The sequence below is a fragment of the Mustela nigripes genome, chromosome 17 (genome assembly GCF_022355385.1).
Source record: "Mustela nigripes isolate SB6536 chromosome 17, MUSNIG.SB6536, whole genome shotgun sequence".
NCBI classification, from domain to species: Eukaryota; Metazoa; Chordata; class Mammalia; order Carnivora; family Mustelidae; genus Mustela; species Mustela nigripes.
Window position 1 is genome coordinate 10,714,485 of NC_081573.1, and position 142,136 is coordinate 10,856,620.

The 142,136-nt window shown below is 46.1% G+C and overlaps 5 protein-coding genes and 1 long non-coding RNA gene across 7 annotated transcripts in view; 3 read left to right on the plus strand and 3 right to left on the minus strand.

Moving 5' to 3' along the window:
• Positions 1-9,525: 9,525 nt before the first annotated feature.
• On the minus strand, positions 9,526-47,998 carry NLRP13 (NLR family pyrin domain containing 13). The gene is made up of 8 exons (XM_059383417.1): positions 47,698-47,998; positions 22,314-23,901; positions 19,866-20,024; positions 18,333-18,500; positions 15,755-15,925; positions 12,634-12,804; positions 11,866-12,036; positions 9,526-9,700 (listed from the first exon to the last, which is right to left on the minus strand). The coding sequence occupies exons 1-8, from the start codon at positions 47,996-47,998 to the stop codon at positions 9,526-9,528; spliced, it is 2,904 nt and encodes a 967-aa protein (XP_059239400.1).
• Positions 29,160-30,312, plus strand: LOC132004753 (coiled-coil domain-containing protein 28A). Its single transcript, XM_059381219.1, has one exon. The coding sequence runs from the start codon at positions 29,292-29,294 to the stop codon at positions 29,844-29,846; it is 555 nt and encodes a 184-aa protein (XP_059237202.1). The 5' UTR covers positions 29,160-29,291; the 3' UTR covers positions 29,847-30,312.
• A 19,537-nt stretch (positions 47,999-67,535) lies between the features above and the next one.
• NLRP8 (NLR family pyrin domain containing 8) lies at positions 67,536-88,012 on the plus strand. Its single transcript, XM_059383418.1, has 10 exons — positions 67,536-67,824; positions 69,648-69,722; positions 71,518-73,117; positions 76,940-77,110; positions 78,730-78,897; positions 79,840-79,898; positions 80,173-80,220; positions 82,516-82,684; positions 84,870-85,040; positions 87,838-88,012. The coding sequence occupies exons 1-10, from the start codon at positions 67,536-67,538 to the stop codon at positions 88,010-88,012; spliced, it is 2,925 nt and encodes a 974-aa protein (XP_059239401.1).
• Positions 88,013-88,373: 361 nt separating this feature from the next.
• On the plus strand, positions 88,374-120,355 carry NLRP5 (NLR family pyrin domain containing 5). The gene is made up of 11 exons (XM_059383419.1): positions 88,374-88,444; positions 95,579-95,918; positions 102,062-103,710; positions 104,928-105,098; positions 106,417-106,584; positions 110,044-110,214; positions 112,128-112,298; positions 114,540-114,710; positions 116,515-116,685; positions 117,983-118,153; positions 119,889-120,355. The coding sequence occupies exons 1-11, from the start codon at positions 88,374-88,376 to the stop codon at positions 120,019-120,021; spliced, it is 3,387 nt and encodes a 1,128-aa protein (XP_059239402.1). The 3' UTR covers positions 120,022-120,355.
• Positions 120,356-134,810: 14,455 nt separating this feature from the next.
• ZNF787 (zinc finger protein 787) overlaps positions 134,811-142,136 on the minus strand; it is a 21,839-nt gene continuing 14,513 nt past the window's right edge. Inside the window, exon 3 of the mRNA XM_059383204.1 lies at positions 134,811-136,525. Within this exon, the coding sequence (XP_059239187.1) occupies positions 135,453-136,525 (1,073 nt within the window). The 3' untranslated portion in view covers positions 134,811-135,452. The remainder of the gene's footprint in view (positions 136,526-142,136) is intronic.
• The window catches only part of LOC132005722 (uncharacterized), a 3,171-nt gene continuing 2,363 nt past the window's right edge, over positions 141,329-142,136 (minus strand). For both annotated transcript variants that reach the window (XR_009400888.1, XR_009400889.1), the window contains exon 3: positions 141,329-141,504. This is a non-coding gene — a long non-coding RNA (uncharacterized LOC132005722). The remainder of the gene's footprint in view (positions 141,505-142,136) is intronic.

Sequence of the window (142,136 nt, forward strand, 5' to 3'; positions counted from 1 at the left end):
AGTGAAACCACATGATCATTGACTTTCTCTGCTTGACTAATTTCACTCAGCATAATCCCCTCTAGTCCCATCCATGTTGAGCAAAAATTGGGTAATCATCTTTTCTGATGGCTGACTGATATTCCATTGTATATATGGACCACATCTTCTTTATCCATGTCTTTTTATCTTTATCTTTTAATCTTTATCCATATCGCATGTCTTCTGCCCATTTTTTTACTTGGTTATTTGTTTTTTGGGTGTTTAGTTCAAGAAGTTCTTTGTAGATCTTGTACTTATAATTATAGACTTACATAAGACTTATGTAGACTTGGGCGCCTGGGTGGCTCAGTGGGTTAAGCCACTGCCTTCAGCTCAGGTCATGATCTCAGGGTCCTGGGATCTAGTCCCGCATCGGGCTCTCTGCTCAGCAGGGAGCCTGCTTCCCTCTCTCTCTCTGCCTCTCCATCTACTTGTGATTTCTCTCTGTCAAATAAATAAATTAAAAAAAATCTTTAAAAAAAAAAGACTTATGTAGACTTATATGAATTATATGCATTTATAAATGAAAACAAATCAAATAAAATACATATTATATAAGTCTATATAAAATTACATATGTATTATAAACATATTTATTTAGACATATCAAATAGACATATATAACATGTAATAGACATATATATCAAATAGACATATATAACATGTAATATATAGACTTAAAATTATAAATAGGTAGTTATAAATTGAAACTATAAAATCTAATAAACACATGTATTTATAATTTGTTATATTTGTAATTATAAACTTGTATACTTTATTATATATTTATAATTATAGATTTAAATGTATAAATATACACATGTAACAATTATATATATTTATAGAAGCATAATTTATGTAATTATATTTATAGAAGTATAATTAAAAATATAAATTATATGTGTTTTCTTTTATCTGATAAATATTGTTCTATTAGGTAACAATATAAGGAACCTTAAGCACCTCTATTTTCCCACTCTACAGGCCTCTCTGAAATCACGCACAGTCATAGGTACTTACACGGCCACTCATTTCTTGAAAGGGGAAGTAGATGTTGTAGAAGTCCAACACTAAGACCATTACCATCTTTTCCAACTCCGAAGATATAGGTCCACTTCATTAAAGCCCCTCCTTGTAAGCCTGCATCTAGAAACTTCCGGTGCCTCACACCCTGTCCACCTCCTGCCTTGTGTGAGAACCAGAGCACAGAGTTCAAGAGGGCGTGCTCGGCAGTGGGATGACTTGGATTGTCCATCATTCTCCCCAGCCGTGGAATTCTAGCTTTCTCACATTGAGTCTTGCCACCACAGGCAAAGCATTGGTCTTCTCTGATGGGCTCTCTTTCTGAAAAATGGGAGCAAGGATTTGATTCGACATAGTACCTACGAAAATACAGACATCATAAAAATACGGAGCTCCGTAAGTGAGTTTCCACATATCCTGTACCCTCCCAACTGTGGAGAGAAACAGAGGCACAATGGGGAGGTGAAGCTGCTCAGGACAGTTGCAGACAGACAGACACCCATGGAGAACAACGACAGGTGAGCCTTAACTCTCCTGCTTAATTCAGAGCAACAACATACTGCCTTGTGTTAAGTACAGAGGCTCCAGAACCACACTGCTGAGGTCTGGATCCCGTTCCTACCACCTGATGGCTGTGTGATCTCGGGCCGTTCGTTAACTTGCTTAGCCCTCCTTGTCGTCATCACAAATCAGGTCAATAGTGGCATCTCCTTAGGTTGTGACATTTTGAGGAGATAGACACCTAAAACCCACAACAGAAGGCTAGGACCAGGCACTTGGAAACTATTACTAATTTATTTTTTTAAAGATAAAAAGTCAAGCAGAGAGAGTCAATTATCATATGGTTTCACTTATTTGTTATGCTCCACAAATAGCATGGAGGACAAGGGGAGTTAGAAAGGAGAAGGGAGTTGGGGTAAATTGGAAGGGGAGGTGAACCATGAGAGACTATGGACTCTGAAAAACAATCTGAGGGTTTTGAAGTGGCGGGGGGTGGGAGGTTGGGGGAACCAGGTGGTGGCTATTAGAGAGGGCACGGTTTGCATGGAGCACTGGGTGTGGTGCAAAAATAAGGAATACTGTTGTGCTGAAAATTAAAAAAAAATTAATTAAAAAAAAAAGTTTGTCTCTCTCCTGAGCTTTGTCTCAAACCCTGGTGTTCAGGTGGAATCAGGGCTTTCTATCAGGACATTTTTTCTGTCCAGTGATGTGCTGAAGACCATTCTTACCAGATTATGACATGTTAGCTCTTCCTCCTGCTGTGTTTAATGACATGAACTTGGCAGTTTAAAGTTGGCCATGGTTGGTAATTTACACCTCAGAAATGTGCAGAGCTACAAATCAGGGCTTTTTTCCCCTTCCACAAGCCAGGTGCTAAACATTTATAAGCACAAACACCCCTATAGATCAGTCTTTCCCAGTGGAGGTAGCACCAGGTTGTTCTAGGCTTGTTCTAGGAAGAAATGATGGAGAAAAAAGAGCTACAGAGAAGAAACTAAAGAGGTAGGAATTCAAGAGAGCCCTTTTCTATTTTACAAAGCTGCAAAAAAACTGAATTTGATGAGGAAACACAGAGATTTCGGACAGCTGCAGAAGAGCAAGATCTCATTCTTGGCGATTATAGGTGACTGACAAACAGAGACAGGACGGTAAGGCAGCAGGCAAGCTAGACTCCTCCTGACCCAAGGTCACCTGCAAAAAAAAGTTACTGGAGCCCTTACTTGTGCCTGGCCTGTCCCCCAGAGTTACAGTTCCTGACACGGATGTAAACCCTGATTTTTCTGGCCCCTCATTTAAATACTTCATAGACTATGTTTATATGGTTTTAATTTGCTTTGTGGCCTTGGGCAAGCTGCTGAAAGCCTTCCAAGATAAAGTTCCCATCCTGTCTCAGGAAAACACTTTTAAACACTTGATAAAGTCTTAGATCTTAAACATTGTAAAACAAGTCTCCAAACAGGGAGAATTATTCCATAAAAATGGGAATTTATTCCCATGTGAATTTTAGAGACCATGAGCCTTTTCCTGCATGCTTTGGACAGCATCTGGACCCAAAGTCTAACTTTTCTGTTCATGCTGTTGGCATCCCAACTCAGGCTTTTTCTCTTCTCTTGCCTCATGATGGTATTTGGATAGTACTTTTTTTATTAATCAGAGAAGTACAAACCATCCATTGTCCTCCACTTACAAGTACACATAAAGGTAAAGATCTTTCTGACCACCCATCCCATCTCATTCCCCTCTTCCTATTCCCCACAAGAAATCCTCAGGAGACTGACCTTCCCATTCCTATAATCCCCTATATGCGAGTGCATCCATCAAAAATATAGCATTGACTTTTTAAAATTACATAAAGATCCCATACTAAATGCATTCTGTTAAGTCTATCCATATTGATAAACATATGATAAACATAATACAGATAGACTCAAAATAATGTATGTCATGTAATATACATGTATAACAGAATGTGTGTGCGTATCTCAACATGGATAAAGTGTAAACACACAGGAAGCACACGCATACAACATTCTGTGCACATGCACCACATTCTGTGGTGAAAGCTGTGTGCAGGTGTACTTGTGTCCACACATACAAAAAAGTTGAGATACATCGTAGGTATGTAAACCCTATGCATACATACTTATCAATATCTAAACCGTGTTTCTGTAATCTGATAAATAGCCTTGTATATACGTATTTCATTGAAATGATCTATTGATAGGCTTTTAGGTGGTTTCTAATATTTGACGTTACATGTATCATTACAACCTAAAAATTGTCAATCTCTTCTCATACATGAGCCTCAGTATTTAACCAACCAGAGATGTCCGTGGGCCATGTGGAGCTACGGGGCAACCAACAGAAGGGTAACACTGTAACAAGAGGGAGGCAGGTGGCATAGGTATGGAGAACTGAGCTCAACATCCAGCACAGAAAGACTTTAGTAGACAATATCCAAAGTCACTATGATGAACACCAGCAAGATACGCTGGTCTCAGTGTCTACATGGGGCTTCAGGAAGGATTACTCTACCAGCTGAGCGAAGCCTGTACTTATCTTCATCAGTAAAACCTCCAACATTTGATTCTCTTTTGATGGGAAGACTCTGCTGACCCCAGGAAAGCTGGCTTCATACACCTGGATTGGGTGGTGCAGATCCTGAGTCTGTCACCCTGCCAGTCAAATAATGATTTTCCCCACTCCTTGACCTTACCTCTTTCTGAACACACCCCTTCTCAGGATTCATGGCTTCCAACTCCTAGTTCAGGAGGGCGTGAAGCTCAAATTGAGTTTTATGGCACAGGGCTGGATTGTTAAATTATTAACACCAAGACTATTACATGATAAAGAAATGGCCCAGAACAAGTACTTAACCAGGTGCAGCAAAAGATTTCACACCAGAGAGTAAATCTGAACAGTCGGGCTAAAACGATGCCTTATGATTCTGTCTTGAGTCATGCTTGTTCAGTGGAATACACTGAAAAAGTAGAAGCATAAGATTAAACAGTATGTGAGCCCCAGAGAAGACTCTACAAGTCGGCCTCTGCAATTACTCCGTCAGCAAAAGCTGCAAGGGCAGCACCGCCCCCAGAGGAACACCTTAGTAATTCTCTCTTGCCTCCTTCCAAGCTTGGGTTCATTTCTCTGGCATTGCTAATCTTACATCCCTGCATGACCCATCATGTCTCCCCTATGGTTCCCCAGATTCCCCTCTGGTCCTCCTCTTCCTGTTGCAGCCTCCGGCTAAGACTCTCCATTCTTCTTTCCCTTCCTCCAAATGAAGGCCTCCAGCCCCGTAAACGAAGATGGGGAGGGGAAGTGGAAGGAAAGCTTAAGGAGTATTTCATTTCTGGGTCCCCATGCCATCAATTTAGGAGTCAAGATGAATAAAATCAACTCAAGTGGCCGCTGACAGAAGAATGGATGAACGCAGTGTGGTCTGTCCACATGACAAAGTAAGATTCAGCCTTTAAAACAAGGAAATTCTGACACCTGCCATGTCACAGATGAACCTTGAAGATATTGTGCTAAGTGAAATAAGTCAGCCAACAAGGGGGTAATTACTAGATGATCTCAATTTTTTTTAAATAGTTATTCATTTGAGAAAGAGAGAGAGCACGAGCAGGGGGTAGAGGCAAAGGGAGAAGCAGGCTCCCTGCTGAGCAGAGAGTCCGATGTGGGGCTTGATCCCAGGACCCTGAGATCATGACCCAAGCCAAAGGTGGAGGCTTAACCCACTGAGCCACTCAAGCACCCCTGTATGATCTCATTTTTATGAGGTACTTAGGATGGTCAAATTCAGAGAGACAAAGTAGAACAGTGGTTGCCCGGGGCTCAGGGAATGGGAAATTGGGAGTTAGTGTTTAATGGGAAAGGAGTTTCAGTTTGGGAAGGTAAAGGTCCGTGGATAGATGGATGGTGGCGAGGGCTGTGCAGCAGTATGAAGCTCCTGAATGCCACAGAACTGTCCACTTAAAAATGGCTAAAGAGAGACACCTGGGCAGGGGGCTCAGGTGGTTAAGTGTCTGCCTTGGGCTCAGGTCATGATGCCAGCATCCTGGGATCGAGCCCCATGTCAGGCTCTGTGTGTAGTGGGGAGTCTGCTTCTCCCTCTCTCTCTGCCTGCTGCTCTGCCTGCTTGTTGCTCTGTCAAAATCTTTCTTTAAAAAAAAAATGGCTAAACAGTGAATTTGTTATGTTCACCTTACCACAAACATCACAGGAGAAAAAGAATGAGAAAAATCACTTCATGTCATCTGTGGAGAAGAGGGATAACATCCTGCCAGGGTTTTTGAGAGAGAGACCAGCCAGAAGAACCAAAGAACTCAGTCCCTGAGATACATTTATGTTATGCGGACATCCATTCCCACCCACTAGAAGATGCTCCAACAGCTTCCCTGTACTCTCAAACCTCTGTCCCTCCAAAGCAGAGGCCAACAGAAAAGAGGGGGGAGGATGTACAGACCAAGAACTGAGCCAGGAAGCATCTCGTGAGCAGGAAGGATCCAGAGAGGACAGGGTTGAAGGAGATTACTAACCAAAGAGCAACATTTGCAGGTGTTTAACTCACACGGTGCATTTTGCAAGTTATTTTGTGTAATTTTAGCAAAGCCCAAGATTGGTGCTATTAGACCCATGCTGTAATGAGAAAAATCGGCTCTGAGAGTAAACTGCTAAGAAGCAAGGGTGCCATCATGAAAAGCCACTGTGGAGGTTTCCATTCCATAGAATCTATTCCACTCAGGGGATCCTTTTCTCAACACAGTTCCTCCATCACCTCACAAAAGGGATTCTCTCCGCTCCTAACCTCAATTACACACTACCTCTGCCTTGCCCCAGCCACTCCCTAGACCTGGCCACATCTACTCACACTTTTAAGATGGGAAAGTAGCAGGTGTGGAATAAGAGTGGGTGGGGAGGTCTTCCAGATGAGCACAGGCTTGCACTTAGTGTGAATCTCTCCTTGCTGGGTCGTGGGCTTCATAACCCGTAGTGAGCCTGGGCAAGCAGCTCCGCCATCATAGCTCATACAGATCCCTTCTGTCCCATCTCTTCCTTTCCTGAACCCTCAATCCCCTTCCTGGGGCGGGGATGGGTGGACTTATCACTGATTGCCCTAGAAAGCCACTTTGGCATTACATAGCTTTGAAATAAAATAACACTCTTAGGCTACCCAAGGGTTAAGATCCTCTGCTGTAATTGAATTAATTCCATGGCAAATTCAGGAACTCTAGAATAAATTCCTAAAATATTATGAAAACAGTAATAGAGAATTTGTAGCTCCAACACAGGGAAATATCCCTGTGTTATAAAGAAACAAGGAACGTCGGGGTCATCTTGGATTGAGGTTAAGAAGTGGTTTGTCAGATTATCAGAAATGACATGATACCATTTTACTCAGCAGTAACTGAAGTCATGACATAGTATCTAAAGCAGTCTAAACCTTTCATTTTTAAAAGTCTCTCCCTCAAGTTTTCTAAGTCCATAAACCTCTCCCCACTCACTCTCTGTCCCAGTTTTTATCTACAATGAATGACCAAAGTGCAGCAGGAAGAGAACGAAGAATTTCAGGGATCTAGGTTTCACTTGGATTTAATGGCAAGAACATAGAAGGATCAAGGCATTCAACTCACTGGAAGACCTCGCTGGCTTTCTTCAGGCATGCTGGCTCCTAAATGGAAGACATGGATTCCAAGTTCCATTATTTGACTTACTATTTCTGTGATCTGTTGTAAAACATTCATCCTCAGCATCTTCTTTATGTTCAGTTAGTCACTGTCTAGAACATCATTCGTTTTTGATGTGGTGTTCAATGATTCATTAGTTACATGTAATACCCAGCATTCATCACATCACATGCTCCCCTCAATCCCCATCACCAGGATACCCCATTCCCCAGCCCCTCTGAAACCCTCAGTTTGTTTCCCTGGGGTCCAGAGTTGCTCATGGCTCCTCTCCCTCTCTGATTTCTCCCCCTTCAGTTTTTCCTCCCTTCCCGTACTTACCTGGCAGAGAAGATCCCCTAATCACCTTCCATATCTTTGATTTTGAATTCATCAGGGAGGAATGCCCCCACCTACAGGGCTCTGATGAGGATTGAGACATACCACAAAGGTTTTAGAAGCTACAAAATGCAAAATAAAATGAATATCCAACTGTTCCTTAAGACTTCTGATGACTTTTGCTTATTGAATAAGGCAAAGGAGAGAAAACTGTAATAAGCTCCTATTCTCACATCCATTCTCATGCATGACATTAGTTTCATATTATATGCTGTGTAGGATCCATGGGTCCTGTATGCAGGTAGGTTAAATACACGTTAGTTCTATCACAGCCATAGGTCATTGAAAGGTAGATGCAAAAGCCAAAATTGGGTCTATTTGCATGTTAGGAGTGGTTCTGGAGCTCCATCTGGCTGGTTTATCCATAGCAGGATAACTGGAATTAGAGTCACATCCATCCCATCTCTCCATCCACAGTAAATGAAGCTTTAGGCTTTCTCAAGGTATTTTTTTTTTTTATATCCTTTGCTTTATTGAATCCTCTTAACATCTGAGAAAGACATTACACCAAGAAAAACAAAAGGAAATTTGAGGCAAAGCCATTGTCGGGTCTTGGGGGCAAATGTGGAATTAGACTAGGATTCTAGAGATTGGGTGTTTAATATGCTGCCTATAACAAATGGCGTAAAGCACTCTGGAGGTCACAGCTCATTTGTCCCTATGAACAGGGACACCTCAGCAATCTCCTGGTGGTTTTAATCCAAGACCCTCCCATGGTGAAGCCATGGCATCTCCTCATTGGGTCACCACCACCATTTATCCTCAAGGTCATTGAAATCCCATTTACACTTGACTCTTAGAAAGAACCCTCTCTCTTGCAATTCCTCCAGCTCCCCCTTCACTATGTCGTACAACTCTTTCTTGAGCCTGCAAGAAATAGAGAGAATGCTTTTAAAAATGCATTACTTAGATGTGAAGTTGATAATATAAAGTCCTGAATAATATAGCTTTTGATCAACTTCCCAAATTAGGCAAGATTCCTTGGAATCCAAGAGGATTTCTGCTAAAATGTGCCCAGTTTAAAGTCTTTTCCAGGGGCTAAAGGGGTAGCCATGGCTTACCTTTCTGACCTCATCTCCAGATTACTGAATAAGTGGGGGGAGTATTCTAATTCAACACTCTATTTCAATGCCTGGAGGAGCAACACAGAGCTTGGTAGTCCAACCTCTGGGCCTTTATACATGCTACTCCAACTTCCTTAGAACACTCTATTCTTTGTCTCTTGTCACTGTCCAGATGTCCCTCTTGATACATAGATTCCTCCTTCCAGCCTCCCTGGGACTTAAGAACCAATGTCACCACAAAAGACACACTTTCTGTCATTGCTCTGACTACCCTTGTTCTTCTACCACAGCCCAGAGTTTTCCTCACAGCATTCATGACAACACTGCTTTTATCCATCTCAGATTGGTCATCTCCCTGAGCAGAATGAAGAGCCATGAGGGCAAGCCTCATGACCATTCTGCTATCAACCATGGCACACTTGTCAGCATTGAAGAGGATGTCGTTGAGTGAAATACTGAATAGGTACAAGCATGAGAAAAACAAGGGGCCTCCTCCACTTCCCAAATGTTTGTAGGACCATGCTGCCCTGGATATCACTACCCACGTGGGGCCATTTAAACTGCAATTTAAACTGAGAAAAGTAAAAAACTCAGTTCCTGGGTTGCACTAACACCCTTTCGAGTGTCCAGTTATCACATGCTGCTACTGGCTACCCTACTGGACAGGAGGTATAAACTCCTTCTGCCATCACTAAAGGTTCTGCTGGCTGGCACTGCTCTAGGAAATCGAATGCAGGCTGAACCCAAAGCTTGCTTTAAAATATAGAAAAAATAATAATAATAAAAAAATAAAATATCAGCCAACCTACCCCCCCTCAGCTAGTGCTTCCTAGTGTAAAAGTCACTGGGGATTACCCAAGTTTCTGTAGTTTGCACGTTGATTTTTTCAAGGCCTTCCACAGTATGCCGACTCCACTGGGCTCCAAGTCATTCTGCAGAAGGTTCAGGTGAACCAGACTTTTACTGCTTCCAAGAACAGAGGAGAGATGCTGGCAGCAAGCAGGCATCAGATTGCATTTCTCCAACCTAGGAGTGGGTGGGAAGGAAGTGTGAAAGATGGTCCTCAAAGACTGAGAAGTTAGAAGTGATACCAGATCTAAGAAAAAGTACGTGGTTAAAACAAACGGGCTTCTAGTGGAGAGCTTACCACACACCAGACACTTCTCCAAATGTTTACACATAACTCACTAATCCTTATACCAGTCCTATCATATGTAGCCAATATCTTCAACTTCATTTTCTAGGTGTGGAAACAGCCCCATCTGGAGCTCAGGCATTTTCAAGTCAAGTCACACACTTTCTTCCCATCCTCTGAAGGACAGAGAGGCAAAGGCACTCACTCCAGGTTCTGTAGACGGCAGTCCGGGCGGCTCAAGGCCTCACACATTAGCCTGACCAACCATCAAAAAACAATATTCAGCCCTCAAAAGTGGTGTGAATTTATAAGATCCTTGAAAGGACTAAAATAAGACTACAACCCTTTCCTTACACTTTCATCTTGTTCCTAATTTCAACACAACAAAATCTGTATTCCTAGTAGCTAGCCAACCATATGTTCAAAGACAAAAGTGACAGTGATATCACTTTAAGGTAGTGGAAATTTCCATCTAAGCCTCTAAAGAAATGTGATAGGTGTCCAGACATGGAAATTTTGATACATCAAGAATAAAAGGAAAGAAGGTTTTCTTAGGAAGATGTTAGGAGATGTTGGGAGATGTGGAAGATGTTGGGTAGGATCCAGAGAATGTTTCAAGGTAAAGGCACTATTTGGTGGACAGGAAGAGGAGGACACGAGAGAAAAATGGTTCCAACATCACCCAAGTGAGTCCTGTCTCTGGTCTAGCCTCCCCTGCAGGGCCTTTACCACCATGATACATATTATTGACCTCCATCATGTACCTTTACTAGTAGTATTTCCCAATGAGGGGTGATCTCTGCCCCCCCACCAGAGGACACTGAGCAATATCTGCACACAAGGGAGAGGCTATTGGCATCTGGAGGGTGGAGGTCAGGGTTGCTGTTCTGCAGCATACAGCACACAGAACAGCCCACAGCCAAGGACTACCCAGCCCAAGGTTGGGTTGAGAAACACTGGTCTGATGGTAAAGGTGGAAGCCTGTGAACACAAATAAGACACTCGGGTGCCTACTTTAAAGCTTATACATTGGCAGAGTGCCCGGGTGGCTCAAGTGGATTAAGCATCTGCCTTCGGCTCAGGCATGATCTCAGGGTCCTGGAACGGAGCCCCATATCGGCTCCCTGCTCAGCGGGGTCTGCTTCTCCCTCTGCCCCTCCCCACCGCTTGTGCTTTCTCTCCTCCTCTCTCCAAAAAATAAATAAAATCTTTTAAAAAATTGTTAAAACGAAAACACTGGAGAATGAAACTGACTGAAAGTGAACTAAATATCGGGAAGGCATTTGTCATTAGAGACTGGGCAATAACTGTTGCAAACATTTTATTCATTTATATATCCAGAGAAGGTCCTCGAGAGGGAGGGCTTAAAACCAGACTACCATTCTTAAGGCACAAATAGGACCTCGAATTACTTGTATAAGTATGACAGCTTCTCCTTTACCTATAGGATAAAGAATATTGAACCTCAAGATCCTTCTTGAAGGACAGGGATGTGGTGAAAAAACAAACAACTTCTGACTTATTTTACTTATTAAGGGCATCAGGTCCTCAAGGTCCATCCATTTAATGGAAATGGCAGGATTTCCACAGAGAAAGACTGTGTGATCTCTAAGCACTTTGTGAGAGTGAGTAGACATGGCACCTATGTGAAAAATAGCTACCACTTAACCAAAAGCCACACTTAACCAAAACTCCTATTATTGGAGTAGAAACCATCTCAATTTGCTGAACAAACACATCACCTTATAGTTAGAATCAGGCTCCCCCTTCGATGGAAAAACTCCGGGGCAGGAAACACGGTGCACCAGCCCCCACCTTCTATCCCAAAAGTACTGACCGAAACGAAGAATATCTACAATACACCATGGGTGGGGAGTGACCGGAATGAACTTCTGTTTCTGCACTTGAACCTCACTGTTAAGCAGAAGAGATTCTGAACAAGAGAACTTTGTCCTTTGTTCCTCGCCTCCTTGAACCCCCGGGTGACCGTGTGTCATCCCCTCCAGATACAAGAGTAGGATGGGGGCTTTCCACAAAAAGGACTGCGTCAGCTCACCCAAGCGTGTTCAGTGCACAGCTCGGATCTTTCAGAGCCTCACACAGGTGTATCACGCCATCATCCCGAACATCATTGCTCCCGAGATCCAAAATTTTCATGTTATGATTATGCCGGAGGGCATTAGCAAGCTCCTGACAGCCTCCTGCTGTTAAAGAACAGCCTGACAAACTGTGAAACAAACAGAAAGGGGGAAAGAATAACCCTTGCATCCTCGGGCTTTTCTCTGTCTACCCCAGCCCACATCACAGTCCTCCAAGGGAAAGAGATGCCAAAGTGACCAGCATCCTCCCTGGGAAGAGGAGGATGCTGGTCAGGAGGTCTGAGACTATCTACAGGTAGAAAGGACGCAGCCTCCCAGTGCCATCTGCAGAGTTTGCACCTGTTTTCCTCTGGACTTGACCTCATGCATCCTCCCCTTTGCTGATTTTACTTTTCCTCCTTTCACTGAAATAGATGGCAGCCACAAATCTGACTGCATGCCACATTCTCGAAGTCCTCTGGGAATCATCAAACCCACAGAGTGGCCTTGGGAACCTCCAACACACACCGTGGTTGGTCCTTAGCTGTGATCCCAGTAGCCTCACTGCCCACTGCAGGCACCCCCCCCACACACACTTATCCCCCTACAGGAGAACCTGCAGCTCCTCTGTTGAGCACACACGTCTATACCTGGGACTCCAGCCCCATCTGGAGCTCAGGCATTTTCAAGTCAAGTCACACACTTTCTTCCCATCCTCTGAAGGACAGAGAGGCAAAGGCACTCACTCCAGGTTCTGTAGACGGCAGTCCGGGCGGCTCAAGGCCTCACACAGAAGCTTCACCCCCTCATCTCCCAGGCTATTCCTTCTCAGGTTCAGATGTGTCAAACTCTTGTTCTCAAGGAGAGCATCTGACAAGTACTTGCAGCTGGGGGCCCCGAGCTGGCAGAACCAGAGCCTACGGGGCGAGAGCCACAGAGATAGATGCTCAGGAAGGCAGCCCGAACCGAGGCCCCTGGGGATGGGAGCTTCAGGCCCCAACTCTGAGTTCAATCACGGGGTCCCCTTGAACCCCAATCCAGGATAGGCCACGTAGTGGTGCTTACTTATCCTTTCCCAGATTTATGCAATGAGCACAGCAAGAACATTCTGGGCCTTAGTGGTGGTCTCAAAAAAAGAAAGCCAATAGAAGGATGATGATTGGGGCACCGGCAGGGGTGGGGGGCTCAGTTGGGTGAGCACCCAGCTCTGGATTATGGCAGGTCCTGATCTCAGGCTCCCGGGACTGAGCCCTCTGCTGGGATCCACACTCTGCGGGGAACCTGCTTGAGGATTTTCTCTCAAATACATAGATCTTTAAAAATAAAGGCAATGATCAAAGCCTGTCAAGTTTCATTAACACAAGTTCCAAAGATCCCCCAAGAGCATCGCGCTTACAACGAATGATCCTACATTGTGGACTTAGAGTTCTCTAAGGTTTACCATTTTCTATGTAAATAGTCTGTGTTAAGTGATATCAAAAAAAATTAAGAAGAACGGTAGAAGAGGGAACTTTGGAAGGTGATGGGTTTGTGTTAGGTCTTCATGGCGGTGATGGTCTCGAGGGTGCATAGCTCTCCCCTAACGCACCGACTCATGCAGTAAACACGTGCAACTTCTCACATGTCAGAAATGTTTAACGTGAGAGGGTTTTTTTTTTTTTTTAAGTAAAAATAAAAAAATATGGGGCGCCTGGGTGGCTCAGTGGGTTAAGCCGCTGCCTTCGGCTCAGGTCATGATCTCAGGGTCCTGGGATCGAGTCCCGCGTGGGGCTCTCTGCTCAGCAGGGAGCCTGCTTCCTTCTCTCTCTCTCTGCCTGCCTCTCAGTGTACTTGTAATTTCTCTCTGTCAAGTAAATAAATAAAATCTTTAAAAAAAAAATAAAAATAAATAAAAATAAATAAAAAAATACAAGGGAAAACATTTTAAATGAGCTTCAGGCAGTTAGGGATGATCCCAGGGCTTCGAAGCCCATCAGACGGGGCTGGACTGGTGCCCAGCTGCTACCGACGGTTGTCAGGCCTGTGGTGGTACCCCCACAACCTTCACCTCTTGCTAAGGTGGAGCCCGAGCACCCATCACGGTGCTGCCGATCCCATGGGCTGGGACGCATGGTGCTTCAGAGCAGTGCTCAGCACGTGTGCAGTACAGACTGTAGGAGATACAGAGTACAGCAAGCGCATGTAAGCATTAGGTGTATGTAAGTATGTATGCAATGTGTAGGCATAGAAAATACTTAGGATTACAGAATAGATATGTTAGACATGTAAGACATGTATGTTACTGTATAACATCATGAATCATATAAGTTACATTTATGATTTATATATTGCATTTTGGTCTATATTCATGTATCTATGTTAAATATAATTACAGATTAAAATATATTTCTATAAGCATAATTATAATTAGCATACATATTAACTTACTGTAACCTGTCACAGTCCTATATAACACATTAGTTCATATTACGTATGTATTCATTAGCTGTTCATGGTTCTTTGTGGCTCGGGGCCGAGTGAGCGCCAATCTTCTGGTCTGTAGCTCAGACTCCACCGTCTTTCACCATTTACCCCCTCAGATGAGCCCCTTGGCCTTCTTACCCTTTCATACTCACTCACCTGAACAATATCCAGTTCCTGGAAAACCCATCTCTGCATCTATTCCAAACCTTCCCGAGAGCAGCAGAGTGCAGCTGACAGAAGAAACATCTAGGAGATCACACTTGATACCTGCCATTGCCTGTGGACTCGTCCCCACCCAGCAACCCCCTTGAAACCTAGGGTCCTGCAGATACCCACTCAGGTAACATGCTATGTGGCTGGTCAGTAGGCATCTCACGCTCCAGCATCCCAGACCAAACCCCTCACGCCTAAACCTCATTCCCCCAGGTCTTCCCCATGTCTGAAAAAGAGCCCACTTTTCACCCAGCAGCCAAGCCTATCATCTGGAGGCATTTGGGTTCTTTCCCTCCTCAACCACATTACTGCATCAGCAAGTCCTCCTGGCCCTAGCTTTGAGTATACCCCAGACCTGACCACCTCACTTTGGTCAATTCATGGTCATCATCTTGCCTGATCTACAGGCGCTTGCTTCTGCCCCCATTTTTGCTTCCATTATAGTCCACCCTTCACCTGCCGCCGGGGTCATCTTTCAGAGCGTGTCTGTACAAACTCTGGTCCTCAGACAAGTTTCCACCTCCAAACACAACAGACTCCTTCATGGCCAGGACATATTCAGGGCCTCATCCTGCCTCTCCAGCTTCAACTCTGCCTGTCATGTCCCTCACTCGTGTTACCCCAGCCTTATTAGTGGTCTGGCTGCTCCTACAACACTCCAAGCACATGCCAGTCTTGGGGCCTCTGTCCTCCTCTTCCTTCTGTGTGTGTGGCTCCTTCAGCCAACGTCTGGTGGCTTTAGTGTCACCTCCTCTGATAGGTTGGTGAGAGAAGACCTTACTAAGACACCAGCCCAACACTCCTTGTCTATTCATTCCTCTTCATTTTTCTTCAGCAGAGCTCCTGGTCTTATTGTTTGGTATCCCACTCCTCCTCCACACAGGTGGGTGTCTGTCTTGTCCCCCACCCCAACCTTGGTGCACAGCCTGGTGTCTAGAGATAGGAGCTCAGTCATCACTTGACCAGACCGTAATTTCCTGGTATCCTTGTTAAAATGGAATTCCTTGGCACAACCCACAGAGACGGATTCAGCAAATCCGGGACTACTCGGAGCCTGGGTGTAGAATGGCGCCCCGCACAACACATGTTAGTAGTCAATGGTATAAATAGGTCCCAAATGAAGGACCCACTATTTTCCCCATGCCCACCCCCAAGGAGTCACTTCCAGAAACAGAACCATGAGGAGCTTACACCAGTCTCTGTAAGGCGCACTCGGGGTGAGTCAGGGAAGAGCAGAGGAGCCTCACGCCCTCATCCTGGAGTGGGTTAAACCCCAGGCACAGTCGAGTGGTCCTCTGGGTGCTGGTGAGACATGATGCCAGGCCCCGGTAGACGGCCGCTGACAGCTGGCATTTCTCCAGGCTGTAGAAGGTCCAAGTGCAGTGTGAGCCCCAGCTGCGCCCACTTCTCTTTCTTTCGCAAACTCCCAGTCCCTTGGGCTACACATCTGGGACCCAAACATCATGAAATGATTAAACTGGATAAAGGACAAAGGTTTTAAGGAGAAAAAGGTGGGTCAGAGTAAGGGCTTCTCAATCTCAGCCCTACTGACCTTTGGGCTAGATCATTCTTTGATCATTCTTTGCCCACCCCCCCAGGGCATTGACAGATAATGATCATAGTAGGTCACCACCTACTAGATGCCAGTAGCGTCCTCCTCTCCCAACTGTGAGAAACAAGTAGTGTCCAGACATTGCCAAACGTCCCCTGGAGGACAAGATCACCCCTCAGCTTAAAACCACTGGGTTTTCCGTGTTCACTGTGGAGTCTGCCTCTCCCTCTCCACCCCATCTCCTGTCCGTGCTCTCTTTCTCTCAAATAAATAAAATCATTTTGTCTATTAAGTTAGCCGCCACACAGTGCATCATGCATTTTGAGGTAGTGCACAATAAAATCTTTTTAAGAAATTGGGCGCCTAGGTGGCTCAGTCAGTTAAGCATCTGCCTTAACTCAGTTCAAGATCTCAGAGTCCTGGGATTGAGCCCCAGGTCAGACTCCCTGCACCACGGGGAGCCTGCTTCTCCCTCTTCCCCTCCTGCCCGCTTGTGTTCCCTCTTTCTCTCAAAATCTTCAAGCACTAGTTGTTATATGCAACTGATCAATTATTGGACACTACATCTGAATGTACCATATGTTCGCTAATTGAATTTAAGTTTTTAAAATGTTAAAATAAGAAGTTAAAGTATTAAAAAATAAATAAATAATTGGGGCGCCTGGGTGGCTCAGTGGGTTAAGCCACTGCCTTCAGCTCAGGTCGTGATCTCAGGGTCCGGGATCGAGCCCCACATCGGGCTCTCTGCTCAGCAGGGAGCCTGCTTCCTCCTCTCTCTCTCTCTCTCTCTCTGCCTGCCTCTCTGCCTGTGTGTGCTCTCTCTCTTTCAAATAAATAAATAAAATCTTAAATAAATAAATAAATAAAACCACGGGGTTTAGGAGAGACTGGCAGGTAAGTCAGCCACAATGAAGGTGAGGGCAAAGCTGGCGGAGTTGGAGCCCCAGGGACACAGTGGAAAAGAGTGAAAATACTTACTGTGGGGCAAAAGGAATAACACAGAGGGCATGGGGATATGGAGAGGAGAAGGGAGTTGGGGGGATCGGAGGGGGAGACGAACCACAAGAGACTGTGCTCTGAGAAACAATCTGAGGGTTTTGGAGGGGAAGGGTGCGGGGTTGGGGGAGTCTGGTGGGTACTAAGGAGAGCACGGATCGCATAGAGCACTGGGTGTGGTGCATAAACAATGAATCTTGGAACACTGAAAAAATAAAAATAAAAAATAAATAAAATTTAAAAAAGAAAAGAGTGAAGATAGGGACAGTGTCAGCGGGGTAGTAAGTACAATAGGGGATCCCCAAGGCTCCCCCAGACATGCTGCCACTGTCACCCCACCCTGCCACTTAACCTTGCAAAGACACAATTTTGACAAGACAGGAAGACTTACGACAGCTCCTGCAGGGATGATGTTGACACTGTGGAGGGCCCCTGCAGACCCTTTTCCTCAGTGCCTGAGAGATCATTGTCCCCCAGGCTAAGGAAGCGCACACTCGAGTTCTTGCGGAGCTCCGCAAAGAGATGACAACACGTCAGAGGGGTGAGGCCACACGACTCCAACCTACCAAAGGGGCCCCAAGACAGGCAGTTACTCCAGGGAGGGGAGGTCTTCGTCTGGAGGCCCCCTTGTGCCACAAACGAAGGCTTATTTCTCCTTGTTCCTCAACGTCTCCCCAGGCAGGACGGCCTCCAGGTCCATGCCACCATCAGGGCCCCGTGGCACCCAGCCCAGCACCACCGAGCAGCCTGTTAGAAACGCCGGCTCTTAGGCCCTCAGCAGACCTGCGGGCTCTCAGGGTGTGGGTCCCAGGACCCTGCATTTTAACCTGCCCCTTGGGTGGCTGTGGTAGACCTGAAGTTTTGGGAAGCACTGTCTTTTTTTTTTTTTTTTTAAAGATTTTATTTATTTATTTGACAGAGAGAGATCACAAGTAGGCAGAGAGGCAGGCAGAGAGAGGAGGAAGCAGGCTCCCTGCTGAGCAGAGAGCCTGATGCGGGACTCGATCCCAGGACCCTGAGATCATGACCTGAGCCGAAGGCAGCGGCTTAACCCACTGAGCCACCCAGGCGCCCAGGGAAGCACTGTCTTGACCCCACGCGCTTGTCCCCTTCGCTCCTCTTTCCCTACGTCCTTTGGGTGCTGTGCCGAGTCCTGCCCTCCCCGTGCGTTACTGAATCTGGGGGTGACCCTGGGACAGATCTGGAAGACCAGAGATTTACCACAGATACTGGAGGTTGCAGGCGGAATGTCTTAGGGTTTTAAAGATCATGGTGGACACAGGAATTCCCAGGTTGTTCGAGCTCAAGTTCAGATGGGTCAGCCTTTGGTTGCCGTGTAGGACGAGGACAAGCTCCTTCAGAACCCGCACAGGACTTACCGACTTGCACCTGAGGAAAACAGGAAGTGAGGAGGCTGGCCTCATGGGAGGGGGTACACCCTCCTCTTGCTTTCTCCCCCACCCCGTCCCCCCACATGGACCCCCTCCTTCAAGGATATCATCTCCAAGAGGAATCGGAAACTTGAAGCACGGCCGGTTGTGTTGCATCGGGAGTCGATCCCCTCCCCCACCGCGTCTGCCAGAGAAAACCCCGGAGCCCCCGCTCTTCTGGGCAGGGGGTGACCCCCCCCAACCCAGAAAGGTCTGACGAGAGCACCACTCTTCTCTTGTTTTCTCTTCTTTTTCTCCACGTCTTTAGGACTAAGTGATAAGACCAAAGCAGCGGGGGGGGGGGGGGGGGGGGGATGCAAACGCCAGGTTCTGGTAAAGGGACATTTGAGGCTGTGTCCTGTGCATCTGACGCAGCTCCCATGACACACGGAGGTTCGAGGACGGTTGCCGCTGCCAGGTCTTCTGCTCTAAGCTCCCGGCAGCAGTGCGCACATCCGGGTTCCAGACATCAGGGCAGCCCCGAATCACAGAGGGACAGTAGGACAGAATGCGTTGGTGTGGACCCGAGAGCATCTGACCCAACACCATCCCCAGCCCTAACATTCGGTCTGTCCTCCGTCAGGTGGCTCTTCCCTGGCTTCTTCAAGGCCTACCTCCATTGCCCCTACCTGTGGAGCCTGTGAGCTTACATCACGCAAGGGGTTTCAGTCCAAAACGATGTGTCAGCTCCCATGAGCAGGTCTTTACTCCAACACCTTTTAGACAGGTGAGGCCCTTCTGCTTTCTCTGTCTCCCAGCACAAAGCCCCCCCCCCTCCATGCCGAGTCCCCGAACAGATCTCCTGCTCTGGGAGGCCTCAGTGCCGCCTCCGCTGCGCTGGCCATCTAAGTGTGTTCCTCCCACACGGGCAGCCCCGTGCAGGCAGGAGTTATCCTTTCCGTTCCCGGTGGTAACCACAGAATGAGGAGATGCTGGTTAAATACCCACTGAGTGAAGAAATGCCCGAGCACGAACTCCCCACCTTCCCTTAAGGCCCAACAATTCATGTGGGGCCCACATAAAGTCGCCTCTCAAGTGCTTTGTCCCAGCCACGTCCTCCAAGCTTTCCAATCCTCCATAGTCAGCTCAGAACAGCAGCCTTGCGCAGAGGTCCTGGGGGCAAAGCTGTCCATGTGCCCGCACCTCTCACGGGTGCAAGACCACGTGATGGAGTACCAGGTCTTCGCCTGAATGCATACCAACATGTTTGTTATCCCAAGCACCCGAGCTTACCTTCTGAAAAAGAGATCGTCCCTGCAATAACCAGGAGAGAAATGCCGGATCGTTCCCTGTTGGAATTTCGCACACGGTGCGCCACACTTACGTCAGTCTCTGGAGCTTGCATCTTGGGCTTCTCAGTTCGTAACAGAGTTTCTTCATGGAAGAAGCGTTAAGCTTGCTGTTGCTCATGTCCAGCTCCCTCACATTCCCGTGGCAAAACACGGAGCAAACATCCTGCCACTGATGTATCTTGGAGTGCGAGCTTGTCATTTAGGAGAGAGAAAGAAGGTTACTGAGGTGAACTGCACCTGACGCCCAGAGCGTGGCCTACAGGAGACAAAACCAGACCCATGGGAAGTGAAGGAATTCACCGGTGTACTGGGCAGGAAAACTGGGACTGCAAAAGTATTAGTTCTTTAAGTCCCAGGTGTTTTATTCCAACAATCCTCACCGTCCTTCTCATAGGAAAGCAGTGCTGTAAGGGAGGGGAGGTGGCCATTGGTAGGATCCTCACATGTTCAGCCCTTGAGTCAAACAGGCTGAAGGTGAACTCAGAGCTGCATTACCTATGATTTAACCTCTGTGCTCCAATTTTCTATCTCTAAATGTACATACTAACTTACTCTCATAGGACATTGTGACTTAAAAAAAGGTTTATGCAGATATCTAGAACTTAAGAGGGTTATTAAAATTCTACATGTACGATGGAATATCACTCAGCCATCAGAAGGGATGGACACTCACCATTTGCATCAACAAGGTTGGAACTGGAGGGAATTATGCTGAGTGAGGTCAGTCAATCAAATACAATAATCATATGTTCCTCCCATGTGCAAGATAAGCAGTGATGTGGGAGACCACAGGGAAAGGGAGGGAAAACTGAATGGGAAGAAATCAGAGAGGGAGATAAACCATGAGAGACTCTGGGCTCCAGGAACCAAGCTGAGGGTTACTAAAGGGAGGGGTGGGGAGTGGGTAATGGATGATGGGGACTGAAGGGGGCATGCATTGGGATGACCACTAGGTGTTACACGCAACTGATGAATCATTGAACATGACATCAAAAATGAGTGTTGACTAGATGTTGGCGAACTGAACATAATAAGATTCTTATTATTTAGCATTTCCTTAATGTGGCAGGCTCTCAACATTTACAAGAGTAAAAGAGCATCCAAGTCATGAATTAACCTTTTCATCTCCAGTGAAGAAAGTAAAACAAAGAACCCATTAAAGCACCTGAAGGATATAAAGTTCTACATGGAGAGCCCAGAATTACAGCGTTGGAGCGGCTGTTTCTGACCGTAGCATGTGTGTGTGTGTGACACACACATGTGCCCATGTATTTATATGTTTAACACCCTAGTTAATTCAGAGATACAGACAGAGGTAAAAGCCACTGAGGAAAGGGAGCTGTAGTGTAGAGAAACAAGAACTGGCCTTCACGTCAGAAGGTCTGTTATCACCATTAGGGAAGACAAGAAATCTCCTGCAGCCTCAGGGTGATCATGTGTAAGTTGGGGAATGGGGTTGATGGAGTATTAATCCTTACAATAAATGGTACTATCCTGGGGAAAACATGTGGTAGCCAGGACACTTACTCATACAACCCAACAATGAACACTACCTACACAAAGTCCCCTGTATAGGTTTTCCCTAAAACCTAAGGGACCGGACAAATAAATGAAAGCCAATATGCATTGAACTTTCATGACTCTGAGGCCCCAGGACCAAACATCTTACTAATATTCCAGTCTGGATAAACACAAAGAGATTAGTCTTCTCAGAATTTCTTTTTGTACAACCAAAATTGAACTGGTATTTTTGGTAGGTTTGAGGGTTAAACAAAGGATTTGTGAACACATAGCAGCCCCTGCCTCAAGAGAGGAATTTAGAAAACACCCTTAGGGCCTGAAATAATTAGGACACTCAGATCTCTTTACCTCCTACACTGGAAGTCAACAGTGTCAGCAATGGGAAAAGGTTATAGGATAAGAACCAAAAACAGTTTAAGTATTTCTGGGATTCTTCCAGGAGACAAATGGACAAACGAAGTTCAGGATGTAGTTGACACCACTGGACCCAACCCCACCTCAAATTGTGCTCAAAGGATGGGCACCAGCGTTTTGAGCTGTGGAGCTGTGGAAGAGGGCAGGGCATTGACCCAGGCTGAGCTGCTTAGTGGCCACACGGGCATAAGAAAATTCTGTTTTTATTCAGTTTTCTCATCTATGAATGGCAGTAACTCTCTACCCTCCATTCAGCAATGGACATCAGTCAGATATGAGTGGAGGTCTCAGCACAAGGCTTGGCACGTACATCTTCACTATGCAGGGCCTGAGAAAGAAAGCCTACCTAGAAGGACATCAGCAGAAGCAGCCAAGGAATACTATAGGACACCTAAAGGGAAATTGTTGGTCTCCTGGATTGGAGTGACCCAGAAGGTTTGGTCAGTCATAACCAATGATAACACAACACATCCCTGGTTCTTCATGGAAGAACTTGGGCAGAGCCTGGGAAGAAACCTGGGGGGGAAATGGTTTGCATTACTCACTCCAGAGTTTCTGTGGTGAAAGTCAATTCCGTTTGAGGGATGGGAACGGTGACAGAAAGCCTTAGCTTATTTAACCTTTGACAGTGCTTTAGGCAAAATGAAGCAACTTGGAGTTGTAGATTCCCAAAAATATCTAGGTCAGCTTCGAGGAGAGGACTCAGAATCTGCCTTACAAAGTTTTCTTCCTGAGTTTCATACAAGCACTCAAAAAAGTGTAGGAATTCAAAACAGTTGGAGACAATATCATAACTTCCTAATTCCTCTGCCCATTCTAGTAATTCATCTGTTATCCTGCGACTCACTTTACAGCGCAAAGTGGCTTCCAGTTCTCCTGCTAAGTTTCTTTTTAAAAGACCAAAGAAAAAAAGAGCCATCTGATTCCAGTAGAAGTTTGTATCGGCCAAAGCATCTGTCAGTAGCACCTTCATCTCTTCGTGCTTTGCAGGACTGCCCATGGAGCCTTTTGTCCCTCCCAGTGCATAGAACATGGCCCCCAAGAACACCTGGAAACTCTGATGAGTGAAAGTCACACACCCGTCACAGTCACTGACCTTTCGAAGGATATTCAAGCTGAGCAGAGTGTCAATGAGAGATGCTTCCAGGTGCCTGTGCTTGAGGTCCTCCTTTGCAAATGTGAAATTCCGGAACCACATCCCCTCTGCAGCCAGAGAGCAGAGCAGTATCCACTGCTCCGGCCAGCTCTGGGCCGACAAACTCACCTCTGCTTTGGCAAACAGGCTGGAGAAGAAGTAGACATACAGACTGGTGGTCGTCTGGGTGCTCAGCTGGAAGCAAGGACTTCTTGCCATCTGCCACTTCAGGCAGGAGCACACGGCCCAGCACACCATGGGCGCAGAGCAGAAATAAAATAGGTTTTCATTTTTTCTTACCCAGCGCAAGATTTTCTTTGCTTTGTTTTGGTCACCAAAGTACCTGATGAAATACTCCTCCCGGTCTCCCTCTGTGAACCCTGAGATTTGTACAAACCATGGATCCAGTAACAGCTTTTTAAGATCCTTGGTTCTATACTCCTTGGTTGTGATCAGCAAAGTGGCCCCGGGAACCAGTTCTTTTCTCAACAAGTAGAACAGGATTCTGTGGACTGGGAGTCGCTGAAACCAGTCTGTACATGGTGGGCTGGCGTCCAAGTTGGAGGGCATGTCCATTTCCTCAAAGCCATCGATGACAAATAGGAGCCTCTCAGGGTGACTCATGAGCTCTTCAAAGGGGGGCTGGGAGTCAGGCCAGTCCCAGGAAAGCAAGCCAGCAAATGTGGTATCCTTCACCTCTTTAACTTTATGGCAGCTGATGAAGAAAACATAGGAGAACCTCTGCTGAAAGAGAAAGCCCTCTGCCCAATGCAGCATGGCCTTCATGGCCAGGGTGGTCTTCCCAACCCCCGCTACTCCCTCCAAGACTATCGTCTGTGGCTGGGCTCCCATCCTGTTGGGATACAGGAGGCTCTTCAGTTCTTTGTGTTCCTTCTCAGTCACGTTGCGTAGATATATGTGGCCTTCAGGCCAAGGCATGTTGTCCCACATCATCAATATTTTAGCTTTCATCCTCTCTCTGTATCTTCTTTGGTGAACTGAAACAGAGAAGTGAGGCAAAACAGAACACAACAATGGTCAGAATGAATTTTGGCCTTAGGAATAGTAAGTTCTTATATAAAGTCTTAAACAAGAGAAACACATTCTATCTTCAAGGGTCCAACTTTTGGGAGGAGTGGCATGGTGGGATAAAACAACAAAGGCAGTAGAATAGTTTGAGAATACACAAAAATAAATACGGAGAATGCAAGAGAGACTGAGAATCCCCTTTGAAGGTTGGGGAACAGATCTGTAGAGGCTTCTGTGGGGGAGTTAACATGATAATCTTGAGAAGCTACCAGTCCAAGATATAGAAAGAGAGACTTTCAGGCAGGGTAAAGAGCTAGTGCCAGTGCCCTGAGACAGGAATAGAACAGAGTATTTATTTATTTATTTATCATTCTAGAACAGAGTGAGAAAAGTGCCTGACAGGGGGGACTCAACTGTGGGGATGGGCTGGTCATGAATATCTCTTTTCTGGAGGGAGAAAAAGCTTTAATTTCCGTTTTTCAAAGGTCACCATTGCTTGGAGAAGGTATTATGGTGCAAGAGAGGAGCAGGGAGTCCACTTATGAAGCTGCTTCTGTTTTTTTAAATTTATTTTAAAAGATTTTATTTATTTATTTGACAGACAGATAGAATACAGGTAGACAGAGAGGCAGGCAGAGGGAGAGGGAGAAACAGGCTCTCCACTGAGCAGGGAGCCTAATGACTGCTTCTGTTTTCTAAGTGAAAGTGGGTAGGTTGGTCAAACATATCCACTGATAACATGACAGCAACAATAATAGGTGCCTGGTTCTTTGTGTAAACGCTTGAGCAGAGCCTGTGAAGAACTAGAGCACAGTACTAAAAATAAGATGGATGGACTTTGGGTATATATTGAGAGTAGAACCAGTAAGATCACTAATACTTTCTAATTAATGAGTGTGTGGTGAAATGCTAAAGAAAACAGAGTTGTTCACACATTCTAGGTTTGTGCCTTAAATATCTTGGTGGGTAATGATTCCTTTTACTACACACACACGTTTCTGGTGGAAAGAATAGTATAGTAGGAATTACACAATAGTGACACTTAGGGTTGCAATGCTTTGTGGATACTTCAACTTCTTTGAACCTCAGTTCCCTTGTGTAAGTCCCAAATAAGCAGGAAAGAATGAAAAACCATTTTTCTTTTATCCACCAGAAGGGAAAGGTCATCTTCGGGAGGTGGGGTCCTTTCTGTTCAGACCATCGAAGGTCTCTGAAAGCTGGCACTCCTCAAATACCCAGCCTTGCAGACCTTTATCCCATCTCCAAACAAGGACTATTGTTCTGGACTGATTAAACCCCAAGACTTGATCACACAACCTTTAAGAGATGGGTCTTATGGACCAAAGGTGGGACATGTGTAGGGCCTTCTTCCTCAGAACAAGACGATCTACCTCACCCAGCACTCTGTTCTCTCCCACACAAGAGCTAGAGAACACGTGATCTACGCTCAGGTGGCAGCCATCGCAGGGATACCCTTCCTGCCCCCCCCCCCCACCTAGCCAAGGGGAGAAGGAATCTTGCCATCCAGAAGATACAAAGCAGAACACAAACACATGCCAACTTGAAAGAGAAAAACAACATGAGGGAGAACACTTGCCATCTACGGGAAAGACCAAGAGGTCATTCATTTTCTATATGCAACGTGTTCTTATGAGTCAATGAAGAGAGCAAGCACCCAGATGAAAAATAGAAGGGGAGAATAAATGGTCACTTTGCAAGAAATAAACTGGCTAAAAGCAATTACGGTTTTCAACTCACTCACATAACAAATGCAAACCAAGTATTAAATCAGGGCAATATTTTTATCAAGTTGGCAAATTTTTTTTAAAGATTTTATTTATTTGTCAGACAGAGATCACAAGTAGGCAGAGAGGCAGGCAGAGAGAGGAAGGGAAGCAGGCTCCCCACTGAGCAGAAAGCCCAATGTGGGGCTCAATCCCAGGACCCTGGGATCATGACCTGAGCCGAGGGCAGAGGCTTTAACCCACTGAGCCATCCAGGCGCCCCAAGTTGGCAAATTTTTAAAAGAATCTGTTGAGAGCAGGACAGTAAAACAAACACCTAAAGTGTCATTAGGGACACAATGTTATACCTTTGTGGTATACCTTTGGTATAACTTTGTGGCCTTTCAGAAGACCAGTTTAGCTGCATCAAAGTTTCAATCATGTATGTGCTTTGACCTGGGAGTTCTAGATTAGGCCCATCTTCTACAGAAACACCTGCAGATGCACACTCATCGATGTTTATCAAAGTGTTATTTAACATACACACACACACCCACAAGCCTAAATTTCTACCAACAGGACAGGGCAAGCTACAGGCCATGATATACGCATACAATGGTATATTAAATAACTATTAAAGAGGGAAGCTCATAGGATTTTTTTCAAAGATTTTATTTATTTGACAGAGATCACAAGTAGGCAGAGAGGCAGGCAGAGAGAGAGGAGGAAGCAGGCTCCCCGCTGAGTAGAGAGCCCTATGCAGGGCTCGATCCCAGGACCCTGAGATCATGACCTGAGCAGAAGGCAGAGGCTTTAACCCACTGAGTCACCCAGGCGCTCTGGAAGCTGATAGGTTTGTATAAAGAGATGATCAAGGTAACAAATGACAGGCAGTATAAACGGATTTATATATAATCTAATTCATGAAAAAAAGCTGGAAGAACAAATACCAAATTTTGAATCTAGCTACCTTTGTAGAATTGATTATATAGGAGAAACTTTGAAATATTAAGCACATTGTACCATTTATATTTGCTTGTACAGTCACTTTACTCTAACCAAGAAACATGTACCTCTAGGAATCAACAAGTGCTCCAAAAATTGAAAAAAAAATCAAATTATATTACATGAAAAAGAATACTAACAAGCAGAAATAGAGTTATGAGTTTTGATACACTGAGCCTGGGGGGCTCAGTGGGTTAAAGCCTCTGCCCTTGGCTCATGTCATGATCCCAGGGTCCTGGGATCGAGTCCCGCATCGGGCTCCTTGCTCGGCAGGGAGCCTGCTTCTCTCTCTGCCTCTGCCTGCCTCTCTGCCTGCTTGTGTGCTCTCTCTTTCTGACAAATAAATAAATAAAATCTTAAACAAAAAGAGAATATTGGGACACCTGGGTGGTTCAGTAGGTTAAAGCCTCTGCCTTCAGCTCAGGTCATGGTCCCAGGGTCCTGGGATCGAGCTCCACATCGGGCTCTCTGCTCAGCAGGGAGTCTGCTTCCCCCCCTCCCTGCCTGCCTCTCTGCCTACTTGTGATCTCTGCCAGATAAATAAAACCTTTCTATATAAAAAAGATTTTATATTAAAAATATTATTGATGGGGGACGCCCAGGTGGCTCAGCTGGTTGAGCAGCTGCCTTTGGCTCGGGTCATGATCCCAGCGTCCTGGGATCGAGTCCCGCATCGGGCTCTTTGCTCAGCCGGGAGCCTGCTTCTCCCTCTGCCTGCCACTCTGTCTGCTTGTGCTCACTCTCGCTCCTCTCTCTCCCTGACAAATAAAAAATATATATATATTATTGATGGGGACACTTGGGTGGCTCAGTTGGTTAAGCTTCTGCCTTCAGCTCAGGTTGTAATGCCAGAGTCCTGGGACTCTGGAATCCTCCCTTGCTTGGCAGGGAGCCTGCTTCTCCCTCTGCCTGCTACTCCCCCTACTTCTGCTGTCACTCTCTCTCTGATAAATAAAATCTTAAAACACAGCCATTGTTTTTAAAAATAAAATATTATTGATGAAATAGGCTTCATGGAAGGTATGATAGAAAGTTGAAGTAATCTTTCAAATGGCTTTAACAAAAACAGATGGTAGTATGGGATTAAAATGTTATGATTGGGGGGAATGGGCAAAATGGGTGAAGGAGGGATACAGGCTTCCAGTCACAGAATGAATGAGTCACAGGAATAAAAGGCACAGCACAGTACAAGGATACTGTAATAACAATATAATAGACAGATGGCAATGACACTTATGGGGAACACAACATATTGCATAAACTTGTTGAATCTCTAAGTTGTAAACCTGAAACTAATGTAACATTGTGTCAACTATACTCAAGATAATAAAAAAATTCAATTTCATTTAAAAAAAAGTTATGAGCCGTTTTCCTCTTCTGGGGACAGCATCCTTAGGCATTCAGAATGGTCCAGCGTTTGACCTACCATCATAGGCTGTCCTACAATACAGCCTCTAGTAAAACTAGGCTGTCCCGAACCCCAGGTAATAGAATCATTTACCTTTATACCAAGGAGTTTGGGAAAGCACCAAAATCTGCATGTGGTGTGTGCCCAGGCTAACTTCTAGGAGTTCGTGCTGTAAGACCTAAAGTGCTTATGAGGTTGTCTAAAATGAAAAAACATTTCAGCAGGGCCTACGGTGGTTCCATGTGTGCCAAGTGTGTTCGCGACAGGATCAAGCGTGCTTTCCTTATTGAGGAGCAGAAAATCATTGTGGAAGTGTTGAAGGCACAAGCAGAGAGCCAGAAAGCTAAATTTAAAAAAAAATGAAGCTGTTTTTAGTAATAAAAAAATCAAAAGGCTTGATCTGTTATTGCTGTTGTAAAAAAAAAAAAAAAAAGTTATGATTGAACAGGAAACACACACCTAATTAGAGTTGTAGAAAAAGAACAGAGAAGAAATGATTAATGCCAAAAAAGATAACCCAAGGCTATTTGAGAGCAGAAGAGCACATTTTTACATTTAAATATCCTGCTTAGCATCCAACCTAATCAAGAGGGTAAAGACCACAAACCTAGTTACCCAGTGATACTTAGGAACACAGGAGTGGAGGACCCCACAAGCTTTCATAGTGTAAAAGATAAGTCACGGGTCAAATACAATGTAAAAAAAAAAAAAAAATCACAAGTCATTAAGATTCCTCAACACTGGGCACTAGAGGATATTGAAATACCAGAAACATTGAGGAGAATAACTTTCAAATTGGACAGTTACACCCAAGCTGTTCATCAGTGGTGCACTAGAGAAATTATCAGGTAAGATTTCAAAGAAATTTCCTCATACTGACTTTTCTGAGTTATTATAACATCGGTCCCCTGAAACAGTGATGAGAAAGATGGACGTAAAAGCTAGGGAAAAGAGGGCATGACAACATTTGAGATTAGAAAATGGAATTTGAGATTTCCGTAAACAAAAGGGTCTGTGAGGGCGTCAGGGTCCGGGATGTGACCCCGGCTCAAGCTGCGGCAGTAGCGTCGCCGGCTGCAGCTGCGCAGTAGCGTCGCCGGCTGCAGCTGCGGCAGTGGCTTCGGAGGCTTCGGGGTCTTTGCAGTTTGAGAAAGAGGACCCCGATCCTCTCCTTCCTCAGGTTTTAAGAAGCTGGCCTTGGTGCAGTAAGGAGCTTAGAACAATGGAGGAACGGAAAGTGAAGAGGAGGAGTCCTAAGTCTTTTAGTGCCCACTCTACTCAGGTGGTTAATGCCCAAAAAAATACCATTCCAGTTAGTAAAAGCACAGGGTTTTCAAATCCTGCATCACAGTCAACTTCACAGCGACCAAAGTTAAAAAGAGTGATGAAAGAAAAGACCAGACCTCAGGGTGGAGAAGGAAAAGGTGCACAACCGACTCCTATTCAGCACTCCTTCCTCACCGACGTCTCAGACGTTCAGGAGATGGAGAGAGGGCTTCTCAGCCTTTTGAATGATTTCCACTCTGGAAAACTTCAAGCATTCGGAAATGAATGTTCCATTGAACAGATGGAACATGTTCAGGGAATGCAGGAGAAATTAGCTCGCTTGAATTTGGAGCTCTATGGGGAGTTAGAGGAACTTCCTGAGGATAAGAGAAAAACAGCCAGTGACTCCAATCTGGACAGGCTTCTGTCTGACTTAGAAGAACTGAATTCTTCCATACAAAAGCTACATTTGGCTGATGCACAAGATGTTCCAAATACTTCCACCAGCTAAACGACATGTGGTTGCTTTCTTGTGGCTTGAAGAAGAGCAACATTCATTACTTTCCCAGCTGAATCCAGTAGCAGAATCACCTTCCACAATAAGGAATAAAGTGATTAAAGTGCCAGTGCAATTATTGTTTTCACTCCTGCTTTTAGTAAATTTGACTCGCTGCTATTCATCATAACTGGAGCCTCGGCCTTGTTGAAGGCTTAATCAGGTTGTGCTGCTATGCTTTCCATTGTTGCCTTATGGGGGTTATACTTGAAATGCATTGTGCAGAATGTTAATAATAGGGCTGAAGGTTTCTCCTTCCTGAGCTCACCAAACTTATTCCCATGTTGCTTATAAGTTGATGATGCACAGGCTTTTTGTGGCAGCCCCGCTGCAGTTTACGTTAGACAATCAGTACACACACTGGTGTTTTCCAGTGGCCAGTGACAACAAAATGTAAATAAGTATTTGTGGAATTTGCTATTTTTAATAAAAGTGATTGTTTAAAAAATGGAATTTGAGATTAAATCAAGTCCCAAGATGGGAAATACATGGCAACTGGTACTATCTAGGAAAAGATGTACAGCTTTCAGGAAACAGTCTAGAAATTGTGGCTGCAGAGCTGATGGGTTCCTTGTTACATCCAATTACATTAGACTTCCCAAAGATTTTAGAGATACTAATTGCATGGAAAGGTTAAAAAGGAATTGTTAACTCAAACAAAAACAGGCAATGATTCCCCCAAAAAGGCATGTGTAGTGGGCTGAACAGTGACCGCCCCCAACGTATGTCCATGTCCTAAACCCCAGAATCTTGTTAGCAAACATAAGGACTGTGAGCAGAGGAACTTATCCTGGATTGCCCCAAATGCAGTCAAATGTATTCTCACAAGAGACAGAATTTTGACACAAAACAGGAGGTGGCCATGTGACCAGAGAGGCAGAAATTGGAGGGATGTGACCACAACCCCAAGAATGCCACCAGAAGCCAGGTGAACAAGGACAATGCTCCCTGTGATCCCCAGGAGGAAGCATGACCCTGCTAACACCTTAATTTTGGACTAATCCAGAGCTGTGAAGGAGTGAATGTCTATTTGAGCCACTCAGTTTGTGGAAATTTATTATGGCAGCTCTAGAAAAGAAATACAACATGTATTCCTGATGTATCATATGGTTCAGCATGGATTTATATCCATGACACTGAAAATGGATTACTCCACAAAAATAACTGGAGACATATTTAGCTACCATGATAATTGAAAAACCAAGAGGTTGGAGGAAGGAGCAAGATGGATGAGGAGTAGGAGACTGAGATATCATCAGGTCCCAGGAGTCCAGCTAGGTAGTTATCAAACCATTCTGAACACCTAAAAACTCAACTGAAGATAAAAGAGAAGAGTAACAATTCTCCAGAGCTCTACCAAAAGTGTTCAGGGGAAAAAAGCTCCAGAGTATGAACTGGACCAGATTACTTAGCCTGGCTCCTGGCAAGGGCAGCACAACTCCAACTTGGGCAAAAACATTTGAGAATCACAGCAACAGGCCCCTCCTCCAGAAGATCAGCAAGAACATCCAGCCAAGACCAAGTTCACTGATCAATGAGAACCACAAAACTTCAGAGGTAGGGGATCAAAAACCTCTCAAAAAACAAGAGACCAGGACCTGAAAGATTCCCTGAAGAAGTCTACCAAACTTTCAAACAAGAAATACCTATTCTCCTGAAGCTGTTTCAAAACATTAAAGCAGAAAGAAAACTTCCAGACTCTTTATGAAGCCAGCATTACCCTGATCCCCCAAACCAGGCAAAGACCCCACCAAGAAGAAGAATTTCAGACCAATATCCCTGATGAATATGGATGCTAAGATTCTCAACAAGATCCTAGCTAATAGGATCCAACAGTACATTAGAAAGATTATCCACAATGATCAGGTAGAAATTATCCCTGGGTTGCAAGTGTGATTCAAAATTCACAAATCAGTCAAAGTCATAGAGCAAATCAATAAAAGAAGAGAAGAACCATATGGTCCCTTCAATTGATGCAGAAAAAGCATTTGAGGGGCACCTGGGTGGCTCAGTGGGTTAAAGCCTCTGCCTTCGGCTCGGGTCATGATCCCGGGATCCTTGGATCGAGTCCCACATCGGGCTCTCAGCTCGGCGGGGAGCCTGCTTCCTCCTCTCTCTCTCTGCCTGACTCTGCCTACTTGTGATCTCTGTCAAATAAATAAATAAAATCTTTAAAAAAAAAAAAAAGAAAAAGCATTTGACAAATCCAGTATCTGTTTCTGATTAAAACACTTCAAAGTATAGGGATAGAGGGAACATTCCTCAACTTCATAAAATCTATCTATGAAAATCCCACAACAAATATCATCCTCAATGGGGAAATCTGACAGCTTTTCCTTTGAGATCAGGAACACAACAAGGATCTCCACACTCACACTCTTGTTCAATATAGTGTTAGAAGTCCTAGAAACAACAATCAGACAACAAAGAGAAATAAAAAGTATTCAAATTAGCAATGAAGAAGTCAAAATCCCTCTCTTTGCAGATGACATGATACTTTATATGGAAAACCCAAAAGACTTCACCCCCAAACTACTAGAACTCATACAGCAATTCAGTAATGCTGAATACAGGATACAATAATCAATGTTGGATGAATACCCAACTTTTGTAGCAACATGGACAGAACTGGAAGAGATTATGCTGAGTGAAATCAGTCAAGCAGAGAGAGTCACTTATTTGTGGAGCATAACAAATATCATGGAGGACAAGGGGTGTTAGAGAGGAGAAGGGAGTTGGGGTAAATTGGAAGGAGAGGTAAATCATGAGACTATGGACTCTGAAAAACAATCTCAGGGGTTTGAAGTGGCGGGGGGGGGGGGGAGGTTGGGGTACCAGGTGGTGGGTATTATAGAGGGCACAGATTGCATGGAGCACTGGGTGTGGTGAAAAAATAATGAATACTGTTTTTCTGAAAGTAAATAAATTTTAAAAATCAATTGCTTTTTAAAAAAAGATTTTATTTATTTGTCAGAGAAAGAGAGAGACAGCGCACACACACACACACAAGCAGGCAGAGTGGCAGGCAGAGGCAGCGAGAGAAGCAGGCTCCCTGCTGAGCAAGGAGCCCGATATGGGACTCGATCCCAGGTCCCTGGGATCATGACCTGACATGGAGGCATCAGTCCAACCAACTGAGCCACTCAGGAATCCCCAGAAATCCATTGCTTTCTTATACACTAACAATGAAAATACAGAAAGGGAAATTAGAGAATCGATTCCATTTACTATAGCACCAAAAACCATAAGATACCTGGGAATAAACCTAACCAAAGAGGTAAGGATCTGTACCTGAGGAACTACAGAACACTCAATGAAAGAAATTAAGAAGACACAAAAAGATGGAAGACCATTCCATGCTCATAGATAGGAAGAATAAACATTGTTAAAATGTCTGTACTACAGAGCAATCTATACTTTCAGTGCCATTCTGATCAAAATTCCACTAGCATTTTTCAAAGAGCTGGAACAAACAATCCTAAAATTTGTATGGAATCAGAAGAGACCCTGTATTGCTAAGGAAATGTTGAAAAAGAAAAAGAAAGCTGAGGGCATCACATTGCCTGATTTCAAGCTTTATAAAGCTTTATAAAGCTGTAATCACCCAGACAGCATGGTACTGGCACAAAAACAGACGCATAGACCAGTGGAACAGAGTAGACAGCCCAGATATGGACCCTCAACTCTCTGGTCAAATAATCATCGACAAAACAGGAAAAAATATCCAGTGGGGGGGAAAAAAAACAGTCTCTTCAATAAATGGTGCTGGGAAAATTGGACAGCTATATGTAGAAGAATGAAACTCGACCATTCCCTTACACCATACACAAAGATAAACTCAAAATGCATGAGAGACTTCAACGTGAGATAGGAATGCTTCAGAATCCTAGAGGAGAACATAGGCAGTAACCTCTTTGACATCGGGGAAAGCAACATACAGAATTCTTGGCTTTTCCCCCATGATCCTTTAGTCTTGCAAAGTTAACTTTTTTTAATTTTATTTTTTTCTTATTCTAAAAAACTTTTCCTCTTTCCTATTTTAACATTTTCAAACTATTTTATCTTATCAATACCTTTTTAAAGTCTTTTAAAAATTTCATTGTTATAGTCTTATTCTATCCCTTCATTGTATTTAACCTTATTTTTTTATATACATATAGGTTTTTTTCTTTAAAATTTTGGGATACAATTTCCTCTAATAGATCAAAATATACCCTAAATATTGTGAATGGCTTTGCTCTAGTCTCCAGCCTGATCACGTTTTTTTCTTTTTTTTCCAACCAACTTTTCTTATCAATTCCTTTTATAGGATCTTTTTAAATTTTCATCTTTACAGTCCTATTTACCCCTTAATCATGTTTACCCTTATTTGTGTGTGTGTGTGTGTGTGTGTGTATTTCTTTAAAATTTGGGGAGGTAGTTTCTTCTAACAGACAAAAATACAACCAAAATCACCAGTCTAATAAATATTTATTTACTTATTCATTGTTTCCCCCTGCCCCCGCTTTCTTCTCCCCCTGGTTTTGGGTCTCTTCTGACTTGGTTAGTGTATTTTTTTCTGGGGTCATTACTACCCTTTTAGTATTTTTTCTCTCATTCATCTGTTCTTATCTGGATAAAAAGACAAGGTGTAAAACACCTCCAAAAAAAAAAAAATGAACAAGAGGCAGTACTGATGGCTAGGGACCTAATCAATATGGACATTATTAAAATGTCAGAACTAGAGTTCAGAATGATGATTATCGAGGTGTTAGCTGGGCTCAAGAAAACCATGGAAGATACTAGAGAATCTCTTTCTGGAAAAATAGAAGAACTAAAATCTAACCAAGTTAAAATAAAAAAGCTATTAACAAGGTGTAATAAAAAATGGAGGATCTTATGGTTAGAATGAATGAGGCAGAAGAAAGAATTAGTGATATAGAAGACCAAATGATGGAGAATAAAGAACTGAGCAAAAGAGAGACCAAATGATGGAGAATAAAGAACTGAGCAAAAGAGAGACAACTACTGGACCATGAGGGGAGAATTCAAGAGATAAGTGATACCAGAAGACAAAACAATATTAGAATAATTGGGATCCCAGAGGAAAAAGAAAGAGAAGGGCAGAAGGTATACTGGAACAAATTATAGCAGAGAATTTCCCCAATTTTGAGAAGGGAACAAGGATCAAAATCTAGGTGGCACAGAGAACCCCTCTCAGAAATCAATAAAAATAGGTCCATACCCCATCATCTAATAGTGAAACTTACAAGTCTTAGTGACAAAGAGAAAATCCTGGAAGCAGCTCAGGACAAGAAGTCTGTAACATATAATAGTATAAATATTAGATTGACAGCAGACTTATCCACAGAGACCTGGCAAGCCAGAAAGGACTGGCATGACATATTTAGAGCACTAAATAAGAAAAATTTGCAGCCAATTATACTATATCCAGCTAGGCTGTCATAGGAAATAGGGGAGATAAAAAGCTTCCAGAACAAATGAAAATTTAAAGAATTTGCAAACACCAAACCAGCCCTACAGGAAATATTGAAAGGGGTCCTCTAAGCAAAGAGAAAGTCTCAAAGTAATAGATCAGAAAGGAACAGAGACAACATACAGTAACAGTCACCTTACAGGTAATACAATGGCACTAAATTCGTATCTTTCAATAGTTACCCTAAATGTAAATGGGCTAAATGCCCCAATCAAAAGACACAGGATATCAAAATGGATAAAAAACAAGACTCATTAATATGCTGTCTACAAGAAACTCATTTTAGACCCAAAGACACCTCCAGATTTAAAGTGAGGGGATGGAAAACAATTTACCATGCTAATGGTAAATTCAAAAGTAAATTCAAAAGAAAGCAGGGGTGGCAATCCTTATAATAGATAAATTAGATTTTAAGCCAAAGCCTATAATGAGAGATGAGGAAGGACACTATATCATACTCAAAGGGTCTGTACAACAAGAAGATCTAAAAATTTTAAATATCTATGCCCCTAATGTGGGAGCAGCCAACTATATAAACCAATTAATAACAAAATCAAAGAAACACATCAACAATAATACAATAATAGTAGGGGACTTTAACACTCCCCTTACTGAAATGGACAGATCATCCAAGCAAAAGATCAACAAGGAAATAAAGGCCTTAAATGGCACACTGGACCAAATGGACATCACAGTTATATTCAGAACATTCCATCCCAAAGCAACAGAATACACATTCTTCTCTAGTGCACATGGAACATTCTCCAGAATAGATCACATCCTGGGTCATAAATCAGGTCTCAACTGGCACCAAAAGATTGGGATCATTCCCTGCATATTTTCAGACCACAATGCTCTGAAACTAGAACGCAATCACAAGTTGGAAAGAACCAAAAACATGGAGGCTAAAGAACATCCTACTAAAGACGAATGAGTCAACTGAGAAATTAAAGAATTTTAGTAAACAATGGATTCTGGCACACTGAAAAGAAATTTAAAAAATAAAAGTTAAAAAGTTAAGGAAGATTAAAAAAAGTTCATTGAAACAAATGAAAATGAAAACACAATTGTTCAAAATCTTTGGGTTACAGCAAAGGTAGTCCTGAGAGGAAAGTACATAGCAATACAAGCCCTTCTCAAGAAACAATAAAGGCCTTAAATATAAAATCTAACCCTACACCTAGAGGAGCTGGAAAAAGAACAATAAAGAAAGCCTAAACCCAGCAGGAGAAGAGAAATAACAAAAATCAGACCAGAAATCAACGAAACAGAAACCAAAAGAATAGTAGAACAAATGAATGAAACTAGGAACTAGTTCTTTGAAAGAATTAATAAGACTGATAACCCCCTGACCAGACCTATCAAAAAGAAAAGAGAAAGGACTCAAATTAATAAAATTATGAATGAAAGAGGAGATATCACAATCAGCACCAAAGAAATACAAACAATTATAAGAACATATTATGAGTGACTATACACCAGCAAATTTGACAATCTGGAAGAAATGGATGCATTCCTAGAGACGTATAAACTACCAGAACTGAACCAGGAAGAAATAGAAAACCTGAACAGACCCATAACCAGTAAGGAGATTGAAGCAGTCATCCAAAATCTCCCAACAAACAAGAGCCCAGGGCCAGACGGCTTCCCAGAGGAATTCTACCAAACATTTAAAGAAGAATTAATACTTATCCTCCTGAAACTATTCCAAAAAAATAGAAATGGAAGGAAAACTTCGAAACTCATTTCATGAGGCCAGCATGACCTTGATCCCAAAACCAGACAAAGAACCCAAAGGAGAATTACAAACCAATACTCTTGGTGAACATGGGTACAAAAGTTCTCACCAATATATTAGCCAATAGGATCCAAGAGTACATTAAAAGGATTATTCAGCATGAAAAAGTGGGCTTTATTCCTGCACTGCAATGTTGGTTCAACATCCATAAATCAATCAATGTGATATAAGACATTAATAAAAGAAATAACAAGAACCATATGATATTCTCATAGGTATGAAAAAAAGCATCTGACAAAGTACAGCACCCTTTCTTGATCAAAACTCTTCACAGTGTATGGATAGTAGGTACATACCTCAATATCATCAAAGCCATCTATGAAAAACCCACAGAAAATATCATTCTCAATGAGGAAAAACTGAGAGTTTTCCCCTAAGGTCAGGAACACAGCAGGGATGTCCACTATCACCACTGCTATTCAACATAGTACTAGATGTCCTGGCCTCAGCAATCAGACAACAAAAAGAAATAAAAGGCATCCAAATCAGCAAAGAAGAAGTCAAACTCTAACTCTTTGCGTATGATATACTTTGTGTGGAAAACCCCAAAAAAATCTACTCTAAAACTGGTGGAACTCATACAGGAATAAAGTGTCAGGATATAAAATCAATGCACAGAAATAAGTTGCATTTCTATACACCAACAGCAAGGCAGAGGAGAAATTAAGAAGTTGATCCCATTTACAATTGCTCCCAAAACTGTAAGATATCTTGGAATAATCCTAACCAAACAGGCAAAAAATCTGTACTCAGAAAACTATAAAGTACTCATGAAAGAAATTGAGGAAGACACAAAGAAATGGAAAAATTTTCCATGCTCATAGCATGGAAGAATATTGTGAAAATGTCTATGCTACCTAAAGCAATCTACACATTAAATGCAATCCCTAGCAAAATACCATCATTTTTTTTCAAGAAATGGAATAAATAATCCTAAAATTTTTATGGAACCAGAAATAGCCAGTGGAATGTTGAAAAAGAAAACCAGGGGCACCTGGGTGGCTCAGTGGGCTCAGCCTCTGTCTTTGACTCAGGTCATGATCTCAGATCCTGGGATTGAGCCCCACATAGGGCTTTCTGCTCAGCAAGGAGCCTGCTCCCCACCCCCCACCTCTCTCTACCTGCCTCTCTGCCTACTTGTGATCTCTGTCAAATAAATAAAATCTTTAACAAAGAAAAAAGAAAAAAGTTTGTGGCATCACAATTCCGGACTTCAAGCTCTATTACAAAGCTGTAATCCTCAAAACAGTATGGTAGACACATAGATCAATGGAACAGAATAGAGAGTCCAGAAATGGACCCTATCTCTGTGGACAGCTAATCTTCAACAAATCATGAAAGAATGTCCAGTGGAAAAAAGACAGTCTCTTCAACAAATGGTGTTGGGAAAATTGGACAGCCACATCCAGAATAATGGAACAGGACCGTTTCCTCACACCATACACAAAAAAGACTAAAAATGGATGGAAGATCTCAATGTGAGACAGGAATCCATGAAAATCCTTGAGAATACAGACAGCAACCTCTTCGACCTCAGCCGCAGCAACTTCTTCCTAGAAACATTGCCAAGGCAAAGGAAGCAAGGGCAAAAGTGAACTATTGGGACTTCATCAAGATTAAAAGCTTTTGCACAGCAAAGGAAACAGTCAACAAAACCAAAAGACAACTGACAGAATGGGAGAAGAAACTCGCAAATGACATATCAGATAAAGGGCTAGTATCCAAAAATCTATAAAGAACTTATCTATAAAGAACTTGCCCAGAACAAATAACCCAATCAAGAAATGGGCAGAAGACATGAACAGACGTTTTGGCAAAGAAGAGATCCAAATAGGCAACAGACACATGAAAAAGTGCTCAAAATCACTCGGCATCAGGGAAATATAAATCAAAACTACAGTGAGATATCACCTCGCACCAGTCAGAATGACTAATATTAACAAGTCAGGAAACAACAGATGTAAGGGAGGATGCAGAAAAAGGAGAACCCTCCTACACTGTTGGTGGGAATGCAAGCTGGTGCAGCCACTCTGGAACAGTATGGAGGTTCCTCAAAAAGTTAAAAATTGAGGATGTGGAGAAAGGGGAACCCTCTTACACTGCTGGTGGGAATACAAATTGGTGCAGCCTTTGGAAAACAGTGTGGACATTCCTTAAGAAATTAAATATAGAGCTACCCCCATGACCCTGCAATTGCACTACTGGGTATTTACCCCAAAGATACAGATGTAGTGAAAAGAAGGGCCATCTGTACCCCAATATTCATAGCAGCAATGGCCACGGTCGCCAAACTGTGGAAAGAACCAAGATGCCCTTTAACAGACGAATGGATAAGGAAGATGTGGTCCATATACACTATGGAGTATTATGCCTCCATCAGAAAGGACGAATACCCAATTTTGTAGCAACATGGACGGGACTGGAAGAGATTATGTTGAGTGAAATCAGTCAAGCAGAGAGAGTCAAGTATCATATAGTTTCACTTATTTGTGGAGATAACAAATAACATGGAGGACAAGGGGAGATGGAGAGGAGAAGGGAGTTGAGGGAAATTGGAAGGGGAGGTGAACCATGAGAGACTATGGACTCTGAATCTGAGGGCTTTGAAGGGGCAGGGGGGAGGTGGGAGGTTGGGGGAACCAGGTGGTGGGTATTAGGGAGGGCACGGATTGCATGGAGCACTGGGTGTGGTGCAAAAACAAAGAATACTGTTACGCTGAAAAGAAATAAAAAATTAAAAAAAAATAGAGCTACTTGGGACTTCATCAAAATCAAAAGCTTCTGCACAGCAAAGGAAATAGTCAAAAAAACAAAGAGGCAACCCACGGAATGGGAGAAGATATTTGCAAATGACAGTATAGACAAAAGGTTGATATCCAGGATCTATAATGAACTCCTCAAACTCAACACACACAAAACAGACAATCATCAAAAAATGGGCAGAAGATATGAACAGACACTTCTCCAATGGAGACATACAAATGGCTATCAGACACATGAAAAAATGTTCATCATCACTAGCCATCAGGGAGATTCAAATTAAAACCACATTGAGATATCACCTTTCACCAGTTAGAATGGCCAAAATTAGCAAGACAGGAAACAACATGTGTTGGAGGGGATATGGAGAAAGGGGAACCCTCTTACACTGCTGGTGGGAATGCAAGTTGGTGCAGCCTCTTTGGAGAACAGTGTGGAGATTCCTTGAGAAATAAAAAATAGAGCTTCCCTATGACCCTGCCATTGCACTACTGGGTATTTACCCCAAAGATACAGCTGTAGTGAAAAGAAGGGCCATCTGTACCCCCAATGTTTATAGCAGCAATGGCCATGATCGCCAAACTGTGGAAAGAAGCAAGATGCCCTTCAACGGACGAATGGATAAGGAAGATGTGGTCCATATACACTATGGAGTATTATGCCTCCATCAGAAAGGACGAATACCCAATTTTGTAGCAACATGGATGGGACTGGAAGAGATTATGCTGAGTGAAATAAGTCAAGCAGAGAGAGTCAAGTATCATATGGTTTCACTTATTTATGGAGCATAACAAATAGCGTGGAGAACATGGGGAGATAGAGAGGAGAAGGGAGTTGGGGGAAATTGGAAGGGGGGGGTGAACCATGAGAGACTATGGACTCTGAAAAACAATCTGAGGGTTTTGAAGGGGTTGGGGGTGGGAGGTCGGGGTACCAGGTGGTGGGTATTATAGAGGGCATGGATTGCATGGAGCACTGGGTATGGTGCAAAAATAATAAATACTGTTATGCTGAAAATAAATAAAAAATAAATTTAAAAAAAACAAAAAATAGAATAAAATAAATGTTGTATCTATGAAAAAAAAAAAGTAGAGCTACCCTACAACCCAGCAATTGCACTACTGGGTATTTACCCTAAAGATACAAATGTAGTGATCCAAAGGGTCACGTGCACCCAAATGTTTATAGCAGCAAGGTCCACAATAGCCAAACTATGCAAAGAACCTAGATGTCCATCAACAGATGAATGGATAAAGAATATGTGGCTCAGCTGGTTAAACAACTACCTTCAGCTCAGCTCATGATCTCAGAGTCCCGGGATCTAGTCCCACATCAGGCTCCCAGGTCCTTGGGGAGTCCACTTCTCCCTCTGACCCTCTCAGCTCTCATGCTCTCTCTCATTCTCTCTTTCAAATAAATAAAATCTAAAAAAAAAAAAGATATGGCACACACACACACAAAATGCAATATTATACAACCATCTAAAAAATGACATCTTGCTATTTGCAATGACATGGGTGGAACTAGAGGGTATTATGCTAAGCGAAATAAGTCAATCAGAGAAAAACAATTATCATATGATCTCTCTGATATGAGGAATTCAAAGGGCAGGGTGGAGAGTCATGGGGGTAGGGAGGGGAAAAAATGAAAAAATGAAACAAGATGGGATTGGGAGGGAGACAAACCATAAGAGACTTTTAGTCTCATTAAATAAACTGACAGTTGCTGGGGCAGAGGGGTTTAGGGAGAACGTGGTTGGGTTATGGACACTGGGGAGGGTATGTGCTATGGTGAGTGCTATGAAATGTGTAAGCCTGATGATTCACAGACCTGCACCCCTGGGGCAAATAATACATTATATGTTAATGGAAAAAAAAGAAAAACCAAGAAGTTGCAGTGTATGTTAACCCCTTTATGAGCATAGAAATAGTTAAGTGGCAGCCAAGAGTAGCATATAGTTGCTTCTACAGAACTCAAGGGTTAAGCAATGGATTGATGTTTTTCATTACAAGTTTTAGGTTTCTGGGATTCTTTCTGGATTATACACCAGTACATATATTTGAGAAATCCAAGCCTGTTCCATAGTTGCATGTATTATTTTGTCAACATGAAAATCTCCAACAATCAACTGGTACCCAAAAAATACAGTTACCTGTTAATTCAACAAAATCACAATGTCCAGAAACAGACACTGGTATCTAAGAACAGACAGTGGAGTCAGAAATTACCTAGTTTACAGCAACTTATTATTCAATAAGCAGCAATGCAAGAACAGGTGGGGAATGGTATAAATTGAAGAAAATTTCAGAAGTTATGACAATTAGAGAAGAAAACTTCAGAGGTGATGACAATTAGAGACCCAACAAAATGGATGACCCATCAAGCAATTTGTCCACAATCACCATAAAGTAGCATACAAACCTTTTTCTTCTTCTGGAATCTCTGCTGCTTCTTGGTTTGGATCTTGGGGTCCCCATGACTGTGTCATCTCTGCAACAAATAGTGATAGTGGGATATTGAGATACCCAGGCTGAAAATGGCCAGTGATGGATGCTCTCTGCAGAGCCAAGGACTGCCCTGACAAGCCTGAGACTAAAGACACAGGAATCACATCCCCTAGCTCCATCAACTCACGTTCTTTAGGTCCAGCCATCCCCCCATCAGGAACACACTCTCCCAACACTCATATGACCCACCTTCTCTTCTCCCAAGTCTTTGCTCAAATTTTAGTTCAGTGGTGCTGGGCAGACCTGATTAGCACTGCACCTGATCCCTACAAAACACACCCAAGACTCTCCCTATTCACCTTTCTCTTTCCATTCCCTTTGTTACCTCCCAACATACCATGTAGTGTACTTATTTCTTACCTTCAGTACCTCTCTTCACCCCACTGAAGGAGGGACCCAAATGACTAGCCTCTGTTTGCTTTCTTATCCCAAGTATGTAAAATGCCCAGCACATAGAAAACATTCTATTTATGCACACTAGAGCACCATAAAAATAAAAGCACGAAGAATTGGGTTCTAAACCAAGCCCCTCTCCATATATTCCACAAAACCATTCTGAATGCCCCATTCCTCATGAGCTGAAGGGCCCCTTCCATGTCTAACTCACACAGCAATAACTTATTCTACTGTTCAGTGCTTAGCTGCTATAAGCCAATGTCCCATAGGGATAACAGCTCTAACGGAGACATGGCTCTAACATTTATAATTCTACTGGTTGTCAAGGCTTGCAGGATGTGATCTGGGTACCTAGCTGGGTCCTGGGCTGCTTCTTCATGCTGCATGTTCCTTTGAACCACTACCACCCATCACGCTCTACCATGGTGAAATTGGCCAAAAAACAAAAACAAAAACAAATTTTGAGGAGCCTCACAGAGCCTACCTGTAGGGTCTTTCCAGGGTTGGGTCAGCTCTCCTAGCAATAGGGAAACTGAATGGGGAATCTTAGGAGCATAGCACAGTAAGTTAAGATCATCCCCTCATCACTAGCTCATTTACCTGTACATCAACTACATGACACATTGCATTTCCTCTGTTGCACATAAATCCAGTGAGGGGATCCCTCCAGATTATAGCCTTGCTGCCACACTCTATATCTAGATACATTAAACTAAAGGCTCTAGATCTAGCTGGGGCCACTTATTTATAGAGGGCACGGATTGCATGGAGCAATGCAATGGGGGTAGTGAAAAAATAATGAATACTGTTATGCTGAAAATAAATTAATTTTTTTAAAAAGAGCCAACACGCTCCCTGATATGAGGAAGTGGTGATGCAACATGGGGGCTTAAGTGGGTACGAGAAGAATAAATGAAAGAAAATGGGATTGGGAGGGAGACAAACCATAAGTGACTTTTAATCTCACAAAACAAACTGAGGGTGGCTGGGGGGGGGGGGTTTGGGGGAGGGGGGGGGATTATGGACATTGGGGAGGGTATGTGCTTTGGTGAGTGCTGTGAAGTGTGTAAACCTGGTGATTCACAGACCTGTACCCCTGGGGATAAAAATATATGTTTATAAAAAATAAAAAAAATATATAATGTCTCTAAAAAAAATAAAATGAATAAATAAATAAATATTAAAAAAATAAATTAAAAAAACTAAAAAAAAAAAAAAAAAACGCCAATGCCATAGCCTAGAATTTAAGTACAATTCCTTTTTAAAAAAAAAAAATCCCAGTCCTGACTTCCCTTTTGCAGGGAAATCACAGATTCACCTACCCAAAATCTGTCAGAACAAACTTGGGTAGGGTAGAAGATATGTGCCATGCAATGACAAGGACATTTCCAGTTCTGATACAGGCCATCTGGCATTGTCTCAAACTAGCACCTGGAATCCAGAGAAAACTACCCCAAAGATAAACAAATGTGTGAAAACTTTCTCATCTTCTAAGCATTTCATCCTAGAAATGCAGAGGTAGGTACAGTTGGCCAGAGAGAACAGAGAGCTCAGTGGTAAGTCATTTGCCCTGAGTTATAGTTGGTTAGATGGGCGAGGCTTTGAATCCTGGCATTCTGATACCAAACCTAAACCCAGGGCCCCCGAAAAATAACACACATAGACTTGTAGACACACATGCATTCACATACTCATAACACAGCATCGTTCAAGCACAGACACTCTCATTATGCCATATTTCCTAGAAAATGGAGCCAAGGGGAAATGGAAGCTATCCTGACCTGCTGGACCTTTGTATCATCGCTCACATTGCCAGGACATGATGTGGTCTAGGGCTCTTTCCTGCTGGCGAGGTGTCCTCCATCTGCCACACCCCCTTCACAAGTCACCCAGGAACCAAATAAGGACGAGGAAAAATGGGATCTTCCAATGTGCCAGGCTCTACAACACTGGCTCTACAGCACTTATAAAGGACCAGTGGCCAGGAAGGAGGTCGTTCCTTAAATGACATTTTCCTCTGTGCACAAGCCTCCCTCTGGGATCACCAGTCAACAACAGGATTTAAGGATTCTAGGTTCCACTCTCCAGCTCTCTGTTCAACACCTGCCCATTCTACACAAGAGTAAATGAGGAATTTCAAATGAAGGGGGAAGACGGGGTGGGGGAGGGAATGGAGAAAGGATGGTGGGTAGACAGGGAAATCTCATCCCCACCCTATCCTCCTACCCACCTGAAGATCCATAGAGCCTGAATTTCCAAGACTCCGAATCTCTGATTTGGGAAATAACATTGCCAGCTCCCATCCCTACTGCTTAGAACTCATGCCCTCATTCTGGGGCAAAGGAAGCAGTGTACAGTCAAGCACAGAGCCTCTGGAGATCCACTACCTGGGTTGAAGTTACCAGCTCTGTGACCTTGGACAATTCACTTGACCTCTGGACTGTTTCCTCGTCTGCAAAAGTGGGACAACACTACATCTTATGAGCATAGTAAAGACTACGTACAAATGCACAGGAGACATCACGATCGATGCCTGGCTCATAACAGATACCACCAAAAGTTAGGACGATTTTGTACCGGTCTCAGAGACAACTGGTTCTGCCATCAAGTGGCATATGCACTCCTAAAGCTCACTGAAGAGAGAAAATGGGATAAACACCACATGGGTTTTTATTTTACAGGAAAATGAGATCAGTGATACATTCAGTAAAAGGATTCCAACAAAAATAGTAGCACAGTTTCACACTTGCTAACCGGTTATGAAACACATCACTGTCCCAGTAAATACTACACAATTCAATAGCACACCAGGCAGCTAGCTAGCTACTGCAATGCCTCCACAAACACAGCATGCACTTTACCTTAAAAAAATAAAAATAAAATAAATTAAGTTTATTCCAAGATATCCTGTGGGTTTTGGTGCTATTGTAAATGGAACTGATTCTCTAGTTGCCTTTTCTACAGTTTCATTGTTAGTGTATAAGAAAGCAACTGATTTCTGTGCATTGATTTTGTATCCTGGCTGCAAAAGTGGATTTCTTTCTTTTTTTAAGATTTTATTTATTTATGAGAGAGAGAGACAGTGAGAGAGAGCATGAGCAAGAAGGTCAGAGGGAGAAGCAGACTCCCCATGGAGCTGGGAGCCTGATGCGGGACTCGATCCCGGGATTCCGGGATCATGACCTGAGCCGAAGGCAGTTGTCCAACCAACTGAGCCACCCAGGTGTCCCCAAAAGTGGATTTCTGAATTGCTGCTGTATGAGTTCTAGTGGTTTGGGGGTGGTCTTTTGGGTTTTCCACATAAAGTATCATGTCATCCACAAAGAGAGAGTTTGACTTCTTTGGCAATTTGAATACCTTTTATTTATTTATTTGCAAATTTATTTTTTATTTGCCAATTTAAATATTTGTTTATTTCTTTGTTGTCTGACTGTTGTTGCTAGGACTTCTAGTACTATGCTGAACAAGAGTGGTGAGAGCAAGCATCCTTGTCATGTTCCTGATCTCAGTGGGAAGGCTCTCATTTTTCCCCCATGGAGAGTGATATTTTATGCAGTCAAATGCTCTCCCACTGAGCTATACCTCCGAGAATGATATTTTATGGAGAATGGATTTTATGGAGGGCATGTATTGCATGGAGCACTGGGTGTGGTACATAACCAATGAATCTTGGGACACTGCATCAAAAATTCTGAGAAACAAATTAAGGGTTTTGGAGGTAAAAGGGGTGAGGGGATGGGTAAGCCCAGTGGTGGGTATTAAGGAGGGCACGGATTGCATGGAGCACTGGGTGTGGTACATAAACAATGAATTCTGGAACACTGAAATTTTTAAAAAACTAATGACATATTTTATGGTGACTAACGTAACACAATCAATCAATCAAACAAACAATAATTTAAAAGTGCTCGACATTTGCTTGCAGGTGTGGAAAGTGTTACAGCTTGTAAGGATCTGTGAAGGTGAACAAGCAATCTAAAATCAGACAGTAAGTGTTGGGTGGATGTGGCTTGTGCTAGGGTAGCTGGTAGATGTTTGAGGTGTGTATGTGCATGTACATTTTGTATATTCCTTCATGGCTTGGCTCAGCTGGGTGCAGTTTTTTTAAAAAATTTTTATTTATTTGACAGAGATCACCAGTAGGCAGAGAGAGGGAAAAGGGTGGAAGCTGACTCCCCAGTGGAGCAGAGAGCCTGATGTGGGGCTTGATCCCAGGATCCTGGGATCACGACCTGAGTCAAAGGCAGAGGCTTAACCCAGTGAACCACCCAGGTGCCCCTTATTTTGTTGTGTTGGCATTTACCTCGTGTTTCCCTTGTAGGAAAAATAATCCTGTGTAAGCAAACATGAAATTCCTGTTACACCCCAATCATTCCCTAGTACTATAGCTGTATTGGAAGAAGTCTGTATTTTCTCTTTTTTTAAATTTAAATTCAGTTAGCCAATGTATAGTACATCATTAGTTTCAGATAGGTGTTCAATAAATTACCAGTTGTGTGACACACACAGTACTCATCACAACATGTGCCTTCCTTAATGCCCATCACTGAGTTACCCCATCCCCTCACCCACCTCCCCTCCAGGAGGTAATCTGTATTTTCAAAAGAAGGTTTGCAACACAACTGAGTGTACCTCTCAGTTTCCTCTTTCTGCTTGGAATCACCATTCCCTTCCAGACTAGAGCTCCAAATCATTGTAGCCTTCATACCTTTACCCGAAACTTTCATAGCCCAGCAGGGGGATTTTTCAGGGGTAGCAATTTGGCATGGCCCCATAAAAATCCACCAATAATCTCCTTGCTCATATGAGCACAAAGCAGATGTCCCTCTGTACCTCCCCTCCCTCCATCCCTCCTGTGGACCCACTCACCATTCAGTATTGCTCTAACTTCCACACACAATGAAGTCAGATTCATGTTCTCAAAGATGCTGAGGGTCACTTCCCATATCTGCCTTTCTGAAAAGTATTCACCCAACAGACTTAACATATTAGCAGGATCACTGGCTTTCAAGTTTGCCCAGGGGATCTTCTGGAAGTTCCCAAACAGCAGCTCTGGGGACTGGAGGCACAGCTTGAATTCCTCCAGCTGCAACTGATCCAGGCCCATCAGGTAAGACAGCAGCTTATCACAGGAACCATTGTTGATGTAGACATTCACAGAGGAGCTCATCTTGCCCAACACCCAAGACTTCTAGCTCTGCCCAGGGACTGTTAAATCCACAGAACAGAACCTGTAGAGAATAGAGTTGAAACCATAAGCCAGGATGTCACCACCTCCAAAACACATCTACACACTTGTTCTGCTTTCTCCCAGTAACACCTGTTTCTACTGCTACCAGTGTTTGTACACTTCTCTATCTCTCAGCTGTGCAAGAATGTAAACTCCTTGGGACAGAGATGGTGTCTGTTCTGGGCTGCACCACCAGTGCTTAGAGCAGCAGCTGGTGCAGGAGAAGGAAAGAGCAACTTACTCTACACTGACTGAACAAAAGGTTGATATCCGAGATCTATAAAGAACTCCTCAAACTCAACACACACAAAACAGATAATCATATCAAAAATGGGCAGAATATATGAAAAAATAAATATAGTTGACCCCCCCCCAAAAAAAATGAAACAAAGAGACAACCCATGGAATGGGAGAAGATATTCACATAGGACACTACAAAAGGACTGATATCCAAGATCTGTAAAGAACTTCTCAAACTCAACACCCAAAAAACAGATAACCAAGCCAAAAAATGGGCAGAAGACATGAACAGACACTTGTCCAATGAAGACATACAAATGGCTAACAGACACATGAAAAATATTCATCATTAGCCCTCAGGGAAGTTCAAATCAAAACCACATTGAGATACATTATTCCAGTTAGAATGGCCAAAGTCAAGACAGGAAACAACCAATGTTGGAGAGGATGTGGAGAAAGGGAACCCTTTTACACTGTTGGTGGGAATGCAGGTTGGTGCAGCCTCTTTGGAGAACAGTGTGGAGATTCCTCAACAAATTAAAAATAGAGCTTCCCTATGACCCTGCAATTGCACTACTGGGTATTGACCCCAAAGATACAGATGGAGTGAAAAGAAGGACCATATGTACCCCAATGTTCATAGCAGCCATGTCCACAAGAGCCAAACTGTGGAAGGGGCTGAGATGCCCTTCAACAGATGAATGGATAAAGAAGATGTAGTCCATATATACAATGGAATATTACTCAGCCATCAGAAAGGATGAATACCCAACTTTTGCATCAATATGGATGAGACTGGAGGAGATTATGCTGAGTGAAATAAGCCAAGCAGAGAAAGTCAATCATCATATGGTTTCACTTACTTGTGGAGCATAAGGAATAACATGGAGGACATTAGGAGAAGGAAAGGAAAAGAAAATTAGGGAAAATTAGAGGGGGGAGAGGAAAGATTAGAGACTATGGATTCTGAGAAACTGAGGGCTTTATTTGGGGGGGCACTTTTAAAAGTGTTATTATGTTATGTTAGTCACAATACAGTACATCATTAGTTTGGGTAGTGTTCCATAACTCATTGTTTGCATGTAATAATGAGTGCTCATTGCATTACATGCCTTCCTTAATACCCATCATGAGGCCAACCTATCCCCCTACCCCTTTCCCTCTGAAATCCTCAGATTGTTTCCCAGTGTCCATAATCTCTTGTGGTTCATCTCCTCCTCTGATCCCCCCCCTTCATTTTTCCCTTTTTTCTCCTGATGTTCTCAGTGCTATTCCTTATGTTTCACATATAAGTGAAACTGAGGGTTTTAGAGGAGGGCATGGGTTGCATGGAGCACTGAGTATTGTACATAAACAATCAATCTTGGAACACTACATCAAAAACTAATGATGTATTGTATGGTGAATAACAAAAAATTTTGTAAAAAAAAAAAAAGGAAAGGAAAAATGTCCACAATAGCCAAACTATGGAAAGAACCTAGATGTCCATCAACAGATGAAAAAAGTCACCACATTGTACACCTTTTTAAAAACGTCACTTACAACTGAAATGTCTGTCTTACCTCAGTAGAGCTGGAAATTTCAAAAAAATTTTAAAGCAGAGAATTCATTACCAGCAGGCATATATATACACACATTACCTAAAAACTTTTTCAGATGAAAATTTGTATGGAATCAGAAGAGACCCCAAATTGCTAAGGAAATGTTGAAAAACAAAAATAAAACTGGCAGCATCAAGTTACATGATTTCAAGCTCTACTACAAAGCTGTGATCACCAATACAGCATGGTACTGGCATAAAAACAGACACATAGACCAGTGGAACAGAGGAGAGAGCCCAGATATGGACCCCCAACTCTATGGGCAAATAATCTTCAACAAAGCATGAAAAAATATACAGTGGAAAAAAAGACAGTCTCTTCAATAAATGGTGCTGGGAAAATGGGACAGCTATATGTAGAAGAATGAAATCCACCCATTCTCTCATGCCATACACAAAGTTAAACTTGAAATGGATAAAAGACCTCAATGTGAGACAGGAATCCATCAGAATCCTAGAGGAGAACTTAGGCAGTAACCTCTTCGATATCAGCCACAGTAACTTCTTTCAAGATAGGTCTCCAGAGGCAAAGGAAACAAAAGCGAAAATGAACGTTTGGGATTTCCTCAAGATCAAAAGCTTCTGCACAGCAAAGGAAACAGTCAAAAAAACAAAGAGGCAACTCACGGAATGGGAGAAGATATTTGCAAATGACACTACAGACAAAAGGTTGATATCCGGGATCTATAAAGAACTCCTCAAACTCAACACACACAAAACAGATAATCATATCCAAAAAATGGGCAGAAGATATGAACAGACACTTCTCCAATGGAGACATACAAATGGCTATCAGACACATGAAAAAATGTTCATCATCACTAGCCATTAGGGAGATTCAAATTAAAACCACATTGAGATACCACCTTACACAAGTTAGAATGGCCAAAATTAGCAAGACAGGAAACAACATGTGTTGGAGAGGATGTGGAGAAGGGGAACCCTCTTCCACTGTTGGTGGGAATGCAAGTTGGTGCAGCCTCTTTGGAGAACAGTGTGGAGATTCCTCAAGAAATTAAAAATAGAGCTTCCCTATGACCCTGCCATTGCACTCCTGGGTATTGACCCCAAAGATACAGCTGTAGTGAAAAGAAGGGCCATCTGTACCCCCAATGTTCATAACAGCAATGGCCATGGTCGCCAAACTGTGGAAAGAAGCAAGATGCCCTTCAACGGATGAATGGATAAGGAAGATGTGGTCCATATACACTATGGAGTATGATGCCTCCATCAGAAAGGATGAATACCCAACTTTTGTAGCAACATGGACAGGACTGGAAGAGATTATGCTGAATGAAATCAGTAAAGCAGAGAGAGTCAATTATCATATGGTTTCACTTATTTGTGGAGCATAACAAATAACATGGAGGACAAGGGGAGATGGAGAGAAGGGAGTTGAGGGAAATTGGAAGGGAAGGTGAACCATGAGAGACTATGGACTCTGAAAAACAATCTGAGGGTTTTGAAGGGCCGGGGGTGGTGGGAGGTTGGGGGAGCCTGGTAGTGGGTATTAAGGAGGTCATATATTGCATGGAGCACTGGATGTGGTACAAAAAACAATGAATTCTGTTATGCTGAAAAGAAATTAAAAAAAAAAAAAAAGAAAGTATGGCAGAACACAAGCAGGGACACAGAAATTGTCAATGTGGGGATGAATGTGCAAGAATTTTAACCCTTGACAACATATTGTGTTAAAATGTTTTGTATATTAATATATATTAACACATTATAACATACGTGGTAAAACACAGAAATGGTGACACAGGTGACAAAGGATGAGAAATCAAGAAAGCTCAGCTGTTCCTTGATTCTTGTATTGATCAGTCATGACATCTCAGGCAAACCACTAGTCAGAGATAAATACTGAACTCTCTACAGTAACCACTGTAACAAGAGAATGTAAAAGAGAAAATACTCAATTTCTTCAAAAAACAACAAAGGAAGAGTAAAAACGTGGAAAACAAAGATCAAGAGGACATACCAAAACCCCAAGGTGTTGGCAATCATAGAAACATAAATGGGATAAATACTAACTCAAGAATGTGGTCAAATGGGATTAAAACTGAAAGGCACATGATAAGTATCAGGGCATAAGACATTTAGAGTAAGTTCATGTAGAAAAAATTCAGAGTTCACACCCTACCCAGAACAAGCATAGCTGTAACATTATCTAATTACATTTAGAGACAAAATTATCACTAAACACAGAGGACATTTTATAGTAGGACTAGTCCAGCAGGAAGACAGAGGAGCTCTGAAATTTTATGAAACTGGTAATACAGCTTCAAACTACATAAAGCAAAAATAGAAATAAAATGGGGATTAACTGGAGATTTAAGATTTAAGGGAACAGGTAGGAAAAAAAGTATAAGACATAGAACATTTGAGCCACATCATTAGCAGCTTGACCTAACTGAGGTATACAGAACATGGCCCCCAACAACTGTTACGAAAACATCCTAATTGTACCAATGCTTGGAACACTTCAAGAGGCATATCACACATGAAGTTCTTCAGATGGTGCATGAAGAGGACTCACCAGAAAATTTCCAATAGATCCACAGGGGAAGAGTTCTATACCCCTGCGGGAAGAGCTACAATGGTAAGGGCGGTCATCTAGCATTGTCACCAATATGGAACTAGAAAAACCACACCTTCCCTGGAGGAGTGTGAAAACATACAATCGCTGTGTACAGCTCACTGGCCACAAATCCTAGAGCTACACATGCACAGATCCAGCAATTCCTCTCCCAGGCACACATCCAAAAAGACATGAACAAGAATGTTTATGGCAGCTCTAGCTGATGATAGTCAAACACGAGGAGGCAACCAAATGTCCAGCAATGGGGAAATGGGGAAACACTGGCCTTCTAGACAGAAATAGCTATAAAAACAACCAACCTGTGCAACAGTATGGGTCAACTTCATAATTGTTAGGTCGAGCAGAAGAGACCAGGTCACAACAGTCACCACTGCATAGTATCCTTATATAAAGTTCAGAAATAACCGAACATGATAGAACCTAGAATAGAGGTTAGTGCTGGGGGAGCCTGGGAGAGGCACTGGGAGGCACCCTGAGCACTGGAGATATTAAGGGTCAAACAGGGAGAGGATGCATTTCGATGTATACAAAAGGCATTAAGCTGCTATCAAGACAAGTCTGAATCAAAAGTTGATAAGGAACTGAGATGTCCTTCAACAGAGGAATGGATAAAGACAACCTGATGTGACAGGCACTGGGTGTGATACACAACTAATTAAACATTGAACGCAACATCAAAAAATAATGATGCACTATATGTTGGTTAATTGAATTTACATTTTTAAAAGTTTTTTAGGGTGCCTTGATGGCTCAGTTGGTTAAGCAACTGATCCCAGAGACCCGGGATCGAGTCCTACATCAGGATCCCAGCTCCACGGGGAGTCTGCTTCTCCGTCTGACCTTCTCCCTTCCCATGCTCTCTCTCTCTCTCTAATACATAAATAAAATAAAAAAGTTTTTAACAATTATTAATTCTCACTCAGGTAAAGGGAGAAAGGATTTTCCTCATTCTAAAATTTGTCTCATTGAGGTATAATTGACAAAACTTTAAGGTATCTCAAGTGTATTTTGTGGTGGTTTGATCAATGTATACATGATGAAGCCCCCCCCCCCCCACTGAGTGAATTAACACATCCATCCCCTCACTTACTATACACATGTGTGGAAACATTCAAGTTCTACTCAGCAAATTTCAATTATACAGTACAATGTCAGCAAGTATAAGCACCGTGTACATTAGATCCTCAGATCCTATTCATCTTAGAGCTAAAAGTTGTACCCTTCTATCAACCTTTCCCTATCTCCCCCATCTGCCAATCTCCTGCCAGAAGAATTTGCCTGGAAGACATTTTGCTAAGTGAAAGCCAGACAGAGGCAGATTCCACATGGTATCACTTACATGTGTAATCTTAAATTTGTCAATTTTTTTTGTAATCTTAAGTTTTATTGAAGAGACTGTCTTTTTTTCACTGTATACTTTTTCCTGCTTTGTCGAAGATTATTTGCCCATAGAGTTGAGGGTCCATATCTGGGCTCTCTACTCTGTTCCACTGGTCTATGTGCCTGTTTTTATGCCAGTAACATGCTGTCTTGCTGATCACAGCTTTGTAATAAAGCTTGAAATCAGGTAGCGTGATGCCTCCAGTTTTATTTTTGTTTTTCAATATTTCCTTAGCGATTCGGGGTCTCTTCTGATTCCATACAAATTTTTGGATTATTTGCTCCAGCTCTTTGAAGAATACCGGTGGAATTTTGATCGGAATGGCATTAAAAGTATAGATTGCTCTAGGCAGTATAGACATTTTAACAATGTTTATTCTTTTGATCCAAGAGCATGGAATGGTCTTCCATCTTTTTGTGTCTTCAATTTCTTTCATGAGTGTTCTGTAGTTCAAGTACAGATCCTTTACCTCTTTGGTTAGGTTTATTCCCAGGTATCTTAGGGTTCTTGGTGCTATAGCAAATGGAATGGATTCTCTAATTTCCCTTTCTGTATTTTCATTGTTAGTGTATAAGAAAGCCACTGATTTCTGTACATTGACTTTGTATCCTGCCACGTTGCTAAATTGCTGTAGGAGTTCTAGTAGTTTGGGGGTGGAGTATTTTGGGTTTTTCATATAAAGAATCATGTCATCTGCGAATAGAGAGAGCTTGACTTCATTGCCAATTACCTTTTATTTCTCTTTGTTGTTTGATTGCTGTTGCTAGGACTTCTAACCCCAAAGATACAGATGTTGTGAGAAGAAGGGCCATCTGTACCCCCATGTTTATAGCAGCAATGGCCACGGTTGCCAAACTATGGAAAGAACCAAGATGCCCTTCAACAGATGAATGGATAAGGAAAATGTGGTCCATATACACTATGGAGTATTATGCCTCCATCAGAAAGGATGAATACCCAACTTTTGTAGCAACATGGACGGGACTGGGAGAGATTATGCTGAGTGAAATCAGTAAAGCAGAGAGAGTCAATTATCATATATGGTTTCACTTTTTTGTGGAGCATAACAAATAACATGGAGAACATGGGGAGATAGAGAGAAGGGAGTTGGGGTAAATTGGAAGGGGTGGTGAATCATGAGAGACTATGGATTCTGAAAAACAATCTGAGGGGTTTGAAGTGGTGGGGGGGGTGGGAGGGTGGGGTACCAGGTGGTGGGAATTATAGAGGGCATGGATTACATGGAGGACTGGGTGTGGTGAAAAAATAATGAATACTGTTATGCTGAAAATAAATAAATTAATTTAAAAAATAAAAATAAAAATTTAAAAAGTCAAATATTATAGCAGGAGTGTCCACAATTGCCCAGCTGTGGAAAAAGTCAAGACATCCTTCAACAGACAGATGGATACAGATGTGGTCCATATACACAATGGAATATTACAGAGCCATCAGAAAGGATGAATACCCAACTCCTGTATCAACAAGGATGGTACTGGAAGAGATTATACGGAGTGAAAAAAGTCAAGCAGAGAGATTAAATTACCATATGGTTTCACTTACCTGTGGAGCATAAGGAATAACATGGAGGACATTAGGAGAAGGAGAGAAGTGAATTGGGGGGAAATCAGAGGGGGAGATGAACCATGAGAGACTGTGGACTCTGAGAAACAAACTGAGGGTTTTGGAGGGGAGTGGGGGGTGGAATGGGTGAGCCTGGTGATGGGTATTGAGGAGGGCACGGATTGCGTGGAGCACTGGGTATGGTGCATAAACAATGAATCTTGGAGCACTGAAAAAATAAAATGTAAAAAATTAAAATTCTGGAGAGCTAATATACACCATAGGACCTATGGCTGACAATACTGCATTTGTGCTTACAATATGCTAAGAGGGTGGGTCTTAAGTGTTCTCATCACAAAAATAAGGTGGGAGGATGTTTTGGGCAGGGAAGGACGTTTATGGCCTCAACAGTGGTGCTCATTTCAACATATATACCTACCCCCAAATGCACTGAATTGTGCACATTAAACATGTATTATTTACATGTCAAAAATGCCAATATACGAGGGTGGTCACAAATCCAAGCAATGAAAAATCATGAGGCATCAAAGCGAAAGGATGATCTACTGAAAAATATCTCTAGTTCTATTTTGTTAATCTTACAAATGGGGTACCTGAGTGGCTCAGTGGGTTAAGACTCTGCCTTCAACTCAGGTCCTGGGACCAAGCCCCACATTGGGCTCTCTGCTCAGCAGAGAACCTGCTTCCCCCTTCTCTCTGCCTACTTGAGATCTCTGTCAAATAAATAAAATTTAAAAAAAATAAACCCCCAAATATCTCGAAGCCTATACACAATATTTATACCCCTCGCTACAAAACACCTACTGCTATTCCCCTCGGAGCTTGGTTTAGCCCAGACACTGGTCATTTCAAGTCCCAGGGAGCACTGAAGGCAATAAAGAACAGGCCTGAGGCAACTGGTCTGCAGACTTGCCTCTCTGGCAAGGACATCCTCCAGATCAGGTGGCTATGAAAACCCATTCCAAAAAAAAGCAAAAATGAACTTTGGGGACTTCATCAAGTAAAAAACTTTTGCACAGCAAAGTTAACAGTCAACAAAACTAAAAGGCAGCCCACAGAATGGGAAAAGATATTTGCAAATGACACTACAGACAAAGGGCTGATATCCAAGATCCATAGAGAACTATCAAACTCAAAAAAAAAAGACTTATCAAACTCAATACCCAAAAAGCAAATAATCAAGCCAAAAAATGTGTAGAAGACATGAACGGACACTTCTCCAAAGACCTACAAATGGCCAACAGACACATGAAAAAGTGCTCAACATTACTCGGCATCGGGGAAATACAAATCACAACCACAGTGAGATCCCACCTCACACCAGTCAGAATGACTAAAATTAACAAGTCAGGAAATGACAGATGTTGGCGAGGATGTGAAGAAAGGGGAACCCTCCTACACTGTTGGTGGGAATGCAAGCTGGTGCAGCCATTCTGGAAAACAGCATGGAGGTTCCTCAAAAAGTTGAAAATAGAGCTACCCTACGACCCAGCAATTGCACTGTGGAGTATTTATCCTAAAGATACAAATGTAGTGATCCGAAGGGACACCTGCACCCCAATGTTTTATAGCAGCAATGTTCACAATAGCCAAACTGTGAAAGGAGATGAAACGTCCTTCAACAGAAGAATGGATAAAGAAGATGTGGTCCATATACACAATGAAATATTACTCAGCTGTCAGAGGGAGGAATACCCACCATTTACATCAACATGGATGGGACTGGACAGGATTATACAGAGTGAAATTAGTCAAGCAGAGAAAGGCAATTATAGGTTTCATTCATATGAATAATAGAAGAAATCAAAGGTCATAGGGGAAGGGAGGGATAAGGGAAGGGAGGGAAAATGGAATGGGAAGAAATCAGAGAGGGAGACAGGATGAGAGACTCTGGACTCGGGGAGACAAACTGAGGGTTGCTGGAAGGGAGATGAGTGGGGGGATGGGATATCAGGGTGATGGGCATTAAGAAGGGAATGAGAGGGGCACCTGGGTGGCTTGGTTGGTTAAACTTCTGGATCAAGCCCTGAATCAGGCTCTCTGCTTAGCAGGGAGCCTGCTTCCCCCTATCTCTCTCTGCCTGCCTCTCTATTTGTGATCTGTCAAATAAATAAAATCTTAACGAGATCCCAGGAGATGGGATGAACACTGGGTGTTATGTGTATAACAACTGATGAACTGAACAATACACATGAAACAAATAATGTACTAGAAGTTGGCTAATCATATTTAAATTTTTTTAAAAAAATTCCAGCAGCCCAAATTCACAGGACAGCACTGAAAATTGTTGGGAGCTCCTGGGGGAAAGCCCTCTGAGGTATTAAGAGGGAGGAGAAAGATCAGTGGAAAGTCTGAGCTTGGAAGAGCATCAGACTATCATCAAACAACTACAAGAAGCCAGGGCACGCACTGTACTAGAACTGGTGACCCAGCCTTGGCCAAGCAGATTGCGTGAGCTTACAAACCAGCCACGAAAATGCATGTTGGTGAAGTCTGTGTGCGTCTTGTTGACTTCTCCACCCACTCTCCTAGTAAATGCATACCATCTGCTGTTGTAGGCACAGTCCATTCTCATTTGCAGTCATTACGTTCTATAATGTCACCAGGAACACCGAATCAGCAATTACTAAACCAGGGCTGAGGCAGCAAATACAGGGTGAGCGTCCTGTAAGCCTCTGGTCACAGTGTTTTTGTCAACCCATCAATACATAGCCTTGTTTTATGTATGTCTGTTTCGGACATCTTGTTCAACACCAACCGTTGATTCATCTAGACTGACCTCACAGCCCAAAGTCCTATTATGCCTAAAGGAAAAAGCACCGGACACAGGTGTTTCTCTGTAGGGCACAGTACCAGGCTTCTTGAGCTGAAGAACACCAAATAGCATTTCACCAGTACACACAGGGCCCATTAAAGAGTCCTGTTATCTCAAATGAAAAAGCACAAAAATGCAAAAGACATGGCACCAAATGGACCAGCTAGAAGGACATCTGTGTAGAGGAGAGCTGAAGCAAGAATGCAGAGCACTGGCTTGTCCAAGCCCCCAGCTAGGAGCATTTCTCAAATCTTTCATGCTCTGTGCATGTCCAAGAAGGACCAGGAGAAAACATAGCAAGTACTGATTTAGCCGCAGGGGAAGGTTATAAATACATTTTAGCGAGCAGGTGAATTCAACAGATACAGAATCCGTGAATAATGGGGAAATATAATTAATATTACAGTGTGCTGAGTCTGAGACAGGACCCTACAAGGTGCCACGAAATCACACAGTCAATGGAACAAGCAAGTGAGGAGGAAAGGGAATTGTAGGAGACTTGAAGACTGCATCAGATTGAACCAAGGAAGGGAGAAGGAGATATGGAGTCATGGTCAGCAAAAACCACAGGAGCAAAAAGCCCTGGAGATTATGCTGAGTGAAATAAGTCAAGCAAAGAGAGTCAATTATCATATGGTTTCACGTATTTGTGGAGCATAACAAATATCATGGAGGACAAGGGGTGTTAGAGAGGAGAAGGGAGTTGGGGTAAATTGGAAGGGGAGGTGAATCATGAGAGACTATGGACTCTGGGAAACAATCTGAGGGGTTTGAAGTGGCAGGGGGTGGGAAGTTGGGGTACCATGTGGTGGGTATTATGGAGGGCACGGATTGCATGGAGCACTGGGTGTGGTGAAAAAATAATGAATACTGTTATGCTGAAAATAAATAAATCAATTTAAAAAAAATCCCTGGAGGGAGAAGGTACAAGAACGGAGGAGCACAGCAGGAAGTTGTCCAAGAACGAAAGCATCTCCTGGGTCTAGAAAGAGAGGCGGGTCAAATCCAAGGACAGAGGTGCTAGAGACTTCGGATTAAGAAAGTGCCCACCGCAAACCCTGCCCAGCTCCCAGTAAACCACCATCCTAATCTCTGCCTAAGTCTGACTCTTCTAGATACTTCTTAGTCGTGGAATCCTGCAGAGCTTGTCCCTCTGGGGCTGGCTACCTTCTCTTAGCGTAACGTCCTCCAGGTTCATCCACTTTGTCCCAAATGGCAGGATTTCCTTTTTTTTTTTTTTTTTTAAGATTGAGTAAAATTCTGTTGCACAGGGCGCCTGGGTGGCTCAGTGGGTTAAGCCGCTGCCTTCGGCTCAGGTCATGATCTCAGGGTCCTGGGATCGAGTCCCGCGTCGGGCTCTCTGCTCAGCAGGGAGCCTGCTTCCTTCTCTCTCTGTCTGCATCTCTGCCTACTTGTGATCTCTCTCTGTCAAATAAATAAATAAAATCTTTAAAAAAAAATTCTGTTGCACATATATCCCACAGTCAAGTATCAGTTATGCAAGACTCAGTTCTAGAGGTCTGCTGTAGTCCACAAAGTACAGTCAACAATTATGCATTGTGCACTTAGAATTTCACTAAGAGAGTACAACTTCAGTGTTCTCACATCATGGGCACACACACCAAAGGGCACACATCTACTACCTTGATTGTGGTGATTGTTTTGAGAGTGTATGCCTCTGTCCAAACTCCTAAAATTGTTAAGTATGTTCAGGGTTTTTTTGTTGTTGTTGTTCGTTTATCAATCATACCTCAATAAAGCAGATCTTTTAAAAACAAACATGGGATCCCACAGGAGGAAGAACACTAGACAAGGAGTTTTGGAGCCATGGAGAGAGGAGACATCACTTACCGATCAGACTTGTAATCTCAGGCAACTTCCCAGATGCCTCCGTACAGAGAACCTCCAAGAAATAGCCAGTTGCACCCACTCCCCAGCCTGTGATTGGCCCTCAGGCCGCTCCTCAGCCTATCAAGTCTCTCTCCAAGCTCCTAGTTTACGACTTCCTTCTGACTCCCCCTAGCAAGTTCAAGAAGCCACTTAGGACCCAGCTGTCACACATAATCTCCAACGACTTCTCCAGGTGCAAATCATCACTATCTGGGAAAGGGGAGGCACAGGTGTGTTTCTAATTAAAACCTGTGCTATCCTGGCACCTGGGTGACTCAGTGGTTTAAGCCTCTGCCTTTGGCTCAGGTCTTGATCTTAGGGTCCTGGGATCGAGTGTCAGGCTCTTTGCTCAGCGGGTAGCCTGCTTCCTCCTCTCTCTCTCTCTGCCTACTTGTGATCTCTGTCAAATAAATAAATAAAATCTTTTTAGAAACCTCATGCTATCCTGACATGAATGGAGTCTTCTCCTCCAGCCAAAGGCCATTGACGTACCTCTCCTGCCATCTGAGAGGTCATGTAAAACAATGAGATATAAGGGGAAGAAAGAGCCCATAAGGCCTTAAGATAAAAGCACAGACGCAACCACATCTAGTGACCAATTCTTCTCCCAACACCAGGAAAACCACCAGCGACAACATTCCATCACACACATGAAGGCTCTTCATGGAGTCGGGAGCACATTGGGACAGGTTGGTTTTATGTCACTGCAATTAACATTGTCTTGGTGGCATTAGATTGAATTCAAGAATTTAGCAGATGAATGGATTTAGCTAACTATTTTAAATTTGAATTAGCATTTTTAAATTGGAGATTAGGAAGCACTTAGAGGAAGGTGTAAGAATTGGAAAGAAACAGATAAAACCATATGTGCAAATGACTTGACTGCGTATCAGAACACCCGAAAGACTCAATGGGAAAACTACTTGAAGCATGGATATTTATGTCATTTTCCTACATGCTCTGTTTCTGGGTCTCTTTTTGATAGAACCCCGCATTGGGTCCTGGTGAAAGTGAGACCTCCCATTTGCGCAAATTCCTTTCAAGTAGGGGACATGGACAGGTACAAGATCATCCAATAAATTGCTCTAGATGTTTTCTTTCTTTTTTTTTTTTAAGATTTTATCCATTTATTTGACAGAGAGCGAGATCACAAGTAAGCAGAGAGGCATGGGGGAAGCAGGCTCCCCATTAAGCAGAGAGCCCAATGCGGGGCTGGATCCCAAGACCCCAAGATCATGACCTGGGCCAAAGGCAGAGGCTTTAACCCACTGAGCCACCCATTCACCCCTAGATGTTTTCAAATGGGAAGTAAGATGCTAGGACTGTCTCCAGTATCAGCCCTCTCCAAAACCAAAATTTTCTGCAGTGGCTTATTCTTCTGAATCTAAGAGGTTGGGGAGCATTTCCTTCTCAGATTGAAAGCACCTGTGGGGAACAAGTCTTACAGCCCATTACCTGGGACCTGGGATGCTAAACACTTTCCAAGCTGTGCGGTGAAGGGGATGATGGGACATGCCAGCCCCACCCAATGGGAGGGATGATGTTTACCAGCTGAAACCACAGAGCCTATTAGGGCTGGGGGCAGAGCAGACCCAGTGCTTTTCTTTCTGCTTTGGAAGATGGACTTTACAGGAAGGAGCCAGGGAGCCTAATTCCCTTTGGGGTGAGTATTGTGTTTTTTCTCTCCTGTCTCCAACATTGGCACCATCTCACTTTCTCAGTTACAATGACAGACACTCAAGTTCACCAAGTCCAGTTGGCCTGTATCGAAAACGCAAAGCAAAGCTGGAGAGTCGCCTTTGAAAACAACCAGCTCTGTTTCATTGATAAAATCCTTACCACTCTCTGAAACCAGTCTTCCCGTCTCTGAAGTGAAGTCCTAAGTTCTCAGTCTTTATTTTCCCAGTTATTAATAGCTGAGGGCCAAGAGACTGTCAGAGCTAGCACAATCCTGAGACCAGAAGGAAATATCAGAAGGTCTCCAGGGACTCCATGGTCTATGATAGCCATTAGCTGATAAGATTAAAAAATAATAATAATAATAACCCCCCAAAACACAAGAAAGCTGTAGTCACGAAGAGGAGACAGCTTTGACACCACCTCCCCACCTCCCCCCAGGTATTCCTTTTCAATAAAGACTATTATCATTCAGTCACATGGCTTGGTGTATAGGGTTAGGAAGGAGTCTTGACTCCAACTGCTGGTTTCTGTCAGTTTTGGCCAATTTAGCTAACCTACGTAAAGCTCATTTTTCTCCTTTGTAAAATGGAGGAGAAAGGATCAACCTGATAGACTACGGTCACCATCTGTACATAAAATTCCCCCAAACTAATTATAACTGAAAGTTTGTACCCTTTGGCCAAAATCTCCCCATTTCCCCAAGCAACCCTTATTCTACTCTCTGGTTTTATGAATTCATCACTTCAGATTCCACAGATGAGTGAGATCACGTAGTATTTGCCTTTCTGTATCCGGTTCATTCATAGTGTTGTATGTTGTAAATGGCAGGCCTTCCTACTTTTTAATGGCTGAATAATAACCCATTGTATATAAACCGCCTTTTCTTTACTCATTTGTCCATTGATGGGCACGTAGACTGTTTCCATATCTTGGAATTGCTGCGAATAATGTTTCAGTGAACATGGGGATGCAGATATATCTTCAAGATACTGATTTCATTTCCTTTGGATGCATACCCAGAAGGGGGATTGCTGGATCATAAAACAGTTCTATTTTTTTAATTTTTTGAGGAGCCTCCATATTGTTTTCCATATTGGCTGTACCAACTTACATTCCCACCAACAGTGCACCAGGGTTCCCTTTTCTCCACATCCTCACCTGCTGTCTTTTACCTTTCTGGTAATAGTCATCTTAACAGGTGTGATATATCTCCATGGTTTTGTTAGCATTTACCTAATAAGTGGTGATGTTGAGCATCTTTTCATGTATCTTTTGGTCATTTCTACATCTTTGGAGAAATACTGACTTAGGGCCTTTGCCCATTTTAATGGGGTTTTTGCTTCAGTTTTATGTTGTTGCTGTTTGTTGTTTTGTTTTTGTTTTTCATTAGGTTGTATGAGTTCCTTATATATTTTAGATGTTAATCCTTATCACATTTATGATCTGGAAATATTTTAGTCTATCCTGTAGGTTGCCTTTGTTGTGTGTACAAGCCTTTTAGTTTAATATAGTCTCATTGTTTTGTTTTTGCTCTGTTGCCTGAGATTTGCCCAAAATCATTGCCAAGATTAATGTTAAGGAGACTTTCCCATATGTTTTCTTCTCAAAGCTTTACAGTTTCAGGCAATACATTTTAAGTCTTTAATCCCTTTGGAGTTAATTTTTGCATATGGTGTAAGTAATAGTCCAATTTCGTTTCTTTGTACATGAGTATCCAATTTTCCCAATACTTACTGAAGAGATTATCCTTTCCCAATTGTACATTCTTGCTTTCATTTTCTGCCTAGAGCAATATACAATTTTAACGCCATTCCGATCAAAATTCCACCGGTATTCTTCAAAGAGCTGGAGCAAATAATCCAAAAATTTGTATGGAATCAGAAGAGACCCCGAATCGCTAAGGAAATGTTGGAAAACAAAAATAAAGCTGGGGGCATCACATTACCTGATTTCAAGCTTTATTACAAAGCTGTGATCACGAAGACAGCATGGTACTGGCATAAAAACAGACACATAAACCAGTGGAACAGAGTAGAGAACCCAAATATGGACCCTCAACTCTATGGTCAATTAATCTTTGACAAAGCAGGAAAAAATATACAGTTGGTTTCATTTTCAATTATTAGTTGACCATATATGCATGCATTTATTTCTGGGCTCTAGATTCTGTTCTACTGGTCTGTGTCTGTTTTTATACCAGTACCATACTGTTTTGATTACCATAGTTTCATAATATAGCTTGAAATTAAGAGGTGTGATGCCTCCCAACTTTGTTGTTCTTTCTCAAAATTGTATGTGTGTGTATGTATGTGATATATATATATATATATATATATATATATATACAAACACACATATATATATCACATATATACACATACATATGTATATATATACACATATATATGATTATGTTAGCTTTTCAGGGTGTTTTGTGGTTCCATACAGTTTTTAGGATTATTATTTCTATTTCTGTGAATAATGCCATTGGAATTGTGATAGGGATTGCACTGAATCCATAAATTGCTTTGGGTAGTTTGGACATTTTGACAATATTGAGTATCCCAATCCAAGAACATGGTATCTTTTAATATATTTGTGTCTTCCATTTTTTAATCAATGTCATATAGTTTTCCACATACAGCTCTTTCACCTCCTTGATGAAATTTATACCCAGATATTTTATTCTTATCTGGTTTTGGTATGAGAGTGATGCTAGTCTCATAAAATCAGTTTGGAAGTGTTCCTTCCTCTTCAATTTTTAGAAGAATTTGAGATTAGTATTACTCTTCTTTCCATATTTGGTGAAATTTACCAGGGAAATCATCTGGCTCTGGGTTTTTCTTTTCTTTTGGGGGAGATTTTTGATTGCTAATTCCATCTCCTTACTTGTTAATGATTTGCACCTGTTTTCCATTTCTTCATGATTCAATCTCAGTAGTTTGTATGCTTCTAGAAATTTATCCATTTCTTTCTCTTTATCCAATTTATTGATGTGTATCTGTTGATAGTGGTCTCTCATGATATTTTGTATTTATGTGGTACCAGTAGTAATGTCTTCTCTTTTATTTCAGATTTTGAGTCCCCTCTCTCTGTTTTTGCATGGTTAGTCTAGCTAAAGCTTTGCCAACTTTATATTCTTCTTTTTTTTTTTTTTTACTATGTCATGTTAGTCACCATACAGTACATCATTAGTTTTTGACATAGTATTCCATGATCATTGTTTGCATATAACACCGCAACAACTCTTCGTTTCACTGATCTTTTCTAATGTCTTTCCTGCCTTTATTTCTGCTCTGATCTGTATTACTTTCTTCTTTATGCTAACTTGGGGCTCAGTTTGTTCTTCTCTTCCTAGTTCCTTGAGGTGCAAAGTCGGGTTGTTTGAGATGTTTTTTTCTTAATGTAGGTTTTTTTGCTCACCTATCAGGAATGACAGAATCCAAGAGTGAAGGTGAAAATTGAGTGCTTGCTTAAGCATCCGCAGGGGCCTTCAAAGGTTCAAAATCATTGCAGTGAGTCAAAGGAAATAAAAATCGAGTTAGTGCACAATACATGATGACTTAAGGGAAATATACAGGAAGTTCTCAGATGATGGGGATAAGGATTAAAAGATGGTAACAATGGAAATTCAGAGGAGCAATTGTATGTAAGCAGCAGGTTCACTAAGAAGTGAGTCTCTCTCCTGTTGGCAATGTCATTGTTTTCTTTCTTCTCCACATTCCACTTCTTGCTCATAATAATCACGAAGTAAGACAAAGGAAGGATGAGACAGTGGATGGAGAGGAACAACATGCCTTTGATTCCAGACACTTTTTATAAATTCCCGTTGAGTCTTTAAAATCATCATTAGCCATCACGGAAATTCAAATCAAAACCACATTGAGATACCGCCTTACATTAGTTAGAATGGCAAAAATTGACAAGGCAAGAAACCACAAGTTTTGGAGAGGATATGGAGAAAGGGGAACCTTCTTACACTGTTGGTGGGAATGCAAGTTAGTGTAGCCACGTTGGAAAATGTCGCAGACCAGCATGAGAAGTCCAAGGGAAGACCGAGAGAGAATGGTGGGGAATTAAGAAAAACAAGAGTCAGAAAGCTAGGATTGGAAAGTCTTCATGGGCTGATAACCCAGTGGACCCCCAAAATGCATGAGAGACCTTATTTTATGGTTCAATAACAAGGATGTTTATCAAGGAACTTGAGGTCAGATGACCACAAGTCCAATTGGCCGCCTTGCTTTAAAACAAAAGTTTATTCAAGCATATTTACAGAGGAACTCAAGAACCATGTCAGCTTGACCCAGAGTGCTTATGTAAGCCAAACCAAATAGTGAGTGACTTGCAGGGATTGCGAGAGCTAGCCCTTGGTAAAGTTCCTTTGACTGCAAGGACCGTGTCAACTTGCAGTCTGTTCCCCACAGGAAGACAGTGTCGAGTTTCCTCAAAGAATTAAAAATAGAGCTACCCTATGACCCAGCAATTGCACTACTGGGCATTTACCCCAAAGATACAGATAAAGTGAAAAGAAGGGCCATATGCACCCCATGTTCATAGCAGCCATGTCCACAATAGCCAAAATGTGGAAAGAGCCAAGATGCCCTTCAACAGATGAATAGATACAGAAGATGTGGTCCATATATACAATGAACTATTACTCAGCCATCAGAAAGGATGATACCCACCATTTGCAACGACATGGACGGGGCTGGAAAAGATTACATTGAGTGAAATAAGTCAAGCAGAGAAAGTCAATTATCATTTGGCTTCACTGTGTTGTGGAATATAAGGAATAACATGGAGGACATTAGAAGAAAGAAGGGGAAAATGAAGGGGAGGAAATCGGAAGAGAAGACCAACCATGAAAGACTTTGGATTCCAAAACACAGAGTTTTAGAGAGGCAGTTGGTGAAGGGATGGGGTTGGCCCAGTAGTAGGTATTAGGGAGGATATTAGTTTTGCATGGAGCACTGGGTATTATACGCAAACAATGAATCTTGGAACACTGCATCAAAAATTAATGACGTACTTATGGTGACTAATGTAACATAATAATAAAATAATAATAATAAAATAAAGTAACTGTGGCATACATGTAAGCCCCAAATAATTGTTAGCTATTATGTGCCTGGCACAGCTCCAAGTGTACCTATAGATTTGTCTCTTTCAGAATCCTCACACTCCCATCAACAGGTATGTTCTGGTCCAGGATCAAAGATCAAAAAAGAAGCAGAGAGGTGCTGTGATTTGGCCACTTACCTTGCTAATACATGACATCAAGAATAAAAGCTACAGAATGGATTTAAGTCCAAACCCTAAGCCTGAATACTGGACAGGTCCTTAGGTTTTTCCACAAGCAAAGAACCTTGAGGGGGAAAGGAGCTAAAGAGAATATCTGGTGCATTGTATACTCTACCAGATATGGATTAGATAAATCTGTCTTCTTGAGTGGGTTTTCATTTATTTATATTTTCATGTCTCCACAGGTCTTGTCTGTTGTCTCTTCCGACTGATTGTCATCATCACTGGCACAAAGGTTCTACGTCTTGAGTGGAGATGAGTGATGTGAATCTGAAGTCCGTCCCTTTTATCTGCTCTTCCTCCAGTTCTTCCTCTCAGTTTTCCCCCTGTTCTTCCTCTTCCTCTTCTAGCACTCCTTCTCCTTGTTATTTAATCTCATCCTTGATGTCCTCTGCCTCCTCCAACTCTCCTTTTGAAAATGGAGTCATGCTGTACATGGCTTATTTAAGCAAGGAGGGGCTGCAAACATTCAAGCAGCTTTTAGTGGATGAGAACCCCAGGCCTGGATCAGTCCAGATCACCTGGGACCAGGTGAAGACAGCCAGATGGGGAGAGATGGTTCATCTCTTGGTGGAGTTCTTCCCTGGACGACTAGCTTGGGATGTGACTCATGACATATTTGCCAAGATGAACCAGACAGAATTGTGTCTTCGGGTACAGATGGAGCTAAATTGTGAGTGGTAATCTGGTATACAAAACGGGGCTGGGGGGATACCTGGGTGGCTCAGTCAGTTAAGCAGCTGCCTTCGGCTCAGGTCATGATCCCAGGGTCCTGGAATCGAGTCCCACATTGGGCTCCTTGCTCAGCAGGGAGCCTGCTTCTCTTTCTGCCTGCCACTCCCCTTGCTTGTATTCTCTCTCACTCTCTCTCTAGCAAATAAATAAATAAAATCTTTTAAAATTTTTTTATTATGTTTATTTAGACACTGTATAGTACATCATTAGTTTTTGATATAGTTCAATGATTTATTAGTTACATATAACACCCAGTGCTCATCACAACACATGCCCATCACTCTCTTACCCCCTCCCCCCATTCCCCTCCCCTCTGAAACCCTCAGTTTGTTTCCCAGAGTCTCTCACGGTTTGTCTCCCTCTCTGATTTCTTCCCATCCCTTTCCCTCCCTTCCCTATGATCCTCTGCACTATTCTTTATGTTGCACACCTGAGTGAAACCATATGATAATTGTCTTTCTCGGCTTGACTTACTTCACTCAGTGTAATCCCCTCCAGTCCCTCCATGTTGATGCAAATGATGGGTATTCTTCCTTTCTGGTGGCTGAATAATATTCCATTTTATATATGCACCACATCTTCTTTATCCATTTGTCTGTTGAAGGGCATCTCTGTTCCTTCTACATTTGGCTATTATGGCCATGGCTGCCATGGCCACAATAAACAAAATCTTTTTAAAAAATGGGAAAGGGTTTGAGTATTAAAGAATTAAATACTTTACTGAGTACCCATACTGGCCACCTGAACAAGAAGGCAAATAGTGGAGTATGATGATGACTGACCCCCAAACCCAAAGACCATCACATTAACATAGTTTTAAAAAACTTAACCAGATACTGCTTATCTGGTATGTGTATATACACTATCTTCATTATTGATGGATTCCATGTTTGTGCATTTGCCTATTCACTGAAACTTATTTTAACTCCAAAATCAGTCATTGTGGCACTTTTATAGTCATTTATGGACATGTAGGTTGGAGAAAAATTGGACACTGATGGTCCCAGCTGCAGCTGAATAAAGCAGTGCTCTGCCTTCTGACCTGTGCCCTCATCCTGTAAATAAGTGTCCTTTCCACAGTCTATTTGGTGTCACTTATTTATGTTTCTGTGTATCTCATTGGTGTTTAACCTGTCCCCCAAGTGTGGTGGTGAAGGGATGTTCATGAATCAATAATACATATTGAATAAGATTTCTTTGAACAAAAACACACGTAGACCATGGTTATCCATTGAAGAGCCGAAATGTTGTAAGCAGAGGCTACAGGAATCTAACCCTGTATTCATGGGGGTGCAGTATTGGTTATTTGAATATTCACAGTAATTTTATAGAACTTAAATAGCCCAAGTAAGAGGAGTTAGTGACTATGTATGTGTGTACACATATGATTATTTTTATATACATCTAAATATGTACATACACAGACACACGCACACATATATGAGCACACTCATAGATTTTAAAGTGTGCATGTATGTCATACACACATATGCATGTATGTTTGTGTATATCACTCCCTCTGTGTTTGGATGACCTATCGGTTTATGTTATTGAATACTTTTTCAGTACATCCTAAAACAGCACCATTTTCTTACTTCCTAGCATCATGGTGGAGCCTAGGCCATTTTCTTCACCCTGGACTAAGGTGGTGAGAGAATGGGACTCTGGGATCCTAACCTGAAAGGGCCTGTTGCTTCCATGTGGCTTTCCCTATCTTGTCAGTCATTCCAGTGTGACAGTCTCCTTTCTTGTCTGTTCCAGACATTCTACCCAACCTGGAGCTCGAGGACTTGAACCCAAGAGAAATGCCAGTGAATTTGGAGGAAGGAGAATCTGGTATGTGCTGGCATTTTGACAAAGCCTGGAGGAAAATGGGCTTTGGGTTGGGGTAAGAAGCTCCTTTCCTGGGGAGAGACTGATAGTAAATTAGTATGTCAGTGTCTGTTCAATGAATCAGAATTTTAAGAAAAAAAGAGTAGTTACAGACACACTTAACTCAGAAGTCCAGCCACTAGCCCAGCGAGAGGCATCGAACGATGTTAAGGAGACATCACTTCTGTCTTTCTCCTGGCTCCCTCTTTTTCCGTGGGACTCAGCCTTGAGTGGTCCCTCCTACTACAGTGGCCATCTTGGCCACAGCTACCTCACCCATACATTGTGCCTGCTTACCACCATTGGCAGAAAGAGGAATATTTTCTCATTTCTCCAAGCACTCATCCCTGAACTGATTCAGCTGAATGAACTGAGGTCATGAGCTCAACAATGAATGAAATGATGAAGCGCCCTGGTTGGTTAAGACTGGCCCACATACTTCAGAGAGAGCTTGGTGGTAGAGCCACCCACAGCCCAACAGAACAGACCAAGAGTGTCAAGGGGTGGTTTTCCAAAGAACCACTGGAGTGCTATTGCCAGATGGGAACGGTTGGTAGGCAAAAAATAAATAAGTAAGTAAGTAAATAAATAAATAAATAAATAAAAATAAATTTAAAAAATACAGCAAATACCTTAAACCCTCCTCTTCTCCACTCCACCATCCTGAAGCATCAAAAGTTGGATTCTAGAAAGAATTATGTTCATGTAAATCAAGTTTGCACTTCCCAGTCAGGTTGTATGAACAGATGAGGTCAAAAGGAACTGAGGGCCCCAGGGCAACACTCTAATCTGTTAGGAAAGCACATGGAAAGTTGGGTATGGGATCCCCAGTCTAGCCATTCAACAATCACTAGAGGGATGATGGTTCTGACACCACAGTCTGAGCCAGAGTTGTGAAGTCTTCTTATTTTGGAGATGGCAGGCTTGAGGCTTAGAGCTTCTTGATTTGCTTACCCTCATAAACCCAATAAGTAAGTAGACCTGAACTTGCAGTAAGCTTCCTCCTATCTGTCAGCTGGAGGTGGAGGGAAGGAAGTCAGAGTCAGACATCATGTATAATTTGTAAAGTTTCCTGTTGATAGGAGGGGAGAGAGAATCACAGGTTGAGATAAAGGCTGTGACAGATCCTATTAACTCCCTACCCCACATCTCATGTGTTGACAGAATCCAATTTATTTAGGGATAAAGTGGACCCATCCCTAAGGGAAATACTTTTTCTCCAGGTTTCCTTAAAGTTGGGGTTATCCATCTGATGGCTCTAGGCCATGCGATACAAGTAGAAGCCTCCTGAGTGTTTCCGTTTGTACTGATGGAAGTATACATGAGCTGCGAACATGTCCCTTCTCCCCACGATTTCTGCTTTGAGTGCAAATATAACTCACAACATAATGATGACATAATTACAATAGCAATCCCCTCATCATGAGGCAAGAGGTGCAGAGGACGTACTTACAGAAATGTGGTGTTACTTGGCCCTGAAGCTACAGAACCACCCCGCCCATTTCAACAGCTTTACACACAGATCCCCCTATTTCTTAAGGAAAAAGCAGTCCTTCTCCGTTTAAGCCACTACGAGTTGACTTTTCTGATTACTCATGGCTTCTTTATTGGTGCAGGGCTGTCAGGAAAAGAGCATGGTGTGTGCAGGTGTGTTATGGGGCTTGATGTAGATGTCAAGGTTAGCTTTCTTCTCATTCAATTGGTTCTCATACACAACTCTGACCCTGTACTCTGTCTCTCTCCCACCCTGCTAATCTAGATAAAATACAGGAGTACAAAGTGCACGTGACAAATGAGTATTCCATGATGCAGACGATGACCACCTGGTCTGGGAGCCATGCAGACTTCTTCTACCAAGACATAGAGAGACACGAGAGGTTCTTACCATGCCTTTTTCTTCCCAAAAGACCTCAAGCCAAACAGCCCAAGACTGTGGTCCTACAGGGAGTCGCCGGGGTTGGAAAAACAAGTTTGGCCAAAAAGGTGATGCTGGAGTGGGCAGAAAACAAGTTCTACTGCCACAAGTTCCGGTGTGCTTTCTACTTCCATTGCCAGGAAATGGCTCAGGTGGATGAGCAGAGCTTCGCAGAGCTGATTGCCCATAAGTGGCCTGGGTCACGGTCTCTCATGTCCAAGATTATGTCCAAACCAGACCAACTTCTGCTCCTCTTTGATGGCTTTGAGGAAGTGTCACTGACCCTCACGGATAGACCAGCTGACCTGAGTGATGACTGGATCCAGAAATTGCCCGGGCCTGTCCTCCTGGCTAGTCTGCTGAGCAAAAGAATGCTTCCTGAAGCCACCTTACTGATCACCTTCAGGTTCACATCTTGGAGGAAGCTCAAGCCCTTCCTGAAACACCCCTCTTTCATAACACTCACGGGGTTTAGTATGGCAGAGAGAGCCAAGTACTTCAGGACATATTTTGGAAACAAGAGGGATGCTGATGAAGCCTTGAGGTTTGTCACGGGAAACACAGTTCTCTTCTCCATGTGTCAGGTCCCTGCAGTTTGCTGGATGGTGTGTTCCTGTCTGAGACAGCAGATGCAGAGAGGAGCAGACCTTGCACAGGCATATCCAAATGCCACAGCTGTTTTTGTCCAGTATCTGTCTGGCTTCTTTGCCACCAAGCCTGGAAGCCCTCCCAGAAACACTCATCAGACACGACTGGCAGGTCTGTGTTATTTGGCCGCAGAGGGCATGTGGAACATGAGATGGGTGTTTGACACGAAAGACCTTGAGCAGGCCAAGCTGGATGAGACCGCTGTTGCTACTTTTCTCCATATGAATATTTTTCAAAGGGTGGCAGGTGATGGAGACCGCTATGCATTTGCCATTCTAAGCTTCCAGGAGTTTTTTGCTGCCTTCTTGTACGTTCTGTGCTTCCCCCAACGACTCAGAAATTTCCGGGTGTTGGACCGTGTTCAGATCATACGCCTGATAGCATATCCCGGAAGAAAGAAAAACTACCTTGCTCAGATGGGGCTCTTCTTATTTGGCCTTTTAAATGAAAAGTGCGCTTCAGCTGCAGAGAAGTCATTTGGATGCAAGCTGTCCCTGGGCAACAAGAAGAAGTTGCTGAAAGTGGCAGCCCTGTTGCATGAATGTAGCCCACCCACACTGCACCACGGTGTCCCGCAGCTGTTCTACTGTCTGCATGAGATCCAGGAGGAGGCATTTGTGCGTCAGACCCTAAGCGATTGTCAGAATGCTACTTTGATCATCAGCAAGAAGAAAGACATGCAAGTGTCTGCCTTTTGTCTTAAGTACTGTCAACGTCTGCGGGCTCTAGAACTCACTATGACCCTGACTATCCCCCACGTGGGCACACTCAGCGTGGATCCCCTCCATTCTGCTGAGTGAGTGCTCTCATCTCTCCTTTGGCAACTTGTGTTTCCCAGGGATCTTGCCTACCATTCCCCAGGCATTCAGGGCGACCAGCTGTCCTGAGGTCGTTCCTCACACACGGTGCTGCTAGGATGCAGATTTCCGTGCTAAAACTGGGAGAATCCTGGAAGCAAGATGATTTGTTCACTTTCCTTATCTCTATCCTGCCTGCCCTCCCCTCCCTTATATGTGGGGACCTTATTACACCTGTCATCCCCACTTCTGCATATCACCACCTTGCCAGTCCCTAGGGAAGTGCTGTCCAATGGGACTTTCTATCACGTTGGAAATCCACGAGCTATGTGACACCAGGAACACTTGGACTACGGCTCTTGGGACTGAGGCAGTGCATTTCAAATCTTATTTAACTTCAATTAATTTAAATTTGAGCAGTCGCATGTAGCTAGTGGCTGCTGTATCAGGCAGTGCAGCTCCAAGGGAGATTTCCTTTCAATGCAAAAACATCACTTCCATCTTTAGATGGTGAAAAAAGAACTGAAAACCACTTGTCCTCATCAGGGAACTGTCACATCTCCCTTCTTATTTTCCTACCAAACACCTTGAAAACACCATTTCTAGTCACTGTTTTTTCCCTACTCCCCGCTGTGATTTGGAGTGGGTGTCCTGGCTTCCTGGGCAAGAGTTTGAGTTCTCCATTTCCTCCCAGAACCAACTGTGCGTCTTTGGACAAGTTCACTTAACTTTTCTGGGTCGCTGTTTCTTCATGAGTAAATGATTTTTTAAAAATGGTGCAAGGTGAAAAAATAATGAATACCGTTTTTCTGAAAATAAATTAATTAATTTTAAAAAAGGTAAAAAAATGGTACAAGGTTTTTTGAAGGTTAAGTGCATGCATGATATGCATGATACACCAAGCCTGTCCCAGCCTTTAGCTCCTACTAATAAAAACAAGATACAATTACTAATGTGATTTTTATTCCCACCATTCCACTGAAACTCTCACAGAAGATCTATATTTAAACAAGTATAGTGAATTTATTTTTTCTTAAAAAGTGACAGTTTGTACTGACCACTCATTTTTTCGTACAGTTCTCATACTGGTTCATATTTTTTTTTAGCCATTGCTCTATACCAGACACAGTGCCAGGTATTTTTACTTTATGTGAATTATTCCTTTTAACGTTGCCAATGGGCACCATGAAGTAATGGAGGTCAGGTAGATTTGTAACTTGTCCAAGGTCACACAGCCGGTTGAAGCTACGACTTAAACTGAAATTGGACCTCTGATGGCTATGATGAAAAGCCAGAAAACTAGACTTAGGCTGGGGATTGGAGTCACAGGAGGGAGCACAATCCTTTTTGCTGCAAAATTAGAGTGCTTCTCTCATTCCCTAGTTGCTCTATGTAAAGAAGCCGTAGTCTCTTCCAGACACGTGGTTTTTTCCATGAAAGCCAGCATAACGTAAGTGTGTTGATGGGTTGTTGTCAGATTCTTTTTAAATATCCTCTAATAGTCTGATACATGGCTAGATAAATCAAATGGACCTCTTCTGAAGTTAGGGGACATCTAGGTTCTGCTCTCTTCGTTGTCACGTCAAACGGTGCCCCATCTTCATCAGGCACATGTGAGTGCCCGGTAAGCAAAGGTAAGCAAATTAAGCCTGGTCGTTTTTATAAATAAATCTTAATTGGATGTCAGCCATGCTTGCCTATGACATCTGTTCCAACTGCCACCACATGGCTATGCCAGAGTTGAGAGGCTTCCACAAATCGCTTGGGCTATGAAAGCCTAATATATTTGCTGGCACTTACAGAAGAAGTTTTCCGACCCCTGTGCTAGGGTATATATTTTTTTAAAGATTTTATTTATTTATTTGACAGAGATCACAAGTAGGCAGAGAGGCAGGCAGAAAGAGAGAAAGGGAAGCAGGCTCGCCACCAAGCAGAGAACCCAATGTGGGGCTCAATCCCAGGACCCTGGGATCATGACCCGAGTCGAAGGCAGAGGCTTTAACCCACTGAGCCACTCAGGTGCCCCATAGGGTATATTTTTAGAAAAGGAATTGCCCAATCACAGAGTGTACACATCACATCACATTAACTTTCTATCACAGATAGCCCCCAGTGGCTCTCCAGGGAGCCTTAGGGTCTCTTGCATGGGATGATCACATGGGAAAGACTACTCTGTGTCTTCTCACCACGTCCATGAGCAGCTCCACAGCTCCCTGTTGCACATGGTTGGTCTTCCCAACAAAGACCTCCAAAGTCTAACCATAATGTCTTGAGATATGTCTGAATAATTTTAAAACCTAACATTGGCGGAACTCTTAAAAGGTGAGAAATTGGGGTACCTGGGTGGCTCAGTGGGTTAAGCCTCTGCCTTCAGCTCAGGTCATGATCCCAGGGTCCTGGGATTGAGCCCCACATTGGGCTCTCTGCTCGGCGGGGAGCCTGCTTCCTCCTCTGTCTCTGCCTGCTTTTCTGCCTACTTGTGATCTCTCTGTCAAATAAATCTTTTTTAAAAAAAGGTGAGAAATTTCCTTCATGTTGGTCATCTGTTGATAACTTTTGGGACAGTTCTTGAAGAGGGTTCGTATACTTACCCCAGCTTTTTGGAGCTGTGATTGACATATAGCCTTGTGTACGTTTATGCATACAACATAGTGATTTTCTATATGTACACATCGCAAAAGGATTACCACAATAAGGTTACTTAATATATCCATCTCCTCACCTACTTACAATGTGTGTGTGTGTGTGTGTGTGTGTGTGTCTGATGAGAACTTTTATTCTCAAATGACTTTCAAATACACAATATGGTATCATCCCTGATAGTCCCAGCTGATAGTCACCCCCTAGAATATATTCATCTTATAACCTATCTTATAACTGATATACCTTTGACCACTTGTATCCACTTCCTCACCCCCATACATGGAGTTCGTATTTTTTTAATATCAATTTTATTGATTTTACTTAAAAATTATCTTTCCATAATTATAAAAATTGTTAAAGTATGTGCAAAATAATTTGTATTGCTTTTATGTGTTTGCATTTAAAATGGGTGGGAAAGGCACATGGTTTTATTTTATGGGATTTCGTTCTGAACGAAGATGACATGCTAGTGTAAGAAGTTTTCTGAAATTTTCTTTTTTCATCTAATACATCTTAGAACTATTTTAATGTGTGTGTATACCTTCTTCAGTGAGGTGTCCTACAGTCTTCTGGGTGCACTGGAGACTATTAAAGCAGTTCCCCCCTCATTTGCAACTATCTAATACAAACAGCATGAAAGAAAAATCCTCACAGAGTCTCTTGGCCAGTCTCTCTGAAAAGACTGCACAGGGGAAAATGAAGGGGAAAATTAGCAGGTTCTTCCAGAGTCCAGCTACATCTCATATTGGTCTAGCCGTGGATTTTCCTTTCCTGCGCTCACCATGCCAAAAGAAATTAATTTTTCCCTTATTCTGTTCCTACATAGACTTTTTTCTTTTTTAATAATTTTATAAGCAAAGAATAAGACTATAAGATAAAGCTATAATTCAATCTCTGCCCCCATAGAAATCCTAAGAGATTAAAACAACTCTCTTTCTTCCTAAGTCATGGGGAAATCTAGATATTCTTATTTAAGACCACAAGTCTTCCTGGAATAAAATGAGAACTCTTGCAGTGGTATTCCTGGGCATTTTTTTAAATGAGAGAGACTTACTGGAATTGGAAAGACTCTGTGATCACAACCAGGGCTGGGAACATCAGCCCTGGGTTTACAAGTAGATTTTCTCAAGTTTCACCTCTCACAATAATTTGTGTTCTCTTTCTTCCCTTGCACATAGACCAGAAAGCAGTGACCAGTGTTTTCTCTGGTGGCAAGAATTCTGCTCCGTGTTTAGGACACATGAGAATTTGGAAGTCCTGACTTTGACCAACACTTCTTTGGAGGCTGAGTCAGTGAAGGTTCTTTCTGCGGCTCTGAGACATCCTGGGTGTAAACTGCAAAAACTCATGTGCGTACAAACAGACCTTGGCTGGAAGGAATTCCACCAAAAGAGTCTGTTCCCCATCTGGTTTTTCTACCCCCTCTCTGCTCACCTAGACTTGCAGAAAGCATCCGTGTGTACTGTTTTCCCCTTCCAGTCTTACAGAGGCAGAACAGATGCACAACATTGAGGAAGTGTTCAGCTGTGCAGCATAATGTCTTGACGTGCATGTATTGCAAATTGATCACCTTCGTAAGTTAATATTCATCACCTCCTAGAGCGGCCAAAGATCCTTTTGGTGAGAAGGATCTTCTCTCTTGGCAACTCTTAAATACACCGCCCAGCCATGCTGACGGCAGTCCTCAGGCCGTACAGCACATTCCCAGTGTTTTTGCATCTGGTACCTACGAGCTTGTACCCTTTGACCGCCCTCACCCAATTCCTCAACCTCCTGCCTCTGACCACCACCACCACCAACAATAACCCTGATCTCTTTTTCTGAGTTTTGGGTTTGTTTGCTTTTTGAGGTTCCACCCATTAATGAGATCATTTTTCCGAAAAGGACATACAAATGGAGTTGTTTTCCCCATTTCACAGATGAGCAAACTGGGGCACAAGGTGATACTGTTGATACATACTTAAAATATGGATTTTTAAATTTTTTTAATTTAAATTCAATTAACCAACATATAATACATCACTAATTTCTGATGTAACATTCAATGATTTGTTATTTGCATATAATGCCCAGTGCTCATCACATCACGTGCCCTCCCTCATGCCTGTCACCCAATTACCCCAGCCCCGACCCACCTCCCCCAACCTGGAAACAACCCAGTGTGTTTCCCGGAGACAAGAATCTCATGCACATCTTGACTTGAGTCCATTCTCCTAGCCACTATACCATGCTCTCTCTCGCTCTCTGCTTTTTAAGATCCAGAAACCCAATAACTCATCAGAATTCCTTGAAATAGCCCACCAGACATCACGTGGTCCCTAGCCAGTATTTGACCAATTTTGTCTCCTGTTATTATGACGACTATTAATAGCACCCACATACTGAGTGGGCACTGTACACCAAGCCCCGTGCAAAGCCAATTATGGGTATCATGTACATTAGCTCTCACCAGCATCTTAAGGAGAAGGCATCAAGCACTCTCTAGTGGCCCTGATGCTGAAGCCTGGAAGGTACGTAACCCACATAAGGATCACCCAACCAGGAGGCCGCACTAAGCTGAGGACCCAGTGCAGACCTCACAGGAAAGCCCTCATGTACTCCTAGATGAATTGAATCTAGAACTGATGAGCAAATGGGCAGGTGTTGGTCAAAAGGTACAGAGCTCCAGGTAGAAGTCAAATAAATTCTGGGAATATGATCATCAGCATTGTGGCAGCAGTCAGCAATATTGTACGGTATCCTGCAAAGGATTCTCATCACAAAAAAAAAAAAAAAAAAAGAAGAAGAAATGATAATTTTGTGACAGGATGACGGTGTTACCCAATGCCAAGGCAGTCACCATTTTGCAGTATATTAATGGATCCAATCAACATGTCCTGCAGCTTAAGCTTACACATTATTATGTGTCAATCACACCTCAGTAAGGAGATGAAATCTGATTGTAACCAGGCACTGCTTCCCTCTCCAGCTTCAGACGTGTGCATCCCTCCATGCTGAATGAGGACTTAATCCAAGTTTTGACTGAAAACCAGTATCTGAGCTACTTGGAAATACAAGGCACGGAAGTGAGACGTGAGGCCATGGAGTTTCTGTGCACAGCCTTGAAATGTCCGCAGTGCTATCTGCAGTGTCTGAGGTAAGACAAGCCTTGGGTCTGGCGAGACCCTGGTGCCCAGACTGTTCTTTCCGAGGTGGGGTTACATGCGCAATCTTCCTATCATCCTTCTTTTGATCTCGTTGTTAGTTTTATTTGGCTTTTTTTTCTGAGGTGTACAATGTGATGACTTGATACACACACACATTGTTCTTAGTTCACAGGCTGTACAAAACCAGGTGGCCAGGAGACCTGGCCAACAGCCAAAGTCGGCCAACAGCCAAAGTCAGCCAACTCCCAGCGTGTGTTCCTGAGGTTGTTGCGTTTGTGCAGTGGGGTGCTCCCACTGTGTGTTCAACAACTCCATGTCGGTGAATCATGTGGGAGCATCACACTAGACATCGGCAAACCCTGCACATCAGGGCTTTTTTCTCCAGAGTCAGTAAACACTTACCAGCATCCTCACCAGACTTTCTGTGTGTTCCATCATCCTAATAAAGCTTGGGCAACCTCTTGTTTCCACCAGCCAACTCTGGTCCTTCACACCTGTCAGAGCTGAGTGGAGATGGAGACTTAGGTGGCTAGACCCAGAGGTGGCTCAGCACGGTAGTCGGGTAAAGGTCGATGTCAGGTGGAAATCTCGCTTAACAAGATGGCAGCTGTGATCTCACGGGACTGAAATCTCAGTTCTTTGTCTTGAAGATTGTTTGACAGATAAATGTAAAATTTGTCCTGTTTCATAATAGAGCCCAGTTGTAAGCCCGTGCCTGTTGGTTATGGCCCCAAGTGTCTATTATTTGATACTTTGTGACTAAGATGCTGAATTTGATGCACGCTTACCAGCTGGAGGAGATGAGCATCCTTCCTGGAGTTGCTCTTGCATGAAGAACAAAGATGTGAGATAGTAGACGGTATATATGCAGCTATGTGGGTACCATTTTCCCCAGGAGTTCAGGCTTGGGCATTTTTATGTGGACTCCATAGGCTGGAAGACTGCTCAGTTACCCCTAAAAGTTGGATTGATCTTGCCAAGGATCTTGGAAGTAACAAATGCTAATGCTAAGAAGTACCTGCCTGAGCAACATCTTCCTGGAAACATCACCAGTGGCCAGGGAAGCAAGGGCAGAAAGGAACTACTGGGACTTCATCAAGATCAAAAGCTTTTGCACAGCACAGGAAGCAGCTGACAAAACCAAAAGGGAACTGACAGAATGGGAGAAGAGATTCGCAAAGAGCATATCAGATCAAGGGCTAGTATCCAAAATCTATAAGGAACTTAGCAAACTCAACACCCAAAGAACAAATAATCCAATCAAGAAATGGGCAGAGGACATGAACAGACATTTCTGCAAAGAAGACATCCAGATGGCCAACAGACACATGCAAAAGTGCTCCATGTCACTCAGCATCAGGGAAATACAAATCAAAACCAAAATGAGATCCCACCTCACACCAGTCAGAATGGCTAAAATTAACAAATCAGGAAATGACAGATGCTGGCGAGGATGCGGAGAAAGGAGAATCCTCCTCCACTGTTGGTGGGAATGTAAGCTGGTGCAACTACTCTGGAAAATAGCATGGAGGTTCCTCCAAACGTTGAAAATAGATCTACCCTACGACCCAGCAATTGCACTACTGGGTATTTACCCTAAAGATACAAATGTAGTGATCCCAAGGGGCACATGCACCCCAATGTTCATAACAGCAATGTCCACCATAGCTAAACTATGGAAAGAACCTAGATGTCCATCAATAGATGAATGGATAAAGAAGATGTGGTACACACACACACACACACACACACACACACACAGGAATACTATGCAGCTATCGAAAAGCATGAACTCTTCCCATTAGCAACGACATGGTTGGAACTAGAGTGTATTATGCTGAGTGAAATAAGTCAATCAGAGAAAGAATTTTCATATGATCTCCCTGATATGAGGAATTTGAGAGGCAGGGCAGGGGGGCTCGTGGGGGGTAGGGAAGGAAAAAGTGAAACAAGTTGGGATCGGGAGGGAGACAAACCATAAGAAACTCTTCATCTCACAAAACAAACTGAGGGTTGCTGGGGGGAGGGGGGAGGGAGGGGGCGGTGGTGTTATGGACATTGGGGAGGGTATGTGCTATGATGAGTGCTGTGAAGTGTGTAAACCTGGTGATTCACAGATCTGTACCCCTGGGGCAAATAATACAATATATGTTAATAAAAATAATTTTTAAAAAAAGAAGTATCTGCCTGGAGACATTTGAGACGTATTGCCTGCCAGTGGACCGACTAGAGAGGCTATCGTAACTCTTGTTGTCATGACTGTTGTTCATGAGTTTGGTGAGTTGAGTGCTTCTGGGACAAGAGCATTAGTTGGACTACAGAGCTACAGAGAGGCTGGTTTATCTGTCCTCCCGCTTATGACCTAGAACCTCTCCAGCAGTTTTCCTTCCTCACCATTTGTATTGATCCCGGCCCCGCTCTTCACGATAGCCTCTTTCAGCTGGGCCGAGCAGGCCCCTCATGTGTATATTCTTTTTTATTAAGATTTTATTTATTTGTTTGTGAGAAAGAGAGAGGGAGAACACAGAGAGAGAGGGAGAAGCAGACTCTCTGTTAAGCAGAGAGCCCGACGTGGGGCTTGATCCCAGGAGCCTGGGATCCTGATCTGAGCTGAAGGCAGATGCCCAACTGACTGAGGCACCCAGGCCCCTGCCCACATGTACACACAGCACCACAGTTCCACATTGCTTTGAATTTCACACAAGTGGCCTTGGCTAGGACATGTTCTTTTTCTGATCCACGGACATTTTTGTGCTCAGCTGCTTCAGAACCTTGTTCCCCGTCACAGAGGAATGGTAACAATTGTGTAAATATGCAACAGTATAGATTTCTGTCCTACCTGCCACTGAGGTTTGGCTGTTTGCACACACGCACGCACACACACAGTCCATGCGTACACACTGTGATGCACGCTCCAGCAGTGGGGTCTCCGTGTCCCGGAGAACATCCCTCCTCCATTTCACCAGCTCATGTCTGGCGTCTTTGCACCAGCTTATGGTCGCACCAGCAGCTGGATGCCCTGTCCTGTACCTCCCAGTCCCCATTCAGCCATCATTCCCCTCTGTATTCCCCCTGCTGGCCTTGCCAGTCGGCTGAGCAGGAGATAGCATCTCATTGTTTTAACCTCTATTTCCTTCATTACTATGAAAATGTTTCCATGACCTCTACAGTGAATGCCTGCCCGTCTTTAAAGCAACTTTTAAAAAGCATATACATGTTTGTTTGTTTGTTTAGTGAGCATTGATTTTTAAAGCTTGCAAAAGTCTGTCTCTCACAGACTCCAGTGTCTGTGAGTCTGAATACTGCCCACCCACAGTACCCATTACATAGTCTTTAACTGTCAGTGGTCTCCTTCCCGTTCTTCCTATCCCTATAACCATTCTCCTGACCCACGTCTCCTCCACTCCCCTAGTCTCACAGGAAGGCTGCTATCCTCTTCTTCAGGACTTGTTAGCCCTAAGAGGGGGGTAACAGAGGTGTGATGAGGCTTTTCACACCGAAAAGGGGAGCCCAGATGGCAGTGTTCATCTCTCAGTGCGGGGCAAAGAAAATCTGGGCGGGCACATGAATTAAAGTGGATTCTGTCTGTGTGTTTCTGTCCCCCAGACTGGAGAACTGTGAGCTCGCACTGCTTACCTGTAAAACTCTTACCTCCTCCCTCAAGAGTAATGAGATGCTGACCCATCTGAGCTTGGCAGAAAATACCCTGAAGGACGAAGGAACGAAAGAGCTTTGCAACGCCCTACAGTGTTCTACGTGTCCTCTACAGAGGCTTGTGTGAGTCCCAGATAGCCTCTTCTTGAGGGTCCCTGGAGTAGAATTGGGTGATTGACGGAACTGGCTGTGTGTGTGCACATAATCTCGATCATGAATTCTTTTTTTTTTTTTTAAGATTTTTTTAAGTTTATTTGACAGAGAGCAAGATCACAAGTAGGCAGAGGGGCAGGCAGAGAGAGAGGGAGAAGCAGGCTCCCTGCCAAGCAAAGAGACTGATGTGGGACTCGAGCCCAGGACCCTGAGATCATGACCTGAGCCGAAGGCAGAGGCTAACCCACTGAGCCACCCAGGCACCCCTCAATCATGAATTCTTTAAATGATTTCCCTTATGTGTCAGGATATGTGATATTGTGATTTATAACACAAGAAATGTGTATTTGGTCTTTGTCCCTGTTTCTGGCACAAAGCTCCCTAAACCCTTGGAAAGAGTGGTGAGAGCTATGTGGTGAGAGCTATGAAAGTATCTTTTATTATGTTAATGACATGACTTTGGGAAAGCACCCAAGGATGGGGTGTTGCTGTCCTAAGAACCAGCCTTGTGATTAGAGGGTTAGAACTTTAAGTCCTTCCCCATGACCTCTGGGGAGGGGAGAGGGGCTGGAGATGGAACCAGCCACCCATAGCGGATGATTTAGTTAATCATGCCTGTGTAATGCAGCCACCATGGAAGCCCCAAAGGACGGGGTCTGAGAGCTTCTGGGTGTGATGCTGGGCGAATGGCCCACCTGGAGAGGACCCGGAAGCTCTGTGTCCTCTCCCCATGCCTCCTCCTACGTGTCTCTCCCATCTGCTCTTCCTGAGTTCCATCCTTTTGCAGTAAAATGGTAATGTGACGAGTAAATGGCTTTCCTGGTTCCATGAGCTGCTTCCACAAATTAACCAAATCCAAGAAGGGGTTGTGGGAACCTGACTGGTGACTGGCATCCTGGGATGGGGCTGGAACCTGCAGTGGAAGGAACCGCAGCCTGGGCTTCGGGCCGGTGTCCGGGGGGAGTGAGGTGGGAGAACCTTCCAGTAGGACTAAGCCTTTAGCCTGCGCAATCTGGCGATTTGCGCATAGTGTCAGAATTGAGTTAATTTCTCTGATCCTATGAGTGTCTGGGAACTGTTTCTTAGTGTAGGGAGAACCCCCCCATACTCGTTGAAATGGGACTCAGAACATTGATGTCGGGTGCTTTTGTCCATTATTAACAGAAAATAAACTCAGACGGTCTTAAACCATAAAGAAATGTGCTAGCTCGTAAAACCAGAAACGGAGAAAGTGGCACGAAATATCCCCTGAGCCCATGACACTTTCAGCTTCCCGGAGAAGAGCAGGGAGCAGTGCGGGGCTTCTGGAAACCGTCCAGCAGCTCTTCACAAGGTTAAACGTAGACCCAACATGGGAGTCAGCGACTCCTCCGCAAGGTGCGGAGCAGAGCAGAGGTACACAGCAGAAACGGGAACGTACGTTCCCACTGAAATGTGCCCAGATGTTCACAGCGGCATGTTTACGAGAGTCAGAAGGTAGAAACAACCGAAGCGTTGATCAGCTGAGGCGTGATTAGAGTGTGTGCTGCATCCGTGTGATGGAACTGATTCAACGGTAGAGAGGAACAGTGCATTGAAATATGCTACATATGGATGCATCTCAAATATATTACGGTCAGGGTGCCCGGGGAGCTCAGATAATGGTCTCAGGATCCTGGGATTGAGCCCCGCATCAGGCGCTCTGCTCAGCAGGGATCCTGCTTCCTCCTCTACCTACTGCTCCCCCTGCTTGTGTGCTCTCTCTCTTTCTCTAACAAGTAAGTAAAAATCTTTAGGAAAAAATTATGGTAAATGAAATAAGCAATTTTTTTTAGATCTCGTTGAGATTTGGATTTCAGTTCGTTTGGATGACTATCCAGAACCAGATAGAGACTGCTGGGGTTGGGGGGTAGGCTGGGGGAAGAAATTAGGAATTGAGAGGGTACAGGGTTTTCCTTCTTGGGGTGATGAAAATGTCCTAAAATTGTGACAAATGTGCACCTCTGTAAATATACTAAAAGATGCTGATTTGTACAATCTAAATGGATGAATGATACTGGTGATATTAGTAATATCTTGATAATGCTGTTATACAAAAAAAAAAAAAAAGAAAGAAAGAAAGGAGTAAAATCTAAAGGTGTTTTGGTTGGTTTTCTTGACACGTGTTTCTTTGCAGCCTGAGAAACTGTGCCCTGACCTCTGACTGCTGTCCGGACCTGGTCTCCGCTCTGGATAAAAACAAAAATTTGAGAAGCTTAGACCTTGGTTTTAATAGCCTGAAGGATGATGGCGTTATCCTGCTCTTTGAGGCCCTCATGAAACCCCAGTCTGGCCTCCAGATTCTGGAGTGAGTTACCCGGTCTCCACTTTTGTGACAATGGTCTGTAAAATTCTCTGAGCAGAATATGGGAAAGGGTTTTTGCATTTCTGGATTTTTTCCTCCATTTAGTTGGAGGACTGGGCAGCCTCAGTGCAGGGTTGGGAAAGGGATTCCCCAGACTGGGAACTTCTTCCCCTGGGGAGTTTTTAGAGACGCAAATCATTGCACTGTTATTTTCTCTGTCTGGCTTATTTCATTCAGCGCAATGCCCTCCAGGTGCATCTAATGGGATTTCCTTCTTTCTTAGGGCTGGATAGTATCCCATTGTGTATAAATACCACATTTTCTTTATCCATTCACCTGTTGATGGGCAAGGAGGCCATCTCTGTGTGGTAGCTACCGTGGGTCATGCTGTAGGGAATGAGATGCTGGTGTCTCTTGGAGACCCTGGTTCCAGGTCCTTAGATGGGGACACGGAGGTGGGGTTGCTGGGTCATGTGGAGCTCTGGGGGTGAGCCTGCTGAGCCCTTGACCTTCATGCCCAGGCAGCTCCCATGCATGGTGCACTTAGAGGACCCTTGTTCTAAGAAATGGTCTTCCATTCAGCAGAAATGTCTTTATTGGCTGTGGACCCATGCCTGACATGGCTGGTCTTCTGAAATCGACCTTTGTACTTAGGGATTCTCATATACATATAATTTTTTGTCTTCTTCTCCTAAATGGTCTCGGTGCTCACATGCACACCAGACAGCAATTTGATAAGATTCATCCTATTTTTAATTCGTATCATGGTTACATTAAGTATTTGGAAAAGATTTGGAAACAGCTCTTCTCTGGTGATCAGTGGATGAAACGGTTTTTGCCTCTTTTCTGCCCACTTTTTCTGTTCCCTATTAGTGTAATCTGGGTTTGTAGACTAAATCATCACAATCATTGTTTTCTGTTACCTTTCTAGTTTCTTAGGTTCGTCCTGATAATGGATTTCATTTTTTTATAATTAGCTAGTCTAAGGATATTCAGTGTTCACTGTAACTCGTGATTTTTTTTTTTTTTTTTTTTAATGACGCCTAGGTGGCTCAGTCAGTCATGCACCAGACTCTTGATTTTGGCTTAGGTCACGATCTCAGGGTCGTGAGATAGAGCCCCAGGTCGGGCTCCGCTCTCGGTATGATGCCTGCTGGAGATTCTCCTCCCTCTCCTTCTGCCCTTCCTCACACACTCTCTAGCTCTCTCTCTCCTAAGAAAAATATTTTTCAAGATTTTTTTTTTTTAATTTTAAGTAATCTCTACACTCAACTTAGGGCTCAAACTCCCAACCCTGAGATTGAATCCCATGTGCTACCAGCCAAGACGCCAGGCGGCCCAGGTCATGATTCCTTTTCTCCAGAAACTGAATCTTGGGTTTTAGACATTGATTTCTCTCTTAGATTGTGTGAAGTATATTTTCAAGAAGGAAACAAATTTCCAGATGAGCATTTATGTGGTGTCCTCTAAGCCTTTGATCATGTGAGATGACTTTTTTAATCTGTGTTCACTGATGAGCAGTGACTTGGCTGAGTATAAAATTCATGGACCGTCCCCCACCCCAAACTTCTTGATCTAAAAATCCCCTAGATTTCATTCTGTGGGATTCTGGTCTTGTAGAAAAGCCATCTACACTTTCCCCAAGAAGATCCCAGACTTCTGTTGCTTATTCTCCTCATTTAAAAAAAAAAAAAAAAAAAAAAAGGCCCTCACACCCCTGCAGGTCTTACTCATGGTTAGAATTACTTTAGAATGACTCTCCCTCCTCCTTCTGTTGAAGTGATTTGCGTGACTGATCAAGATTAAGGAATGTTTCCCCTGGTGTGCAGAGGGAAAAGCAGGTGCCTCCCTGGGGGGGCAGGGTCCAGGCCATTCCTCACTAATGAGAAGCTGGTGTGTGCCCTTTTGGCTTGGGCAGCTGTTTCCAGCTTGTCACTTCTCAGCTAGCAGAGGTTCACAGGGCGGGGGAGGCCACTGGAAAGAAAGCCAAGGATGCACACACAAAAGACGTAGGGACCCCCAGGGGTCCCTCTGTCCTGTCTGCTTTACACTGCTTGTCATAGCCTTGCTCCGAGGGAGATTGTACTTGTGTTCAAAAATGGGACCCGGGATGCCTGGGTGGCTTAATGGGTTAAGCGTCTGCCTTCGGCCCAGGTCATGATCCCAGGGTCCCGGGACCGAGTCCCACATAGGGCTCCCTGCTCAGCGGGAAGCTTGCTTCTCCCCCTGCTTGTGTGCTCTCTCTATATATCTAACAAATAAATAAATAAATAAATATAATATTTAAACAGAAACAAAAATGGAACCCCAAGTGCCCCCTTTCTGTACCTTTCGCTCAGCTACACACCACTTTGTCTTTTTTGCCCACTCTGGATTTCTGATAAGCGGTGCTCCTGTGGCCTGGCTCCTTTCTGGGCCGGCCTCTTCTGCTGAGCCGTGAGCACAGGGGGACCTGTCCACAGAGGAACCAGAACCCCTTGCACACTAGAAAAGTTAAATCAACTATGCTCTTCGAATAGATTTATTTGGTGACCTGCCTCCTCGCCCCACCCCCAATCACCTATGCATTCCGGGAAGCCGGGGATGTTTTCTTTACTGTGGCATCAACAACACCCAGGGCAGAGCCTGATACACAGGGACTTCTAAATAAATATTTTTTAAATGGACAAAATTAATGCACGGTGACAATTTTGGAAAGAGGTAATGTGGCTCAACTTCGTTGGGGCTTAGAGGGTTGGGATGGGCTGAGCTCTCAGAGGTGGGGCACAGTGACTCGTCTACTGTCTGCTTCCCCCGCTAGGCTGGAGAAGTGTCTGCTCACTGCTGTGTGCTGCCAGGCTATGGCTTCCATGGTCCTGCACAGCCAGAGCCTCAGATACCTGGACGTGAGCAAGAATGACATCGGACTCAGGGGCAGAGAGCTCCTGCGGGAGGCCTTCCAGCAGCGCAAGGGGGAAAAGAAGGTTGTTCTGTAAGTCTCTGCTGGGCTCCCTGCGCAGAAACAGCCACCCAAGCAAAGCTCTTCAGAAAGAGGGAGACTCTGGACCCAAAAGGCTAGTGCAGAAGTTGCTAGTGTCCCTTGTCTCATTTCCTTGGGGTTAGGGTCTCCTTTAGTGTCTGATCAAACCCCTAGCTCCTGCTTCTGCCTGATGGGAAAATTGACCTGGATGCTCCCATTTGATTTTAAATTCTTCCTATCTTTCACTTTCTACCCTAGTCCTAACTGATTAATTACCACTCATCAGCCATAGGGCTCTGAACAGGTTCCTTTACCTTTCTGAGTCTGTTCCCGCATCTGTGAAATGGTCTGGCGGCTTCCTCAGTGGAGATGTGAGGATGGAAAGGAAGTGTGTCCATGAAGCCCTGTGCCTGAAACTGGGACCTTCTCAGTCAGCCGTGGATTCTGGGTGGGTGGAGGTTGTAATGATACCTGGTGTAGTCTTTGTCTGTTGCCCTGTGACAAAATACCTCAAAGTTTAGTCACTTGACACAACACATGATTTTCCTTACAAAATTTCTGAGGGTCGGAAATATGGAAGCAGTTGACTGGCTGGTTCTACCTTTGGTCTTCCCTGAGGCCTCAAGTAAGGGCCTGACTGGAGTTTGATGGAGTCTAGTTTCCACACTGACCCATGTAGGGCTGCTCTTGACAGTGAACAAGGGGGGAGAAAGAGAGAGAGAGAGAGAACCCAAGAAAGACCCCGGTCTTTGATTACTTCATGTCGACCACTTCTGCCTTATACTGCTGGTCACACAGACCAACCACAGCCCGGTAAGGGAGAAGACTCCACCAGAATGTGAGTAATGGAGCTGGTGGGGGCTGCTCACCACTCAGTAAGAGACTGAACCTTGAACTCCATCCCTGACTCCCCAAGAGCAGCATGGTTGGTCTCAGTCTGCTGTGGGGGACCAGAGGGGTCTCCGGGGTGGTGACTGTCCTTGGGGTTCTGTGTGCTTCTCTAGGACCACAAAAGAAAACTGAATGTGAGGGAACAAAGCCCCATTCTTACCCTTCACAGGGAGATGAAACAGAATTATGCCCCAGATATGACGACAAGGCTGGAGGGCCCAGTCGTGAAGAACACAGTCCTGAGGATCATACAGGACTGGAGCGCGGACGGCTGGGATAAGGCAAGATGGACAGAGTGATGTGGTGGCTCCCTGGATATTTTCTTCCTTTGGAAATGTTGGCCTTATTCTGTCGGCCATTCTGAATCTGGAATGGCCCAGTTGGTTCTAGAAAATGGTGTGAGGCATGACCTCCAAGCATCTCCAAGGGCCTATGTTAGACATGAATTAGTCACTGAATTGGGGGGCCCGCCCACCTCCCCCCTGCCCCTGCTCCCGTTTCTGAATCTGTCATGCTAACATTGTCTCTGGAAAATATCTGACTGGCCTTTAAGGATAATGGAAGAATTTAAATAAAATGTATACATGAATGTAGTTTGAAAAGTTTTCAAGTGTTACTTATTTAACAGTATATGAGACTGTTCAGAAGGAAGAAATCTCAGGGGCATTGGGCTGGCTCAGTGGGTGGAACATGCAACTCTTTATGTTGGGTTATGGGTTCGAGCCCCATGTTGGGTATAGAGATTACTGAAAATAAAATCTTAAAAAAAGAAGAAGAAGAAATAGAATTCCTTGTCTGTAAAAAAGTGTCCAGGGGACATTTCCAAGGAAGATAATACAACAGTGGGATGGAAAAGGGAAATCACCTCATTTTTGGTTGTTTGGGTTGTTTTTTTTTAAGATTTTATTTGTTTATTTGAGAGAGAGAGGGAACGTGAATAGGAAGGAAAGAATCTGTCAGTGCAGAGCCTGACATGGGGCTCAATCTCACCACCCTGAGATCACAACCTGAGCCAAAACCAACAGAGCCACCCAGGCACCCCTCACTTGGTGCTTATGGAACATTCTTAGGGTATTAAGGAGGGCACGTATTGCATGGAGCAATAAACAATATAAAACAAAACAAAATAAAATATAAAATAATATAATATAAAATATAAAATAAAATTTTTAAAAATGAAATAACTTTTTAAAATGGGTTTAGTCCATTAATACACTAGAACAAGTTAAAGGAGACGTTTCTTAGACACCCAGCAGACTGACCAAGAGCCTTGATCTAGAGAGTGGTCTGCTCTCTAGATGGTCTGTCTGTCTCGTGGTGGGCAGGATGTCCACTCCGACCCTATGGGAAGGGACTGTACATCACGGCACAGACTGAACTCTCAGGTCCAAACCCTGCTGTTCATGATTGAAGTATTAGGACAGCATTTGGAACTCAAAGATCTAGAAGCAGCCACACAATTTTTCTTTTGGAAAAAGCATCTTTTTCTACACAAAATGAGCAGGTACTACCTGTGTTGGTTTCTCTGCTCTCCAGAAGGGTTTCGTTACAAAAGTGAGAGCAGGTGGGATCCTCAGCCCACCCAAACCTCACACCATCCTTAAGGGGTAGAGAAGAACAAAAGTCCCTCAGAGTCAAAGTCTCATTTAATTTGTTCTCTAGAGCCCAGAATTTAATAGCTGGAGCTGATGGTGAGCCACCACCACCAGGATCCACAGCGAATGAGCCCTGGCTGCTCCAAAGGCCTTGTCTGGGGTCGGCAGGCTCAGAGATGGGCAACAAAAAGCCAGAGAATCCACCCACTGACATGTTCCCCGTAAGGCCCAGGAGACACCCCTTTGCAAAAGCATTAGGGGAATGCGCTTTGGGAAGAGCCAGGCTGGAAAGTGTGACAATGTCCCCAGGCTTTGTGGCACAATGTCTTACCTTGGGGGGCTTCAGACCTCCGGACTCAATTGGAACAGGGTGTGGCTCAGGCATTGAGGGTTTTACAAGCTCCCACCAGGTGATTCTAATCTGGGGGAAAGTTAGGGAAACTGAAGTGGGCTCTGTCCTTTCCACAGCTGGTAATCATTTTGCAGTAATCAGCCTATCAAATCAACACCTCGCAAAGCTCAAACTTAAACAATGCTGTCATTTATATCTCAATAAAGCTGCGATGGCGAGGACAGGAAAACTCTGGGGAACCACCATTCACGTGGAGACTCACGACACAAAGGGGCTGGTATTTCCATTACTCAGGATGGACACTGTAGACGGGGAGAATTCTGGAGAACTTTCTTCTGGCAACTAACAGGTCTGCTTACTGTGAGCTCACAGGGAATCCAAGTAAGAGTTTCACGGAGAGAGTGGATTGAACTGACATCAGCAACGGCATCAGACAGTGGTCAGTAAATACGGGTCGTTTAAGTAAGAACACACAAGCGATTATTGCTATGGGACGGCTCAGTGGAGGCTGCAGACGGCGGGCAGCGTCCTCACCAGTAGCATGGGTACAGGTGGGAGGGCAGTTCACACAGGTGCCAAAAGCAGCTGCTCCGCATCTGTCCTGGGTCTGGCCATTCCGAGGCCAGGGCAGCCAATGGGAAGCAACAACGTCACTGGCCCAGGATTCCCCAAAGACCCTCACTGTGCGGCTCCCGTGGGCTGGGGAGCAAGCTCTGGTTTGGTAGGTGAGGAGGCAAGGAGGTGAGTCGGTATTTTATCCCGTCTGGTTCCTAGTGCATTCCCCTCTCCTTTCTTTCTCTGTTACTGATTCAGGTCTATTCCTTGAGCTCTCCTCTGTGCCCCCAGGCTCTCCGTGTCCACTAGCCAGAGCCCAAGGACCAAAGACACCCTCTGAAAGAATGAAGTGCCCCATTTCCCCCATTTTAATAAAAGAGCATTTTCCACATTCACTTGGGTATGTTCCTCAATCCTTCCCAGCCTCTAGGTCTAAAATAAAGATCTTGACTCCAGGGAACAAACTGAGGGTTGCAGAAAGGGAGGTGCATGGGGGCATGGGGTCACTGGGGGGTGGGCATGGAGGGGGGCACGTGACGAGATGAGCACTGGGCATTAGATGCAACTGATGAATCACTGAGAACTACGTAAAAAAGGAAAACAAAAAGAAAAAGGACAGAGTCGGGGAGCCCGTGGTTCCAGGTTCAAGGTGAGCTGATGTCTGGACTTGTGGGAGTCTGGGGGTGTCGCTGGGTTAATTATGCTAATTATATGTTAATTATGGCTTACGGTTCTCCTGAGGCTGTTCTTTGTTAGTGAGGAAACTGAGTCACAAATGAGTAGACCAGCTTTGCCTGGGGTAGCAGTGGGTAAATCCATGCTCAGAACAGCATGTGACTGATGTCCTGCTCTGCAACCGTGACTGCTTCTATGGGATCATTCAAGGCCCCCAGGCAGAGAGCTGTTGCTGGTAGAGGCTACAGAGGATAGAGACCAAGGGAGAGCTTTGGTGTCCATGGTCATTCGTGTCCAGGAAATAACCTTAACCACCACTCTTGGTTTACGTTCTTCCAACCTACAGTCCTGCATCTACGGGAGTAACGTAACCTTCTCCTTAGTCCCATTGTGGTTTTACAGGGGACTGTGTCCCTCTGCCTCTCCCAGGCCAGTCCTCCCACCTGGGCTCTCCTCCTCTCTACTCCATTGGGTTTGGTTGACAGCTCCCTTGCTGGGATGTATTGGAAGACGGGGAGCACTTATAATCAGGTGTGAGTTAAAATGCTTTTGCCTAAAGCGCTTCATGGAGGCAACCATCTAGCTGAGACATCAAACGAAGTCATCACCCCTCCCAAAAGAAGCTTTTGGCTTCTTTTTTTCTTTCTTTGGTTTTTCTGTGTTCTCTCTGTTTATTTTTTAAATATTTATTTAGCTATTTATTTATTTATTTAAGATTTTATTTATTTATGTATTTGACAGAGATCACAAACAGGCAGAGAGGCAGGCAGAGAGAGAGGGGGAAGGAGGCTCCGTGCTGCGCAGACAGCCTGATGCGGGGCTCGATCCCAGGACCCTGAGATCATGACCTGAGCCTAAGGCAGAGGCTTAACCCACTGAGCCACCCAGGTGCCCCATACTTCTCATTTCTTTATCCAATTGCTTTGCTGCAGAATATATCAAACGGTAGTGGAGAGAGCAGGGAACGAGAAGCAACGCTCCATTTCCCTCCCTGGGCTCAGCAAACTGCCATCAAATGCAGCCCATCCCGTTTCACCGGAAACCGCTTTCCTGAGTCTCTGTTGTCAACAGTGCTAGCCGAGCTGAGTGGTTGGGACAGAGCACTAACGGCTCACAGAGCCAAAGGGAGCCAGCCCTTGGCAGAAAGTCTGACTTCTGCTGCGACTTTTCTTTCTTTTCTTTCTTTTTTTAAAGATTTTTATTTATTTATTTAAGAGAGAATGAGTGAGAGAGAGTATGAGAGAGGAGAAGGTCAGAGGGAGAAGCAGACTCCCCAAATTGCTGGGAGCCCGATGCGGGACTCGATCCTGGAACTCTGGGATCATGACCTGAGCTGAAGGCAGTCGCCCAACCAACTGAGCCAGTGGCTCAGTGTTTGTTTGTTTGTTTGTTTTTCTGGAGTTTTTACCAGCAGAAAATTCAGTCTGCTGTAGGATGCCTAGTTCTAGTTTGCAATGCTTGTCTCCATACCCTGTAAGCACTCACCAAGGCCATGTGATCTTGCTGCTTTGTTTTCCTGGAAATGTGGGGCTCAGGCTTTGTTGTGATACCAGCATCCCTCAGTTTCGTCAGGACTGTGCTCTGTTTCTCTGACTGCGTGGCTCTTTGGCTCTACTCTGCCTTAAATAGAATCCGTCTTCCGGTGTGTGTGTGTGCCTGGGTGTATTGTTTTTTAAGCCTTTTTCCAAATCTCATTCTCACCCACACCCACCCGCCTTTCTACTAGAGAATGAGAGTCTATTTCCCGAAACAAAAGAGCGCTTTTCTCATGCTGCAAAATATTGCTAAAAATTGATTACAATGCAAAGAGAGGCTGCAAATACTTCAAATGTGAGGTCGTTTGTGTCTGTGAGGAGCAGCAGAAACACAAACGAGACCGCCTTCCGTAAAAATTGTAGGATGTGGAGCATCTTTTCACGGGTCTGTTGGCCATCCGTGTGTCTTCTTTGGAGAAATGTCTGCTCACATCCTCTGCCCATTTTTAATTGGATTAGTCGGGATTTTTTTGTGTTGAGTTATATCGGTTCTTTGTAGATTTGGGATACTAACCCTTTATCTGATGTGTCGTTTGCGAATATCTCCTCCCATTCCATAGGTTGTCTTTTAGTTTTGCTGATTGTTTCCTTTACTGGGCAGAAGTCTTTTTGTTTTTAGCCATACTGAAATTAAAAATTTAAAAAACCAGAAAAGCAAAACTCTAGGGGCTTCTTCTAGATTTGTGGAACAACTGAGGTTTCTGTTCCAGACTGGGAGGGGGAGCGATTATTAGCCACTCTTGTAAATGCTTTAGTCATGCAAGTAGCCCCTCTCAGAGGCTGTTACTTTCCAGGGGACATTCTTGATTGTCATGGAAGCAGAAATTGAAGCGGGGCTGTCCCTTCATCTGGGAGCCTGTGCTTCTAATCACAGAAGCATACACCCTCTCAACATGCAATTACCAAAGTGGGCTCTTTTTATTTCCCATCTTTATTGAGGTATGATGTACTAATAAAAATTATATATATAAGGCGTTCAATGTAATGTTTTGATATGGTGTACATTACATAGTAATTACTGCCATCAAGCTAGTTAACCTACCCATTACCTGTATGTGGTTAGAGCCTACTTTAAATCAATAGAGTGACTAATTTTCCATAAATGGTGGTAGCTTTCTTGCCAGTTTCCATGAGTAGGACATATTAGCCAAGAGCATCACTGACAGGTGTTTCGAGGGGGTTTTGATTTTCTATTTTAATTCCAATATAGTTAAAATACGGTGTTACATTAGTTTCAGGTGGGCAGCATAGTGATTCAACACTTCCATACACCGCCCCGTGTTCATCAGCACAAACGCACGCCTTCCTCCGCATCAGTTGTCTCCCCCCACCCCGTCCCCACTCACCTCCCCTCTACTGAGTGAAGAGTCCATTGCATGGTTTGTCTTACTATCTCTCTTTTCATTTTCTCATTAGTTTTATTTCTTAAATGCCATGTATAACTGAAATCATGTGGTATTTTTCTCAGTCTGACTTCTTTCACTTTGCATAAAGCCCTATAGGCCTATCCATGTTATTGTGAATTGCAAGATTTTACTCTTTTTTGACGGAGTGATACTCCATTGTGCATATACCACGTCTTTTTTAGCCATTCTCTATCGATGGACAGTTGGGTTCTCTTCCATAATTTAGCTATTGTAAATAATGTTAGAATAAATGTAGAAGAGCACATGTACTTTCAAGTTAATGTTTTCGTATTCTTCAAGTGTTTTTAATCTGACTCTATGCCAGGTGCTGTTTTGGGAATGAGGGATAAAGGCAGCAAAACATCCCGGAATTTATATTCTTATAACAAGATAAATAGATATAATGTCAAGTGATTTAAAGTCTATGAAGAATTGTTACCCATGAATTGGGCTTCTCTGTGTGTTTCACAAAACAAACAGAAAGTGTTGTTTCTAGTGACTTGATGAGGTTGGTTGTATGAACCCGAGGATTTGATCCAAGAGTCTCTTTTGAATCTTATGAATCTTCCACAGGTACCATTTCTCCATATTATTAAGGAATCCACTTTTCCAGCAAAATCTGAGATCTCAGCCTTGCACGAAGATGAGAGAAGCCAAATTACCCTCCTTTTCCAACTATGCACTGCAATGGTGTTTCATGCAGCTGAGCAAGGAAGAGTTTCAGATGTTTAAGGGACTGCTCATGGAAAAAGCTTCCGAAGTGGCAGTGTGCTCCTTTCCATGGGTTGAGGTGAACAACGCCGACATGGAACATCTAGCCTCCCTCTTGCATGAGCATTATGAAGAATCTCTTCACTGGAAAATATCCAATCACATCTTTGAAATGATGGGCCTGTCCACACTCTCTGAGAAGGCAAGGCAAGAGATGAAAAGTGAGTATGCCTTGGGGAAAATCTGGGGGCGGGATAGAAAGGAGGTTACCTCGAGCTCCCATGGGAATGAAGAGGGCATCCTTGGTCACTAATTGGGTCCATCTCCACAGCATGAGTCTGAACTGTGAGAAGTCCCTCTTTAGTTGTCCTGCCTGGCTGGAAATTAGAGGAGTCCCCACCCTATGGAAAAAAGAAGAAACAAGTAGACAGACCCTCTACCCAGACAGAATTTAGTTGAAGTTTGTAGACAGGACTTGGAGTCCTAAGTTCTGAGCTTGAGCTCTGGACCTTCTATGTGTTCTAAGTTTGACTTTGGGCAAATTTCTTTTTATTCTGACCCTTGGACTCCACATCTTGGAACAGTAACTTGGATTCTTACCTGTGCTCTTGCAAAGACTCAATAACGTAATGTATGCAAAGTGGTTAACAAAGCTTCATTCACTTTTTGAGAACACTATGGTGGTTGTACAGTGGGAGTCTCCCATATTTCCTGCCTGAGACTAAAGCCAAGGAACTCATCTAAGGACTGATCTTGTCAGACTGTTGGTGTCGATATCATAGCAACATGCTCTGATCAAATTGTGTGATTGGCTCAGGGTATTTAGGAGAAAGGTAGTGGAAGAAAATAGTCCTCCTTTATCTGGAAGAATTCTTTTCTTCAACCATGGACAGGAAAATTCGAGTCCCGAGGGTGAACAGTCAGATTGACCCTAAAGACTACAGGTATGGCCATCTCTAGGTGTAACTCGGCATCTATAGCTACAAAGGACTTTAAGAGAAGCTATCCCTCCCGAGCTTCCAAAAAGACCCATGTGGAAAACATGTCGATATTATTCACAGGAAATGAAGGTATAAAATTAAAATGATGACTGATATTTACTGAGTCAGTACTCTAGGTGAGGCACTATGTTGAAACCGCCCTGCCATCGAGTCAAACCCACCTGATGAAATGGGTTCCCCATGGCAGAAGCTAAAACACGGGTTCTACCAAGTTCTACATGAACTCATAGGTGACAAAGATGAGACTTATTATCTAACATGTCTTTAAATCTTCATGGGTTATGAGCCAGAGATTTATAGCTTCCAGTGCTGCAAGGAAGAGGGAAAGATGGGCGATCTTTTTTTAAAAGGTGTAGAGAAAGGAGAGGTTCCTATTCCAGACCAGAGAGAAATGAAGACTAGAATAACTTTACAGAAGAAGTGAAGTTAAAGCTGAAACACATATGAAGAAGAGGAGCTAGCCAAGCTAACTGTGGATGGTAGAGAAAACATGATGAGCAACAGAGATTGCATTATGAAACCTTTAACAGGGAGCTTGGCTAGACCATGGAGAACAGGAGGGAGCAAGGTAAGAGATTAATATGGGGAGGTAGACCACAAGTCCAACAACACAGTATCTTGAGAATGATTTTAACAGCAAAGCATAAGCAATTCATTTTGAAGGGGACAGGGGTAATAAATAATCCCATTGGCATTCCAGCATTGTTGCTGAAGTGTTGTGTGGTCCAGAAAGAGTCATGACTAGATGTGGGGAGACCAAGAGGAGGCCATTCTGGTACCCCATGGGAGAAATAGTGGTGTCTTGGGCCAGAGTGGCAGTGGCTGTTAAAGAAAGTAGAAATGCAATTGGAAGATGTTTCAAAAGCAGACACACTGGTTTTGTAGGACTTAATGCAGACAGAGGATATGCCTTAAGGATGACACCCTTGTTTCTGGCATGAGAAAGTGGGTGGGTGGGGTTCTTTTAAGATTTTTAAAAAATTCCTCTTGAGAAAGAGATAGCACAAGCAGGGGTAAGGGGTGGAGGGAGAGGGAGAAGCAGACTCACTGCTAAGCAGGGAGCCTGACATAGGGCCCAATCCCAGAATCATGACCTGATCCAAAGGCAGATGTTTAACTGACTGAGCCACCCAGGTGTCCTAATGGATGGGCTATTAGCTCATCCCAAGAAACACTGTAACAGATGTTTTAGAGCAAGTAGACTGGAGAAAGAGTGGCCAGTGTTAGCACTCGTAAGTTGGACACCAATATTTGGATCATTCACTACTCTAGTGAGTAGTCCACTAACTAGCTAACGTTCAAAAGAGGAGCTGAGGTAGACTCTTGAAGATAAACTCTTGATAAACATAACACTCTGCCTCATGTTGTGCATTACCCAAGGCCAGACAACAAAAGTGGGACTGGAGTTCACAAGTTCAATATCCAAGCACTCTTCATGACCAATCTCTGCTATGTCACTGGGCTGGTGTCACTGGAGGATCTGACTCCATTGTCTCCATTATCAGCTGGTCATGGGACAAACTGAGATCCAGAGGCTTTCTTGGTTCCCCTCAGTAATTTGGGCAGAGGATGCTCTCATCCCTAGTCTGGGTAATTGCTGTGACTTTACTAAGACAGTCGTGTCATCTTCTCTCTGTTGCAGAATATTCACTGGCTGAAATACAAGAAAATTCTACACAAATGAAGAAAGAGGAACCAAGCATGAAAGAAGTGCCAGGTCAGTGTGGACATGCTGGGACAATGGATACATCTAAAGCCACATGGCAGTTAGTTACTGGTACGCCCGGGACTCGAACCATGACTTCTGATGGTCCAGTGTTCTTTCTAGCCTGGCCCTGGGCCCTGAGGATCTAGTAATCATGGTCTGTCTTATTCAAAATCCAAGAGAACTCTGATCTTAAAGTTTTCTTATGACTCTTCGGGTTTCCATCTTCAGTTTTGGCAACTTCATGACCTTGCCAGGACAACATCCACCTGAGGGTCTGTTTTGGATGCTTTGGTGGAGAGCTCCAGATAGCATGAAATCAGACTCAATACAATTCCTGAAATATCTGTGTACTGGTGCCTGCCGGGCACTGTTCTGTGGAATTCTGTTACATCTGTGGACAAAGTACGTGCAAATCTCCTGCATTCATGTACCCCATACCTCAGTGGAGGAAAGGGAGACCAACAAAAGGGATCAAAGCAGTAAAGCCACAACATAGAGGGAAAGATGTGGGCTTTCATAGACAGCAAGCATTCCCCAATATTAACCACACTACCACTGGCACATCGCCAGTCTTCCAGCAGTCAACACTGACTGCAAAGTCTAACACTTTGGAAGAATCAGGACCAACTTCCTGTTGATGCAGCTTTGTCCGGGCTGCGGCTAGGAAAACCAAAGTCTGAGCAGTTGCTGAGTCAGAGTCTCAGAATCCCAGAGGTTATCAATTGTTCCAACTTTTTAAAAAAGATTTTTATTTATTCAACAGAGAGATAGAGATTACAAGTAGGCAGAGCAGCAGGCAGAGGGAGAGGGAGAAGCAGGCTCTCTGCTTAGCAGAGAGCCTGATGCGGGGCTCGATCCCAGGACCTTGGGATCATGACCTGAGCTAAAGGCAGCTGCTTAACCAACTGAGCCACCCAGGTGCCCCTCAATCGTTCCAAATTTAATGTAAATGTCAGCTTAACCAGATGAGTCCTATATATTATCTTCCCATGGATAAAATTATATTATGCATTTATGGATTACTTAGGGATTTAGTGATGATGTGGAATGAAGACATGGCCTGACTAATCTTGGTAGTAGGAACAAAAAAGATGAAGCCTGGGGTCTTACCAGCCACATTGGGAAGCCCCTCTAAATTACTGTTGTCAGTCAGAACTACCACCTGTCAAGCATGGTGTCACGTCCTTTAATCTCACAAATCTCAACAGGATCCTGTGTGGTAGTCACTGTAATTCCAGCTGTCCAGATTCAGAGGCCAGATGGCTTGCCCAAACTCTGCATGTATAGACAGGCAACTCCACAACAAAGGAACAGTTCTCCTCGCTTTACAGATTAACATACAGAAGCCTGTAAGCCCAGTGAGCTGACGAAGACCTCATAAGTAGGAAGTGACAGAATTCCCATTTACATCCTATGTCTGAGTAGAGACCCCCCTCGGTTCCTATCCACCAAGTTTTATCCCTCATGCTAATGATTTGCTTAGAGGTCTCCAATGAGTTAAAAGCAGAAATGAAATCAGAACCTCATAGCTTCGGATTTTAAATCAAGTGCTCCTTTTATGTACAGTTAGTCTGTCTCGCTGAGCCAGCAGCTGCCATTTTCAAACTGGTCCTGAGATGTGGGTCTGTGCCCTCTCTGATTCGAATACCTACATAAGAGGGGGGGAATTCATCCTTCCTCTCTTTTTTGCAGAAATTTCACAAGCTATAGAACAAGGTGGTGCCATATCAGCTGAGATCAAAGAACAAGGTAAAGAAAACTGATTGACTTTTTCCTTCCATCCTGGAATGGAGTTTGGGTGGTACTGTCCCTTCACTCAGCTGCACTCATCTCTGTACACTAGTCTCTTCCCCAAGAGCTCCTAGAATCATCACCAAGGACAGAGTCCTGTGTGTTCACTGTGATCATCTAAAGTCACAAAGAGAAATTCCAAAAACCTGTGATTCTGGTGAACTTGGGTGTCAAGCACAAGTTTGGTTGACAGAAGCTAAATATAGAGACAAGAGTAGGCAAGTTCTTTGTTCAAAATTACTTGGCTAGTGGTAATCCTTTTTTTCCCCTCAACTCCTTCTGCCAACCTTTATTTTGGGAATACCTACCATTTGAAGAGATGTGACAGGAACATAGTAAAACATCTACACATGGCCATGTACAGTTATGTCAATCAAACCAAACACGAAATGAAGATGAGATCCCAGGTGCCATGATTCTATGAATTTGTAGCTGACCCGTCAAGGAGGTGACAGCAGGCTCTCCTAAGTAATATTACTCGATTCTTTTTTTTTTTTTTTTTTTTGGAAATTGATGTACCAAAAAGCTCATCCGTTTAAAAACAATTTTTTAAGATTTTATTTATTTATTTAAGAGAGAGATCACAAGTAGGCAGAGAGGCAAGCAGAGAGAGAGGGAGACGAAGGCTTCCCACTGAGCAGAGATCCCGATGTGGGACTCAATCCCAGGACCCTGGGATTATGACCTGAACCGAAGGCAGAAGCTTAACCCACTGAGCCACCCAGGTGCCCTGCTTCCTGTGGTTTTAATACAGTCCCTGAATACCTGTCCCTGATACGGAATAATGAAGTTTAAGATGTAGAACTTCTCTGTAGAGATTTTATGTAGAGATAGTCATTGCCTTATACACCCGTACAGAGAGAGTCGTGCTGCCTTTTTTTTTTTTTTTAGAAGATAATAGTATTACTGGCAAATGTAAAGACCCAGGATTGGAGGGGTTTCCCTCGTGTTACTGAGTACCTAGCAGATGGCAGAGACCGTTGAAGAGGCCAGAAGTATGGAGGTAAAGTTCTTTCACAGTCTAGGTGCTAGACAACAAGATGCATCAAAGTTGCCATTTAGGGAAAGTGCTGGGATAAAAATAAAACCAGATAATGTGAAGGATTTATGGTTTGTAATGACAGTAGTGGCCACTGGTCATTTTTGCTAAGCCCTGGACTAATAAATTTTTGAAGGCACATTCTCTCTTAAATATTCACTGCAACACTTTAAGAGGATGTTAATCTCCTCTCAGAGATGGGGAAACTGAGGCTCAGAAACTGACAGCATACAGCAGAATGTAGAATTTCAAACAGGATCTGTCTCACTTCAAGGGCCATGATTGACCTTTTGTGCAGAGCTGGACCCCCGCATGGAGGGGGTTCTCCATGGGAGTCCAGAGCTGCTGGAGATGCACACCTGTCTCACAAGCCTTGAACTCAGGCCACGGCGCACACATCCTCCGCTCCTCCAAGCCTCTCTGTCCTTCAGAGACCATGTAGGACTGTTGGGCAAGGCTCATTCCTTTAACAAATACTTAGTGTCCACAGGGTGCCAGGCATCCTCATGAATAATGAAGATGCAACAGTAAATAATTAAGTCCCTGCACGGGGTCTACTGAGGGGACAAGGACAGGAAGCCAACAAAGACGTGATGTAACAGGTATTAAGTGCTGAAAAGAACAATCAAAGGGGACAGATAGAGCGAGTTTGTAGGATGTTCCTAAGCTTTGCGGAAGTGGTCTTTGAGGGACGGAGCTTGTCCTCAGTAGGAAGGAACACAAGAACCATGTCTCACTTAGGGCCACTGATTCTAGGTCCGGGGTTTGGAGGTTTGTTTTGGTTTTTCTTTTTCCCTAAATTCCAGACTTTCTTCAAATGTTGTTTCCTGTTTTTGTTCTCCCTTCCCCTGTCCAACTTGGGCCGTGGAGATAAGACAAGGGACTACAAGGGCTACGTGATGACAAAATTTGCTGCAAAGTCGGATGAATTCCATGGTTTTGAACACCTTGCCTCTGACTGTCCAGAAATGCAAATGTTGCTGGGAGCTTTCAATCCAGACCAGACGGGCTTCCAGCCCCGCACTGTGGTTTTGCACGGAAAATCAGGAATCGGGAAATCCGCTTTGGCCCAAAGGGTCCTGCAGTGCTGGGCGCAGGGTGAACTCTACCAGGTCAGGTTCTCCTACGTCTTCTTCCTCCGTGCCAGAGACATGCAGTGCATGAGGGAGGGCAGCTTTGCAGAGTTAATTTCTGGAGAGTGGCCAGACTCCCCAGTTCCAATGATGGAGATCATGTCCCAACCAGAAAGGCTCTTGTTTATTGTTGACGGTTTTGATGACCTGCACTTCGCCTTGCAAGATGACGATGCAAGTCTCTGTGAAGACTGGGCAGTCAAGCGCCCCCCGTCTGTTCTAATGTGTAGTCTGCTAAAGAAAGTGCTGCTCCCGGAGTCCTCGCTGATGATCACCGTCAGAGACACGGGCATAGAGAAGCTCAAATCCATGCTCACGTCGCCCTGTTACCTGCTCGTGGGGGGCATCTCCGTGGAGAAGAGGGTCCAGCTGCTCCTTCGGCACATGAAAAACGAGCATCAGAAAACACAAGCCTTGCGTGCCGTGGCCGACAGCCGCTCGCTGCTGGACGCGTGCCAAGTCCCCGTCTTGGGGTCACTCATCTGTGAGGCTTTGAACCTACAGGAGGCGTGTGGAGAACGCCTTTCCCCTCCCTGCCACACTCTCACAGGCTTGTACACTACGTTCGTGTTCCACCAGCTCGGCCCGCGAGACGCCTCCCGGCGCCGTCTCAGCCAGGATGAGACTGCCGTCTTGAGGAGCCTGTGCCTCCTGGCTGTGCAAGGCGTGTGGCACAGGAAGTTTGTGTTCTATGCGGATGACCTCCGTGCCCATGGACTGCGGGAGTCTGAGCTCTCTGCTCTGCTTCACACAGACCTCCTCCTCCAGGACGGCCGCCAGGAGAGGTGCTGCTATTCCTTCCTGCACATCAGCCTGCAGGAGTTTTGTGCTGCCCTGCACTACGTTCTAGAAGGACTGGAGACAGGGAGTCATCCCTGCCTTGTGCTCATGCAGGGGTTGGCGGCGCTCCGACCAGCGGGCTCCGACTCCCACCTGCACCAGATGAAGCGGTTCTTGTTCGGCCTCATGAGCAAAGAGGGGACGGGGGCTCTGGAGGTCCTGCTCGGGTGCTGTGTCCCCCGGGCACTGAAGCGGGGGCTTCTGAGCTGGATCTCTCTGCTGGGGCGACAGCCAGGCACCTGCACCCCGCCGGACTTGCTGGATGCCTTCCACTGCCTTTTTGAGACTCAGGACGAGGAGTTTGTCCGCTTGGCATTGGACAGCTTCCAGGAAGTTTGGCTTCCGATAGGGCACCGGACGGACGTGCTGGTGTCCGCCTTCTGTCTGCAGCGGTGCCGGTATTTGCAGAGAATCCACATCGAAGTCCCACAGAGCCTCTCGAAGGATGAGTTCTCCGATGCACAGCCCCTCATTCCCCAAGGGTGAGTCTTTCATTTTATTCTTTTTTTTTTTTTTTTACCATTTAGTCTTTTTTTCTTCCTATCCTCATTGTTTTATTATGCTCAATCAGCCAACGTGTAATACATCCTTGGTGTTTGATGTCATGTTCAACAACTCGTTAGTTGAGTAGAATACCCAGTGCCCACCACCACACATGCCCTCTTTTTTTTTTTTAAAGATTTTATTTATTAGGGAGGGCAATAAATTAGGGAAGGGGCAAAGGGAGAGGGAGAAGGAGACTCCCCACAGAGCAGGCTCAGTCCCAGGACCTCAGGATCATGACCTGAGCTGAAGGCAGATGCTTAACCAACTGAGCCGCCCAGGCACAGCCCTTCCTTCCCATCTTCATGGAGGTACAATTGACAAATGAAAATCGTACTTATTTAAGATGTACAATTTGGAAAATCATCACCATGATTAGGCTAATTACCATACCCACCACCTCACATAGTTACTCCTCATAGACCTCTGTCTCGTGTAACCGAAACTCCATAGTCTTCTACCAGCATCGCCCCCCACCCCCCAGCCACAGGCAACCACCATCCTCTCTCTGCTTCCGAGAGTTTGGCTATTTTAAATGTTAACATGTGAGACCGGATGCGTCTGTCTGTTACTGGCTTATTTCACTTACCATAACGTACTCTAGGTTCATTCCTTCTCCTGCAATTTCCTTCTTTTTTAAAGCTGAGTACCATTCCCTGGTGTGTGTGTGGTGACATTTTCTTCACTCGTCCGTCAGCTGTCAGCGGACATTCGTTTCCGAATCTCGGCTGTCGGGGTTGATATACTGCACAGATCCTGATTTCAGTTCTTTCCTACAGATGTGATTCCTAGATCATAGGGTAGCTTTATTTTTGCTTTTTTGAGGCAGTTCCATACTGATTTCCACAGTGGCTGCGCCCTTTTCCATTCAAGGGGGAGCCAGAATCTAAGGGCAAACCCAGTTCAGGGGCTGGCGACTCCATGTTGTCTTCGTGTGTCCCCCCCCCTGGGGTATTAAAATGTTCAGGGGGCGGGGTGGGTGTGAGAGCAGGTGATGAAAACACAAGGCGGCGCCACTAAGTTGACCTGAGCACCTCTGAAGCCATGCACGTCCTGCCGTCATACACTGGTTCTTCTCCTCTGACACCACTGGGGCAGTTGCTCGTGTTAAATCCCATCCTGTGGAAGCCAGTGTCTATTTCTTTCTCTGTTGTAGGATGCCAGCCAAGACCCTTGTTGCTGAGTGCTGGGAAAGTCTCTGCATCGTGCTCAGCACCCACCCAAGCCTGCGGGAACTCGACCTGAGCGGCAGCGTCCTGAATGAACAGGCCATGAAGACCTTGTGCATCAAGCTGAGGCAGCCAACATGTAAAATACAGAATCTGATGTAAGGCTGCCTGGCACCCCCCACATGTCCATGTCCCTTGGTGTGGCTATGTCACTGCTCTCTTTTCCACCTACCAGAAAAGATCCATTTAAGAATATAATCAGAGGGGATAGCTGTTGTGGAAGATACAGGAGCCAAGCTCCCAGAGGCACAAAATGGGGAGAAATTAAAGACCCTGTGAAGGGATTATGGAGGCAAGCTCATTCACTCTGGGTATTGAAGGATGAATAGGAGTTCATTAGTAGGGACAAAGGTATGGGGAGCTCCTTGTAGGCAAATTGCTGGAGCATGAGGCCACTGCAAGACCAAAGTACTTGACTTGAGGGAGGCTTTAAATCAGTTCTTAATGCTTTTATGTTCATTAATAAGGTAACAAATATTTGAACCCCTGGTAAGGTCCTGGATCTGTGGTAGACCTCAGGGTACTCCCCAGGCTCCTGGAGTAGGAGATGAAGTGCTAGTTCTGCCACAGACAAAGGTTCTGCAGCGTTGCCCCTGGGAACCCCTGCTCTTAGCTCTTGCCAAGCAGTGATGAGCCCAAGTCTGTGTCATCCCTCTATCTGTAACACAGTAACCCATCATGTGTGTATTTGTAACTCAGCAGTAACCCATCACGTGTGGTAACAAGATTTGGATGTTACAGGGGTTTCCAGAAGAAGTCCTCTTCAACTTCCTACCTCCCTTATTAACAACTCCTAAAATTCCCATGCAACTATATGTATATATTGGCAAATGACTTTTTTAAATCCAAATGGTGTCACAATATACACGCTCGTCTGATATTTGACCTTTCTCTTCAGCCTGAACTTGACCATATCTGTTTATAGTTCTACTAGTCTCTCTTCTTTTTTTAAGATTTTATTTTTAAACAATCTCTATACCCAGCACGGGGCTTGAACTCACAACCCCAAGATCAAGAGTTGCCTTTTCTTCTGACTGAGCCAACCAGACGCCCCTGGAGCTCCATTCTCAATGGACTGAGTGTATTTCACTCATCAGTGTAACTCTCTCCTTCAGCTCCTTGTTGAGATCTTGGGGTATCAGCGTCCCTTGACACTGTTTCCAGAACCTGATGCCTCACACATGCTCATGAATTTGTTGCTTTAAATTAAGTAAGCGTGGGTCACCTGGCCAGCTCAGTGGGTAGAGCGTGCAACTCTTGATCTGGGGATTATGGGCTCGAGCCTCGCACTGGGTGTAAGATCACTTACACAATTTTTAAAATCTTTGAGAATACATAAATGCAAATGGTGAGAGGAAAACTGGGACACGGCTGTCACCCGGATCTCGTGCATATTTTCCGCTTTCTCTTGAGTAGATTTAAAGATGCGCAGGTTCCCCTGGGCCTTCGTCATCTCTGGATGGTTCTCATTACCAACCATAACATGAAATACCTGAACTTGGAGAGCACTCGCCTGAAGGAGGCCGACCTGATGATGGCGTGCCAAGCGCTGAGACACCCGAGCTGCTTGCTGGAGTCGCTGAGGTATGCTCTGGGCGTGGCTGCTGCATTTTCGGTTTTGCCCTTGTTGGCTTTCCTTTCTAAATGTTCACAGCAAGCTGCAAACCCATGAGAGAGAAAGAGGGTGCCTGGAGATGGTGGTGGTGGATGGCGTCCATGGGCGGACCTCACGTGCCCCTCTGTGCACCTATGGGCAAGGTGGTAAACTTCATTATGCATATTTAACTATGATGAAAAGGTAACTTTCAGTTACCTTTTAAAATTTTATTTATTTTGGGGTGCCTGGGTGGCTCAGTGGGTTAAAGTCTCTGCATTCGGCTCGGGTCGTGATCTCAGGGTCCTAGGATCAAGCCCCACATCAGGCTCTCTGCTCAGCGGGGAACCTGCTTCCCCCTCTCTCTCTCTGCCTGCCTCTCTGCCTACTTGTGATCTCTCTGTGTCAAATAAATAAAATAAAATAAGATTCCAACCTCTTTAGGAAAAAAAATATTTTATTTATTCATGAGAGAGAGAGAAGCAGAGGCAGACGGAGAAGCAAGGTCCATGCTGATCGAGGAGCCACATATGGGACTTGATGCTAGGACCCCAGGATCATGACCTAAGCAGAAGGCAGATGCTTAACCATCTGAGCCACCCAGACACCCTCAGTTACCTTTTAAAACAGATTAAAACTCTTCAGAGTACAGGGATAGAGGGAACATTCATCACTTCATAAAATCCATCTATGAAAGACCCACAGCGAATATCTTCCTCAATGGAAAAAAGCTCACAGCCTTCCCGTTGAGATCAGGAACATGACAAGGATGCCCACTCTCACCACTCTTGTTCAACATAGTATTAGAAGTCCTAGCAACAGCAATCAGACAACAAAGAGAAATAAAAGATATCCATATTGGCAATGAAGAAGTCAAACTCCTTCTTCGCAGATGACATGATACTTTATATGGAAATCCCAAAAGACTCCACCCCCAAACTACTAGAACTATACAGCAATTCAGTAATGTGGCAGGATACAAAGTCAATGTACAGAAATCAGTGGCTTTCTTATACACTAACAATGAAAATACAGAAAGGGAAATTAGAGAATCGATTCCATTTACTGTAGCACCAAGAACCATAAGATACCTGGGAATAAACCTAACCAAAGAGGTAAAGGATCTGTACTCGAGGAATTACAGAACACTCATGAAAGAAATTGAAGAAGACACAAAAAGATGGAAAACCATTCCATGCTCATGGATCAGAAGAATAAACATTGCTAAAATGTCTGTACTGCTTAGAGCAATCTACACAATCAAAATTCCACTGGCATTTTTCAAAGAGCTGGAGCAAACAATCCTAAAATTTGTATGGAATCAGAAGAGACCCCAAATCACTAAGGAAATGTTGAAAAAGAAAACCAAAACGGGAAGCATCACATTGCCTGATTTCAAGCTTTACTACAAAGCTGTGATCATCAGTGTTTCGTAAAGATAAGAAATGAGGTGATAGCAACCCTCCTGGCAGTTTCTCTCGGAGTTGTACCTTACGTAACTATGACACAACATCAAACTCAGGACACTGACACTGACCATCACATGGAGGTCCTTCTCTGCCTGCTGGTCACAGGTGGGGACTTATAAAACCACACCATACCCAAGATCGGGGGTCATCACCCTGTTCCCTTTTCCAGCCACACCATCCCTAATCCCTGAAAATAACTGATGTTTTCAATCTCCATAATTTTGGACATTTGGACAATGCTTTCTAAGTAGAATCCTATAGTATGTCACTGCCCCCTGACGGGCTTTTTTCTTTATATATATGTGTGTGTGTGTATACACACACATATATTTTTTTCTTTATATATATATGTGTGTGTGTGTATATATACACACAATATATATTTTTTTCTTTATATATATGTGTGTGTATATATATACACACACATATACATATATACACACATATACACACACACACAAAAATTTTTTTAGAGCAAGAGCGGGGTTAGGGGAGGGAGAAGGAGAGAATCTTAAGCAGACTCCATGCTTAGTGTGGAGCCTGATGTGGGGCTCAATCTCATGACCCTGAGATCAGGATTTGAGCCAAAACCAAGAGTCAGATGCTTAACTGACCGAGCTGCCCAGGCACCTGCCCCCGAGATCGGCTCTTTTTCAATCAGCTGATGCCCCTCGGCTGCATCTGTCAGTGCATGCTCATTTTCAGGGCTGAGTACCACTCAGTAGGACGGATACACCGCAGTTAGCACAGCCATTCACCTGTCCGGGGCCATTTTGGTCCTTTTCAGTTCGGAGCTGTTACCACAGATTTGTAGATCCTGGGCATGTTTTGCTGATTAGATTAACTTGGTCTAAAGATGCTAGTACTGTATGCTTCTGCCGAGACCAAGAAACACAAGATCCGTTTTGAGCTTTAATGGACCCAGAGCAACTATGGATGAGCGTCTGGCTTTGCCCCACGTGTGTCTGCCATCCCAAGCTAGGGTCATCGAGACACCATTCCAGAGAGGAAGACAAACCATAAACAAGTGCAAACAGTCCTGAGAAAGAAGGAAATCCTGCCATTAGCAACAACACGCAGGAACCTTGAGAACATCATGCAAACTGATACAAGTCAGAGAAAGACAGACACCCTATGATTTCACGTATCGAATCTTAAATAAGCGGAACTCCTAAAAACAGAGTAAAATGGTGTTTATCAGCCACTCTGGGGAGGAGGGGAGGGTAGAAAGTAGAAATATGTTGTTGAAAGATACAAACTTGCAACTAGTAGGTGAACAGGTCCTGGAGACCTAGCGCACAGTTTAACAGACAATGACATTGTATTATCAACATAAATCTTGCTAAGAGACTAGGTCTTAATTATTTCCACCATGAAAAGAATTATGTGGCCTGATGGAGGTACTCACTGCTGATACCACAGCAATCACACTGCAGTATATGAATGTTTCAAATCAACATGCTTATACCTTAAACTTATACAATGTTACATGTAAGATATACTTCAGTTTTGTTTTGTTTTTTTTTTTTTAAGTGCAAACATTGGCGATCCTTGCTATGCATGAAGTAATGCTGGAGAGAGGGGTTTTGGGTGAGGTGGGGTGGGCTAGCACAGTTAAGTAAGACTGGCTGACTCAGTAGAGGTGACACTGAATGAAAAACCAAACCACATAAAGATGAGGGGTTGGGGATGAGGAGGGGCAGTTCAAACACAAGGAACAGCAGGTGCTTAGACCCTGAGCTGGCCCTCTACTGGCTGACTCAGTAGAGGTGACACTGAATGAAAAACCGAACCACATAAAGATGAAGGGTTGGGGATGAGGAGGGGCAGTTCAAACATGAGGAACAGCAGGTGCTTAGACCCTGAGCCTAGAGCAAACCGTGTCCAAAAATCAGCAACATGGCCAGAGTAGCTGGCGCACAAGGAAATTTGCTTTGGGAGGAGAAATGAGAATGTTTTTCCCGTTGTTTATATCTGCAGGTTGGATCACTGTGGACTAACTCCCGCCTGTTGCCTGGTGATCTCCCAGATCCTTATTACATCCATCAGCCTAAAATCTCTCAGCCTGGTAGGAAATAAGTTGGCGACCCAGGGTGTAAAGGCTCTCTGTGAGTCCTTGACAGCCTCGCAGTGCACTCTGCAGAAGCTGATGTGAGTCGCATTTCTTTCCGGCAGGGATCCTTTCTCTTAACTGACACGGCCCACGTGGTGGGGGAGGAGGGAGAGGAATTAGTGGGTGCCTAAGCCAAGGGTTACAATGGGAGTTCTGACCCCATGGGAGTGCCCTGATATTGAGGTATTTAAAAATTCAGTAAATAACATCTGGTTTTTGCTACCAAACTCTGAACAATACAAAAGTCTAGGGCAGAAGCCAAAGGTGTGGAACCAGAGAGAAGAATGTTGGCTGCCAGGGGCTGGCAGTTGAGGGGAGAAATGGGGAGGAGTTGGTTAAAGGGTACAGATGTACTGTTAAAAGACACGTAAGATCTGGGATCTAACATACGGCATTGCGCTCATAGTTAGTACTGCTGTGTTACATACTGGAAAGTTTCACCAGCACCAAAATCCCAGTCTTGGCCTGAGGTTGGAGTTGCCATCCATGAGGTCCTAGAACACCAGGCTGTGTGCTCAGTGTTCTCGTCCCATGAATGCCATCCTCACAGCCTGCTGGCTAGGAAGTATTTCCACCCCATTGGCTGATAAGGAAAATAGAATCCAGAAGAAGGGACATCTCTTGTCTAGGGCCACATAGGGAATAAAAAGCAAAACTATAACCCGAGCTCTGGTTTGACACTAAGGCTAGGAAATCTCCCCTTGACCTACAGTCTGGGCAAAGTTGTTTCCCACACCTCTCCCAAAGCATGTCATGTCAATAACATCCTGCTTTCATGGGGAGTTTGAGTCTAAAGTCCTAGAAAAAATTAAAAACAAAATGATACCAATTACCTTATAAAGTCCTGAGGGGGAAAGGATCACCTTAGAAGCAACATATCTTCTCTCCCTCAGTCTGTAGGGGTTAGACGTTCCCTCTATCCTCTTACGCTTAGTGTCTGAGGCCTGCAAATTAAACTCATGACTGACAAGAGAAAGGGCACACATATTTTATTGGTACTACTTTTTTTTAATGGGCAAGGAGGCGTCACAGAAAAGATGTGAGAAACCCAAAGAAGTGGTTAGACTCAAGCTTCTATGTCATTTTACCAAAGTTACACTAAATTACAGAGAAGTGACTAGACAAAAGGTGTTTGGGGCTTTTAGGGGCTGATAAATTGTGGGTAGGTGACTAGTGTATGAGAAGGAACTAATGGTAAGGGTTATATGGTGACTCTTCTCCATGTCCTGTCCATCTCTGGTGCAAGGGTTATTCTCTTGCTGGTACCAAAGAGGAGGGACACATGTACAAGAGAAATCCATGCCCTGTTTTAGGCAGATGGGGGAGAACACAGAGCCCTTCCTGTGTCTGCTTTTTCTCAGCTGCTCTCAGCTCAAGATCATCCTTATGCCAAAGTGACGTGTTTCAGGCCTACATATCCTGACCCCCTTCTAATCCAAGCCAGCCAGTAGTTCTTCATCCAAATAAGCCGCTCTCGGTAATATGGAGTAAATGCTTGTTTTTACATGATTTTAAGCACTTTAGATGTGTTAGTTCATTTAACTTTGACACAATCCCATGAGAGAAGTACAACGAACTTCTCGTTTTTAAGTGTTATTGTGTACTGAGCTCTGAGACACAGATGGACTGGGAAGGTCACCTTCTAAATAAGGGGTCCCTCTTCTTAGCAACACCTCATGGCACATGTGAAGAGCAAAGACACCTGGAGGGGGAGCAGGCTGACCTCGTCCATGTGTTTCCCGTTGTGGGTGATGGCAGATCTCGTCACCCAGGCCACCCAGAACATCAGGGTTGGGTTTGCAAGTTAAATCCAAGACACAGTGTGACATCACCATATGTCTTTGAGGGCATGGTCAGCCACGGGCTGGCATTTCTGTCCCTTCCTTGGGAGGGAGGGAGGGAACCTTCAGAACAGACCTCATGCTCCCCACCCCCGGCTCTCTCCTTGCAGACTGGGGAACTGTGGCCTCACAGCTGCCGACTGCCGGGACCTGGCCTCCGCCCTCATCAGCAACCAGAGTTTGACGCACCTGTGCCTGTCAAGCAACAGCCTGGGGCGCGAAGGCGTGAATCTGTTGTGTCGCGCCATAAAGCTGCCCAGCTGCGGGCTACAGAGGCTGATGTGAGTCCAGCTCGCTTTCCTGGGGGGACGGCATTGCCTTTTCACAAACAGCATGTCCCCCAGCCAAGCTCAGAGCCATGGGAGCATGGTTACACAGTGAAGGGGACAGATGACGGCAGCGTCCCGTCCTGCCGATTCCCTCCGTGCATGGAGACGCCCACGTCTGCCTGTTTTCCTGCCTTGGGAAGTCCTCGTTTATCCAAATCCAGGCGGTTCTCAGTCTTTCCTGTAGTTCAGGTCTACTAAGTCACCAGCGCTCGCAGGGGAGCACAGGACTAGGTTCCTGAGAGCCTCCAGTCTCATTTTCATCAATGAACCGGCGCCTAACCTTGCTTTGTGTGTTTCTGTTTGAAGACCCCTTATTGAATGCGTATCGCTGATTTGTTCTCGTGGCGCTCCGGGCCTACAGCGCCATAACTTCCGGTGGAACAAAGCTCCTCTACGAAGCGCGTACTCCAGACACCAGCACAGCTGCGCACGCGCGCGCGGGAATGCAGGGCTGGACTTCAGTCCAGCCGGTGAGCGCCACAACATAAACAACCAAATCACCAACAAAAATCCACAAAAACGCAAAAAACTTGGCACTAACTGGATCATGGAAAGGAGCTCTGTTGACAACGAATTTGAAACGAGTTCACCCTCCGTGGTGAGCGTGTACGTCGGGCGGCTTGAATATTGCTCTGCTGTGCACACACACGTGCGTCCGTGAAGGGTCCTGGGGACGGATTCAGGCTGCAGTGAACAAATCTTAGCAAGCACACAAACGTGCAAATGCACATCCCATGAATAATGAGGACTAACACCATTAAGCACAGGAGACCAGCGAACATTCTCAGTTGTTGGTGATGCGGGGAGGACCAGTGCGGTCCCTGGGTTCACAGAGCTTAGGTTCTGGGAGGGGAAGCTGATAACTGAGATTTTCAGATGATGGTATTGGTGACCCAGGGTCGGCAGCCACAGAGGTGGTGTCCCAGCACTCCAGACAATACCACACGCACAGCTAGGGGAGGCCATGTCCTCTAGGTAGTGGACAGCAAGCAGTCTCCCTAAATGCTTTAACAGCTGCCACCCCGTGGCCAGGGTCCTCTTCCAGCCCACATCTTTGGTCTGCTGGTGAGAACAAGAGACCAGTGTCACACCTGTTCCACACATCAGCTTACCTTGCTGGGATCCCTTCCCTTTTTGCCATTTCACCCCCACTGACCAGTTAGCTCACCAATAATGCTGTAATTTAAAAAATCAACATAGGCTAATGGTCTATCTGTGGCCGTAAATTCTGTTAAAGAATATAACTTGAATGTGCTTGTCTACCTTGTGGGCTCCAAGGTTCCTCGGTGAGTAAGTTATGGAGAGATACTGAGGTTGGTAGACAGAAGAGTGACCCCCTACCCTAAAAAAGTCCATGTCCTGGTCCCTGTAAATATGTAAACTCACGTGGTAAAAGAAATTTTGCAGGTGTGATCAAATTAAGGGCTTTGAGATGGGAAATTATCTTGGATTATCTGAGTAGCCCTAATGTCCTCGAAGGGGTTGTTATGAGGGGAAGGAGAAGTGGAGAGGAGATACAGTAACAGGGGATGCTGACTGAAGACCAGGAACCAAAGATTTGAGCATCCCTATAAAAAGCCAAGAAAACCAATTCTTTGGAGTCTCCAGAAGGAACACAGCCCTACTGACACCTTGATTTTTGCCTCAGTAAAAATCCACTAAACTCTAGAACTACAAGATGGGTGTGTGTGGTTTTTTTTTTAATATTTTATTTATTTATTTGACAGACAGAGATCACAAGTAGGCAGAGAGGCAGGCAGAGAGAGAGGAGGAAGCAGGCTCCCCGCTGAGCAGAGAGCCTGATGTGGGGCTCGATCCCAGGACCCTGGGATCATGACCTGAGCCGAAAGCAGAGGCTTTAACCCACTGAGCCACCCAGGTGCCCCCCAAGATGGATGTGTGTTTTAAGCCACTAAGTTCATGGTAATTCGTTACGGTGGTCATAGGAAAGTGACACATCAAGTACGAAGGAAAATTAAAAAGAGGATCTTGAACATCTGGTGCGTGCATTTGGCCAGACTTTGCCAAGCACTTGATGGTCATCCTGTCACCCAAGCTGAAACCTCCTTAAGTGCTCCCTTACATAATTCCCTCTTAAAGGAGGAGGAAGCTGAGGCCAACAGAAGTGACTTACCCAAGGTGACGCCAAGTCATGGGTATGACCTTCCTCTTTCCCTTGTGTGTGTCCTACAGACTAAATGAGTGCAACCTGGATGTCGCCGGCTGTGGCTTTCTTGCGTTCGCCCTTATGGGCAACAAACGTCTGACACATCTGAGCCTCAGCATGAACCCTGTGGAAGATGATGGGATGAACCTTCTCTGTGAGGTCCTGATGGAACCATCTTGTCACCTCCAGGACCTGGAGTAAGTTTCAATAGTGGTTGGGGGGTCAGCTCTCCAATATTGGGGCCTGGGGTTCCTAGCAAGTCCAGAGACATGAGTGGGAAGACTGGTACCAAAACTTAGTTCTTGGTAATTGGGTCTACTTGGGTCAACGGATGCTCCTGTTTTCCCAGGTCTGCCACAGTGAGTGTGGGAAGGACATGGGAAGGAGTCCGGACAGGAGCCCCATGATACCATTTTTGGAGCTTACATCACCCTCGATTTCCAAAACCCGCTCACCCCTCACAAGACCTCTGCTTGCCCTAAGTGACTCTTCAGCTGTTCATTCTGTATGTAGGGTAGAGAGGGAGGGCTCGCTCTCAACACCTTCTCCCTCCAGGGCTTCAATTTCTTTACCTTTTATTAAAATGTTTCTCTTCAATAAGAGTACTCTGTCCTTAAACAGACTACAGGAAAGTTAAAAGTCCTTGATGAGCAGAAATACATCCCCAGGCTAACAACTGAGCAGTTAATGTTGTTAATACTTCGGCAAATTCCTCCTGGAGGCACAATCATTACAAAGAAAGGATCCCAGAAGTTACCGCTGAGAGGGTTCTTGCCACATGGCAGGCCCAGCGCTTTCAACATTTCACGTGTCTAGACTCACGTAGTCCCCCTACCAGCCATTTCCAGGGGAGACCAGAAGTCCCTTAGGAGCCAAAACCTGGCCTTCTGGTCTCACTTGAGGATCTGCAGACCATAATCCTAAACTAGGTAAGGTATGGAATTCCCCTTAATGATGCATCATAACTTTAAAAATCCCCCAAAGCTGGACACTGGGCTTCTGCCCAATGTTTTAGTCATGCGTGCCTTCTAAATCTTTGTGTCCTTGGTAGTATCGTCTTCTCAGTGACAAAGGTAAAATCAGTGAACCAAAAAGTAGGACCATTTTAATATCTCTCCTTCTCCAATAATAAACAAAAGAAAGAAACCGGATAGAGATCGTAGCCCACAGATCTGAGTGCTCCCCACCCAAGCGTCCATTCCTACGTTTGTGTTCACAAACCCGTCATCTCAAGCTCTACTCTGGCATGGTATAGACACTAAAGCTTAATCACTTGGAGGTGCCGCTTCTTTGGGGTCACAGTTACGTGCTGGGGGTCGTGTCCTCACTATCATCGCCGAACCTCGCTAGCATCTGAGGCTTGGCCACTCCACCTGGTGGGCAGGTGTGAGCCCTGGCAGCTGAGCTCCTGCTCACTCTCAGTGTGGACGCTTCGTGAAGCTGGGCGCTCTCATCCCCAGGGAATGGTTCTATTCTTAGATGAAGACAGGAGACCGAGGAGCTGTTTCCATCATCTACGCAGATGAGTCATCCGCTAGAGGCCTTCTCCGTCCTCATCTTCCCCATTCATCCTGGGAACAGAAGCACAAAACCCCTCTCCATTTGGACCCCAACCCCATCTAGCATTTCGGTACCTTCTGTCATCTGTCCTGGTTTCTCACCCTCTCAGGGACTCTCCCAGCTTCTCCTCACTTGTGTTTTTCCCTGTCTCTTTCTCTCCATCCACCAGGGAGAATCTGTATCCCACCTGCAGGCGGGAAGCACCCTCTGGCAGGCTCTCTTCTTCTTCCAAAGATCCCTCCAGCCCCATCCCGTGAGCTCCCCGCCCGCCACTACCAGCCCTCCTCACCTGAGCCCCGGATGCTGCCCAGACTGAGCCATTCCCAGGGACGGACAGAAAGGTTCCCGGTGTGGAAGGAGTCGAGGAGAACTCCGCCGAGGCTTCTGGGCACCACCCCCCTCTAGCACGCTCCTCAAAGGACACGGGTTCTCCTCTTGCAGGATGGTTAAGTGTCACCTCACGGCCACCTGCTGCAAGAAGCTGTCCTGCGTGATCACGAGGAACAAACACTTGAAGAGCCTGGATCTGGCTGTGAATGCCCTGGGAGATGACGGCATCATGGCGCTGTGCGAGGGGCTGAGGCACTGGAGGGCTTCTGTGTGGAGGCTGGGGTGAGTGCGGCCTGAGGTCCCGGGCCCCCGGTGTGAGGGCTGGGGAGGGGGAAGGGGGAGCTGAGCACGCTGTTGCTGAACGAGGTGGTGTCCCCACTCTCACCATCCCGTCGGAACCAGCCGCGTTCTGCCGCGTTCTGCGGCTGCTCAAGAAACAAGCTCGACCCCTTTGCATCAACATAAAGCCATTTCCGGGGAAAGCCCTGGATGTTCCACCATGAAACCACTTGATATCTGTCCCTATGCTCCCTTCTTTCTGAAACAATGAGGGAAGGATCCCTACCCCTTTCAGCTTAACCTCACTCCCGTGGGGGATCCATGCTGTGCCTTGTGCGCTCACGGAATTCCCTCCCCTTGCCTCTTTCCACAGTCTGCCTCGTAGATACTTCCCGTTTTCACGGAGGTTTCGATAGTATTTTAGAAGCAAAACCAATAACAGTAAGCTTTATCCAAACCTACCTCACCATCCAACTATAGGCAGTTAAAACTATGCGAGCACACCCCACAACTTCTTACCCTATCAAGGAACATCCCAAACACACAAAGTCTAGAATGATTGGGACATTAAAAACCTGCTTTCTCACTGCCCAGTTTCAATGATGGCCAGTGTTTCACTCCACCTGGTAAACCGTATCATAGCTTGTTGTCCCCCTCTGAGTACCTGGACACGCATCTCCAACACAGGAGAACACAGCTGCCATCCAGTTACTACATCTCACGAAGCTGTCCAGCCATTGGCGGCTCCTAGGATAAAATCCTAAATCCTTAATGGGACCTAAAATGTCCAGCCTCCTCTCGCACAGGGAACCTCTGGCTCCCCTGTGGCCATCTCCCCTGTGGTTCACTGTCCGTGGCTCAGATGTGTCCCAGTTTCCCTCCTACAAGGGCCAGCAATTCCCCACCCCTATAACTACTTCTTGCCCCGTTCATCTGGCTTCCTTCTTGTCTCTCCAGTTCCGGGTGAAGTGCAGGTTCTCAGCAAGTCTTTCTCTGTGTTTCTTGTTTTGTTTCCTGGTTGCAAGCACTCTCGCCTGACATTTTGCATTCTTTACACAACTGTCATTAAGTCACCCAGCGCCTCTTAACAGGAAAACCAGCAGCTGTGGTAGGTAGCATCATTGCCTGGGAATCGTCAGAAATGGAAATGTCCAGGTTCCTCCCCCAGAACTGCGGGACCAGAAACGCCAGGGGTAGAGCCCACCACCACCCCCATCTTAAACATTGTCCTGGAAGTCCAATGGGTTGAAGGGTCAGTCACTGAACTTTGGAGGCATTTCTTGGCGTGTTGGCCCTGCAGGTTGGAAGCGTGTGGACTGACTTCTGGTTGCTGCGAGGCCCTTGCCACGGCCGTCCTCGGCAGCCAGTGCCTGACCAGCTTGAATCTGATGCGGAACGATCTCAGCCCTGAAGGAATGACAACGCTGTGTCTGGCCCTCGCGCAGCCCACATGCAACCTACAGATAATCGGGTGAGTCCCTGGCAATTATCTTCCAAGACACACACCCCCTTCTGCTGCAGGTATGCTGGTCAGGGGAGGAACCCCTTATCCTGAGGCTCGACAACCAGATCCTTGTTCAACCAGTAAGCACCCACTGTGCTCCAGGCACCGTCCTGGGGATACAGGGGTAGAGACAGAGGCAAGGTGCCTGATATCACGGGCCTTACTTCTGGAAGGTCTGAGGAAGAACAGAGAGACAACATGCAAATAAGATGTTTATCCTTCAGAAGTAGAATTTCTGTATGACCCAGCAATTCTGAGCGCACCCCCAACAGGACTGAAACCAGGATCTAGAAGAATTACTTGTTCACCCGCGTTTACAACAGCATCATTCACAGATGTCCAGAGGTGGAAGGAACCCAGGTGTCTGCTGTCTGGCGAATGGGTGAATGAAGCGTGATCTGTCCACACAGTGGACAGTCTCTCAGCATAAAACCAAAGGACATCCTGACACCTGTTGTAACAGGGACAAACCTCCCTGTTATTATGCTCAGTGAAGTAGTCAGATGCAGGAAGAGGATAGTGCAGGGTCCTACTTGAGTGAGGTCCCCAGAGCAGGCAAAGTCATAGAGACCAATGGTCAGCGGTGGCGCCAGGGGCTGGGGAAGGGGGGTAGGGAGTCGTTGTGTGATGGGCACAGAGTGTCAGCTGGGAATATGAAAAGTCATGAGGACAGATGGTGGAGATGGCCGCCCAACCACCCACTGAAAAACGGTTAGGACAGACAGCCTGCGGAGGCTGGCTGATCTCTGTTGGTTTCAAGAGCAGACGGTGGCTGGGGTCCTACAGCGGTCAGTGTCAGTGTATGGACGTAACAGGGTGGTTGTAGTGGGGGATGTGAGGGCCAGGACGGACTGGAAGACAGACAGAGCTCTGCAGACTCCGAGACCTCGGTGTGGGCAGGGGAACTCCCAGTGACATCTCAGCAAATAGGCTGCAAAAGCAGGAGACTGGGCCGAAAGAGAGCATATTTGTATCAATGACTCACAAAGCAGTGTAGCTTTGGGCAAACTGAGCCCGTGATCATGGGACTCGGCAGTTGAAGAGTCAGACCTGGATTTTACTCAGGGACCCTCTGGGAGCCAATTTCCCTGTCTGTAAGACGGAGACGACGCTGTGTACCTACTGAATACCTCCTTCTCCTGCCCACCACACATGCTTCGCGAGGGCAGGCACTTAGCCTTACTCACCACCCTGCCTCCACACCCTGTCACAGGACCCGGCACAAAGCAGGTTCTCAGGAAGGAGTTCACGGATGGGTGAGTGATCGTGCCTGTCTCTGGGGACCATGGTGAGGGGCTGATGCTTACAGAAGCTTGGTGCAGCACAAATACATCCCAGCACACCTGCACATGCAGGGATCTATTCTTCTATGGAGCGCCTCAAGAGTATGAGAAGAGGGGTGCCTGGGGCGTTCAGTGGGTTAAAGCCTCTACCTTCTGCTCAGGTCATGACCCCAGGGTCCTGGGATGGAGCCCCGTATCGGGCTCTCTGCTCGGCCAGGAGCCTGCTTCCTCCTCTCTCCCTGCCTGCCTCTCTGCCTGTTTGTGATCTCTGTCTGTCAAATAAATCTTTAAAAAAACAAAAAAAGAAGAGTACGAGAAGAGTCTTCAAATACTTGGTGGGGTTTTCAGGACTTTTAAGGAAAGGAGAAGCAGTCAGAAGCAAATCCCCAGAGTAACGTGTCCCCTTTCTGCCTCCCCAGGTTGTGGAAATGGCAATATCCCACTCAAACAAGGAAGCTGCTAGAGGAGGTCCAACGACAAAAGCCACAGATGATAATTGGTGACAGCTGGTATTCTACCGATGAAGATGACCGGTACTGGTGGAAAAACTGAAAACAAGAACTGCCCCCCCACCGACACGCACACACGCGCTCTGATGGAGGAACATAAAAGCAGTCTTCTGGGGCAAGCTGTACCCAGGAGCTCCCTCTCAGAAATGGAATACGAGTTCCGGTTCTCACGAAACCCTCACTGGTGACCATTCTCATATGTCCCATGTAATTCACTTATTGCATTTGCCTCCAACATAGGCTTTGATGTTCCGACCCTAGGATCTCAGTGTCTATGACATGTCTGTCCTACCTCAGGCATGTGAAGAAAACCAAATAAAATAAGCACTGGGCGCATTTAGGGAATAAGCACCTCATGACCTTGAGCAGTGGGGATATGATCCAGGGGAAGAGTGGGAGGACTTAGGTCCTAAGAGAGGCCCCCAGATGTGGCTGATACAAGCCTGTTGGTGTTAGAAAAAATTAAAGCACAATCTGAAAGGCAAAGGGTGGTGTGAGCATCACTCTCTCGACATAAACGAATGAAATGCTTAGCGTCCTGCAGAACTGGTCTACCACGGTCTCAGAGAAGCGCAGGCTGATCTTCCGTAGGCTGGGGTTTGGGGGAAGCATGGAGTTCAGGGATGGGTGAGTCTCTGTGGGGAGTTGTGACCTGCAGTTCCTCAGGTAAGACTGCGTGGCATGCACAGGTGTGCTCATCAGAGTGAACCCCTCCTGACCGGCTGAGTCCTCAGAAGCTGAGGGGAGTCCTTCGTTGGCCTGTCAAAAATGTTCCCTGGGGCAAGCTGTCTTGGACCCATTTAACGGGTTTACCCCTGGCTCGGTAGCTGCTTGTTACCATGGCTACAGAGCAGTCTCTTCCTAGGAAAGTGGGAAATTCTTGTGTTCTCACCAGTGTGTCCTTTCCATCAGTCCTTCCGTTTATGGCTCTGGTCTATGACAATGGTAGCTAACACGGACCTTCCTGTGTGCCAGATTCTACACAATGAACAATCCACACATTAACTTATTGGTCTTAGAATTCATGCATTGTTTCCGCAAACCTGGAAACGTTTAAGGCTGTTCCCTGTGGGCTCAGGTTACAAGGGCTCTGCCTGCTGCCTCTCAGCCCTGTGATGCGGCTGATGGAAATTCAGACCAAGCAGAGGAGAAAGGCCAGCCTCGAAGTTTCCTTGGGCTTCTGTTGCTAGTGTTATCTTCCATCTCTGATGTCTCTCCAGGAACAGTGTTTAAATGCGTGTTCTGGAAATATTCACATTACATAATGCTTGTGCCTTGGACCCACGGGGCCTGGTCTGTGTGATGGGAATGGGGGAGTGATGTCACAGTTATGCCTCCTAATTAGAGACGTCCCAGTCTTAAGAGCACCGGCTCTCCCACTCGGGACATGGGACCGGCTGGCCTACAGAGCCGGTGAGGCAGCCCCACTGATGTTGGGGTCAAATGCTAATAAAGCATACTGTTCCAGTCTTTTAAAAAGAAATACCACCTTGGGCGCCTGGGCAGCTCACTGGGTTAAAGCCTCTGCTTTCGGCTCAATTCATGATCCCAGGGTGCTGGGATCGAGCTCTGCATCAGGCTCTCTGCTCAGCAGGGCGCCTGCTTCCCTTCCTCTCTCTCTGCCTGCCTCTCTGTCTACTTATAATCTCTGTCAAATTAAAGAAAAAAAATACCACCTTACATAGACCTAAAAATACCTATCGCCTGCCTTCTGTGTTTCATGGAGTCTCTTGACCACTGTCTGTTCCTCTCTCCCCTGGACGGTTCCTAGGTCCCACTTCAGAAAATCGCTGCCCGAAAAGGAAGATCCACAAGAAAAGGCAATGAGTTTTTAATTCAGACCTGTGTTGGCATCCTGGCTCTCCTAAATTATTCTGATGACCCGAGACAAATGCCAGCCTCCGTTAGCCTTTGTTCCCATCTCTTGGAAAATAAGGAAAACAGCACCCACTTCTTATGGGCATTTTGGGAAGCTGAATTCCTGGAAAGCTCACAAAGCCAGAACACTCATCCCACAGATACATGATTAAATACCTACTTATGTCATCTACGGCTGTTCACAGTATGGGTCACAGACTTAGCAGCTGGAAACACCTTACCTCACAGTGTCTGTGGGTCAGGAGTCTGGGCATGGCTTAACTGGGTCCTCTGCCTCGGGATCTCACGAAGACATGATGAATGTGCTCGGTGGGGTCATGGTCTCATCAGAGATTCAACCGGGGAGGAGCTCTTCCAAATTCAGGTGGTTCCTGGAGGCATTCACTTCTTAGTAGGCGACCAGACAGAGGCTCTTGGTGTCAGGGGGCATTCCTGGCTACTTGTCGCACTGCCCCCTGCTGTGGCAGATTCCTTCTTTGAAGCTAGAGAGTCTCCCTACAAGACAGACTAAAAATTTCCTGTAACCACGCAAGTGAGGTCCCACCAACTTTGCCGTATCCTGTTTGAATGGAAGTCATGAGTCATGCTCCCGCTGCAGGGGAAGAGGCCCCCGCAAGGGCATGAAGGGATGAAGAGATCATGGGGCCACCTTATCATCTGTCCAATTCTATACTCCAGGGGGAAGCCACTCTCAACTCACTTTTGAGGTTAATGTCTTGTTCCCCACCCTTCCCCCACCCAGCCATCTTCAAGGGTAGAGAAGTTACCTTGTTGGCAAGGCCAGAAGGAAGACACCAGGCCTATGTGGCGTTGCCCCTCTGGGTATTCCTTCCAAGCAGCCTATCCTTCAGACACGTGCATTCTCTCCTCCTCCATGCAGCAAGCCTCCTTGGACTCTGATCGAGGAAAAGTGTTAGGAATCTGCAAATACAGGGGCGCTTGGGTGGTTCAGTCAGTGAAGGGTCTGCCTTGGGCTCAGGTCATGATCTCAGGGTCCTGCAATGGAGCCCCACATGGAGCAGGGAGCCTGTTTCTCCCTCTCCCTCTGCTCCTTCCCCCTGCCCTTGCTCTCTCTCTCTCTCAAATAAAATCTTTTTTGAAATGTGCAAATACAGGCCATCAGACCAACGGAGAATAGAGGTGACATTTTGATTTATATCTAATTCTTGATTTCTCATTTGATTTCAAGTTCCAAAAGGAGGAGACGAGATGCTGATTCTTCTTAGAAATGCCCAGCGCCTGTGTGATGGTCGCTTGGCCAGGGCTGGCAATCCAGCTGCACATAAGACCAACAAGGTGTCCGCTCTCTGGGAGCTTACTGCACTCCTGTGACATGGGGAGGGGAAGTGGGTGGCAGGTACAGGGGGCAAACGTCCATCGGTACATCATACCATCAGTCCTGTTCGCAGGAGCATGGGGTGATGCTGACCTTGGAGCCTGAGAAGGCTGCATTTCCTCCACCTCATCTGTATTGTTTTAGGTTGGTTTGGGGGTATGATTTACATAGAGCAGCAATCTCCCTCTGGTGAGTGTCGTGCTCTGAGTTTTGAAAAGCAACTGGAGAGCCATCGCCAAAATATACAGAACAGTTCATCCTCCAAAAAACTCCTCGTGCCCACTTGTACCCGGCACTGACTCCCCACAGCCTCCCGGCATTGCAGAACTGAACCTGGGAACAGCCACCCACGGAGTTGTCCCTGAGGGTGGCCTGAAGCATCGATGCAAAGCGTCGACTCGGCCTGGCTTTGGGTGGGACACCCTCCCCGCCGGCCGTTCTGCGGCTCCGCAGTGCCCGCCACCCTCCGCCAATGTCCGCTAGATGGCGGCAGAGCTCCCCCGTCACCACTAGCGAGCCCGGCGGGAGAGACCGCCCACACCGCTAGAGGGCGGCAGAGATTCCCCCTCACCGCTAGCGAGCCGGCGGGAGGGACCGCCCACACCGCTAGAGGGCGGCAGAGCTTCCCCCTCACCCCCAGTGAGCCGGGGGGTGGGGCCGCCCGCACCGCGGTGCGCGGACCTCGGCATCCTCAGCACGGTAGGCCTCGCTGTGGGGGAGGCAGCGTCCCGGGCCCTCGAAGATGCTCAGCCGCGTCCCTGGCTTCTACCCACTCAGCCGCCAGGGGCACCGCCTGCCCCCGCCGCGACCACGAAAATGCCGCAGACACTCCCGACGCCGCTCTACCAGGACCACCGCGCGCGGAAGGGACCGCTCCCGGGGGGCACCCTCAGCGGCTCCCCTGTAGCCCCGCGGCCGGCCACCACAGCACCCCCGGCACAGGCCGTGAGCTTCTGGCTTCCTCTGCAGGCGACGGATGACACCAGGGGCGGCGCCTGCATTATCACATCGGCCAGAACCTCGGAAGCAGCCAATGTACCCCAAGGGGTGGGCGCCTGGGGGGGGCGGTGAGCGCCTGGTGGGGGTGAGCTCCTCGGGGGGTTGAGCGCACAGGAGCACCGCCTTCCGTCCGCACAGCCGAGTGTCCGGGCACAGGTTGGCACGGAGCCACCAGCAGGGGCAGGGAGGACACGCGGGCACGCCCTGCCTGGTGACGGCAGCGGGCCTGGAAGGTGCGCGCTGTGTGACTCCAACTGTGTGGCGTCTGGAAACGTGAGACATGGAGACGTAGATGGTGGTCGGCTGTCGGGGGTGGGGCGGGACGAACAGGTGTGGTCTGGGCAGTGAGGCTACGCGGGGTGATGCCGGAGTGACAGATATGTCACATGTCCCTGCAGACCGGTGGAAGAGGCAACACCAAGAATGACCCGAATGTCACCCACAGGTCTGGACGGAGGTCCTTCCGCGGTAGCAGATGCCGCGCGCCGGCAGGGGGTGCTGAGAGCGGGAGAGGCCGTGCGCGGGTGGGTCCGGCGGGCAGCGGGGCATCTCTGCACCTTCCACAAATGCTGTGACCCAGAACTGCCCCCAAAATGGTCTATTCTTTTAAAGAATAAGAGAATCTGGCTGCAGAGGTCTTAAAGAACAAGGAGGAGGAGGAAGAAAGAAGGAAGGAGGAGGAGGAACGAAGAAGGAGGAGGAGGAAGGAAGAAGGAGGAGGAAGAATGAAGAAGAAAGAATCTTCCCTAACTGTTATGGACTGAATGTGCCCCCTCCCCCCAGATTCAGACGTTGAAACTCTACTCCCAATGGGATGGTATTAGTAGGTGGAGCCTTTGGGAGGTGATCATGTTTTGTGAGGTTATGATGACATTATTGATACTTTTTATAAAGTAAAATTAATATAGTTTAGGATATTTTGTTACTTGGTTAATTTTTTCATTTAACAATCTTACCAAGTTTTAGAAAAATAGTTGGTTTTGCATTATGTGCATTTTGCCTCAATAAACCAACAACACAAGGTCTAACTCAGACCGATGCATTGAAATGGTGTGACATAGGGGCTCCTGGGTGGCTCAGCCAATTAAGCTTCTGACTCTGGATTTCAGATCAGGTCATGATCTCAGGGTCACCACCACAGGGTCACCATCTCAAGGTCATGTTCACTGGGTCGTGAGATGGAGTCCTACATAGGTTTCCACACTCCATGGAAAGTCTGCTTGACATTTTCTTTCTCCCTCTCCCTCTGCCTCCCTAACCCCAACTCACATTCTTACTCTAAATCTTTTTTATATATATAATTTTATTTATTTATTTGACTGACAGATCACAAGTAGGCAGAGAGGCAGGCAGACAGAGAGGAGGAAGCAGGCTCCCGCCAAACAGATAGCCTGATGCAGGGCTCGATCTCAGGACCCTGGGATCACGACCTGAGCAGAGGCTTTAACCCAGAGCCACCCAGGCACCCCACCCTAAATCTTTTTTAAAAATTAAAAAATAGGGGCTGCCTGCTCAGTGGGTTAAGCCTTTGCCTTCAGCTCAGGTTGTGATCTCGGGGGTCCTGGGATCGAGTCCCGCATGGGGCTCTCTGCTGGGCGGGGAGCCTGCCCAAAATTCCATTATATACCTGCAAGTTGGAAGGGGGTTAGGACTAGCTTAAGTCTCTAAGGAATTTTGGAAACAAGGTTTCCAGGACCTTGAGGGGGCTAGCAGTTGTTGGGAAAAGGTCATTTTATTACCCTCTTAAAAAACCTGAGTCGTGAGACCCTCCAGATGTGTATCGGTGGGCCATACACTCAGGGGATGATTGCCAACACGTAGCTTGGAAGGTTTAGAGAGACAGGAAATTTCTAAAGGAATTTTTATGTGTCAAAGTAGACTTACAGGACCCTGGGGGCTGGGTTAAGGTTGCCTTTTGTCCTCAGCAAAGTGTTAACCAGGAGCCAGTTTCTAGAGGAATGTCACTCTGCCTATTTCAAGGCCTTGTCCATGAGCAGTAGATAGTAAGGAAAATTTTTTTTCCTTCTGCCTTTGTTTCCCACATCAAATGCAGCTAAGGAGGAGCGCCTGGGTGGCTCAGTCAGTGAAGGGTCTGCCTTCGGCTCAGGTCATAATCCTGGGGTCCTGGGATCAGTGGGGAGCCTACTTCTCCTTCTGCCTCTGCCTGCTGCGCCCCCTGCTTATGCACGCTCTATCAAATAAAATCTTAAAAACAAAAACAAATGCAGCTGAGGAGAGGGAGGAGCCTTGAGGCCCAGGACAAGGGGCTGGGCTGCAGTTATCTGACACAGTGGACGGAGTTCCAGGCAGTATTTCCATCCCATGGGAAATGGTAATGAATCTACCAGATATTGGGCCAGCGGCTTCACTTATCAATAGCAAAATCTTGCTGGGTCTATGTGTGGCAGCATCCAGCAACTGACACGGGGGTTACCATGTCTCCTGGTAAATTTTAGGATATGTCACCTCCCCTCTCTGAGGCTGCTTCTCCGTCGGATGGAGAAAGGAGCCCCTGCCTCCTAGTGTTACTGCGAACACTGGCCAAGATGTTACCTGTGAAGTGCTGGGCACACCGTGGGTGCATGTGAGACCGGATGTCCCAAGGTGAAGGCCAACTCAAAGCCTCCTGGCTCATGTGCTCCCTTAATGAGGGAGCGGAAGGCCAATGAGGGCCAGGCGCACACTGACATACCACAACCCCCCTGCCCTGGGGTACGTGTGACATTCCTCAGGCACTCCTGCCTGCCCTAAAACTACGGGAAGGGAACACAAACAGACCAGACAGTGAATTGATAGAAATCAGAGTCTCCACCAGTTTACAAATGCCTCAGTGATTTACAAGGAAAAAGCCCTCTTATCACTAGCCTAACTGCCAGAGACCCACAGACTCCATTTCCTGCAGCCCTAGCACCACCCTCCCCTCCTTTGTGATGTGGGAAACAAAGGCGGAAGGGAATTTCCTCATAACCTGCAGCCCGCTGATAAATACTTGAGACCCGCAGCAGATGAGCTCCTCCGGGAAACTCCCAGCTGTCTCCTCGCCTTTGAGAGGGAAAAACCACCTTAATTTGACAATCGCCAGGCCCTGTCTATCTGGTGAGTCTTCTTTAGCATATCTAAGTCCTTTTGGACACCTCCCTTTTTCCTTACCTCCCCCAGCTCCCAAGTATCACCCCCCTCGCAGCTCTTTTCTGCCACCAGTCCTGTCCCCATGCTTTATTTTATTTTTTTTATTTTTTTTAAAGATTTTATTTATTCATTTGACAGAGAGAGATCACAAGTAGGCAGAGAGGCAGGTAGAGAGAGAGAGAGGAGGAAGCAGGCTCCCTGCTGAGCAGAGAGTCCGATGTGGGACTGGATCCCAGGACCCTGAGATCATGACCTGAGCCGAAGGCAGCGGCTTAACCCACTGAGCCACCCAGGCGCCCCAATGTCCCCATGCTTTAAATAAAACCACATTTTTTTTTTTTTGGCACCAAAGACGTCTCAAGAATTCTTTCTTGGTGGTCTGCTCTGGACCCCAGCAGCACCCCAAATCACATCACCCTCACGGGGAGGGCAGGCAGCTCGAGTCACATCGTATGCTGTTGGGGACACCATCCATCAGTCTAACCTCTGGGAGAGGTCGTATCTGTCAGAACTCAAACACACATTCCCCTCATGCAGCTCCTGGATGCCAGGAGAGGAGCAGGTGGGTTTTGCTGGAGCGTTGTCATCACAGCAGAAGACAAGTGACAGTCTCACTGGGCTACTACATAATAAAATGTTATGTCCACAACGAAATGTAAAAATACGGAAAGGAATGAGATTATGTGTATGAGCTTCTCTGAAATAATCCTGGATCCACAGGTAGGTAGGCAGGTAGCTGGTTGTGGAGAGGTGACAGACACACGCATACACAGATCGACAGATACAAAGACACACAAGACTGATGATAGAAACACAGACACACAGATCATTAGAGTAGATACACAGATACACAGACACCACATACACATACGCACATACACAGGCAAGCACCAGAACAGTACACCTGATGGGCTCCCATCTGATAAAAATAGTTTTAAAAACATTTATATATTCATTGAGTATCTCAAAGAAAAACATAGGAAGAGAAATGAGGAATCTGGGCATTGGTATAAAAGAGACTTGGTAATTTCCCTCCAATTATCTATTATTTTTAAGATCTTATTTGTGGGTGCCTGGGTGGCTCAGTGGGTTAAGTGTCTGCCTTCAGCTCAGGTCACAATCTCAGGGTCTTGGGGTCGAGCCCCGCACTGGGGTCTCTGCTCAGCAGGAAGCCTGCTTGCGTGCTTCTCCTCCCTGCTTGCGTGCTCTCTTGCTATCTCTCAAATAAATAAAATCTTTAAAAAAAGATCTTATTTGTGATCAAACACATCAGTTCCTGACCCAAATTCCTTAGGCATAGCCCCCCAGGGGCCAGAATGACCTTTTCCATCAAAATACATTTACTGTTATGCTAGCTGGGGACCACACAGATTTCACAGATGTGGCATGAAGTGTACAGCAATAGGAGCATGGGTACTCAATTTCACTATTAAGCTCTACCACTTACAAGCTGGGAGGGTCTGGGAGAAATCACCTCCCCTGATGCTCTCCTCATCTGAAACTGGGGAGGACACCTCCTGGTGAGCCAGCTGGGGAGCTCAGGAAGGGGATAGGAGGGTTCCGACACCCTCCACTCGGCAATGGGGCTCTGTCCATGGTGCTGAAGGCTCTGGCCGAGCCGGGCTTGAGGACAGACTTCGTCTATTAAGGCAGAGAGGAGGCAAAATCGATGGGGCCAGAAATAAGACCCTCTGTACCTCTAGCTTCCTTAGAAGGCAAGTGGAAGAGAACAATGAGCGCATGTGTGACACACAGACATATAAACACACACACACACACTAGAGACACACATGCACAGACGCACAGACATACGTTTGTTCGGTGACAGACATGCAGAGATACAGACACAAGGACACACACATGTGCACGTGGGTACACACCCATACACCTACACACAATGCTCCCCCTCAAAGGATGGGCTGGAGCACACCAGCCCCCAAGATGCTCGGTCAGTGGAAGGTTTTGTGATCAAACATGTTCAGAAAGCACTGTATATTAACAATGTGCCCTCCAGCCCCGCCTCTGCCATTAAAGGCTCCTGAAGGGAAACAGACAAAAATTTGTTTCCGGATTCATTCTGTGAACAAAATCTTGACATAGCTCCTCCTGTGTGCCCAGCACCGTGCTATGTTAGAAAATTCAAATATTGGGGCACCTGGGTGGCTCAGTCAGTTGAGCCAACACTTGGTTTTGCTCAGGTCATGATCTCAAGGTCCTGGGATCGAGACCCGTAGGATCTCTGCTCTTTGGGGAGTCTGCTTGACTCCCTCTCCCTCAGCCCCTACCCCATCTCTCTCTCTCTAAGATAGATAAATCTTAAAAAAAAAAAAAAAAAAAAAAAAAAAACAGGAAAAAACAAAGTTCAAATCCAACATTTTCCTAAATTCCATGAACACAGGATCCTGTCTTCTCCCAGCACCTTGTTAACGTTCCCTGGAACCCACCTTCCCCAGGGCACACTTTGGGAAGGGTGGTGTCCAGCCCTGAGCTAAGCTACTCCAGGACATTCTGCCTCGGCATCCCTTCTGTGTGCCTGCTGGCGGGTAGGAGTCTGCGCCAGACACCCGCCCCTCCCTGGAGCACAGGGCCTGGAGTCAGAAGCAAAGGCAAGTTCCTGGTGACCCCCCCAACCACCCTATGAGCAAGTCTCCCCTGCCTCCCAGCACTTACATCCCTCACACACTCCTTAGTTAAGACCCCCGTGGGGCTCACCAAAACCCCACTCTTTTGGTTTGAAGTGGCCAGTCCAGCCCTGACCCGGGAACTCCAGACCACAATAACGGCATGTGTCCAGGTCCGGCCTCTGTCTGCACTCTGCCTTGACCTCCCTACGTGGCCGCTTGGGGCATGTGCTGCACTTCCTCTGGGACCCGTAAGTAGAAAACTTCTCTATTTCAGTTCTCGTGTGGTCTGTTGTTGAACCACAGGTCACCATCTGTGCTCAACTTAATAACTGCGCATTTAACAGTCCCGGTGTGGGCATACATGGGACCCGGGCTCCCAGACGATCACATTCACAGTGGGAAGTGAGCCAGATGGAGTCACCCCGTGACTGTCTGACTTCACTCTTTGAGACCTCCCCTCCCCAGACGACCACCCACTCCTCCTCCCCACCCCAATCCTTGCCTGCCTGTTGCTCCCCACCCCCACACACACAATGTGCTCAAGGGTCAGCACATTCAGCAGTGTGTCCCCAGCGCTTACTTGGCAGGGCCCCAGACAAGTAGGACGCGCTCAGTAAACACGAGTAAGGAAGGAAGCGTTGACACAGTAGGACTTGGAAGTCTGGGGCTTTGGGTTCGGATCTCAGGTCCACTGCCTTACAGACCATGGGGAGGAATGAATGTTTTTTTTTTTTTTTAAAGATTTTATTTATTTACTTGAGAGAGAGACAGTGAGAGAGAGCATGAACAAGGAGAAGTTCAGAGAGAGAAGCAGACTCCCCATGGAGCTGGGAGTCCAATGCGGGACTCGATCCCGGGACTCCAGGATCATGACCTGAGCCGAAGGCAGTCGTCCAACCAACTGAGCCACCCAGGCATCCCGGGAGGAATGAATGTTAACCCCACGGCCTCTGTGAGGATGAGCTGTGAGGGACAGGAGGTCAACCTTGCCCCCAAGTGGGCACTAAATACATCATAGCAAGCGTGACTCTTACTACCACCATCACTCCAGGCTCCTGGGATTGGAAAGCAGCCCAAATTCACGTGCCAACTTCGTCGTCTTTGCCCTGGGTGAGCGGCTGCAGAACCTGTACCATGTGGAACGCACTCAAGATGCCCGAGAAGACAGGCCCCAGGCCCCCGCCTGACCGGCAGGGTCCTCTCCACATCCGCGTGTCCACCAAGGCTCCAGGAGAGCAGACCCCAACACGAGCACGTATTCCTTCCCAGTGGAGACAGTCTGAGATGATTCTGGGGCAGAAAGTTTCCCCTCTCGGGCATCCATCAGACTCACCAGAAAAGCTCAGGAAGCGGGGTCCCAGGCATCGTGGCCTCCTCGGCCTCCCCCTGTGGCAACGCAGAATGTTGAGCCAGAGTCGAAACCTCTGACCTCCAGAACCAAGTCTATGAGCCCCAGAGGAAACCGAGACGTGTTGGGTCTGTACACTGTGAAGACCAGGCACGAGAGAGGGCCGTCCCCTGGGTGTGGGGTGTACAAAGGACCATCACGCCCCCCCCAACACACACACACACACACCCTGCCAACTAGTCTCTGTGCAGCACGAAGACCTGGGGTACCAGAACTCCCAGGAGGAGCCAGAAATCTGGGTGTTTGTATGTGGTATGTTCCAACTTAAAATTCTGGCTCAAGATCAAGGAGACAAAGGGTACTGACAGGGGACCCCAAAACCTTAATTCCCCCTATAGAGAAATTTCTTGTTGCCAGCTTTGAGGGGAAACGTGACAAACGGTGAGATAGTTGAAGTGTGCACAGCCTCCACCTCTCACGGTTCCCTTCGCTTTGTTCAGGGGGTTGTTTTGTGTTCGGTGAGAACTTAATTCTCTTGAGTGGATGCTGAAGACAGGACTGGGAACTGGAAGCCCAGTCACACTGCGTTTTGTTTTTTGCTTTATTTTTTTTTTTTTAATTAGCTGCTAACATTTAAAAAACTGAAGGGCTTCCCATTTTTAAAAAAATCCTAAATCTGATCTCTTCTGGAAAATCAGGGGAGGGAACATAGGGCTCGTGCGGGCTGGGGAATCCCTCGTTTCCACCCTGTCCACACCCGGCCCCAGGAATCTAAGCTTGCAGCTCGCAGGGAAACCAGGCAGCACCGTGACCTGAAGCAAAGACGTCAAGCACGACAGGCAGGAGAGGCCGGGTCAGCCGCAGGAGAGAAGGGAATGTTTATTCTGTGAGAGGAAAAAGCTGCTGAGGACTGTGGGACCTCCCAGAGCCACAGGAGGCAGAGACATCTGGCAATGTCTGGATTCAACCAGATGCAGGGGCAGGGTGCTGCTGGCATCGGTTGGGTGGGATGCCGCTCAACACCCTATAATCCACGGGACGGACCCCTCCGCCAAGAAAGGGCCCAGCCCCAAATGTTGACAGTGCCGATGGCGAGAGGGCCTCACCGACTCTGTGCAGCCGTCAGCTCTCCACAGGCGTACCTCCACTGGGCTCACGCCTCAGACAGAATGTGTGCGCGGAACAAAGAAATATGGTGACATGAGTGAGCAACACGGTCTCTTGGGATGGACAAACACAGAACAGGCATCTCGGATGGCAGGGCTAAGAAGGGTGCCGGGCGCACAGCAAACATGCTGTGAATAATTAGGGAATAAATTAGGAGCCTGTGTCATTGGGACGTCGTGGGTCAGTAAGGTGTCCCTCCAGAGTCTGGGACTCGTCTTCCTGGAAAGCACCGGGAGGATGACAGTGGTCATACTGGTGACTAAGGCACGTTTGTCTAAGTGCACGGGCTGCATGAAACAAAGCAAGCAGGGCCCTGGAGAAGAGAGAGTAGCACTCCCAGGCAGAGCCCGCACATGAACCTGGGCTCCCTGCCACCGCACTAAGCTCTCTGGGGAAGGGATGAACTGTCAGTGGGTCAGCCCAAGACACACACAGATGCCCCCAGGGAGCCCTTCCAGTGGGACAGGCAACCTATCTGCAGAGGAACCCGAGGGTCAGAGTTCACTTGCCCAGGGTCACACAGCCTACACGTGGCAGAGTGGAAACTGTCACACAATCCGTCTCATCCTAGGTGTCCGCTCCTGCCAGGCTGCCTGGGTTCGGGAGTAGAAGAGGCAGGCTGAGAGGGTAAGGTCCACCTGCTTCCTTCCACCTGCCGCTCTCGGGCTCCTGCAGCTCCTCACCCTTCCACTCCCGCCCCAAGGTCAGCGCTTCACAGAGGGGGCCCAGGGGCATTAAGCAATGTTTTCTTTGCTTACGTGTGCCCTCTCCCACCAACAAGAGCATCACCCCTTCCCCCTTTAAAAGCAATCTGAGATTTCACATGAAACTGAATCACATTAACCAACTTCCCAGCAAGGTAACACCACTTGAGACCATGCTTTTCCGACCTACAATCACAACCAGAGTCCAAAAGTTCCTCCCAGAAGTCAGGCTTCCACCCCCTAGGTGGCCATCCATGACCTTGGTTTTGAACCCCTCATCCTCCAGATGAGGACCCGAGGCCCCAGAGGAGCAGGGAGTGTGAGCTGCTCACGGACAGGGAACCACCAAGTGCCAGATTCCAGACTCACACCAGAAATCTCACCTCTGCCCTCAACTCCCCAATGCCAGTAAACTCCTCCTCCCCCAGAGGTAAAAGGAACATGGAGTCGGTCCAACCATGGCCATTCAAGCATGATGAAAAACCCCTGGGCAGGGCCCTTTCTTCCCTAGGACAGCCTGCTGCAGCCTCCCACAAACCCAGGGACATGGGTACCCAGACTCCAGCTGTAGGTCCCAGGAGACTGGAATCAGCATGAGGGCGGGCCCTATCCTGATGAACGACCCCCTGGCAGGTCTCACCTCACAGGACAGCTGCAAGGGTTCTCTAGGGCTGTGTCCGTCAGGCACCAAGCACAGTGCCTGGCACACAGAAGTACCCCAAACCATCAATATCCGTGTCTTCACCCCCCCCCCCAGCCCCACTCAGACCCCTGTAGGGAGACAACTACCCACCAAAGTCCCTCTTCTGGAGAAGGGAGGGAAATCGGAGGGGGAGATGAACCATGAGAGACTGTGGACTCTGAGAAACAATCTGAGGGTTTTGGAGGGGCAGGGGGTGGGAAGTTGGGTGAGCCTGGTGGTGGGTATTAAGGGGGGCACGGATTGCAGGGAGCACTGGGTGTGGTGTATAAACAATGAATTCTGCAGGCAAATGCTCTACCCCTGAGCTATACTCCCTAAACAATGGATTCTGGTACACTGAAAAGAAATTTAAAAAATTAAGAAACTCAAACAAACAAACTACAACAACAAAACAAAGTCCCTCTTCCTCCTCCACAGTATAGCTCTGTCCCTGCAGAGTAGTGGCCTGGCCAGGGACGCTTCCAGCCCTCACAGCAGTGAGATGTGACACTGTGACTACCCCCCCAATGCACACACACTTTACCAGACGTGAGCAGGGGAAGACCACGTTTTCCAAGCAGCTGGATGCAGGAAGGGGCTTCGGGTGCGGGGGTAGGAAGCCACCGTCAGGAACATAGGCACATCTGCCTATAGAGAAAAGCTACCTGCCACAGCCTAACCTCCACTGAGGCCGTGGGGTCCTCCTGTAAGCTGCAGTGGGCAGGCCCAGTTCCTCCCCAGACTGATGAGCTCCCGTCTGGAAAGCCCAAGGCCCACTGCAGGTGATGAAGTCGGGTCACTCTTCAGGAGGACAGACAGACCAGTCTGCACCCCAGTCGGTTCCCTGGAGGGAACCAACTCCGCAGCTGCCCAGGCTGCTGCTCTCCACCCGCCCACTGGCGTACAGGGCCTCCATTCCCACTCTTGCCCTTCTCCCTCCCAACTCAAGAACCACGCAGAGCAGGGACAATCGGATAGTGCCATTTATTGCCCAGCACCCCTCCTGCCGCCGTGTCCAGACGAGGGAACAGACCGGACCCCAGCTCCGCAGGGACGCGGGGACCAGGGGCTAGTCCCGCTCCAGCACTCCTCCCGGCCCAAACCCGGGGAGGGGAGGAAGGACAAGGGCCAAGAAAAACAACAGGACCCGCAGGGCAGAATCAAAATAACGGCAGGATGCAGTCAGGAGGCGGGTGTGATTAAAAGAAAACTCTAAAGGGAAAAGGACCCTCTTTCCCTTCCCCGGGCGTGGCCCTTCTGACCTGGAAGGCTCCTCACAAGCGCCCGGGGGCAGCCGGGCAAGGGAAAGAGGGGCGGGGCACCAGTCCTCCAGTGGCGTCCCTCCGTCTCCAGTTCTCACGCACGGTCCCTCCCGGGCTCGCGGAGAACCAGAGGGGCGGGCCAGGCCGGGGCAGGGTGCAGGGCGGGGGCGGGAGGGCCCTAGCACCCCGGGCCGCCCGTGGCTCCACGCGAACCGCAGGGGCGGAGACGGGGAGAGGAGACCCCGCAGCCGGTGGCGCCCCTCTGTCCGCCTCTCTCTGGTCTCCGGGTCCTGTGCCAGCGTCCCCGCCAAGCCCGAGGGGCCCTGCCCCCCCGGGCCTCCGCCCCTACCGGCCCTCCCCGCCACGGCACTCGCTGCAGCGCCCGCCAGCAGCCTCCTCGTCGTCGTCGTCGCCGTCCTCCCCACCCGCCCGGTAGTAGCTCTGTCCGCAGCGGCTGCAGACCGACGGCGCGCCCACGGCGTGCACCTTCTTGTGTCTGCGCAGCGCTGCGCCCTGCACGAAGCCTTCGCCGCACTCCACGCAGATGTGCGCGGGCTCCTCGCCCCCCGCCGCCCCGAGCCCATCCCCGTGCTGGGCGCGCTGGTGGGCCATAAGCCCCGCCCCGTGCCCGAAGCCCTTCCCGCACTCCACGCACACATACGGCTTGGGGGCCGGGGCGCGCCGCGAGCGGGGCCCCGGCGCTTTGGCCCCCGCGCCCGCCATGGCTGCAGCCGCCGCGGCCCCCTCGCCCGGCGCGCCCACCACGATGATGCCCTCGCCGTCGCCCACCGGGATGGCGATCTCGCCGTCCGCCGCCGCCGCCTCCTCAGGCGCCTTGGCCCGGCGCACGCTGGCCGCCAGCACCTTGGCCGCCACGCCAGGGCCCGACAGCTCGGGGTGCAGCCGTAGGTGGCGCGCCAGGCTCTTGGGCTGGCTGAAGCCGCGGCCGCAGCGCGGGCACACGAAGGGCTTGAGGCCGCTGTGCGAGCGCCGGTGCTTGGCCAGGCTCTTGCTCTGCGTGAAGCTGCGGCCGCAATCGGGGCAGGCATAGGGCTTCTCGCCTGTATGGATGCGCTGGTGCTGCATGAGGTTGGAGCTCCAGCTGAAGCGCTTGCCGCACTCGGAGCAGGCGTATGGCTTCTCGCCCGTGTGGATGCGCCGGTGCTGCACCAGGTGCGAGCTCTGCGAGAAGGTCTTGCCGCAGTCGGCGCAGGCGTTGGGCCGCTCACCCGTGTGCGTGCGCTGGTGCCGCGTCAGCTTGGACCAGTGGCTGAAGCTCTTGCCGCACTCGTTACAGATGTAGGGCGCCGGTGGCCGCGGCCGGGGCGGGGGGCCAGCCGGGGGCGCGGACTGGGGCGGGGACAGCTTGGTCGGGGGCCAGCTGGGGACGTCATCGTCATCCATGATGAGGATGTCCACTATAAGGCAAGAGGGTGGGAGGGGAGTCAGAGAAGCCCCGGCTCGACACAGGGCCCGTCGGCTGTGCCACCTGCCACGGAGCATGTGCAAAGCCTCGCAGCTCACTCACCTGCACGCCTTCTCGGGGTGCCCTGTGGCACAGGAGGGCAGCTAGGCCGGGTCACCTCGAAACCCACTGCACAAACCTGGCTCTCGGCAGATGCCCCGTCTCTCCACCCCCTCGCCCACCCTATTTTCCTCAGAGCATGGCTCGCTCCCCGGTATTTCACTGCACATTCATATCTTCCATTATCCACCCTCAAGACTTTTCCTTCCCAGCTGCCTCCCCCACACCGGGAACAAGGCGTGGAACACTGCAGCGACTCCAGAAGTGGCTGGGAAATAAACTGTCCACAGGGATTCAACAAGGATGGAAGCCTAGGCAATGATACCTAAAGCCCAAAGTGCCAGGCAGGGACAAGGAGAGTCCAGGGAGAGCGCCACTGGCAGGGGGAGGGTGCCCAGACCCTGGCCCAGGAGCAAAGGCAAGCCCGGGAGTGAGGGCATCACACCTGGGCTCCAGGAAGACTATCCTGGTACAGGCGAAGAGGAAGGAGGAACAGGGCTGGTTCATGGGATCACAGGCTAGCACGAGATCCCACCTGCCCTGGCACCTGGGAATGTGGCCCCCACATACCAGAGCCCCTGTCTGACCCATGCAGTCGACAGAGGAGCCTGGGGCCCTGGTCTGGCCGGCTGTGTGGTGAGGACTCAAATCCTGTCCGACGTCTGCACCACACATGGCTTTGAGCAATGTCCCAGGGAAAGTGAAAGCCGGATCTCACAGCTCAGAGACTGACCCCCGTGCACCTGCAGCAAGGGCTCTCGCTCCCCAACCCAGCAAGTGGGGCCTGGGCCTCAGCTGGGACTCCTCCACGAGTGCGCCCACAGCTTCCCTTCCAAGCATGCATCAGAAACACTGCTTCCCCGCTCCCTCCCTCCCAGACCCTGGGCTCCTCATGGCAGCCAGTCAGTCACACACCAGGCACAGGCTGGGCCCAGAGCAATCACACATGGACCTGGGGTAACACACACCCATACAAGGAGGCGCCACGATGTGCCGAGGTAGGCACTACCTCACCAGCTTCAAAGTGTCTACATCCGGTAAGGGCGGCACCACAGAGCTCAGGTCTTTACAGCACAAAATCGACCTGGAAAGCCTCGCTCCAGTCCCCCCACTTCTGCCCACTGCATGGGGTTCAGGGGGTGCCTCAGACCCCCTCCCTGCTGCCGGAGAGCAGCTGGGCCCAAAGGCAAGACCCTGCCCTTGCTCCAGGGCCATATGACAGCCCCAATGCCTCGTTCCTTGGCGCTCGGCACTAATGGCCGAGAGCTGCTCGGTGGCAGGGGCAGCTGAAGGCTTCCCACACAGGCTCCCCGTCCCCAAGGTCGGCTGCACGTGGCCATGGCAGTGTCCACGCTCGCTTCACCATGGGGTCTAGTTTCCGAGATAATGAACTGGTTCTCTATCATTCTCCAGCCTCCCCTTTCTGAGCATCGGGAATAATGCTTGCATTTACACGGATTTTGGGGGGGGGGGGGTCTCCAAGAAGCATAGCGTCCTTCAGGCAGGATCCTGGTGGGCCCTGGCAGCTTCCCTGCTCCCCAGCCCCGTGGGACACTCCTGGCGCAACCCCATGTCCTGCCTGCACCAGCAATCGCTGTTTCTCCAGGAGGCCCTGTTTCATCTGATGCAAAAGTACTTCCAGACTCACAGCTGGGAGCGGTCACTGCTTTTTTTTTTCTTACAGAAAAATTCCGCTGAGTTCATTCACACTGACTTCTTCCCAGACAAATCTGGACCTACAGGTTTTTCTTGAGTCTTTTCGCGGTGATGTCTGCATCCCCCTTCAAAAGGGAGAAGAGAATGCGAACAGCCTGTAATTATTCATTTGCTGACCCCAAGGTAGCGCTGAGATAACCACCTTAATACCACCGATGACAATTTCTTGAAAACAAAAACACAGCTTTGTGTGCGCTACTCCTGACCTAACAAACCTCCCACAGCTCTCCTGAGACCCAACCCTGCTCACTGCCTGCCTCTCTCCAGCCAGCAGCAATTCAGCTCGCCTGCTAAGATCCCTTGGAAGGGCCCAGGACGACTGCAGCTCCTGCTGTGCCCTTCCAACCTGTAGGTCAGTTTTGATGAGACCCCTGGCTCGCCTTTCCTTCTCCTGTGAATCAGAAATGTGGCCCCACTGTCTTCTGGCATAAAGCCCTGCCCCTAAATGCCCCCAAGATTTCCTTCTTTCCTCACCATCCAGTCACTCTGAAAGAACACGGCTTGTTCGTTTTGGTGACGTTCTTGGGATGTGTGATTTGCTCTTTCAAGACCTAACTTTTAAAATTCAGAAAGGTCCATTGGCTTGTTGTGTTCACTGTTTACTCTTTCTTTACTTTGGATTTCTGCAAGGACCTCCCCATCCACACGCTGGGGTTCTGACCTTTTTTTAACTCCATTTTAACCTTTCTTCATTTCTTTTTGATTTTTAAACATCCCTCCTTTTTACCTCCAACTTTTCTCAAGGAGTATGTTCTTTGAATTCCCTCTTGAGTTTTCTCCTTCAGTTTTCTGAAGGAATCAGACGCCTTCTGAAACAACTCTGCTCCTGTTTTCCGCTGAGCCCCGCACCCTTGCTTCTGAGCTGTTCTGAGTATGCGCTTCTCCCATGGGCTCTCACCTCTCTGACCCCCTATCTGGGGAGATGTTACCTGCTCCTTTTCTCTTTTATTCTGACAGCTCCAGGGTTGGGAGCACTTGTGTTAAGCTCAGTTTGTTCCTGTTGTTTGTTTCTGTGTGGAAGGGTTACCCGACTCCCAAGCGGTGAGGTTCCCCTACTCTGGGGGGACAAGGTTCCCCAACTCCCAAGGGGCGAGGTTCTCCGAGCTCCCTCCTCTGATGTTCTCACGTCGTAGCTGACAGTATGGGACACTGCTGCAGGTTCCTGGCTCTGCAGTCCCCATTTTCATCTGTACCTCCTCCTTCCTTCCCCCCTTTGGTCAAAGACAGGGTCCCACTTGGTCTTGAGTTCCCTCCCGAAAGGTTTTGCTGAGTGGGTCCTGCTGTGGGCAGAACGTTCTCCCTGACTGGCAGCAGAGCCCACGGGTGGGCCCCAGGTCACGCCAGCCCCAGACCTTCCTGTGACTCTGCTCCCAGTCTGGACAGAACAAGTCCAATCTCAACTGCTGGCCTCAGGGGGACCACCTCCCAAGCTTTCCAGGGAGTCCCGGACGGAGGGCTACCTGGGGCTCCTCCTTGCTCTCCTTCCCTCCAGCACAGTGCCAACACCAGGCAGGCCTGTGGCCATTGGTCTGTCCCCAACCAACTGTATTTTGGGGTCACAAAGGCACCCACATACCTAAGGTGTGCTGTTATTAGCGTGGCCCAAGGGATCTGGGTTCTGCCACGTGGCTTTTCTGGGGAGGTTTGGGGGGGTTTAAGGGCTGCCATCATCCCGGGCTGGACAGAGCATTCCTGGTGAGCCCTCCGGAATGACTAAGGCGCACTGGGACCATGAGAGCCAGAACTCAGCAGAGGGAGGTCAGAACCCTGTCCCCCACTACGGGACTGCCAGGACACCAGCGCACTTCTTCCGTGTTGGGGGAAGCTCCTGCCTCAGAATCACAGTGTCATTTCTATTTACGCAGTCATTTTGGACTGCTGCCCATTCCGAATACCTGCAGCCAAACCCCCAGGACAGGCCTGCATGGCTCTCCCACCCCAGCGCCGCACGGCCCCAGGCCTCTGACCACTCGCACTTGGACGGCCACACCGGGCCGTCAAAGGGGCCCAGGCAGCAGGTGAGGAAGGGCTGCCCTCCCCAGGGGATAGTGCAGCAGACGCCCGCTGTCCGCCCCACCAGCTGCCCCCACCCCAGCTGTCTAGTCCCCCCACCCCCCACTCTGGGCAGGTGGCCCAGCCTCTCCACTCCAGCACTCTGACTGGCAAAGCCAGCGGCTGGAGAGGAGCACGGGATGGACAGGCCGTGCTTCTAAAGCAGCAGCCAGCGTGAACAACAGCATCCACGTCCACTCAGTCTGCACACCACTCCCCAAAACACCCAAATCCAGGGATGAAAATGAGAAAATTCTTGGGGTTTCACAAATGCCCTGGGCAGGTACATGTTATATGGAAAGGAGACCCCTGGGCTCTTTTCAGTCTCGTGTGCACGGAGCGGCGGGAGAGGCACCACCTAGGTGACCGGGTGTCTGCCCCCCCGCAGCTGCAGGCTTCCAATGGGGTCACAGCCCAGCAGCAGGGGTCAGCTCAGGGAGGAGCAGGCCAGTGGCGACCCACACAGAACATGGTGGCAGGAGACGCGAACACAGCACCGGGCGGCCGACAGGGAGGACTGATCCCAGACTTGCTGCCACCGCACGTGAACACACATGGGGCTAGGCCGAGGGCACGTGCAGAATGACTCAGGCCTTGACGACAGTCGGAAGATAGGCCGTGGGACCCCCTCTGCCACATGTCTCAAGATGCCTCCTTGTCACGGGGGGAGTCACCCAAGGCACCTGAGGCGGGAAGACACCAGGTGGAGAGGCTCCGACTTGCGGGGACAGAGTGAGCTGGAACGACCTTAAGACAACAGGCCTTCTGGGGCCTGCCAAGCCCCCCGCCCCCCCCCGCCCCCCACCCGGCATCCAAGGGGCCCTGAGACCAAGCCTTCCCTAGGGAAGGGGCCTCAGGCCCACAACTGCCCCCAGCTACTGAGGGGCCGGCAGCCTGCAGACCGAGACACGCTGGCTTGGGGCTCGGGGCTCCTGAGCTCCCAAGGAATGCCGTTCTCCCTGGGGTGACAATGCTCAGTGCCTCTTTCTCACCGGAAAATCCCAAGCACAAGGCTGAGCTGGGATACGGCAGGCATACCGAATGTGAAGTCACCTCCTCCACCATGCGTCCCCGACGCGGCCAGTCAGGACCCACGCGGGGCTGCTGGGAAGAGAGGCCAGGGAGCCCCTCAGCATCTTCGGCAGGGGCCCCTGGGGACGCGAGAGCTAGAGCTGAGGGACCGATGCAGGAGTGTGGGGCTGCCCGGCACAGCACACACAAGACCACCCAGAGCCTTCACCCAGCCTGGAACCAGCCTACTGTCCCGGTCCGCTCCGCACCCTTCCGGTTAGAACCGTGACCAGGACGGCTCTCGTCTCATCTCGCTGCCGCACCCCATGCCTCAGTCTGCCCCCAGGGCCTTGGCCCCACAGTCCCCCGCAACTCCATCCAGCCAGGGGCCTGCACCTCCTGCAGCGGACAGCCCCTTCCTAGGTGAAGCCTTCCTGCCCACAACGAGATGAGCCCTCTGGCAAGGGAGTCTCCAAGGCAGTCCCTTCAGTAACCACCCCCAGCCTGTGGGCCCCACGGGGGAGGGACCTCAGCCTCAGGCACACTGTCCCCAGCCCCTCCCCTGCAAAAGCGAGGACACAGGGCACAGCTTGCCTCCACCCTGTGGACTCCAGGCAAGGTGAGCAATTCAGGGTGTGGGATCACTCCCAGCAAGCCAGGACACTGCGCCACCTCAAGAAGCTCAGGCTGAGGGGGCGCCTGGGTGGCTCAGTGGGTTAAGGCCT

What these genes read in the sequence shown, in the direction of transcription:
- NLRP8 (XM_059383418.1), top strand. Translation starts at nt 67,536, where the DNA reads ATGTCCTCTGCCTCCTCCAACTCTCCTTTTGAAAATGGAGTCATGCTG. An exon ending in TTTGGAGGAAGGAGAATCTG is followed by an intron (nt 69,723 to 71,517) that starts GTATGTGCTGGC and finishes CTGCTAATCTAG; the next exon opens with ATAAAATACAGGAGTACAAA. An exon ending in TCTGGCCTCCAGATTCTGGA is followed by an intron (nt 85,041 to 87,837) that starts GTGAGTTACCCG and finishes TTCCCCCGCTAG; the next exon opens with GCTGGAGAAGTGTCTGCTCA.
- NLRP5 (XM_059383419.1), top strand. Translation starts at nt 88,374, where the DNA reads ATGGAAAGGAAGTGTGTCCATGAAGCCCTGTGCCTGAAACTGGGACCT. An exon ending in TGTCACCTCCAGGACCTGGA is followed by an intron (nt 114,711 to 116,514) that starts GTAAGTTTCAAT and finishes CTCCTCTTGCAG; the next exon opens with GATGGTTAAGTGTCACCTCA. An exon ending in GCTTCTGTGTGGAGGCTGGG is followed by an intron (nt 116,686 to 117,982) that starts GTGAGTGCGGCC and finishes TTGGCCCTGCAG; the next exon opens with GTTGGAAGCGTGTGGACTGA.
- LOC132004753 (XM_059381219.1), top strand. Translation starts at nt 29,292, where the DNA reads ATGGAGGAACGGAAAGTGAAGAGGAGGAGTCCTAAGTCTTTTAGTGCC.
- NLRP13 (XM_059383417.1), bottom strand. Translation starts at nt 47,998, where the DNA reads ATGAGCTCCTCTGTGAATGTCTACATCAACAATGGTTCCTGTGATAAG. An exon ending in TGCAAGCTCCAGAGACTGAC is followed by an intron (nt 18,501 to 19,865) that starts GTAAGTGTGGCG and finishes TGTTTTCCTCAG; the next exon opens with GTGCAAGTCGGTAAGTCCTG. An exon ending in TGCAACCTCCAGTATCTGTG is followed by an intron (nt 15,926 to 18,332) that starts GTAAATCTCTGG and finishes GACCTTCTACAG; the next exon opens with CCTGGAGAAATGCCAGCTGT.